The following is a 134,761-nucleotide window of genomic DNA, read 5'->3' as shown; positions in this document are numbered from 1 at the left end:
GAGGCGTTAGTGCTCAACAAAATCTGGACAGAGGCAGAGCTCTGTGTCACTGTGGCCAGGCCCATAATCAAGCTATCAATTAAAGGTCAATTTGTGTATGTCTACAGCATTACAGAGTCATTAATGTGACTGAGGCATAGACATACATTTCATTCACTACAATAATTCAGCTATTAACATCATCTGACTTATTAGCAAGAGCCAGAATGGCTGTTCACATGGTTTACCCGTGTCCAGTTATTCAGGGCTGAGACTGTCATATATGAAATCCTGATCTGAGCATTTGCATACAACTGCCAAATCTCATGTATGTTACAGGAACTGAAGTGGAGAACTGCCAAATTCTCCTGCAATCATGTGGGAGCTCTGATGGTGCATCACACTGTTCCCTGAAAAAAAATTAAATTTCCTCACTTTCCAGAAATCATCAGAAAACATATGCTTCATTTCATCATAAACCTCCAAGGCATTTTCAAGGTCAGTGGAGATGGAGTTCAGGCTCCATTCATGAGTACTGGCCATGTAATTAAAATAGAAAAACATATTTTGGCTTCTCCATGCTACTAAAAGCAATGCTTTCTTAAAGCATGTGAGCTCTTCCAACTGCATGCCAGTCTTCACATCCAAAATCTGAACCATATTCTTCAGCTGGAATAAACCTATGATAATCAGCTTGAATTAAATTTTTAAAAAGCACAAGCACAGAACGGCCAATGGTGATTATTTAAAATCTGTGGAGATATATAATTTTTTTTTCTTTTTGATATCACTTAAATTTGGTTTTCTGAAATCATACAAACCAAAAACACCATTAGTCTGAGACCATTCCTGGACTTCCTGAGAGATGTAAATTTGAAAAGTAGGTCACGTGTTTACACCCAAAACAACCATTTGAGACTGACAAACAGACAGCCCAACTCTCAAGCATTACCTACTCCTCCCTTCCTTCTCTTTAAGCTCTTATCTCCCCTATTGTCCCTAGAAATCCTGGATAAAGCCTGTCGTTCTGTTAACATGCTTTTATCAGTGCATGTGGAAGCAGAAAACTGAACTGTGGAATACATTCCCTCCTCGGTGGTGCTGCTGGGGGTTACTTTACCAGTCACTAGATGCTGGTGGCACTTTCTGCCTTCTATGGCAACAACAGCACAGCATCAAGAACTGCTGCCTGTCCCAAGTGTGATCTTCGATTTTGTGGCATTCATCTGGAATTCTCCACCCTGATGTTCTGAAAGCAAATAGAGAAAACTCTGAACAGATACCCTGTCACAGTAATTGGGAAGGGGTGGAGGGAAGAGGTGAAATGACCAAAACTGCTGCAGGAAATCAGTGTACACTCCACATGCAGCACTGGCTGAGTGGATTGGGCATGTGGGGCCAGTGGAAGCAGCAGGGTTAGAGACAGATGAGCAGAGATGCTCCTCTTTGAGAAAAGAGTGGTAGGAGGCAGCAGAAATGACACATTCTGGCTTCAGTCCTCACCAACTGCCTACAACTATTACCATTACTTAAAACCAAATATTTTTCCTTTTAACTCAAGGACAAATTCTGAGAAGAAAAAAGGGGAGACAGTGAGCTGAGAGTCCTCTGTGCTGTCTCAGAGTAATTTTGTGGGCAAACTCAATTCCTCCACATCGCCTTTTAGTCACTGTGGTTTCAAAAGGTCAGACCCTGATGTTCATTGTCTAGGGGGAAATTTCCTAGAGCAGTCTTCTATGTTTGGTCCCTAATGTCTAAAAAAGCCACACAATTACATCCAACATTCCCACAATCAACATTAAGAATAATTTCTTTTCCTGTTTACTGCAGTTATTTACATATTTATCATTGCCTCTGTTCTGTAATTTTTTCAGATTATTGCAGTTCCTTTTTCCTTCTTCAATTTCTGAGTCATTCTTGTTCTTCATCTCTCTCAAGCTGACCCACAACTATTCTCAAATGCTGCAGGCTGGATATGGTACCCAACTGAGGCTTTACTCATGGTGAGTAGAATAGTAGGATGAGCTCATAGCTTGTAGACTGCACTTTCACTGATCTACTCTAGCATGAGGTTTGCCTTTTTTTTTTTTTTTCTTTTTAAAGTAAGACCTGCATGACACTGCTGGTTCCCACTGAGCCTGCAGTTCTCTCTCCTATACCTTCCCAGCTAACTCCTGCTTGCTCTGTTGGCTCTTTACTCCATTTCTTTGCAATTGATTATTCCTACCAACACACAGACCATAGCAGTTGTCCTTATCAGGTTGCAGTTACCCACTTCTAACACAATCAACACACGCAGCCCCTGCAGAGCTGCAAACAAACACAGTGCTGAGCACAGAGCCTTGGTCAGGTCAGCTCAGCCTTTTTAGGAAGCACTTAATATTCTTATTTTCAGACCCCTTCTCATCTAGAGAGAACAAATGTTGCCATGGCTGCTGGCCAGCCAGGATGACTGAGAAGGTTTCCCTGGGAGCCCCTTACACTGCAATGCTGTGGGGCAAAGTGCCAGCCTTAGCCCAACCCATATCCCATGAGCCAGCCCTCTGCTCCTGAGCTTTGAAACATGACAGGCAGGAGCAAATCTCACATTCCTCCAAAGAGAACATTTATTTTATTTTTGACTCACAGTACCTGAAAATAAAAAACAAACCATAAAAACTATTTACCGTCTGATGAAAGAATAACTGTTTTCCCTTTTTTTCCTGAACCTGTGATGCAACATCTGCTGAAATATATGGGTTACTTCAGGGCATATCTGCTTACTCAAAAGATAGCTTTTTCTTGATGTATAAAAAGCTTTCCACAGATTTGTCCCCCATCTTCCAAAATCTCACACTGTTTTACATGTGATTATCAGATGGTACACATGTGAGTGCTGGCAATACAGAACAAGCCTCGTTGCTCTTCATACCTCTATCTGACAGGGGTGTTTCAAGAGATGTGCTGCTAATCACTTTGACTGCAGGAGTCTGGGTATATAAGTACAAAGAGACTCATTACTTACTGGTGAAGCAGCAGCAATGAAATCCAGTGCCAGTGACGTGGAGGCTAGACCCAAAAAGAGAATAATCCAAACTACTGTGATAGCAGATTGATGTCAAGTAAGTAATTAGAGAAGAAAAAAATGAATGAAAAAGGAAACAGATGTAACCCAGCTTAATAGTTATTTTGTATCTTCCTGCCAAATGTATCTTATTATGGTTCTGTTACTGCTGCTTTTAAATCTCCACTAAACAAAGTGTATCAGATATGGAGAGTTATGACATTTTCCTTCAGGGCTACAACCCTGGTGGTTCTGCCAAGCTCAGCTTATTGCAGGAACCTGCCAGGATAAATAGTTAATGAGGTAACAACAGCTACATTTATAAGAAAGAAAAAAAGGTAGATGGTCAGTTTCTTTTGGTTGAAGTCTTTAGGTTTTAAGAATTAACACCAAGGCACTGATAAAATACATGGCAATTTCCTGAGGAAAGATTAGAGGCTTGTGCTGAAGATAAAACCCACAAAGCATATGTTTCCCTGCCTGAGCTTTTGTGTATTAATCCTATATGCATTGATGGTGTAATTAGAACAATTCTGTGACAGTCACAATTTGATGAGCACCATCCTATAGCTAAGCACACATTCCTTACTCTCGGAAGACACAGGAATCTGAATATCACACTGCTTTCACTTTGTCCAGTATCAAAAAAGAGTTTGGTGCTCATGTTTGTCAGCAGGTAATAAAGCTTTCCACAAATGCCTTAAGAGATGATGCCTCACAACCCTCCAGAGCTGTGACCAGGCTGACAGATCTTTGTGCACTGGTTATCAAGAGATGACTCTTCCTTCCCACAGCTCTCAGCCTGGTTCACATCAGCAAGGCTTTCAGAGACTGCACTGATGACAGAGCTGCATCCTCGTGTGGGCTCTGAAGTGATTTCTGCAGTGAAGGAACTGTCTCAAGGTGGTCCAACACTGGCTCATTGCTCTGTGTTATCTGCTGGTCCAACAATCTCTTTTTAGTCTGACCACGGCCATTCTTGGCTGACAGAACAAGTATTGCAGAGCTGGAAAGCAGAGGAGGAAGGTCTGACAAGTTTAGCAAGATACAGGAAAATTTCCCTTGTAAAATGCAGTGTTCTCCTCTTCCTGCACATTGGTCACTCAGGGAGAACAGAGGAAAAAAACCTTTTGTCTGAGTCATTCACGCTATACTAAGAAAAGCACTTGGAACTGTACTCCAGGGAGTAGCATTACACTAGGATAACAGAGTACTTGGGTGAAGTCAGGTTCTTTCATTTTACAGCAAATATCACAACCTGAATGCTGTTGCTCATTTCCAAGCATTTTGATGATTCAGCCAGGGACGTGTCTGTGTTCACAAATTGCAATAACTGTCTATATTTCAAAAGGGAAACTAATACAATACATTGCTTTAGTTCCACTGAAATGGGATTTTTTTTTTTCCTTACAGAAATTGGATGAATTTTAGCACTGATTAAGTACTTAATCTGGTGCTTAACTTGGAACAGTTCAGTTTCCATTGACATGAAGAAAATTGTCCACATCCAGCTAAGTAACTTTCCTGTTTTTCTGGACCATGTTCTTTTAGAGTTGAACAGTTAGCTTAGTAAATACTAGTCTAAGCATAACTGTAGTCTGATGTAAAAAGAAAGGGTGTTTAAAAGGTAGAACCTTTGGCTTCTGTAATTTTTGGTTTTTTTAAGAGAAAGCTTTCTGCCTCCCACTTTGGGCCAAAATGCAATTTTTTGAGGTATGGAATTGCACTCTCACAGTTCAAATTTCAACAGTGATGGCAATATTTGCAGTTTTGTTTGCAGTAATTTCTAACAGAAGGATTACTTCTCCCTCTTGGATACATTTGTTTCTTGTAACGCTTGATGCAGTGCATCCATTTGGCAATAAACCCCTCATTGGGGAATTACAGTCTGTTGGGTTTTTTTCTGTCTGAAGTTTCTCAAACAGAGTAAGTCCCAAGTTAAATTTATCTGAACCAATATAAGCGTGATTCATGCAGATGTTAAGGCACCAGACTCTCCTTTTCCTCACAGAACCTCCCTGGTGTTCCTCCTACAGAAACCAATCATGAGTCTGGTGAAAGTGGGGTGAAAATGCAGCTTCACATGTCAGCAAAAAGGCTTCTCTGTTAAGAAGGAGCTGAGGTAACCTCCCGCTGAAGCCTCAGTGTACATGATGGATGGTGACCCACTTCTCCAGCTTGGGAGGCTTGGCCAGTCTTCACAGAAATCAGTGAAACCAGGTCAATTAACTGCAGTGAAAGAACTGGCCAAAGGAACAAACAGGATGGAAAGGGGATAAAGTGATAAAGGAGCTAAACACAGCTTGAGCTGAAGTGTTCAGGGACCACAATTCATGTGGCCAGAGGATAAAGGTGAAGTTCAATGACAAGGTTCCCTGGATCTTCTTTTTTCCCCATCTGTGCATTCTTTAGTGTGACCCAGTTTCCCCTTGGCTGTTGGCACTGGGGAGAGTGTGGTCCATTCTGATCAGGATTTTATTTCTAACCCCACTGCACTGAAAGGAGGATCCCGATTTACACTGACAGGGTAACTGGGCCCTTGGGGTTAGATGGGGGCTCAACACCCCCTTCCTCTTTCCGGCAGCAAATAGCTCAGCAGGAAAATGGTAAAACAATTGGCTGGGCTGACAGATGTTCAGTCTGACTTCAGATGATGTAGGAAAGCCTGGATCTGCAGATGTTGATCGTTTTCTGATTGAAAATCCTCCACTGACATACAGATAGATTAAAAAATAATTCTTTAAAAGCACAACAAAACCTTGATTTATGTATGCACCCAGAAGAGTTGTCACCAGCTTTGATATGCATTTCCTTCCCCAGAATTGCACCGACTGTGCAGGGCAGAGATGCAGCCTGTCCTCCACTGTCAGGGAAATGCTGGGATCTCATTAAAGCCTCTCAGGTCGGGGCAGGGGGGCACTGCCTGTCAGTCCCTTCTTCAGCACCCTGACAGGAACTGCACTGCTGAAACCCAAAGATGATTGAAATGTTAATTGCTTCCAGGACAGTGTCAGCAGCCTTGCCTGGCTGAAAGAAAAGCCCCAGGGCATTTACCTGAAGGCAGACGAGGATGCTCCTTATGCCAGGTCAAAGCAGACCAACTCCATTAATTTCAGCCGAGTTTGGGCTTTTTCCCCTGGAAGAGTGAGAGCTCAAAATCTGTTCTCAGTTCATTAGTACAGCTTAACGGGGAGAAACCAACTCTGCAAGATGGGAAGTTAGCCATGAAATACACTGTTAATATAAATAAGGGAGCAATGACAGGCATCAGAATTACTCTGCTATGCTTATGTTCTGGGAGAGGCAGAATCCCAGCAGATCATTAGCAGGGGGCAATGAAGAAGTCCTTGGGCAAAATTTTGCCATTGCTCCAAGTAATTGCCTTTTAAGCAACTGGGAGTTTTTAGGTGAAAGGTCTTGTACAACTAGAATGAGCAGTTAGTGACTGAATTTTTCTGACTGTAAATCAGAACCATGGAGACCCAAATACTCATGGTTTTGCTAATGCTAACAGAGCAACACAGACCTACAGAGACTGCTTACCTTCATTTTGTTTTATGTTGCACAGCCAACAGACAGGTCACACTAGCTTATTCCAAAGATGTATTTTCTTACACACAGATGGTGTTTGAAAACAACTCTGTATATAAATTGTCCAAATACACAATGAATTAGTGATCTGATACACAATAAATTAGTTTTCTGTGCAATCCTCCCAACAGGAAGCGATGCATGTCCAGTGACTAAAACCAATATTATTACTTGCTTAAACGGGGCAATGCATCCTGTTGTTGTGAAGGACAAGCTTTGATTGAAAAGGGCTGTTTTTGCAGCTTCAAATAATTCAAAACACTTTTTTTTTTTTGAAAAAGAAAAAAAAAAGTTAAAAAAAAGTTTTATTCACTTCTGAGCAGCAGCTCTTGGCATATTTCCTCACAGAAGACACTGTTGTGTCCGGCTATTACTCAACCATTAACATTGGAGACATTAAAGTTGCAGGAAACACAGTTCATCTTTTGCGTAGTTAGACAGGAGTTGGCTTCCCAATTACCCTGGAAACTGGACTTGCTGCTGGGCAGAAAACCACAATTCACAGCGGAAAATAATAGTTGATATACGAATATCTACCTAAAGGCTAATCAGCAAAACAAACAACACGAGGAAGATGACCCACATGACGTTTTTGGAGGAAATTAGTCATCAGTATTCTCTAGTTTCCTTTTGTTTTAAAACAATCACTGCTCCTCACCAGTTTAGATAAGAATGGGTTAATACCATCTGTTGAGGATAAGAAATCAAGATGTTTTCAAGGGCCAGGCTGTATTTTACAATTGCCTGCTGTTGACCATGTGCCAGTTGACTTCCAAGGGTCAGTGCTCCAGGCTAGTCTGTAATTCCAGATGTTACTCCACATCATGTGGTGCTAAAGGCCCTAGCAAGCATTGAAAGAAAGACATGAGAAACTGAGGGTAGAGTTGCATCAAGCTGGTGCATGGTCCCAACATATCTTCTGTGGTTTCCTGCTGGATTCAATGAGCACACCTTTAAAAGTTTTCTCCCACTTCACACTATTTAGGGAGGATACCCAGCTAAACAGTGCAGTGAGATAAACCTCTCTGGATCTGAGGTAACTGCAGTGATTCTTTGATTTCCAGCTTAATTACACCAAGAGCAACAGTCCATCTGCAGCAGCTGTGTGACGTAGAGGCAATAACCTTAAAGAGAATGTTTGCCTCCTTCTCCATCAAGAGACCACGCGCACAGCATTCCAGGAACTGTCTACTATAGGACATGCTTACCAAACAAACAAAAAACACCGTGACTCCATGACCCACTGATGTCAATGGAAATTTTTGCTATTCATTTCACCTTGGCCGATGGTTTTCCTGTCCCCAGTTCACAGGCAAGACAGGACAGAGTGAAGTTGGTGCTTGGAGCTTGCTGGATGGTGTGACTTCTCCTTCAAGGTGGTTAACTCCTGTTTATTTTCAAAAACATAAACCTGCTCTGAGGCTGATAGCCCCTTTGCCTCTTACATTTTAATTAGGCTCTAAACTCTATCAAATAAGCTTGAGTGCAGATGTCCATTTAAGATTTAACTAACACATTGTATTTACAGCTTTCTGGCCAAAACAAGATCCAGACTCACCAGTGTTTCATCCTAGGCTTCACCAGGTCAACGCATAAGCTCTGGTGGCTTTAGGCAGCTTTGCCCTACATCCACTATAGTGCATGTGGCTCACACTGAACTGGAAACTGCTGCCAAAACAGTCCATTTTGATGTGTAAACCAGAAGAAAGGTCACTGTGCTGAGGAGCAGACAGGCACCAAGACCAGTGACGTGTGCAGGAGCTGGAAAAAGCATCAACCTCTGCGGGTGAACACGATGACAAGACAGTTTGGAGCTCGGCCGCTTTGGCCAGACTCTCCCTCCACCCTGTACACTGCTTTGGGCTACCTGGTATGGACAATCTGAGCAAAGAGCAACTCTGGCACAAGTTTAGGGGTTGTCAACTGCTGGCTTTTGTTTTCATGCTTTTTAAAATTTAACTGTTTCAGTGAAAGAGAATAACTAAACAAAGAAAGAATCCTTAATCAAAACGCTAAAACTCTGTTTTAAAACTTTGAGAAAAATGCTACTTTCTTTCCACCCCCCACCCCAGGAAATGACTCAGTTCTAGAGAAACATCCAAAAAAAAAAAAATCAGCTTGTCTGTTAATGTAAAAATCAATTAAGAAACCCCAAAACATGATACGAGCAGCTGGCTTGGCTGAATGTGTCTTCTAGCAGTAGTCTTCCCTTGTCTTGCCTGTTTCTCCTTTGGCCTCCTACCCCACAGCTGTATCTGCTCTGCTCCCTCTCCTTCCAAGTGCTACTTCTTCGAACAAATAGGTGCTACTGAGTCATGAAAAGAGCTCCTGCTCTTTCCCCTCATCTCCTGCTGTCAGAAGCTCCTATGGAGCTGCCTCTCCGAGCTCGCCTCCTCCTTCCTCAGCCACAGCCCCCGGCACTGGACCCACAGTCATCTCAGTCCTGCAGGAGTTCAGGACAGAGTCTGGGCTGCTGCCAGCAGACTACTGGGAACAGGATCTTCCCACTTTGTCCTGAGGCCATGATTTGCCTGTCCCAGCAGCAGGCTGTCTTAAGCAACTACTTGCTGGTTGTGTCCCATGGACATATCCTTTAAGCACCATGATTTTCACAGCCTGATAAACAATGCAAATATTTTCTGTGATCACTACCCACCCAACATTTTCAGCCTTGGCCATCCATCAGCCCCACACAAGCCTGAGCAAGATCACACCAGTCCCTATGGATCACCATGCTCCCACACTGTGCTGTGGCTGGCTGTGCAGGGATAGCTGTGTGTAACTCGTGTAGCCACCACACATCCCTTGGGAAGGGGCTGCCCTGGCCCAAAAGAGACCTCTGGGAGCAGGCTGGGTCCATGCCAAGTTTGGCAGCTGCCCCAGCAGCTGTAGCTGCAGACCAGGGCAGCACATCAGGATAATGGTCAGGGGTAATGAGCTCGTAGCAAAGTGTGAGTGTGCATCTGGTGAGGATCACAGGGCTGACTTCATTTCCTTCCTCCAGGCTCCCTTGCCGTGCTCTGCCCAGCCATTTGGCCCAGGCCTGGCTCTTATCCAGCCAGTACCTAGTTTCATCAGGGCAGAGCCACAGATAGCACTGGCTTCCCAAGGTGTGGGACAGCTAGTAATCACTCCAGTGAGCCTTTGTGAGAATATTTTCTTTCTCAGGAGCCACCAGGTCTCCCCAATGGCATCTGGAGAACATCTAGAGCTGGTGGAGCAGTGAACAGTCGCTTCCCTGTTATACCTGCCTGAACTGGAGACCACAACCAGTAAAACAGAGAGGAAGATTTCCAGTCCCTTGGCCCATGAGACTCCCTTAAAAGCTGGAGACAGGAAACATTATCTGTAAAGCACTCATCAGTATTTGTACTGCAGTGGCTCTGGAGGCTCCCACTGACATCCTGCTCCTGTTATTCTGGGCACAGCCACCAGATTGAAAACAGTCCTGACAGCAAAGCCTTTGCAGTTGAACTCACCTATGTGAATAAACCAGACCTGCCCTACCAACAGACCTGCAGCTAAGGGCTTGGCTCTTCCTTTATAGCCAGGACAGCCAGTGATCTGTGGACCCTGCCCAGCATATTCCAAGCCCAATGTACCCATCCCCAACCTGGAGGATGCTACTGAGTACCTGGAAGGACAGCAGCAAAGCTGAAGGAAATGCAGTCACTTTCAGGCCTCCTTTTCCTCCCCAGTAGCTCCTTATTTGATGGATGGTTTTACCCTTAACCCCACCACCTTTAGTAATTCCCACAGGTAACAACCTGAGACAAACACCAGAGCTGGGAGAGAGACAAGGACCTTGACTCAAGGTCACAGTAGGCAGGTCCACAGCACATCCCAGCACTGTACCAGGTCATCTGAAACTCAACCCTGTGCCCAGTCAGCTGAGCAGCACCCCCTTTCATGCTTTTTCTTCTTATGTTTAAATGACAGAAAAATTGCTTCATCAAAGTAATTTCCTGGGGTTTTCAACTTGGAATAAGAAGCTTCCAAACAGTGCAGACCTGCCTATCTGGAACAGAGTGCTTCTTGTTCTTGAATGGTAAAGATGAAGTTAATTGCCAGGAAATGGAAACTGTGCTTTAATATCTTGGCAAAAGCATATATGATGAAGAGCTGTTTGCTCTGCTGGACTTGCAGTGTTAATAACACACATGTGTCTGCTGGACTCTGTGCCATCAGGAGTCAGCAGGAACTGGATGACCTGCGTGGTGTTGGATCAATCATTAATCAAAACCCAGCCGAGCCCAGGACAGTGCAGTGAGGAGCTGGCTGGGACAGGCAGAGGGACGTGCACAGGGATGTGCAGAGGCTCTCCCCAGACCAAACGCTGCCTTCCATCCCTGCAGGCAGCATCAGTGTGAGGCAGATCCTGCACACACACAGACCTGGGACTGCCTGGATCTGGCATCCTTCTCTGGACTGAAGGAGGACACCAGGGCAGAAATACCTGACCTTGGGATCAGTCAAGTACATGCATCTTAATTAGTAAATGTAACAAAGTGCTTATCAGTCCCTCATTAGTAAAGATTATTCTCCAATGTCTGCACCACTTGCAAAACCTGGAACTGGCTGGGTTTGTTCCTCCTTTACTCCTCCCAGGAGGTATACGTGCAGTCAGCACTATTTAACCATTCCCAGGAAGAGATGAGCTTTCCTGAAAGGAAATCAGTGTTTCATCTCCACCCAGAAAAATCAGCAGGACTGGATAAAATCTGCAGTCCTGTAAGTAAGCCCAGGGGCACAGCTAGTGAGCAAGGCTTGTACAAGCACTTTTGGTCCAGATGAAAGATTCATGAAAAAAGCCTTAAGCCTGTGACTTTCTGTACTTCCAGTGTGAAACAGAGGACGCCCAGCCTGGTTCTGCTCCCCCGATCTCTTTCTTTCCCCTTGGCTTCCTGCCATTGTCTTTGGCAGAGCTAGGATGGCTGTGGGAGCCCAGGGAAAGGAGGAGTTTTCTTCTCTTGCCCAGTAGAGCAATTATTTGTAGCCCTTCTAGGTATTTTCCAGCTCAAGTGGAGCTCAAGTGTCCATATACACACAGACAGATGTGTACACATTTATACATGCACACAGACCTACTTTAGATATATATTTCTGCTTGTGCACACATTTTTATGGTGACCTTGGTCCATCAGAAAGTGTGTCAGACTCATTTCTGCCATGCTCATCTAATTCCATCAGCAAGCATTCAACTCCCAACGTTTTTCCTGCAAAATGATGACGTGGAAGGACAGGGTGAACACACCATGGGAATGTAGCCAGCCCAGTGCTGCCTTACACATTGACACCACAACATGAAACTGGGGGGCTACAGATGGCCAGACTGGTTTGATGGTTGTGTAACACAGCTTAGCTCCTAATGTCTGTCCCCATCCAGGAAAGACTGGGAACACTTACATGACTTTTGCAACAGTTGGCCTTTAGGCCAGGCTCTGGGCTCATCAGGGCTTTGCTTAGTGCACCTGAGTGCCCTGAAGTAGCCCTCAGCACCCTCCCTTCCCTTCTGGCAAATCCTGGAAGATGTTCAGCCCCTGGAAGCTATTTTGTTTTGTGGCAGCAGCTCCAGTCCCCTCCACTGCCTGTACACACCATGTTTCATGTCACAAACACATGCCCTTCCTTTTCTATTGCTTGGGACATGCTGGGTGCTGGAGCAGGTCCCTGTAACTGTAGATTTTTATGCTGCTGAGGTTGGTTTTTCCTCCCTTTCTCATTCCTGGGACAGGCCAAGGCACCTGGATTTCATTAATTTTGGTGCTCTGCTCTGGATGTGCAAAAGCAAATTCTAGTTTGAGAAGAACTTTTTGCTTTTCACATCTTGCTTTGAAGAAACTACTGTTTAAAGAAAAATGTTTTCTCATCCAATGTCATCACTGGTAATGCTGAAAGGCTGCTTTCAGCCTGCCGGAAACTGGCCTCAGGGAGACCTCAACACCTGCTAAAATCCTGCCCTGAGCTGAGGCCTCTACAAAACTCCACCACAGTCCTCGTCAGCAGAATTCACAGCCAGTCCATCACCTCAGACAGCTTACAAGGGATCTCTTCCTCCAGCCTCAGCATCAGGGAAGTGGAGGAGCCCCTGTGAGAAACTCAGGTCTGAGGGATTCACCTGCAGGCTCACACAGCTGCCAACAGCTGCCTGCTCAGGACAGGGCTGCTGAAGCATCTCCTGGTGAGCCCGGCGGGATCCCCAGCTCCATGCAGGGCTCCATTCCTGTGCACAGCTCATCCTCAGTCCTGGAGTGTGGGAGAGACCCAGAGCTGCCCACCCAGGGAGCAGAACACCCCTGCTGGTGCACCGAGGCCAGGTAAGAGGTTAATCCACCTCATTGCCATCACTGTCAGCTCCAAATCTCTGTATGTGGGGCAGGTACTATGCTCAACACATCCACAAAGGCATTTTCTCACCCACCGGGTGGGGTCACCCCCTGGAGAGAAATCCAGCCCAGAGAGGGCTGGGGATGGGAAAGGGAAGGGCAAGGAAGAAGGGGGAAATCGTGGAAGCAATGGTCCCAGCAGGAAACCCTGATAAGAAATAAGTCATGAGAACTCCCTACCCATGATTTGCTCTGTGAGAAATATCCGCTCTCAGCATTGCCAACCCGGGCGTTTTCTTTAACATCCAACACTCAAACTTTCTTCCTGCCTGTACCAGGCATTCCTGCTTCATTAGAACACCTGGAATTTCTGAATCATCTGTGATTTCTTTCCCTGTGACAGAGTGCCTTTTGATTTCTATTATCCACTGCCCAACATGATAGCATGAGTGGGGATTGCAGGCTCCAACATGGTCCCCTTGAACAAAGAATAAAATAATTCCTTATCGATGCTCAGAGCCCCATTCTGAGATGAGCTGTGCTGTTTGCAATGCTTGGCTCACTACTTACTGCTGTCATTCGGACTCCAGCCCCAGAAAACCTCTGTGGACCTTGAAGACTGTCAGACAAGTTTGCTGCAGGTGACACAGCAGGTGAATGTTCCTCTTTCCTGTTGTCACCATGCAGTCAGCAGCACAGGAACAGCGTTGGATCTCCAGCCCTGCATGGGTCCATCCCCCTGGGGAACCTGGCTCTGCATGTAACTGCTGGAGAGGAACAGAGAACGTACTACTGACAAACACTGCAGAAACAAGGTGATACATATGTGAAGAGCAAAGCTGAGAGCCAGAGGCTGCTCCTGTGGTGAAAGCATTCCCGTGCTGTAGAGCAGAGTGTGGAGCTGTGGGATCAGGGAAATGCTGTCACTTAGCAACTGCATTAACACAAGAACCAGAACCAAACTGTCTGAAGTGAGAAATGTCACTATTTTTTTGGTGCAGCTGTGCCCACATGCTGGAGCAAAGGGAATGGATTTGAGTCCTGGGATGCTGGTGCCACCTACACAGCCAAGAGAAGGGCTCTTAACAGTGAACAAGGGAGTGAGTACAGCAGTGGTGTTCTTAAGATGTGAGTCCCACTACAAATGAAACATTTTGTCAGAGGAATCAGCTCATTCAGGTTCTGAGGCCCTTCACTTACCCAAACCCACTGCTTTTTATTCTCAGAGTGGTAGTAGATGACAACCCATTCTCTGTTTTTTGTAACAAAACCCAGCAAAAATTCACTGTATTGGATGCTGGTACAACTGCATTTGGGAGGATGGGTCACAATAGTGTTAAATACATCCCTTGTTCTTCTGCACCCTGCAATGCACAGACAGAAAAGAGGCATTTTAATAAAAGAATAAAGATCACTTGTTGGGTGGCTCGCCATGTCCTACACAGGCAAAGTTTTGTCTTGTCATAATACAGGCACAATATGAAAACACAACACTGAGCATTGTGGCTGCTCAGATTCATTAACTGATAGCTTTGATTCTTACAGCAACATATTTTTAAGCAGAGGTGGGTGGTCAGCTGAGGAAATCTCATAAGGTGAAAAAGAGGTGCCTTTCCTACCTGCCATATGAGCACCAACCCATCTGCCCCCAAATCCAGCTCTCAAGTCAGGAACCAGGCTGGAAAGCAGAGTCTGGTAGAGAGGAAGACGCTCACTGTTCCAGTGGGTCATGTCACCCATGGCCCCAGACATCAACATTTTCTGTAATGCTTTTGTTTTCATTTCCTTACTTTTTGTTTGTGAAAATATCATCCTAGAGGAGGGATTTAGGATTTGTGCTTACAAATAAAATAGACTATAACTTGCCTAATGGGAGCAGTTCAGTTTTACATGGTTGTCTCTTGACATGTTTACACAGCTGGCCAGATACCATTAAAACATATTTTCTCAGGAGGCAGTGTGGTCTAGTGGAACGAGCACGGGCCCAGCAGTCAGGAACTCCCACGTTGTAATTTTGGGTCACCAGTGGTTTGGTTTGGTGCACAGAACCATCTAACCCCTGTGCATGTCAGTGTCCCAAAATGACACCTCATTTGGGAGCATGGTGCTGATGGGGATCTTTGGGAGAGGATCAGAGCCCTGATGGGGCACCCAAAGTGAGAAACACATAAATAAAGACTCTGGAGGGATGGGCTGGAGATGCTTTTGCATCTTCACCTTTGGTGGGTTTGGCTTAGGCAGTCCCTGAGTCAGAAATGATGAACCTGACATGGTCCTGTGCAGGCTGTCCTGATCCAAACTGAGATCATCTACGAGCACTCATCCATGAGCACTCTTCCAAGCAATGAGCACAACCTTCTTGGAGAGACCCCCAGAGCTTTGCAGATCCTTAGTGAAGTGAAAAAGTCAACAAGCAGCAGTGTTAACTTTTAGCTCAGGAATATTAATGGCTAAAAACCGTAAATTTCCAAAAAGCTGATGAGCCTATCAAATATTACATCTGAATAGGAGCTTGCACAACAATAGGATTTTAAGTACCATGGAATGACTGGCTCTAGTTCTAGCTCAGGTGGTTAAAAATCAAATAAAACCTAAATTGATGTAATTGACAGTCCAATGATACTGAACTAGGGCCTACACTGTGACACCACTGAACTTACAGCCTTCCTTCTTAGACTCCTTCAATCCAGGACACTTTTGCCACAGCATCAAGGTCACAGGGTAGCCTTCACATCTGTCCTACAAACTGCATGGACACCAATCCATAGTTCTGGGTGATGATAATGGAATTAATTCTATAAGAAAACATTTTGGCTGCTAGCTAAATTGTGATCTTACCCATTAAAGATCCTCCTTGTTTACTTCTCCCACTGGTCATGTCTGGTAACTGCTGTGTTTGTGCTTGACTGCTGTTAAAAAGGGTTTCGTTTGATGGGATATTGGAGATTCTCCAGTAAAACAATCCAAATCAGGCAGGAGCTATTGTGCTACATCAAGATGCTCTCTCCTTCCTCAGTGTCTCAGGGCCTGTAATAAAAAGTTGCTTGCAGAATCCAGGGACTGGCAGTGCTGACAGACTCTCCCTGGGCTTTTGTCAGCAACCTCAGGGGACTTTTGTCAACAGCTTGAGTCATTTTAGAGGTCTGCTCTTTAAAGAAGGATGGGTGTGAGAACAGCTCAGCAGCAGAAGGTCTGACAGGTGATGTGGTACAGAGCACTTTCTCAGGGCTTCTGAATATGGGGAAAGGATGAGTCAGTGGGCAAGGAGGTGGTCACAGCCCAGGGCTTATGGCCATGGATGTTCAGTCCTGGGCCAGCTCTGCCTGGCTGAGGAGGCCACATGGACCTTTTAACTGGCTCAGGGCCAGTGACCACGTCTGGGTCTTCATGCTTTTCTGACACTGTGGCTGTGCTGAGGGCTGGAGCTCACCCCATGAACCCCAGGAGCACTGAAGGTGCAGCACCACATGGACCTTCTGGAAAGCAGGGCTCTCCCCAGCTTGACACCTGGCCAGCCAAGGCTCTGTCCAGCCAAGGATGGAGACAGCAGGACATTTGGCAGCCTTTTCCCACAAACTCTCTGATATAAGATGTCCAACTTGCCCCTCCTGCACACTCATGGCTGTGCCTGCCAAGCCCTGCTGTGACCTGTGTGATTCAGCAATCAGACCTTCTCCTCCTCCACTGCCCAGCTCCGAGTCTGGGAAGGAAACAGAGGAAGATGGAAACCATTTCAGTGGCATTTCTGGGCACAGTTGAGAGAAGTACCATTTTTACCTCAATTTCATAGGTGACAGGGAATCAACAAATCTGACAAGCAGCATTTAGTTTCTCAGAGAAACATTTTCTCTTCTGGATGGCAGACTTAAAACAGCAAAGAAATTTGTGCCTTCAGGGTATCTTTAACCCAATTTTAGAACCTCCTGGAAGTCAGAGCTATTAATGGACTTGTTGCTGGAAGCTCAGCTCCAGTGTGTTAAATGGCTGTGAAACATGCTCCTGATGGGAGAACAAGCACAAAACCAAGAGGAAAACAGGAATCTGTTATCTGATATTCCCACCCCTGCTCTTAAAGTTCTCTTTTTCAATGCTGGAGTCTTGGCTGGAGTTAAAGAGTCTTGTAAAATTGCCTTGACACCTTATCAACATTAGTACAAAAATCCACCCACCCTTCACCGACATGGTGGTACAAGGGACAAAATGGGGATTTTACAAACCTGTCAAAGGAAATCTGCTTTCAGGACTCAACAGTTCTGCAATGAAGTATTCTGCAATGTGTATCTATAGTGATCTATAAATACCAAATGTTACCTTTCACTGAATTAAGATTTTTGCCTTTTAGTAGCCTTATTTATATAATTGACACTTGCTTCAGGGGGTTTGCTCCAGTATTTCATTACCAGCTGATATATCCAGGTCAGCCTTGGCAGGTTAGTGCAGAACCCCACTCCCCCAGCAGGATCTGAAAATTTAGGTCAATTTGCATAACTTTGATGAACCTTTAAAACAAAAATGATTAAAGTGACAACTTCCATTGATTCCCTGCTGAGGTCTCCGACCTTAAATCACAGAGGTCACAAAAAATATGTGAAGAATCTAAATAAACTGCAATTCAGAACTCCATTAGATTAAGCATCTCTGTGCAGGGAGGGGAATCAATATGGCTTAAAGAAAGTGCACAATGCTTTATAGTTTCTCAATAATTAAAACTTCTCATAGGAATTTCACAAATTTCACTGAATACTTTTTTTTTTCTCAACCTCACCAAATGCAGTTTTTAAACAGACAAATGCAAAGATAAGCATTTCGTTACCTAAGCATCAGTTCTGCAAATTTTTCACAGAACTGCAACCATCTCCTTTCAGGATTTCACAGATTAAAATCCAACCATTGCTCAGTCAGGGGGCTTGGTAGTTTTCCGTGCCATATCAGAATGGATGTAAACATTCAGTGCTTGAGCTCTGTGGGTACAATGACAAAGATCCCTTCCTACGTCACCAAATAAATCATCGGGCAGGAACTTTTCCTGACTACACAGGACAACCACAATGACACATGGGCTTGGTATTGAAGAGGCCATGACTCCTTGACACTGCACAAAATCACTGTCCAAACCCAGACTTTCTTTCACTACAGCATCATTTTTTCCTTTTTGGAACAGAAGCTGAGCAGGAGCTCTGGTGGGCTGAGCAGTCACACACTGGAGAGCACTGGGAGGAGGCCCAGGAATGCAATCCCACCTCTGCAAGCTCTGCCAAGGGGACACTGTGGGGAGGAGACAAGCTGGTGTTCCCAGGTACCTCTTATTCAGGTGAGCTCCATGTCACCCCCATTTCCCAGAGCAGAGCATGCTGGAGCAAGCTGACTCCATCTGTCCCTGACATCCAGGGACCAGCCTGAATTACCTCAACCAGCTCTAAATTTTCAGAGTACTCTGTACTCTCTTGGTGGCTAGAGAAGACAGCAGCAGGATGAAGGATGGGAGACATCCATTATCAGTCCCATTTAAAAATGAAATATAATTTAAATCAGCAGCAGCAGCACTGTACAGTGTTGCTTCCTGATGACTATTGCTCTGAATGATGTGAACCAGAAACAACATAACATTTGTTTGAGTTTGATTTGCATGAAGGAAGGAATTCCACAGCATTTACAATACCTCCGTGAGTCAGGCTTTGGTATCCCTGGTCTGTCACATCCAGGAGGTGCTGAGGAGAGAGGAGGGCTGCTTCTGAGACATTTCCACTGGACAAACTCCTTCACTGAGTGGGCAGAATTATTACCCAGCCTTTGCCCCCTGCTACATGCCCTGCAGTGAAGGCAGTGGGTTGTGGGCAGTGTCTTCTCTTATGTGTACATTTCGCAAACTGGAGGCCTCAGACACCAAAGCAAACACCAACTCAGGTCTTCAAAATCCTTGCTCCTCAGTGGCAATGGGTCTGTCAGGCCAGTAATTCCAGTGCTAGATGGAAAATAACTATCCTGTGATTTTGTTTTGTAGACTGGAGCCGCTTCCCATCAGGGCCACACACAGAACTGCCCTGAGCTCCAAGGGAAGGGTCATTAGCCACAGCACAGCCAGGGATGGGCAGAGACTGGGGAGGCTCCGAGAGCCACCCAAAACATGTTTGGGATGACAGAGTGCACCAAAGTAGTTCAACCTTGCACTGCTTCTTGTTTTCAAAAATGTTCCAAGTATTTAAAACTTCACCTTCCTAACTGAAAAGAGGCACTTGTTATTTTTAACAGGCAGCAGGACACCAAAGTGTTGGGGGTGTGTGTACTGGGGAAAGCTCCAAAGCTGCACTGGAGCTGTCCTCTGTCCCCAGGCTCTGTCTGCACAGCTGTCATTGCAGTGGTGTGTACAGCCCTTACACTTTGGTCTGCAAAAGCCATGGCAATGCACTTCTGCACTGTCCAGGGTGAGCCTAGCAGTGACATTTTTTTCAGCTGGGTCCCAAATGGCACATTTTGTGTATCGGTATTTAGTGCCAGTCTATAATTAGAAGATAATTTTTTCCAGCGCTAATGAAAAGATGCCCTAGCTACCCCTGGATATGATCCCAAATCCATTAATACAGCTCAAGTGATTCCATTTCACTTTATGTGGGACAGACCACGAAGTTTGAAGAAAGATGCTGCCAAGTATTTCCAACCAGGAATATGCTGAAACTTGGTAAAAAAGGACGGAAGAATTCATCCTGTATCTGCCCCTGTTATATACAACTTAGAGAAACTGGGAAAATTACATGAGTAATACCTCCTGAACCATGATGGTATTTTGATAGAAATAAGGCTAAGAAATAGCTCCCATGGAAAAATAAAGAAAAATGCATTTCTATCATCATAATGCAGACTTGACCTGTTGTTATGATTCATTAGTGCCAGCTGATAGAGGCAAAGATGGTGAGTGTAGAACACAGTGAGCCTTAGCTGCATTTTATCCCTGCATGCCAGCCTGGATGGATTTCCACCAGAGTCCATCTGAGACCATCAGAGACCATCAGCCACCAAACACGCGGCTCCATTCCACACCCAGCATCTCCCAACTGAGATTCCACACCAAAATCAGTGCCTGCCAGCACTCCCACACCCAGCTGTCACCACAGTGCCCAGAAGTACACTTGATTTAGCACCTGAGAGCACAGCTAATGATGACCCACATGAAAAGTGCTAGGAGGGATCTTAGAACAGCCCAACCACATTGCACCCTGCTTGGCATGGGTGCAACACCCATTCTGTGTGTGCCCTTCTGTTTGGATAATGTTCTTCAAAAGCAAGCCTACAAGCCTATTAAACTGCACTGGAAAAGCAGCAAAGAGCTGCCAGGGTGAAAGTGGCTGCACTTCCAAAAGGGGCTCAAGGTCTGGCACATGCCTGTTCATCAGAGAGTCTCACCAGCACCTGAGCAAATGCCAGGAGAACATCACTGAAAACTTAATTTCCACAGCAAAACAGCAGGAATGGCCCATTATCACTGAGCAACCTGTGTCTCTGGGATGAGCACACAGTGAGCAGAGCAGGGGGGCTGGTGGCTGCATCTGATTAATCCCATCCCAGTGCCCCAGTTCCCTGCCAGGTCCCAGCAGAGCCCTAAAAATGGAGTATGAGCTGTGGAAACACCACCTACCCCATGCCAGGAATGCAGGCCCTGGAGCAGAGTGTCCTCAGCTGCTGCCATGGCACAGTCACCAGCTTTTTAGATTCATGAGCAAGGAAGTCCTGCTCACAAAGCATCAAGCAGACAAAGAAATAACAATACAAATGCAATGAAGACCCACGGTGAAAGGCAAATGTGCCTTACATAGGCAATCTGAAAAGGTCACCAGAATGTTTGTGGCAAGGATACAAGTGTTTTTTAACTTTGAACAATAAGACCAAAAGGTAGACAGGGAAACCACTGTGATACCACCCCAGGGAGTGAATAAATACTGCCCCAGACCATGAATTAGCTCTAAACCAATTGTGCTCTAATGAAATCCTCTACAATACAGCCACCAATTCACACACCTCAGCGTCATCAGCAGAACAGGCTGTTAATTAATGTTTTTCTGGAACACTTTTAAAAGTTGAGCTCTCAAACTATCATTGCTCTCCTGCTCCCTCTGGACAGCCTTTACAAGACAGATAAAAGAGGAACATCCTGTCCCCAAACACACAGCACTGGAGGAGATTTCAAAGACAAAGATCAATGCCTCATCTTCTGATTTTTGGCATGGATCTCATAATTCAGGGTTATTTCTTACTTGACAATTCCCAAAAGCACATTTTACTTATTTACAGAAAGACAGGAATTAACAACAGCTCATGACATTTTTATTTTAATGAAATTTAAAAAGGCAGTTATTAGTTATACATACACACAACTGATTCTGTACTTGTTAGTCATAAATATAGAACATTCAGAAGTACAAAATACACTTTATCCACAGCACAATTTCACATCAATATGAAGAGTTTAAACAGATACGTAACCAAGTGCCTAACAATGACAGAAGCCCATTTTTGGAGTTGTTTCCTTTTTTTTTCCCCTTTCCCTTTCTTTTTTAAAGATCATTAATCTACACAAAGTAATCAGTGCCCACAGTCATCAGTTTCATGAAATGCACTCTGGTTTAGAGTAGAAGTCTTGACCTTTTAAAGACAATTAGATGCCATCACCTTTTCTTTGCTCCATTAACAGCAACAAGCCCAAGCCCACATTCTCTTCTTCTCACAGTTAACAACTGTGAAAAATGGGGCTCTGGCAAAGATTACCTGCAGCCAAATTTGAGCACTGCCAAGAAAAGTGAAAATATCTGAACTAGTAATTAGTCCACTCGATACCTTGCAAACAAAGAGCAACAGCAGTATGACACCAATAAGGCATTAATGACAAAATGGCTGTATTATTCTTGAAAAAAGAGTACACCTATGTATAAAAATATATGTCATAGCAATTGGGTAAATCCAACACTATTTAACACTGTGCCAAAAGTAATTAAGAGTTAAAAAGGCAGTTCTGCAAGAAGTATTTACAGTTTCATACTGTACTTCAAAAGAAAAGAAAAGGCAACAAAGCTACAAATGAACTATCTGGTTAAAGCATCACTGTAGGTACTGCCAGTAGCACTTGTACAAGTAATGTGATGGAGCCTTGGATTCTTTGTCTGAATAAATGAATATAAATATTTTAGTATCTAAAACTGTCTCAGTCTACATGTCTGCTCCTTGAAATAACTCACCCAGACCATCGCTATTTGCAGTTTCCTGCTCCATGAGTTTAAAACCCAAAAGATTCAGTTTCAAGAAACACTGTGTTTGCAACAGTTCGATCAGAAATCACAGCTTTATTTCCAGCTTAGAAAAAAATCCACAAAAGAAATGAGAAATCCACCACTTATGAAATTCTGGAAATTGGAAGCCAAAGTGCCAACAAAGCTACACCAACAGCACGTAATAAAAACATCAGCATTCCCAATGCACCTCATAACTGCAGCTATAGGATAAGCTAAGTAAGGAAACACAAGATACAGCACAGCCACGGCTACACAGCTCTGTCAGCCACAGCACCTGGGGGGGCTGCTGGGGAGGAGCAGGCAGGACACAGCAGGGCCAGGGCAGAGCCCTGCAGCACCAGCAAGGCCTCTCCTGCAGCAGCTGCTGCCTCAGAAGCACCAAGATGCCAAACTCTGAATTGCTCCCTCCTCGCTGGCTGGGAATGGCAGCCCAACACCTCCCACCTGGGCTGGGGGAGATGGGGTGGCCAGGAGTGGCAGAGGAGCAGGGCAAGGGTGGAAATGCCAAGATAAAGCACTGGCTCAGGATGGCACAACAGAAGCAGCTGACAGGGAAAACCCAAAGCTGGCACTGTCCACACTGCCCTGAACAGAGCAGCCATCACCCTCCCCAACCAGGAAGGCAGGAGGGGCCAAAAGGTGAGCAGCAGTCCATGCTCTGACCCCTCAGGTGTACTGACTTCAAAAAAACAACAAGAAAAGGAGAGATGTGCTTAAATTTCTTCTAACAGTGCACTTTGAACTGCACAACCAAAATCTGTACACGGGAAGCCTGCTTCAGTAGTAAAAAACCCACAACACACTGAGGAAGTTATCATTGCTGATGTCAGGAGAAAGAAAATGACTTTAAAAACCTTATTTTTAAATTGAATTCAGGAAGTAAAATAAACTATAAATATACTCAGAGCAGCTTGTTGGGTAAAATAAAACACAGGAACAGCACTTTTTTGCTGAATTCATTATTCACTTTACGGAAAAATTTATAAAAATTTCAAAAGAACTGACATTTTTCAAATCAAGCATCTTCTGTGGAGAGACACAAACTGCTCAACTACTGCTCCCTCCCTCATAGGCAGCCCCTTTCAAAACCCTGCACAGACACTGAGCACATCACTCACTGGTGCAGCATCCAGGCACCTGAGACACCAGAACTTCCTTTGCCTCTCCAATTCCATGAGCAGTCATTCATTTGAGCAGCATGAGGGGAAAGGAGGATGGCTCCAAGAGAATAAACATCCATGAATTTAAAAGCAAAGTGCATAAGCACATGGCCTGCTCACCTAAGATGGTATTTTCCAGATCTCTGGGGGAGAAGAGATAGGAAGATCTTTGTTTGTTCTCTGCGATTTGGTGAGGCAAGTGCAGACCAGGAGATCCCAGACCTCTCCAGTACCTCATCTAGAGATATACAAAACTGTCCTAAAAAAAAAAAAAAGACTCCCTAGCCCCACTTGCACATAGGGTAGGAGATTGGTCCCAGATTTAGTGAGAGAAATAGAAAGGAGGACTCTTCCTGGCTACTGAACACGACATGCTGATCTGGGAGAAGGCTGGGACAGCAGTGTCAGATGGGCACAGCCCCATCAGTGCCAGCCCTGTCCCTGGGCCACGCTCACCTGAACCCTGCCTGGTCAGAGTGGCTGTGGGGCAGGGCCTGCCTGCTCCCCAGGATCTTACCCCAAAATATGGACTGTGGTGATGAGCACCCTGTCCCCAGGCAGAGACACCCCCGAATTCGAGAGGGGCTCTGAGAAGGCAGAGCTTAATCCTGTGAAGTCTAAAAATGGCTACACTGAGATCTTCTGGGTGGGGGCTGTGCCCTGGGGCTGCTCTTCCCAGGTCCATGACAGCCACTGAATGTCCAAAAGCTGAGGGAAGCTGCCTCCTCCTCCTCTGCATCCAACCTCAGAGGTTATGAACAACCTGCATGCAGGAACTTGGGGATTTGTGAGTGATTCTTTCTCCTCCCATCTCAGAAGAAATGATCAGGATAAAATCCTTACAATCCAACCCTCTGTAACTCATCTTGCAGATGAAATACTGAACAAAAAGATTCCTACCACATCTCTCATGAAGACATATGGCAGGTGACTCGCCCAAGAGGAAGGTGATTTACTTACCTCTGTGGAAAAGCATGCAGCATTCAGAGCAGTCAAGAGTCCTCAACAAACCTGGTATGCTAAAAATCCCATTTTTAACAGAAGCATTTGCTTGGGAATCCAAGCAAAAATTCAAGTTATCACTGTGTACGCAGTGGACAACAGTCCAATCAATATCTACTACCAACTCAGTTTAAAAAAATTATACACTACAAAACCATCTCACTGCTTGCAGCAAATGAGCTTGAACAATTTCCTAGTAACAGGCCACCACCTTCCACTGTTAAAATGTGAGGTTTCACAGTATAAAAAGTACTTCACAGAAAGGAAATGCAGCTAATATAGAAAATGTAATCTCAATGCGTTTACAGTCATTATTTAAGAGGCAATATTTTTGGGAAAGCAAGAACAATAATAATTAAAGCAGCCAGTGAGAAATGTACAAGGTTAATAGGCCTCAATTCAGTGCAAAACCAGACTAATAGCTTATGTAAGTAAATGTTTGTTCTGAATAGAGAACCACCTGAATTAAAAGTAAGAACACCTATGTGAAGTGATGGAGACTCCCATGATATTCAAACCCTTCACACACATCATCAACCTTTTCAGTACACTCCAGAATGGACCCTTTGTAAAGGCAAAAGAAACCAGTACAGGAAATCACTTCATACAGCACAAGATATACATAAAGTACCAAAATGTACACACATTCAAGTTTAAGTTAGAAAAGGCAGAGCTGAATCTTCTGGTGAGAGAGGCCTACATTATGTTGCTTAATCTCAACATTTAAAGTGACCTAAAACCTACAAGAATCAAACAAAACAGAATACTGTGTTTGCTTCCAGAAACTTAAGCTTAAAGCAAGGCATCGAAATTGAGCGGTAGGCACTGCAACGAGACATGACCTTACCTTTTCTCTGTTAGTCTTTGTTACTTTGTTATCTATTGAAAAATTACCATTCAAAGGAAATATTATGCATCATTCACATTCAAATGTTTGAGACTCAGAGATTTTTTTTAAAAAACAAGCAAAATTTTTATCTCTGAGGTAGATGACAATAAAATATTAAAAAAAACCCAATGGAGCTGTCAATGAACACTAACAAGTGCTGGAGCTCCTCTGTTGGCACTGATGCACCCCAAGGAGGAGAGAGCAAGCCCTACACCACTATCTGAAACATGAGAAATGCATCTTCTGGTTTAGTAGCTTCTACAGAAATGCAACACAGAAAAAGCAGCGCCAAAATTACACTGGAATGGCCTTGGAGAAGAAGAACTTCCATTTCTGCTTTACAAGCTACTCAGAAAATGGTGGAAACATGCCCAGGTCAGCAAAATCTTCAATGTTGTAATTGCCAGTACCCTGTGTTGGATCCCCAGGCATCGGCAGCATGTCCTGCACAATAAGGAAAAATCAAAGTGAAGTCTCACTTGCCAACACATTATCCAGACACAACTGTTTCCTGTTCATCTTCTTAGTGTAAAAACCAGAAAAGGCCAAGTTTAGATAAATAAGGTGAAAACCAGACCTGTGCAGAGGGCTGGGCTAAGGTTTATGTGCTACTTATGATTTGCTGGAGTGTTTCTGAACAAGAGGTGGAACTTAAGCAGGGCAGAAGTTTTGCTCCTCTGAAATAAAACACATTTGAGCTGCCTCCTACTCCTCTCAGAGTGAAACAGCTCCCCTTGGAATGGGAGCTACATCTGGAGAGAAGCAAACTCTCTGGTTTCACTGCACAGGGAGTGTACAACATCTCACCCACTGGAGCTCCACCTGTGTCAGGATGGGTTTGGGCAAGGCCTCACTTCCTACCAGCACTCTCTCGGTGAACACTGCTCTGTGGAACACTCAAGACTAACATCACCCCAGCTAACAAGGTGCCCAAGCAGCCTTCATGGATGTACAGAGGCAGAGGAAATAGCAGGAACTTCTCAGGAGAAATGAGATTTCGTGGTAATTGCTCTCACATGTCTTGAGCCAAGTGAGATCTCTGCAGGAGGCTTCAAAAAACACTCAACCTTCCCTCTCAGCTGGAGATTGAAGCCACAGGGAGAAGACATCCCTTGCTGGGAAAACCAGAGTTTACGCTCGCTTTTCCTGTCTGTCCTTACAATAATAAACTCTTACCACAAAGCCAAGTCTTGCCAGGGATGGCTCACTATCCTCACAATAAAACAAAACCAAAAAACAACTAAGAAAGATCACAGGATCTGCTCTGTGAAAGAACTGAGAGCTGCTGCGCACTGGCAAGTTCCTCCAAAATAAAGACTGATTAAAATCCATCCAAAATCTTCACAGCATCCTTGCCAATGTGGTGAGAGAGACTGTGAACACAACTGGCAGTGTCTGAGCTCCCAGGGTCAGCCTTCATCTTCTGACCAAAATTTGGACTTATTTGATGTTTTCCCACATTCTCTCCCAGCCAAAGGGAAGCTGCAGCTGCTCCCTCCTGTCTCCATTTCCATCTCTGAAGGCATTTCTGCTGCTGGGGCCTCTGTGGCCAAGTCTCCTCAGGCACAGATCCAGCAAGGTCTCCTCTTGAGTCTGCCTCTCTCCTTAAGCCCAGCTAACCCAGGGCTGGCTTTGGGCACAAGCCAAGCAACTTCTTGGAGGCCTTTAAACTCATCCAAGTTTCTTATCCCATCCAACTATTACCCTAATTCCCTCCAAACAAGCTCACCTCCAAGAGCTCTGCAGATGAGCCCAGCTCTCCTTTTATCCCATGGTCTTCCTTGCTACTAGCTTCATGAGAAGTTTGTTAAGAAACAAGCAAGACACTGCTTGGAGCCCAATGTCTCTGCTGGCCACCAAACCATGCTGCCATCAGCTCCACTGGAATTACCCTGAATATCCTCTTGGAGAGCAATTAACCTTTGCTAACACAAAGAGATGCAACAGACCAATCTTGCCTGGGCCCAGGGCTAAGAGCACACAGACAGGCAGTTATTCCAGATGAAGTGCTGTTGTTTGATCTTGTGTGAAAGCAATGGTTCATCCACACAGGAATATTCCCATGCTCACAGCTCGTCTGCAGTGTTCTGGCACACGAGCCCAGTCTTGCAGGTGCATTTACTTTCCAAAAGACAAGGAGGCACCCCACTTCTAAACCTTGCTTGGGGCTTGAACTGTCTTTCCTGCATTTATCTGCATTGTTTTCTTGTAAACTGTCTTCTTCATCTAATTTAAAAACCAGTTATACAAGGACAGATATGTAATTAGTCAACTTATGAAGTCCTGCTCTATAGTAGGACTTTGTTATCTGTAGTCAAGACTCAGAATTATGGTTAATTAGCTGAAAATGATTGTTTACCTTCTATCTAATATCTGACTGGGTTTAACCTTAAAAAAATATTGTCCATTATCTTCTGTGCATTATCGGACTCCCTTCCTGCTTGAACTGTCAAAGAGAACGACATTGATATCTAATTGAACTTGAGATCTGAGAGGCCAGCACCAGGATAAGAATGACACTCTACTTGGTAATAGTAATACTTCATGGGTTCTCTGCAAAAGATGAAAGCCCAAAATATAAGGTGTAAAGAGAAGGGGAAACAGCATTCTACATCAGCAAAGATGCTGCTGTGTGTCAGAAACACAAACCACCTCAGCAGCCAAGGGCAGCTAGGAGCAGTGCAGGGCTATGGCAGCACGCAGCAGCAGGGAAGGGCTCCAGGCCCTGCTGCACCTGATCCTCAAGGGCCATGGCTCTAACTCAGAACTGAGAGGTGGTCAGGGGGACCCTGGGCTCTCTGGCCACTGCTCACCTGGAACACCTCAGTCTGGTTGGGCTGCTGGTGCGAGTGCTGGTCGCCGCTCTGCTGGTTGTGGTGCTGGCTCTGCCACTGCGACCACACCTCGGACGGTCTGCCCTGGAACTGCCCGCTGCTCTGGCCACCTTCGGCTGCGGGGACAACAAACGGCACAAGTCAGAGAGCAGCTCCTCCAAAACACCTGCCTGCTTTGGGGCAGCATCCCTCCGTGCTGGATTTGCAAAGGAGCCTTGGAGAAAGGCAAGAGGAAGCTGGAGGGAGTTTGAGCCCCAGAGCAAAGCTCAGGGCCATGACTGCACAGCCATGAACTGCCCCGGGCAAAATGCACAGTGACATGGTGAGCCAGGCACTGCAAGACAATTTTAAAGCATCCCCCAGCATTTTTTAATCAATAAGGACTATTTTTCATTTCACTTAAACACCAAACTTCACCATCTGAATGCTATTTCTCTTCAAAACACATGAATTCTTGTGGAGCAGCGAGTGCACAGTTTGGTACTCATCTAAGCAACATGTAAGCAGATCCAGGATTTTTTTAAGCAGATGTAGAAATAGTATGATCAAGAGACAACAGCCTTGCTGATTAAATACAGGCATTGCTGGACTGTCCTGTCCTCCAGTAACACATTTGCAAAGTGATTTATTTAATATGCAGTTCATAACAAATTATTATCCTGTCAATATGGTGATACTTTCCTGAAAGTCCCAGGCCATTTACATTTGACAGAGTAACATGAACAGCAAGGCTTCATTGAAAATACACTTTAAATGACGATTTGAAGGAGATTAATTTCTTCTAAATAGTCCACCAGAAAAAAGTATGTTGCCACACATTAATTAGGTTACCTATTACACATACATTTTTAATGAGTACAGTAACAGATTACACTTAAGCTGAACTCATTTTACCCTGCATTTCTACAGACTGCCACTGAATTATAATATTTTTGGTTCATTTTCCATTCCTTAGTTACAGTATCTCCTTCTAAGAACTTGTATTTTAGAAAGCTTGCCACCAGACTTATGGTTTTCCTCCAAATATTTCTTCCTCTTTTTTCTTGTTAATGTTTTTCCTTGTTTTTCTCTATACATGCTCCAGCTATTTTTGCCTGTTTCCCTCTCATAGCAGAGGATCAAGCTGTGCATGTCTGGTTCTTCCCGATCACCAGCATCCTCTGCCAAGGATGCCAAATTTCCTGTGCCAAACTTCCACACCTGTGCTACGCCAAGTCTCTGATAGCCAGACTCAATCACATCAAATCAGCCACTACTCACAGTCATGACTTCAGAAAATACACACATTTTTAACCCAATCCCTCTGGCCACCAGCTAAGCCATGCAAAACAGATAAAGGGAAGGTTTTACAGGAAAGTAAACAGGCTGCAGTGCTGCATTTCTATCACATCTGAAGAAGATGATTACAGTTCTTCCCTCACTGACATTACCGCAACCAGTAATTCAGCTGACTCAAAAACCCTGCAGACATTTTAAGAGCCAAAATAAAATTCATCTAAGTTAGCCTTTAAAAGCAAGCTGCAAGTTTGTTTTGTTTTATTTCCCCTCAGAACAACACATTGAAATTAAGTGAGTGAAGCAAATGATGCTTCTTTTCAGCAGAGCAGCTCCTGCCAGCCGGCGCTCGAAGCCGCTCGTCTCCGTGAAGGCTGGGTTATTAATAGCACCCAAACTGATGTAGGTCAGGAGATGTTTCTCATTAAGTGAAAGGGTTCTTGCCAAGTAGCTTAAGCCTGAAATACAAGGCTGTCTCATAAACAAATGTACAATGCCTGGTGGAAATGGAAATGGAGGGAAAAATAAGCTGTGTGGGAAGAGCTCCGTCCCAATGCCCTTTTTCTAGGCACAGGTCTGTGCCAGGTCTGTTCCCCAGGGACAGGAGCACACAACACATATCAGCTACCCATGCCTTTTGGGATTGCACATTATTAACACTCTGTGATGTTTTTCATGGAATCCATTATATGTTTTACTTTTGAATATTATTCTTCTGGTGGAGCGCAGAAAACTTACCAAGGGGTTACCTGTTGGGTCAGGGTCTGAAAGCCACCAAATCAGCACATAATGGGAAAAGAAAACCATTTCAAAACATGGCACCTACTCTGATTAGATTGGTAGCACTGGGGGTACAAAAAAAAAATCCCATTTTCAGGCAAACTACAACATGCAATCTCAGTGCAAGAGGACACCACCATGAAGAAAAAATGAAAAAAGAAAGCAAATTGTACCAGTTGACCACAATTTGGGAGGATGGTTACTAGTCATATAAACAAATTTTGAATTTTTCAGGACGCTATTTACTGGGGGTAAAAAAAAAAAGCTCCCTCAAAATGACAATACTCTGAAATGTGTTGGATGTGGAGGAGATGGAGCATGGAGAGAACAGGTCAGTACTGTCCTCTTTACTCAGTAGCAGAAAACCCTTTCACCACCTGGGCTTCCCAACTGACCAACCAAAAGAACAATAAAAAAAAAAATTACTGATTATATATTGGAAGATTTTAAATGAAGTTAATGGTTAATGCTGAAGAGTTTAATTTCTATGTGCATTTTTGTGTTACACCATTTAAAACTCACCAAAGCCTGCACTTCGGTTTGCTAAGCTGGAGTAGGCATTCCCACTTGGAGAAGAGGTGGCTGGGCTGGACAGGGGGCTGTAAGAGGATGGGTCAGCTGGGTAGGTGTGACTTGTTCCAATGCCAAAGGGAGATGACTGAGCCTTGCCAGACTGAGATGGAATTTGCTGAGGAACAAAGCATAAAATAAGGAAAAAGTTTTATTGTTGGGGAACAGCACAGCAGAATCTCTTTTTACAACATAAAGCAAAGACTAAATAAACTCTGTGGATGCCAATAGCTCATAAGTACTCTGTATCAGAGCTATTTGGAAAACCAGGATTTCTTATACCACAACTATGAGGATTCATCTCCAACTCAACAGGTATGAAGAACTCATCTTTATTTTCCAGGTGTATTGATTTTGCAGTGCCACAGTGAAATCAGTTACCTGCATGTCTGGCAGGACACATGCAGGTCTCAGATGACCAGAGTCTCCAGTGCTTGGGACTAAATGGCCAAAGAAGTTGTAAAGTAATGAGCTGCTTTCTCTCCCTGCCCATGAAACACAGGCAGCAGTTACTTTGCCTTGTAAAAGGCTTGGAAAGGTGAATCACCAAGTCCTGGCAAAAGGGAAGAAACAGTCTAACATTGCTTTAATTGGGCAGCTGAGCTAATTCAAAAGTACTAAAATCCAGCTTATTTTCATTTCACCTACATAATAACTGTCACAGGATCTCCCAGAATGTTACACAAGTGGTTAAACACTGCAGAGGCTGCTCTGAGACGTGTACAACTGGTACACTGGGACTAAAGGGAGTGAAGTGTTCCATCCAAAGTCATGTGCTAATGAATGGTGCACAGACAGAATCTGACTACAAACCATTTCCCACATGAGAGTAAGCCCAGCAGTCCCAAGAAAAACTCACTGCCTAACCAAGCCCACAAACAGAAACTGAAGGTGATTACATCTCTGGCTATCTCTAACGATGTGCACTGTTACTGGCAATCAATGCATGCAAAGGAAGCTGCTCTTCCCTGGAAGAGAGGGACAGGGAGCAGAATGAAGCCTGCCAAGAGGAAAAGGTCAGTAACCTGTGACACCACCCAGACACATAGAAGTCCATGGGCTGGGCAGGATCCACACAAGAGCACAGAGGGGGCTGCCAGAAGTGCTCACTGAGCCACTTCCCATCACTTCTCAGCAGGAAAAATTCCTTCACCAACAGGGTTCTCAAGAACAGGAAGAGGCTGCCCAAGGAAGAGACTCCATCCCTGAGTCACCATCCCTGGAGGTGTTTAAAAGATGTGTGGATGTGGGTTAGTGGTGAAATTGGCAGCAGTGGGTTAACGGTTGGACTTGAGGACCATAAAGGTCTTTTCCAAACTTCATGATTCTGTGAATTTTGGACAAACGCAGCGGAGCTGGGGGAGGAAGAAAGATCCCAACAGGCATATAACATGTGGATGATGCTATTAAGTCTTCAGTTCAGTTCCAAGCTAAGAAATTGTACATTTCTGAAGGTTTCCACAATGGCAGGGAGAGCTCAGCATGTCACTTTGCAAGGCTTAGTCCATTTTACTTTATTTAAGATGGAAGAATTAATTCCAATTTCCTTACACTCACATCCAAACTCGGTTGACTTGGACAGAATTTGTGCAGCAAGAGGGATGAGTAATTTGTTTTAGTCATTTTCAGCACCTTCCATATCATTTGAAGAAATGAGTTAATGTTGTGACTGGATTTCATTAACCAGGTGTGACAGAGAACCATGACACTCTGAGGGCTGGGAATAATCAGTGATTAATGTGGAAACAATTCACTTATTGGAAATTCACTTAGTGACCACCCCAACATGCCATTCCAGCCTGCCAAACAATGAGAACTCAAGAGGGATCAGGAGCAGCATTATTAAGATAAAACTTATTTAATATTATTTGTTTTTTAAAAGAGTTTTGAACCATTTTTAAACAGTTACACAGGACAAGAGGTGATTTCTGGGCTAACACTGACAAGCAGAGTGCATCTGATGGAGTTATGTGCTGTTTCCTCCAGCACACACAGCAGTGTGAGCTACACTGGGCAGTGCTGATGGAGGAACACCAGGCTGAGCAGCCTCTGCTCTTAATCCATGCCTGGATTTTCACCTGCCCCTTCTGCCCACCCTGATAACAGTGGGTAACACTGCTGGGTGCAAGGTCCTGGCCCAAGAGAGATTTAATACAGGCTTAATACTAAAGCAGAAGATCTGTCCTTCTTCCTTCCTCCAGTGACACATAAAACAAATGCAGGACAAGAACTTCCAGTGGGGTTTGGGTCAGTGCAGCCACTGCCTCGTCAGTGACTCCCAAACCAAGGGCAGTTACACAGGGGCAGCTGCTCACACTGCCACACCCCCACCCCAACCACAAATTAATGACCCTGAAATCATAAATGGGTTTACCAACACTTCTGCAAAAAGCACAGAGAGTGCAAATCTTTAATGCCCATGAAGAGAAAGGAGTGGAAATCAGTACCTGTCCTGGAAAGGGAGGGCGGTTTCCTGTCCAGGCCACCTGGCCCTGGTTGAGCTGCCGGGATATCTGGGTCAGGTTCTGGCCTGTTGAGGAGGAAGACTGGATGTCGTTGACACCAGGCACATGCACCACAGATGAACTAAGGGTTCAGAACAGACACAGAGCCTCATTTGTAGGGCCTACTCTCAATGCACAGATTGTATCCCAGATAAAGAAATGCTGACAATACATTACAGCTAATTATTCAATCTGTCTTGGTAAGAAAAATGACTGAGAAGCGTCACAAAACTGTGAAACATCCTGGCATTCTAAATGTCAGTCCTAACAGACACAGCAGGCACAATTATTTTGAATTAGACTTCAGTAATCTCTTGCAAAGGGCTTCTAAGAATAAATACAGTCCCACACATGGTGCATACACACTTTGCCCCACACCAGTTTAACATTTAATTTATAGAAAATCCAGCTTGCAGAGAGTACTGCAGGTACTTCATCACAAATTTGTGCTTAAAGTCAACAGTATTTAAGCATTTGCTTAAATGCCATTCTAAATGAAGATGGGCACAAAAGATGATACTTATAAGCACTTCCTCATTTGTTTCCTGTCTGGGAAATAAAGAATTATGTACTACATATTAAAAATAAGGGCTATTAATTCCTTTTTTCATCAACTGATGCTAAAGAAGAACAGGCAGTTATATACCCAGGCAAAAGAAAAGACATGAAGTTAAACTCATGTAGCAACTTTGGAACACTAATAATAATCAAAAATAGTATTTTTAAGGATTTGTTTTATATGTTAGCTGTTTCCTACTTACTGAATTTCACTACAGAGAAATACCCAGAAATTAATTATAAGAAAAATTATATGAAGCAACTGCTCCACTTCAGCATTTTATTCTCATGGAAGTCTTGAGCAATGGAATCTACACAACTACACATTGTGACTGTACTTTTATATATAAAAACATATTTTTTACATGTCATATATAAATGAATAGAAATGAAGACAGCACACAAAACCACTTTTGTGGATCCACTGAAACAGCTTGTTCTTTTCTCCAATCCCATCTCTATTGTTTATTTTCACAATCTTACAGAGACAGAAGAATGCAGATTGGGAAAAGAAGTAAACAAGGCTGAGCAGAGAGAAAAGCAGGAATCTGAATCCTTGGAAAAGGCTGACAGAATCCCTCCCAGAGTGCAAGCAAAACATGGCAGGCATTTGAATATGGGAGTTGTTATTCTGAATTTCTTACTGCCTAAAAGCAAAGTGTATGTTTAGAAATTCTTTGTAGAGTTTTCTAATTTCTAAAAAAAATCTGTTTTATTTTTATTTTGTACTATCACAGAGTCTCCAAAGAGGGAAATGTAGACCAGAAAGTCCATCTAAATCTGGCTGGAGCACACAGCAGCTGCTGGGGAGGGCTGGCCCTACTGCCAACACCTCTCAGCTGGACTGGCAAGTCCCATCCCTAAGGAGCTTGGACTGTATCTGGAACTGTATTTGAAAGCAGATTTCTGCAGAGCAGTGCCTAGAGGCTGCCCAGTCTCAGTGACTGAATGGGCCAGGCTGGAGATTAGACAGAGGACAGTGCACTGAGGGTGGAAGTGCTGGCAGAAATGCAAACCATTACTTGATGTAACAGAATAGCAGTAGGAAAAAAGCTACAGTTAAACATCAGGAATTAGCAAAGGAAATGAAGAGAACACAAGCCAAACCCCCAGATGGCAAGTCAGTCACCCAGTAATACACAATATCCAATTAAAAGACATTTTAATTTACTCTCATATCTCCCCAAGTTATGCTTGATTTTAATTTGACAAAACCCACTCACATGGATCTTATTTCTCTTCACTGAGATTATTAGCAATTATGACTTTAAGAGCACATTGGTTTAAATAAAATCAGTGTTTGCCAATGCTTTCCAGTTTGAGGAACTGGCAGGTTCTGAGTGGCTGCTCCTTCATCTTCACAGCCTTGGCTGGTTTGAACAGGAGAATGGAACTCCAGTAAGACAGTGGTGATATCACAAGGCACTAAGGTAAATATGATTTGTGTTACCACACTCTCCAAAAGCAACTGGAACCTATATTAACAGCTGGTAGGCAATGACACACACTTAGGAGAACTCAAAAATGCCTTGGAACATGTCAGACCACCACCTTACATGTATTTGGAAGCTGCTTAAGAAAAGTGTTGATGCCCCTGTCCCAGTCCTCACCTGGGACTATGGATGCAGCAGCATCCCTCTGTTCCCTTTGATACCCACTGACAGCTGAAGTGCAAAACAAATCTTTGCACCTTCCTAGCTTGGCTGAATGTTCCTCAGATCTCTCACTCTGTCCTGTCACCTCTCAGAGTTACTTCCCTTCAGAATTTGTTGCTGCTCCTTAGCTTTTTTTCAATTACAATATCACAGCAAAAAGTACCTACTTACCAGCCAGTATTTTTAAGAGAGATACCCAAATCATCTCAGCTCGTAAGCCCAGCCTAAGTGCTGAAACATCACCAGCACTGAAGTGTACAAAAAGTAAAATTCATTCATGTAAAGGAAGCTCTTGCACCTTGGGTTGGTTTTGTTTCCACAGTACTGCAGGGGGACAGCTGCCCCTCTCAGACAGAACTGCACCAATTCAGGATCTGCACCAAATACCTGAAAGTCTTTCCCGAGTGTCCTGGCTGAAATGGGCTTCCCTGTGAGTAAAGCTGCTGGTTTCCTGCTGTGGATGCAGAGGCCATCATTTTTTTATCTGCTACAAGAGAAAAACAAATCACAGAAAAAGAATTAATTTAGGGGGTGAGATAATGAAGGAAAAAACATTTAAAGACAATTGCAATGTATGTTTTCTTCCCTTCTTCAAGCTTCATGAAGAAGCCCTGTGGAACACAGTAGCTTCATTGCCTGGTGGCACTGCCTGCTGATGTTGGGGTGACAACCTGCAGCCCCACCTGCATCCCAGGTGGCTGGAGGCACTTGGCTCCTGAGGGGCACAAGACCTGCACACCTGAGCTGTGGCAAGGCAAAACACAGGTCTGTTGAGGAATCTGCTGTCCTCATGTGGCTTGGGGGAGCCATGAAATAGGGTGGAAGTACCCCAGAGGGGTGGAAGACAAATGAGTGTAGTGAATAAATTGCACTAATAGATGCCATTAACTTTTACAGTCTACCCTTAATGTGGCAACTGGAGATCAATCTCTAACTGAACAAAACGAGATTGGGTGAACAGCACATTTGGTCCCTTCATTTAATTTTCTGGTACTGGATTATTCCAAAGCTCAGGGAAATCTCACTACTACTTCTCTTAAAATAATTCACAGGTCTGCTACACCACCCTTTATTCACCTTCTCCATCTCCCCTCCAAGTGCAAAACACCCTGTAACTCACTGATGGTTTTGCACCCATATGCTGCCATGTACTTGACAGGCCTAGAAATCAAGTCTGCCCCCACATTTTCCCCTTTGCTCTTTTCAGATTCCCACTCATTTCACAAGATGCTCTCTCGGACAAAAGACCCCCCAAACTCACAAGTAACAGAAGCATTTTTTAGGTGTTTAATTTTTTTTTAGCTTTCCCTAGCTTTTAGAGACCTCCTGAGTGTGACTCACCAAAGGCCTCCAACACACAGCAGCTCTCCTCTGTTACCTAAGTTGTTCTTACATTATGCTCCTAACAGGAACCTAAGCTTGCCTCTCAAAAGAAAAAAGTCACCTCAAATTCCCTCACAGGAGCCTTGGAGTGTGGATGCCACTGATGCAAGCTAGCATTGCTTGTCTTTGCAATGCAGAAATCTGTAGAAATTTCTCCCTAGCTACCTACTGCCCAGCACAGAAACCAAGGCTGGGCTGCAAAACTGTGCTCTCAAATTTAAAAACAATAACAGGGAGAAATGGGGGCAAGGTGTAGAGAAGGTTGTGCATATAGTAGGAAAAACTGAGAATGGGTTGGCATATCTCTGATAAGGAGGACAGATGAATTTGTCTTTTTCTGCAGTAATGTCATTCTTGCATGAGATGCCCCATTTTCTAAGGCCACCCTTTGCAGGGAAACCAAACTCTCAGGGCTGAAAGAGACTGAGCCAAAAATCCTGCGGGTGCTTTAGATATTTGAGAACAACTCACCAGAAAAACTGAGAGTGCCCCAAATGAACTGGAATGGCTCAAGTGGAGCAGAGTTGCCATGGTAGCTACCAGGGTCTGTGCCACAGGATGAGGCCAAGACAAAGGGAACAGCTAAACTAATAGCAAGCAGCTAGTTCTGCTTCCTGAGTTACCCTGAATGCTCTTTAGCCTCTGAATCTGGCCCACATCTCTCCCAGCTGTATTCCTACCCAAGATTTTTCACACAATTCTGTGCCCTCACCTTTGGTACAGCATTGATTTTTTTGTTGTTATTGTTGTTGTTGTTTTTTTTAAATTTTACCTGTTTCTCTCTAAACTCCACTGGTCACTGATGTCCCCTTCCCCCAGCAGGACCAGTATCTCCAACATTTCTGCCTCTTAACTGAATCCCTCTCTAAGAACTGCATCATCCCATGCTTCAATTCACTTGCATGAATTGTTGAAGCCAGGCCTCCTCTCCCAACTTTTGGGGTTTTAATGAAGTTTTAACATCAGCACTCTCCCTGTGTCAGCCCATGTTCTTACAGAACAAGATCAGGTATCAACATAAGGCAAATGTCTGGCAGGCAGCACGCAGGCTTGTCAATATTGGTTTTGGACAGGGAACCTCATCCCTGACTGGGAACCATCCTTTATCATTCAGAGGAGACCTTGATCACAGCTCCCATGAGAAATTCAGAGAGGGAGAATGTCCCAAAAAAAGCACAGCCTGTAAATTGATAAAAATGAAAGGAGAAATGGCATTTGCAAGAACATAACCAGCCAGCTAGCTCACAGCTTGTGACACCCTTAACCCTAACCCCTCCCCACAAACAGCTGAGAGCTGCCTGAAAAAGAGCTAGAAAGGCAGCCAAAAAAGTAAGATGTTCTTGCTTAGAAAAACATATTCTGGTGTTTAGGGTTGGAGTCTTGCTACCTTCTAATGGACCCCTTTTATGGCCTCAGCTGTTGACTCCACTGTTCAAGCAAACAGAGAAGGATGAACAGGAATAGCAGAGAAGTCCTCGCAACAGGAGGACAGAGTATCAAGTATATATTGCAGTTACAATGTCTTCTCCAACTGAAAAAGCCAATCCAGACATAAGGAACCAACAGCAAGGTCACCTTCCAACACCCCTGCAGTCAAACCCCGTGGGCTGTTTCCTCCCTGCGCTGCATGACACTTGCACACTGATTTATTTAAAACAAATGTCAAAATTCCTCTTTTTCAGCGAGGACAGTTAAGAACAATAAACAATCAATGGGTTCTTCCACAAGCCATGGCATTGGCTGGTTTCCTGCAGATATATTTCAGATGTTGCCTTCAGCTGCCAGTCTTAGTGGTTTCTGTCTGTTAGAGCAACAGGCAGCACAGGCTGGGGCTACTTTGAGACAGCTCCATCTGTCTGACTGACAAGCTGGCTGTTACCTCTTCCAACAGGGCTGGGAAATCCTTTGGTGAGGGCACCAGTAAGGACTCTGTCCTCACAGTAATTTCCAAGGAATATAGAACAACATATTGTTCCTGAGACTCCTATCACTCTTAGAAGAACTTGCTAAACATTTTAAAAGTTGTGGGAAAAAGAGCATGTGCTCCTCACAAAGAAGGCAACATGAGTGGAGATGACCAGAGAACAAATATATTGCTGGCAGCATATGACTCTGAAAACATTGATACAGAAACTGGTGATTTGATAAAAAAACCTGCAGCCTATCTTAAGACTATATGGCAATTTTCTTGTCCCTTTTTAGAGAAATACGTGCCTATTTAGAGAAATGAATTTACCTATGCTGTTTAGGAAAGAAAATATAGACTTAGAAATGGAATGTTCTGCCTGTCAGTATATTTAATATTTAGGAGCACTGCCTAAGGTGTCCCTGTGAAATGAAAAGAGAATCAAAACCAGGCAGCTCTGGTGACACTAAAGCCATCCTTCCCTCTTTGCTTTTTGCCTTTTACTCCATCAACTTTAGGGGAAACACCAGCTAGTGACAAATGCTAGGAAATGTCCCAAAGACTGATGCTGCTTAGAAAATTCTCTGCCACGCAGCAGTTTCTCTTCATTCTCTTGAAGCTGTGCTCTACACCATGTAACCAAGCTTATCACAGTATTATAAATTAAACATCAGGGACATTCACTTACAAGCAGTTATTCCAGCAAACATCTCAGCAAATCTAGGATCTCTCTCTTGGGAGAAGATAGCATCAGGCTTTTCCACAGACTTTCCACCCTCATGAACATTAGCTGGTATACTTGGAACAGGCACCTGTTGAGATACAGAGAGGAAGGTAATTCCCTCTGCTGTATTTGACAAAAAGGAATTCAGGGACAGTCACAATGTACTTTTAGTTTTGCTGAAATGTGCTGTTGTTTTACATCTCAAATGATCAGAGGCACAAACTGAAAAATCTGAGAAATTTCACCTGAGATAAGTCATAGGATGACAGCCCATCTCTTTGATGTACTTCGAGTTCTGCTTGCTGTTGCTGAAGTTGTCTGCAAGGGAGACAAAATGACTTTCTTACAAAAACCAATTAAGATATACAAAAAGGAATAGTCATGGTCTCCTATTTTCCACTCCCAGTGAAAAGTGTCTCAGATGATTTAGTAAATCCTTTCCTGTGAGATCCATCTGTTTTTACAGCTTTCTCATTGAGAAAACCACAGGAATGCAACAGGGCACAGGCAGAGTTTTGCTATGATAGCACTGAAATGTAGGTGGGTAAGTAATGGAGGATGGAACCCAATCTCCTTCTAAAGAATTTAAAAATTCACTGTTCTTAATTCATTGATGAATTAAGATGATGAACACAGGAAGACCCCCTCTCTTTTCCTGCTGAAGGAAGCAATAAGCTTGCTCTCCAGGAAGATGCCTAATGACAGAACACCTCAGCAGCTGGGAAGTTATCCAGATGTTTTACAGCCCTGGATTAACAGTTGCTTTGTGTTGCTTGGTCACAACAAGCAAGAAAACTTCTGGCCTGGAGATGCACAGGTAGAACACTCATCTTTGTGAGGCTCTTGGCTCTGTTAGCCGAGAAGACACGAACCCCCACAATAATGCTAGAGCTCAGAGATGGGGATAGGACTGGACTTAAACTGACAAAATACTTGGATTTGGTATTTGTAAATGATCCTTGACAGTGCTCACAATTTGTGTATGTTTCTGGTTTCTTTCTGAAGGAAAAATCACCCCAAAAATGGGAATTACACACCATGTGTGTCTTTCTCCAGAAAGATGATGTTTGGACAGGCAGGAATAGATAAGATTTGGCAAAACAGGAAGATTGTGGATTTGAAATTCTGGAAAATTACAATGCATTTTTAGCCACAGGTTAAAATTTTAGATTTTCATCCAAATCTTCTTCTAAATTTTGAAATAGCTTCAAATGCCAAGGGACTGAGAGACAAACTTGCAGACAAAGTCAAATGACAAATTAGACACAAACTGGTGGAAAAGTGAGGAATCACTCAAACAAGCTACTGAAGTAAGTTACACATTTTGCTATCCCTTGAAGGTTTTCCAGGAGACACTTTGGTCAGTTTTTATGCTCCATGGCAAAAATCTGTGTCCTGCAACAAACAGCAGGTCAGAATAAGTGGCCAAAAGCCTTCTGCAAGCCTTACAGTGTGAGAACATAATGCAGGGAATGACTTTTGTCCTAGGATTAACATGCAAAAAACCATTAGAGAGCCACGGATTTTCCCTATTATTTTAGCAAACAGAAAATTCCTAAAAATTACCTCTGGAATGCAAAGGCATTCTTTGTTCACAAGCAGAAAATGCAAAGTTTTCCAACAGAACTACGGGAGGCAATTGAATAGTGGGGAATCTATGGGGAAGTTTCTAAAAACCACCCTGTGGACAATAAACACCCATTAAACCCCGTCGTTAACGTGAGAGCTAATTACACTCTTTCATTTGTTTTTATTACCACTGACTTGGTGCATGTGTCAATAAACAGCACATTAGGCTCTCCTCTGTTCCTTATAAAGAATGTTTTCTTGATTCAGCCATATACATACAAATGAGCCAAACCAAACAGCACACTCACTCGTTATTTGTTTTGTAGGCACTTCTCTAACTTAGTGCTCCTGCTCCCCTCTCTATCTTTCATCTCTAATACTCATTAAGCTGCACTACAATATAAACACCACATTGTGCTAACAGCACTGAACTTTGGGAACAACCTCCCAAAATCCATTTCCTATAAAAACCAAATAGTTGGGTGTATCTTTACTGAACCCCGTGCAAGCTATGCTGCACTTAATTAAGATTGAATTGCAAAGCCATGGTAGCATCTTCTGTTGTTGTTGGCTGCTACTGCATAAATAGTTTAAATGGTGCTTGAAACCTGAAAGAAAATGTGTAGCAATTCATGGAGCAGCCGACCAGGGAGAGCTCAGTGCTGCTGCTGTGGCTGCCTCAGACCCTGCCATCCCACCAGCCCCTCTGACAGCCAACACAGGCAGGTCCCTTCAGTCCCTTCGAGTTTGCTGTCCAGCAAAAATGAAATAGAACAAGGGATTATCATCAGTTTGGGCAAAACTCAAAGTTGCCCTCTAACTTTGAACCCAAAAATTGTCCTTGGTTTCACTTTCAGTTTCAGGGGTCCAAGGAGTAAATGAATAATTTCTTGGCTCTACAGTTTACCCAACAAAACAAGTGAGGCATTGACTGGGTCAGCAGTGGATTCTGTCTGTACTGACCCACAGGTTCAGTATGAAATTGGGAAAGCCCTTGGCTTGGACAAGACTGGTTCAGCAAATCTGAAGGCTTTGATAGTTACTTCAAATTTACTTTAGTACATACACATGGAGGAAAAAAGGAAGACAGTGTGGAAGTTCTCTTGACATTCGAGAGGATGTTAAGCTCTCTCTATGAAAACCGAAGTCACTGGTTCCCTTTCCAGGCATCAGAATAAACAAAAAAGATTTTAACTTGAAAATTAACAGGCTCTTTGGTGGGAGAGGAACAACAATCCTGCATCCCTACCAAGCTATTTTTATGTAATACAAGCACACGTGTTTCCTGTGTCTGGTTTGGACAAAAGCAGAGTAGGAAAAGCCTTGGGGCTCTGGTTGTAAAATCCTCTTTCAGAAATTCTCAGTATCTCCCTCTTTCAGCCTAGAGCTTCATCTCAGCCCTGGGAAAGGGTCTGTCTAACAGCAGTGTCAGACAGACCACAGATGACACAAGAGCACGAGAAAGTCATTACCACCACTACCACCAAGTGCAATTTTATCAGCATAGCTGATCTCTTTAGTGTTTTGGCCCAGGAGAAGCCAGAGCAGAAAGCATCTCTCCCACAGGCTGATTCATCCAGCAGGCTGCTTCCAGCAGCAACCTGGGCCAGCTCACTCCAACACAACAAATCTCAAGACTCAGGGCAACCACAGGACTCATAAATTCACACAGTGCAGCACAGGACTTGTGGCTTCCAAAAATGAAACATCAGATATTCCACACAGGCCACAAAAATACATCTCCTTTTTATTTTGATGTATATACATATCAATATATATATACACATATAAGACCTTTATATAACCTGCCACCACAACATTATTTGATTCAAACACTGCTCTGTCTGTATAATAAATAAATACTGATAACAATTATTTTTTCTTTTTGGAAATCAAACAGTCCCAACTACACAGGAAGATGTGGTCAAACAGGGGACTCTTCTTCACAGCCCTACACAGCACAAATGTGAAATGTTAAATGCTTCATTTCTCCAGGAAGTTTCTCTTGGATGACTACACCCAAGTGAAACTGAGAGAAGTTTTCTTTTCTTTTTTTTTTTTTTGCAAAGAACTAAGTGAACATTTGAACCTAATTATTTCCTTATCCTTCTGTACCAAAAGCAAGTTTGGACATTTCACTGTGTGAAGCTACAAAGGAGTATCTTTATTTAGAAAAAAGGAAAAAAAAAGAAACAAAAAAAACCAGAACAACCAAACCAACAAATAACAGTAAAAATCAATGAATCCCTGCACAACTGGAATCATCACTGCCCTCTAGAGTCTTTTGGGAAAATGCTGTTCACTGACCAGCTTGAGCTATTCCATTAACAGGCACACACAGATGTATGTACTGTGGCTTTAAACTGTCCTCAGTTAAAAACTGATATAAATCCACTCTTTTTGGCTACATTGTCTTTATGATTTCATGCTGAATTTTTTACTACTTCAAGCCTGTTTTTTATGGGGCTGCCTAAGTTACCACAGTGATAGGCATATCAAATCTGCCTGTGTGCCTTCAGCTGGGCAGAGCAAGGCATCCCTGCCTGGTCTCCATGGGAAGCACCTTGCTGGACCCAGAGCACCTTCCAGGAACACCTAAGGATGGCCACACACAGCAGGGCTGGTGCCAAACCACCAGTCCCAGCAGCAGCTTAATGAGCAGCTGGAAATCACCAGCTTCACCATGACGTACAGCTCTTCAGGGCAGCTAGGAAATCAGAAGTCAAAACATGACCCCAAATGTGGGGGGGGAAGCCAGAAACAGGCAGGAACTGCAGTACTTTACAGTAAGTCCTCTTTGGAAATCTGAGAACTGGGAGAGAATAAGGGGGAAACCAAAACCAGTCTGAATAATGCATTCTTTCTACTATTCAAAAGCAGGAGTATAATGGGCTGTATCTTGCCCATTTCAGAACATTTTCAACATGACAGGAAAGAGGGAACATCCCCTGTCAAAGTAGCAGCAGGCAACTTCCATATTAGGTCAGCATTTCTGGGTTGTTATTCAAACCTAGCAAGAGAGATGGAAGCAGAGCCAGGAGCTGGCACAGTCCTTTTCATCACAGGGAGTGCTGTGGTGCCAAGCTGAACTGTACAGTGCAGGCTCAGAAAAAAGCATTCCCAGAGGCAACACAACATAAGCCTCCAGCCCCACTTTTTCATCCGTGGCCTCTTGGGAACAAAGCACAATTAAGCCAGCCTGGGACAAACCTCAGAAGACTTTTTTTACTTTGCAGGCCTGTTTTTGCATATACAAATTATTTGAAAAATATTATGGGACAGCAGAAATGTGGAAATAGCTATTTTGATGCACAGTGCAGACAAGCTGTCTGATTTCAAGACACATTTGCCTGTTTTCAATGAGCTTAACTATTCAATTTAAGCCCAACCCTTTGGCTATGCGGAAAAGCAAGAAGAAGAAAACAATTGTGATGCTGGGTTTCATGTAAGTGAATGCACAGCCCTTCCAGTCCAGGTATGTGCCAAGGCCAAAGAAGCAAGACAAGGAATGCCCAGAGACACTTACAAACTCCACTGCCAAAGCCCCAGGGGTTTGGTTTTGCAGTGGAGCTCTCAGCAGGCACCTCCAGCACAGACTGCTCGTTCAGCATTTCCGATAGATGGTCTAAAGCTGACATCTCAAACCCAGTAATTTCCTCCCAGCTAAAGACTTGGCAAAAAAATACCTGGTCAGACCAGAAGCAGATTTAGTTTTAAGAATAGATTAAGTTTATATTGGAAAGAAGAAACATTTATTTAAAAAATGTCACAATATAAAGCAATCAAGGCCAGATTAGGTTCTGCAGTTACTGTCTGAAAACTCAGCAGGCTCCAAAAACATCTCTGATCAGTCCACAGAGATCAAACTCCACCATACTCTGAGTGTGACCTCCTCCTAAGAGGCCAAATGAAAGACTTTTGAAAATATTAATTCCAAGACGGGATGATTTCATTTTCCTCTTAAGATAAGGAGTTGGATCACCCCCATACTTGGGGATATTCTATCAAATCGAAACTATCAGGAACCCTTCCCAACCAAACCTACTAGGAAATAATTCTGCCAGCTTCATTAGGTTGTAAAATAGACACAGCTGAAGCAGAAGAGCCCAGAACTACAGAATGGTATGAACATGGACATGGAATTTTCTCTTGGCTCAGGAGTCAGGCTAACCTTCCTCCAGTATCAAGCAGCTGCTGTGCTGCTGGAAGCTCTGCATTTGTTCAAGGCAGCCTGGACTGAGATCAATGGCCTTGTCTAATGACATAACAGATAAGTGACGTTTCCCCCCAGTGCAGCCAGGCCCTGGAAGCATCACAGGATAATGACACAGAGAAACAGCTACACTGGGAGATCTCCTGATGCAGCAAAACCCTGTTACAGCCTGCACTGTCAGAGAGAAACAAAAAGTATCTGCTTAAAAAATTGGGATGTGCTTTACAGCAAAAAAGAATGGCTACAATTCCCTCAAAACTACAGAGGGGAGCACAGAAAGGCACATACTTGACATTAGTGTTGGTGCAGATGATGTATTCAATCTCATCAGAATAAGGGTTCTGAAACGTGAAGCTGCTGGTTCTGATCAGCATCCACTCCCGGTTCTTGGTGCGGAACCGATACATCACAGACAGGACTTGACCTTTCAGCTTCACCACCTGCAAAGCCATTTGGAAAGGTTAATAACAGGAGATTGCTATCTGCTGTGCAAATGAACAGTCAACAGCAGCAACTGGTGCATTTTGAACTGGAATTCCAGAAAGCTATGGGGACAGCAGAGGAATTTTTAATTTGGAGAGAATACACAAAATCCTATTCCTGTTTACAGCTATCTACTTCAGGATGAAATCCTCATGCTCTGCCACATAAAATGCCAATTTCCAGCCTGCTTATAAAAAGAATACAGACTCAGGACAATCATCAGGTTGTGCTGTTATCCCAGCACAGAAACTTTAAGAATGTTTTAATGTGAAACACTTATGGAGAGATTGACAGAAACCAAAATGAGGATCTTTTAAATGTTTATCTGTAAACCATAAACCAATCACTGCAGCTAAACAAAAGCCTGCAAGAAAAGCCATTTTGAGGTTGACTGCTTTGCTGCCTGGATACCCAGCTATACAATATATGTGATATATCAGCTGCAAAATTTAGGACATTGCTTAAACACAGTGGTGTTCACTTTTCGTTTTTCTAGAAACCACCAGGTGTTAGTTCCCCCCCACCCCAAACATTAAAAGACTCTCTAGGATAGCAAACTGTCAACAAGAATCATTTGCTGCTGGCTTAAAAGAGTGAGCCAGTGCTTGAATGGAGAGAACATTGATAAGCCACTGTCCACTTTAACAGTATAAATTCATTGCTTGCACAGGCTATGTGTTTGTAACCAAGAATTCAGATGTCTGGGTTGGGTAACTGAAGTGTTCAAGTTAACAGTAGGGCACCAAGTGAGGATTAAAAAAAGCAGCCAACTAAAGTACATTCAAAGCAATCTTCCACATTGGCCCTGCAACTGCTTTTCACAAGTCAGCCAACAATCTGGGGATAAGCCAGAAGAAAACTTTCATGGTTTTAAGCCATTCAGCTGGCACTAACCTGGCCTATCTCTGTTTATATTTTACAGCTTTTCCACCAGGCTATCTCAGGGTTGCCTCAAGGAAGGAAAGGGAAGGTCTACTGCAAATAAATGCCACATCTTGTGGATTCTTAATCATCAACATCTGGAATTTACTTTTTATTAGCTATCTGCAGCCTGTATTCTCTAAAAGTAGAAGTCCCACTATTTACCCTCTGTCTTCATTGACAAGCAATTAGATTAAGAAAAATGTTCCAATCCTGCTTTTTTCAGAGGTTTGCACTGCAAATTAATCAACTGGATATGGGACTACATGGAAAGAATGCGAATAAAGGACAATGCAAATAGAAGATACTACAAGCTTCAGCAAAGCCCAGGAAAGTTCAAAATCATATTGAAGTAAATGACTTTTGGTTGGTTTCGTTGGGGGTTTTTTAATGCTTTTACAGGGTTTTTCTGAGCTCACTGAGCAACATTCTTTTATCAGCAATTTTCTACTACCACACCCAGGGCAGAAACCACAGAGCTGGTGTAGAGTGTGCAATCTGAACAGTATTCTACTGGGTATCCAACTGGTATACTGGACCCTTTGATATTAACCTGTATTTGTTTGTCTTAGCCTTGAGACTATCTTACTCTGGTCTGATTTTTCCCACCCTGATGAATGAATTTATCTTCCCAAGGAAATAAAGCTCTGAGATAGATTACTGGCAATTGACCAAAAATTGCAAAACCCACCCTGCCTCCCTCCTCTGTTACGCACCAGCCTGGTTCTGATACTGTCAGCAAATAAGAAGTGTCAAGTTTTCAGGTTTTAGGAAGAAAAGAAAGAAGAGTTTATTTGAAATCACAGTTACCTTTTTAATTAAGAGATTTCTAAGTCCAAACTAACAATAATAAACTGCAATGATCTATTACCCTGAAACCCTGATTAAGCAAGCAGTAATTCTGTAATAATATATAAAGCAGAGAGATTGCTGGTGGGAAAATCCTGAACTGTCTTAAGACAGAGCACACAAACAAACCAGCACAAAAATTTTCAAAGCTAATGATTAAACTTTACTTTCTTATATTCTTTGGAAATAAAAACCACCTGCTAGAAAGCTTAACTGTTTACTTCAGTCTTTTACTGCATGATGGGAATAACAGCCCAAATCACACTGCTACTGTACTGAACAAAAATACACCCAAGAAGGCATTGCCTGCTAAGGAAACAACATTATTTTCATAGATTTGACTTAGATTGAGTGAGCAGGAACTTTCACTTCTAATTGCATTTTTTCCTGCTGTCTTTCTGTATGACCTTAAGCAAACCATGCAGGTCCCTGATGCAGCAAATCCCTTCTGCACATGCCTAGCAGTGAGTGGTGACAGTGGAGTGCCCAGCAGCCGAGTTCAGGACACACTGGCAGCCTGCCCCCAGCCTGATCTCCCTTGCAGTGAACACGGGGAGGACCAGGTCATTAACTGCAATGTTCACTAGCCAGCCCTGCTGAGACCCAGGCAGTCACTGCATGGATTCCCTGCAGAACATGTTTGACAGGCCATTATCCAGCAGCTCTCTGTCACTGTCCCTTGGACAGATCAGTGGAATCAATCATTTGGGCACCACTGAAAAACAGCATATGTGCTCTCACCGCTCCTGCGCTGCTGATGCCATCAGGGAGCTGAACCAGCCCAAAGCTGGAAGTTCCATGCAAAAGGAATTAGGGCCTCAGCCCTCCCAGCAATGCCAGCATCAAGGCAGCAGGAAGGTGGGGAGGAGGGCAGGCAGGAGAGAAGAGCTGACTCCTGGTCAGACCCCTATCAGGGGATTCAGCTGCATCACATCCCCAGCCAAGCTGGGGCAGAGGAGATGCTCTGGGCATGGTGACTTGTCTAAAGCACTGAACTCTCACAGCCTGTGAATCAACACCTTGGATTTAAAAAGGCGCTGTTTGCACTCAGTCTGTGCAAGGGAACTGGAGACACACTTGGCCATGGGGCTGATAAGACCCTGCTGAAGGGGGGATGGTGAGAAACAGCTCAGGAGGACGAATATCTTACACCATCTCCAATGCTTCTGCAGAGACCATAACCTCAGTTTCACAATCTGTTCTAGGGACACAGCACTTAGTTGTTTTTCCCCCAGAGGCTCTGTCTGTGCATGCCATGCCTGAACAAACAGTTGGCTATACAAATTACTTAGAAGTCACTTCATATCCACATTTCCCAGCTGAAAATACATCTCAGCATCCAACGCAAGACGGATCAACACAACTTCGTTTAGCTATTGGCTGTTGTTAGAAAATCTGGAACCACTTAGATCAACTGAGCCTCAGCAATAGGTTAAACATCCTGTGCTGGGTGTTCTGTGCAGCAGGAAAGGCACTGAAAAGCCCAGCAATAAGGAGACATCTTGGGGAAAGCCCTGCTAATGAATGTCCCAGACCAAGCTGAAACAGCAAGCTCTGCAATGGAATAAATGTCACTGATTCAGCTGATGCAAATGTGGCCCATGGTAAAAATGAATCCAAACCAGTAACTCCTCCTGGATGTTCTATTTCTTTTGTTACTTCCCTGTACATTTCAATTTCTAACAGAGAAAAAGGGCCACTTTACACCACTTTACATCACTTAACATGTTGATGTAAAGTGGTGTAACTCCATTAAGGTACATGAAAAAGCAGATCATCTATGCTAGCAGAGAACTCAGTTACAAACAATCCAGCATCACAGAGGGATGTAACTACTTCCAAATCAACAGCCCATCTTGGAAGGTAAATTATTTTGGTTACCACTTAACATAGTGGGATCAACACAGGCATCTCCAAAAGTTTGCTCTGTGCAGCAAAAAACCAAATATATAAGATTTATTTCTGAAAATACTGTCAACCCATCCTATCATTAATTATGCAGCTTAACCAATTGATAACTGACCAACAAATTGTTTTGTATCTTACCACTTCTTCTCTTGCATAAAAAGAAATAAAAACTATTCTGTTGAGAAAATAAGAATAAAATAATAAAGTGCGGAACAAAAGGAGGACACAGCACCTGCTGGAAACTCTCTCGCAAATGGCTTTGGTCTTCAGGATGGCAGAATTCTAAAATATCTTTCCCCAGAAGATCCTAGAATAAAACAAAGCTATGTAAATAACCCAAACTACAACACAAATCCATGTGTAGACGTACAAGTAATTTTTACAAACACAAGATCTATCACATTTAACGAGACTACTCAGTTAACCAGGGATGAATCACACAAACAAGGTTTATAGGCATCATGCCCCATGTTTTTACACAAAAGTTCAAGTTATTCTCTGATACCTTTGAAATGATGTCTGGAGAAGACTGACATCTGCTACTACAGCTCATTGTATGGCACTAATTTTTGTAAAAACACTTATTATAAAGCAATTAAAAAAATATGCAAATGAACAAGAAACTACTTTTGCCTCTAAATTGCAACTGCTGGGAGTTATCTGAGGGAGAGCTGTGGTTCATTTACTATTCTACTCAGTTCTGTACTAGCCTCCTGTTCAGAGGAGCAGATGTAGCCTAAAGGAAAATAGATGCTGTAAATTATGTTTGCTTACTGTTCAAGAGATTGGCAGAATCAAAGGTCTACAGGACTAAAACTCTCTCCAAGCACTATTAACTTCCTATCACAGAAATGTCTTCATTGGAAAGCTGTGCAAGGTTCAGAGCACCCTGCTGTTAGAATTTTAATCAGATCTAAAGGTATGAACAGATACCCCACACAGAGGTGTGGAAAGCAAAGAAAAACAAACAGCATTCAGTGCCCGATGTATGAATTATCAGCTACAAACACTTCATGTTTGCAAATGGCATTTTCTGCATTAGCTCCACCCATTCTCCACAGACCTGGGGCTGGTAGCCAATGACACTGATGCACCTTGGGTCCACAAAGGTGATGACTCCATCGGAGTTGTGCCGGGACAGGAACTCCGTGGGGACCGACATGCCGTTCATGTCCATGCACACAGGAGAGCTGGTCACCTAGGGGGGCCAAGAGAGGCACAGCAGTCACCTAGAGCCACGTCTGTCCCACAGCTAAAGGACACAGTCTGCTGGCAGACTGCTAGCAGCTGAAGGAAGTAAAATAAACCAGCACCACAGATAAATCAGAGAACAGCTTTAGTCCAGTTTGCAGGGCAAATATCTCACTCATGGCTTAACAGCACAGCAGAGAAACAAACACACCAGAGGTTCCCAGGAAGGGGGATGCACTGAGGATGAAAGTCCAGCTAGATTCATCTCCCTTTGCAGCACACCAGGCATCATGGTTCCTATCTCTGTCAACCAAGAATGAATGACTTGCAGAGGACAATGCAGTCCACTCATCTTAGGACAGGAAACCAACCCTTTATCTAACCAACAGAACTGCTCAGACTAAACCCTCCTGTTCAGGTGAACCTCACCTGAAACACCTACAGAAACTGAACCAAGTCCTCCAGAGGCTGAGGTAGGGGATATCAGACCAGCAAGTGGCTGCTCATAATAAAAAACACAGCTCTCTAAATACTTCTCAAATCTCACCAGAGAGAGGTGTGTGTCTTTTCAGCTCTCTGCCTGAAATCTGTGCTATCAGGCCACTTCATATCCATTCTTTCTCACTGGAGTTGTAAAGGAGACCACTGATTATTTTTACAACTTCCAGAGCTATCTCTGCTAACAATGCAAAATGAGCAAAATCTCATTTTTTGGCTAACTCTGATTGAGCTGATTAGTTAGTTAACTGTATGCAAGATTTCAGCTTGCTGTTAGAGAACGAGAGTTTTTAATTTGTGCACCCTGACTCCTTTCTGATTTAACCCACCACAGAGCTTCCTCCTGCCCGCCCTCACATACCACAATGGCTCCTCTAACGTAACAGATGTTTTGACATTACTTGGAAATAATTTTTCTTTGGAAGTTGTAACACATGAACCCCCATAACTTCCTTCTTTCCATTAGTGGAATATCTTACTCTTGATTACGAAAGCATGATTAACCTGAAACCCATCCTGCAGTCCTTGTGTAGCTCTGCCACGGCCAGGGAGAGCCACTCTGCAGATGTGCTAACATCTGCAGGCTGTGCACCTCAGGTAAGATGGCTCTGGCCCCTGTTCAAGGGTCATTCCACCTGGTCAGGAGGAGTGATCCCCCCCAGCAGATAGCAGAGAGTGCAGGGGATCCTGCAAGAGGCTCAAACATGATCACCCATGGCAGAATTCCCAGACCAGGAAGATAAAAACTGTCCTCCCTGCTGTGGGGAAGGAGATTCACCATGGCTGCTTTAGCTCAGAACTCTGCTCCGCAATGCACTACAACAACTGCAACCCTCTGCACAAAATAGAAGGAAAATTTTATTTTCCCAGTTCCTTCAGCTCACATCTCATCTGAATGCATAACAAAATACACGCTGAGAATAAAGCTATGATTTCTGGAGTGCCTCTTGGCTGCTTCATCTTTACCATTTTCAGAATAACTCCTGCAATCATAGTTTTTCAAGTAGTTGATTAGTCAGAGAGTGAATGACTGGAAAAATGGCAGGGAGCATATCCCTGGCCCTGGGAGTCACTTTAACCCATCATCTGCACCACCTGCACTGCCACATTTCCCACTACCCCCAACACCCAGCCCTACACACCCTGAGGAATGGCAGGTCTGTGCACACTCATCTTCAGGAGCATCTCTGCTGCTGTTACTGGATTAAGTACACATATCCAGCACCAAAATCACAGTCTCATTTTGCTCTGCTGGCAAGTTCTAGACAAGTCACTGACTGCACAGACATCAAGGCACTTTATAAACTGGAGGCATGTTAAAAGTTACAGTCTAGTAGGAAAACTGTGTGCAAATCTTTTATAACCACAGCAGAATAATGATCATGCTTTCAGAAATAGTTTGTATATGGAAAGACTGGCATTACCTGAAGCCTTCCTATTGCCACGAGGCAGTATTTACTACCTTGTCCCACATCAGCATCTTCTTCTGGTATAGTCATTCCTGGAGTAAAGAATAACAAATACTGTTATAATTAGGAAATTGGGATAAACAGAGATGCTGCTGTCCTGGCTCTGTACTTTCCTAGATGCTCTAAATTTTACAAAATAACCTCATTTCCTTCTCTATGATTCAGTCATTATTTCTGGGCTCAGATCAGATGATGCTTCTTAGTTGTGCTCAATGCTACATACCTCACATGCATACACAGTACCCACAGCAGCAATTTTGGCTTCTGAGGACAAAGCAGACACTAGAATTCCATTATACACTGAGATGGACAGAAACATTTCCAAGAGTGTTGCTCCACCAGCACGTTCTGGAACCATGGGGTCACTTAACATGGTCAGTGAAGGCACACTATGTCCAGTTTTCTTTGTGAATAATATTTTATAATGAGCCTTGAAAACAAGGCACAGCCTAAATTAATCACTAATTCTGTGCTCATATTGAACAGCTGGTTTTACTTTTGTCTATAATGGACTAAACCTGCGTCGTTACGTTGAAAGACTGAAAAAAATGCGGATGCTTTGCTAACACTGCTCCTTCCAGCTGTGTAACAGGAGTAACTACTATAAACACAGGAACAGCTTCAAAACATACATGTGTACTATTTTCCATCTCAGTGTTTCACAAATAGGAACATTCAGATTAGCACTGTTTATTGCTTGTTGGCTAGGCCTTGAGCTAAGGCTATTTCCCAACTCCAGCACTGAGATAACAAGTCCATATAAAACACTTAAGAAATGTCCTCCAGGAGTGACACCACTGACCTATTTTAAGTGATCTGTAAACTCTTTCACAAGGCTTTTCAAGGAATTCAGTCATAACAGGCAGTGAATCATTTAAGAGGCACTTCAAAGCATTAAGGAACTTAATTGCAAAGCAGCTACCATTTCTGAAACAATTTTAGTTTTAAAATTTATAATCCCCAGTGTAAGCCAATCTTTGGACAGTCCAGAGGATGACAGCACACCACTTTCGTAAATGACACCTCTGAAAAATGACTAAAAATGCTGCTGAACGAACTGGAGTGATCTCTGAGGATGTTATTTTGTATCCAAACACTTGAATCTTATCTGACAATCAGCTTCCAAACAGCATTTTCCAGGTATTTTTTTGTCTTCAATGAACTATACAATAGAATAAAATACACCAAGCATGAAGGAAAACACCCCCATGTTTTTGTATAATATACTGAAACTTGTTCTGCAATAATTTCACAATCTGGGGTGCACAACATTATTTTCAGCCCCCTACTGATAACTAGAATTTTATCAGGGGGAACTATACAAAGGAGGAGCATTATTATCTCATCTTACAACTGCTGTTTTAAAGACATAACTCTAAGCATTCCAGTTGGATAACCTTAACCAAAAGATCCCTTTCAAATGGTGTTTTTCATTTAAGAAGGACACATTATATTCCCTTGACCTCAAAAGCTTTTTCCAATCATTTCCTCAGTGGCAGAGAGTATTGCAAAGGACAGCAAAGATACAGCTGGACAGCTTCCACTTTGCATAATCTTTTTTTTCTCTGTAGCTTTCAACAGTGATTTCCTTTTTAGGAACTTGGTCCATGCTTGCTACTGCTCAAATAAAATCAAAGTAACATAAACAACCTCCAAAATTAAACCTAGCTAAGAAACATTATTACTGACATCACTCTGTTGACAAAGGGAGGCTGTTGCTCTAATTTTCATCTTTTTTTTTCCCCTTTTGCCCAAGATGGATTACATTTGGTCTGTATAGCAAAATAGAAAATGTCTTAGTTGGGTTATGCCACAAGGCACTCTATGGATAAAAATCAATCTGCCTGGAATTAATCAATACATGACCCAGTGGATTGTCAACCCTTTCCCAAAGACCTAGAGAAAAAATATGACAAAAAGATTTTCTGCTTCTCTGCAATGTAGGTGCTATTACTGGCAGCATTCCACAGAGATAAATTCTTTTTTTTATTCTTCAGCTGATATTTTCAAAGATTCAACTCTGGGTGTCTTTATTTGTAGATGAGATTTACTTTTGCTTTAGCACATTTCCTATTGAACACACTCCAGTATGGACAGGTAAATAAAGATGTGCACTGCACTTTCTACCATTGTACAGCTCTTAACACAATGCAATATTGCTCCTTAGCACCACCAAGGACCATCATTATCTCTAAAAAATGTTGTAAGAGCTGGGAGGAAAGCAGCCACGAAACTGACCTTTAGGGGGCATCAACAAAATAAACATCCTTCAGTTATTCACATTCTTTATGTGCAACCCTGGGAGAGGGTTTATTTCCCAACACCAAATATACACCCCTCTCAAATAATAAATACAGTGCTGTGCTTGCCTGAGTTCACATCAACAACTGGCACAGCTAAGCTCCAAGTGAGCATCACAAACAGAATGCTGTGCCATCAGAGGTTATATTAAATTTCCAAGTGTCCTCTATACCAGCAAACAGTTTCCCACAGGGCAACAGCATGTGTTGGTGTAGACATAAGGAACTTTTTAGTTTTCCCAATGAGCTTCCAGTTGGCTCTAACAACAGAAAAGCATTTTCTGCTTTCTTCTGTATATTAATTTTCTGCTTGATTTCTCTACCATTCTACCCCACATCTTCAGCAGGACACAGAACAGCATTGGTGGATTTATGGTTTTATTTCACTACACTAAGAAATTATAAATAAATTCTTTAAAAAGATGGAATTTAAGTGTCCAGTGGTCACTAGCAATCCCCTGATAATGACTGTCTTCATTAGATGCAGTTCTGATAGTTACTTGCCAGGGAAGGAACTACACTCTGTGACTTTCTCTCTCATAGAAAACAATGGAAAAAGGCTTTCACAAAAAAGGCTGTGGATAGCATACTAAGGATAAAAATCTTGTGAAAAATCCCAATAAAAACTAAATTAACTACTCTTTAAAAAATAAATAAAGCCTTAAAAATGACAGCACTGCAAGGAATATTCAACCAACTATTTTGTTTTGTATTGGAAGAGGGAGTACTTTGCACAAACGTCCAGATTCTGGCCAAAACTTTAAAATAACCTAACAGCTTTGGCATGCTGTGGTTAAGATGTTACCGTAAGTCTGACTTGGAAGACTAAAATGTTTCTTTTTTAACTAAAGAGGAAAAAAATATTTCAACATTATCTGAATTTAACATTATTCTGTGACTTTATCTTCCCTCTCTACCAAATCTTATGCCATGAAAAGAAAGCAAATCAAACCTATTAGGAAAATATCATATGGACCACAGAAGACTCATTTCCTTCCAGGAATGAGGTATACAGAGGGGAAAAAAAAAGAAGAAAATCAAATCTTGCTTAAGTTGAAAACAGGAAAAAAAAACAGGAGAAGGTCAGCACTTCTCATTTTTATGACTGGCTATGAACTTGAAGCACTGTCTAGGCTGAGGATCACAAGTTCCATCTGAGCTGCTTCTCTGGGAACAGAGGGACAAAGGCTGGGATTGCTGCTCAGCCAGCCTCAAACATGGGGTCCTTTTACCTCATTCAAAACAACCCAACCCCACACTCTCACTATTTAACCAAACATACACCATGACTGGCTGGAACATCCATCTGAGACATCTGACTCCTTTCTCCTTTGACTTCCACACCAAGTTTACATCTCATTTCTTGAGGCCAGCATATAACCCATGGGGATACAAGTGTGTAGGTATCACACGCCTCGTTTTCCACTTGATCTTATTTTTACCTGTCTTTTAGGTGCAATGGAGAAAAATGAACAGACCATTAACACACAGCTCGAATGGAAGCTGAGGCAGGATGCTGCCTCTGCTTCCTCTCCCCTTTCTCAGTGAAGAAGGGACCGAAGACAGTCTGCCAGTACGTGAGCCTTGCTGCTCCACACAAGTGAGAAAAACCACAAAGGCAGGCTGGATGTGCCAGTGTTTTCATGTTGAACACAGACCTGAGAAACAGCACAACAAACCCAGCCCTTAAATTACACCACCAGCTGTCTGTAGCTTATTCATCTTCACCTGTTTGAAGTACTCAGATTACTCCAGATTTGCACAGACTCCTCCCTGCAGAAGCACTGTCAAATAGTCTATCCCACTAATAATGATCACAAAGCAGTTCTTCTCTTGATGCTTCTGTATCAACACTGATTTATTCAGTGTGGGACTAAAAAAAACTGAACACTACCCAGAGACAATGCAATTCAACCCAAAAAGAGAAAATACCAAGTGCTAAACAAATAAGACTAAGTACAGATTAAAGGCATTTGATAATAGTGCTTCTTTAGCTTGTGAAACTACACTCCATATTGTATATCAGCTACATAATGCACATGCCACACTGCATGCTTTGAAATAAAAGCATCTGGAGTTTATACCAGTGTCCACTGGGCAACTGAAAAATAAGTGAAAATTATCTTTTTGACCACTAAATTTTTAAACAGCTGTGATTTAGCACAAGCCCATTTATTCCCAAGAATCCAGAGACCATGCAGGGCTTGCTGATTTCAACAAAGTAATTTTATTACAGGGTAGAGAAGCCTTAGCAAATTCCATTGCTGCTGTAGTTATCTCATTTGCTTTGCAGATTATAGTTGGATTACCACTGGAAATGGGAACAAATGCAGTGATGTTGTCACTTATTTACTCAAACATACAGGGGAACAATTCAGCCCATGGATATTCCCATCAACTTTGAAAGTCAGTGGCTATATGACAATCACCAACACAAAGTGGGGAAGACTGGGAAGGCAAATAAACATTCATGAAAAAGGCCCTGATTCAATTCTGTGTGCCCTGGAAAAGGCACCCAGACATGACTAATAGAAGTAACAATTTGGATGGTAACATAAAAGACCAATGAAATTCCACATAAGGCTGTCAAAATCAAAAACATCCCTTAGGATTAGTTTGGAGGCATTAAGATTATGGAGGAGCACTGGGATATCATAAGGAGCACCATGTGATTTTGAGGAGTGGAGTAATAGAAATGGGATGAAATCCAACATTACTAAATGCATAAGCATGCACTTGGGGAACAGTAACAGTCATAAATTAAACCAACAGAAATAGGATGGAACTTGATATTACTAATTGAAAGATCACACAATTCCAAGCAAGATTTGCAGCTGACAAGTGAGAAAAAGGCAACCTGGAAGATATATAAATTTATATCAGATGTCTTAGGATGCCTGCAGGATGCACCACAGAAAAGAGAAGGATGCTGTATCCTACAGTACCAGGCAAGACAGGAAATATTGTTTGTGCTACCCATCACTACAACCTCATCTGAAATAAGAATGTGTAGTGCCAGTGACCTACATTTTGAGAAGTCAAGTGAAAACATGAACAATTGCAGAGAAAAACCACAAGGATTAAGAGAATGCACTCTGAGAATGGAAAGTAGAGGTGGCCTGGATTGCCTTTGCAAAGTCCAGGCTGACAGGACACAATCTCCTTCTGGAAACACACCACAACACTGGAAAGACACAGAGGCACTGGGCATGAAAACTCCCATCTGACCTTCAGTGAAATAAAAACTTCTCATGAAGTAATAAGCAGCAAGGTTTTGGAAGAGTTGAGCTGGAGGAAAGACCTCACTAATGCCAACTGGGATTTGCAATGTGATTGATTCCTGGCCACTGGGCACTCAAGACCCAGAAGATCCTTTTACTCCCAAGCTGCTGTCCTGCAGAACTGGTGGCTGAAGGGCACACACTGCCAACATCAGGACCTAGTGCTGACATGAGTTCATGCATCTGTAGCTCTGTATCAGCAACATACACTCCTGAAGAGTCAGATCTCTTTAAACATTCCATAACACGAGGCAAGATTCCTATTCAGGCTAAACAAAATCTTATTTGACCTACACCTTCTTGAGGAGACACCCTGTCCATCAAGGTCGAATTCAATTGCATTTGGAATCACCAAGAGAAAAGTAAATCTTTTTGTAGAAGAAAACAAAACAGAAAAAAACATCAATTTTCAGAGCATTCTACAGACACTGTGCTCTCATACTTTTGAGAGAGAAGAAAAATTGGAGCATTTTGACTCCTATTAAATCCTATTAGCAACAAGAGGGGCAGTTTTTCTCTGTTTCCAAAACCGCATTTCAGCAAAAAACCAACAAGAAGTTCACATCTGCACGCTGCTGTCTGCACACCACTGCACACATTTGGTACAAACCACCTCTTAGGACTCATAATCCCTGGATCAATGTGATTTATGGCCGTGGTGTACAACCACAAAAGGGCAGGACAGCTCCTGGTTTGATCCTTTGATTCATGGCAGCAGGCGCCGTCACATCGCAAACAAACTCTTCAACTCCTGCAAACGCCAAGGTCAGGTAACCCCACTCATCATGAGGTCTGGCTGAGCTCCACTGTCTCCTCTTGGCATTTTTCAAAGGTAAATATTCCCATAGGTAATACTGAGTTCCAGCAGGTAAATGTTTTTCTCCGTAGATCAAAGTGGTATGCCAAGCCTTGATTCCCAGAAAAACAGCCTCAAACCAGAATTTATCACAAATACTGAACATTCTCAAGTAACACCATTGCTGAGGACTTCCATGTGTCTAAGTGAAATTACACATTTTCATACATAGGTGCTTGCAATTCAGTACTTAAGTATAAAAGCATTAACTGCTGTTTTCTAAAGGTACACAATCCTTTGTGTCCACCTTCTCAAAATAAGACCATTTTTATATTGGTTTATCAACATAAGTTGAAAACTTTGAGCCCCAGTTTGTGGAATCCTGAATTACTGGCAATTTCTACAGGTCCTCTGGGGCAATGAAATTGAGAAGGGCGTCACATGGAAAATGGGGATGCCCTGAGTGAGTACAACAGCTGATTTCTTCTTATCAAAATCTTCTCAAGGTTAGCTTTAATCAGCTACCCCACTAAAACTCTCCCTGTTTTTCTAGCAGCAAGGAAACCAGGTTTTCAGGCTAACCTGGCCTAACTGTCCTTTTCCTAAGGAGAGTTTGGTGCACACAGTCTTCCACAAGAGATACCAACCTGCTGGTGGCCAAGCCTTGATATAGCCAGTGCAATGGACAACAGCATACTGTGCTTCACCTTCTTTCACTGGGCCCAGGCCATTCCTGATTGAACAAGAAACACAAAAACATCACATTGACATGCAGAACAGCTTTAGGCTTTCAAACTATAGCTACTAATCATTTCCCAGTATTTGTAAGTTATGCTGGAAACACCCAAGAATCAGCCTAGGGTTCTGTACTGCCAGCTCTGTTATGCTGCTTTTCAAGCTGTACCTGGTTTCTGTGATATTTCTCTGAGAAAGATATTGAGGATTGATTCAGAGCTGGAGCTGGTGTAAGACAGAGAATCTGAGTGACACATGCAAGAGATTTTGTTTGCAAAAGGACCAGTGTGTGCAGGTAACACTCCTGGAGTGGGCATTAACCCAGTGCAAATTAAGAGGGCTTAGGGCACCAACAGCAGCTTTGTGGTGAATGAAGTAATAGTACCTGTATCTTTTCCTCATGGTGGTTATTCTGTTCAGAGGTAAATGATCCAGAGGAGCATTTCCACACCTAAAAGTAAATTATATTTTAAAGGGCTCAAAAATGAATATAAATACACATGATAAAAAGGCATTTTGAGATCCTTACTACATATATAAGAAGACAATAATAGATACTTGTTCCTGGCAAAAAGTTGCATATTCATGTTTATGTAGGACATGCTGCTTCCACAGGCTGAGCTTTTTAGATGGCCTATAAAAATCTTCTTTATTTTAGAAAAATGAAAGAGACTAGAAAAAGATTCCCTTTCACACTCCCCCAGTATAAAGACTGTTTGAAATTGATATCCCAAGGGTGGCTAAAGAATAGACACACTTCAAAAAGCCATAAAACAGGGGTGAAAACCAGAGAAAAATATGTCAGACCCCCAAATATCCACACAAACCAAACTCAGTGCTCCTGTAGCTTCCCTGGACAGAAAAATTCCACTGCCATACACCAGCTACAATGTCTGCAGACATTAAGATAATGTTTGCAAGACCAAACTACTTACACTGTCAAGTAACTTTGCTTAACACTTGTTCATGTGTATTTTGTGATATTTATAAGTATGCCTAACTGTAAAATTTCAACAATCCATCTGAAGTTGAGTAAATAGTTTGAAGGGTAAAAGCAGCTCATTTTTAATGGAAAAATAATAACAACAATGAAAGAAGAAACCACAAGGAAGGTTCACATTATCTGAGGCCCATTCTTCCCAGAAGGTTTTCTTTTTATTCCTTTTTTTTTTTTTTTTTCTTATCAGTCACTGCCAAGAAGAAGAAGTGAACAACTAAAATAAGATTTAGAAATACAAAAACAGTGGGGTTAGGGGCATGAGTAAAATCACTCTCATGCACTGGAGTTCACAGAATCAGGGTGCTAGGAAATGACTGCAATCTGAACTGTTTTGAAAACTGAGGAACAACTGCAAACAGGACACTAGGCTGGTTTTCTTTGCACAAACAAGTCCTCCTAACATCATGTGCATCTTGGGAGGAAGAAAAAGCAGTGCTCTCAGTGCTGGGCTGTATTTCTCCCCTCCCAGTTAAGAGGGAAAAAGGTTCTGTAGCTCTGAAGCCTGATCTTGCAGGTGTAAAGTCTATAAACACTTTACAAAGGCACCCAAGAGCCATACATTCAGCACCCTCACAGGACTGGAAAAAATCCACCACATGACCAAAGTACAGGTATCTGTAGTTTAACGTGTCAAATACTGTGCTTTGTGTGTTTTCATTCTGAAATGAATTTTGCAATGCTGTTATCACCATTTATACTGCACATAGCCTGCAGATACAATTATGTACTTTCCCCTCCTAACCACAGACAAAAATTTATTGCAATAGCAACAGGCATTTTAGCCTGTTAGCACTAAAACAAGAGAAGTGCTCACAAGCCCCCCCCCAAAAGCACTGGGGAGACAAATCTCTTTAAAGAAGCCCAAACAATGCAGAAGTTGGAAAATTGCAAATCAAAACCCCTCTAACAATTACTCATTTATTTAGCATCAGCCAGCTGACATCTGGTTAATTCATACCAGGCTTAGGCTAATTCCTACATAGCTGGCAGGTTTGCAACTGAATTCTTGTTTATCTTTAAGATTCTTTTAATATTCTTGGTTTGCTGAAAAAATACACAGAGCTGGGTGCTCATAACACTTGCGAAAGCTTTGTTCCCAGGGTATTGATTTGAGTAACTTTATTAGAAAAGAACAGCTGAAATTCCAGGGGTGAAGCTGTTCTCTGGAAAAAGGAAGTTACACTCCACACTCATGAGAGAACAGAAATGAGGTGCTGTTTTGCTCTTTTGTCCTTGAGGAAGACTAGTTTCAGTTTCACTCCAGTTCTTAAAGCAATTATTCTAGAAATACTTCATGGCAGTGTGTCATTACAGCTTCAGTTTGTAATCAAGGCCAAATTAGTGCAATAAAATGTCTGAAGTCTAAGGTGAGACAGGACTGGAACCCTGCTGGAACACAGGGTAGATCCATACCTCATCCTGCAAATGAAGGAACGCCTGGATCCCATGCACATTCTCATGGAGGACTGCTGGCCTTCTTTCTTTACTGTCCCTGTCTTCAAGTCCAGGATTCGTCCTAGAAATGCCAGGGAGAGCAACTGGTGTTCAGTACAGAAATTTAATTCCATTTACTAGAAACTAAGATAACAAGAAATTCATGAGCTGAATGCCATTAGCCCAGTTAGGGGAAAAAAATACCAACAAAAAAAATCTTGGTCCTGGTCTCACAGGGGAGGATCAGTTATGTGCTGGTTTAACTAAAGATTTCAGCAAAGCTGACTCTGAGCCACAGGAGTGATGGCTCTTTTCTCAGCTGGCCCAAGACCAACTTCCAGGGAAGAGTCAAATGTCTGGAGGCAAACAAGGCAATGACAGCAGGCAAAGCTTTTGACTTGATCTGCTCGCTCCACTCTTTACCAAACTGTGGACAAAGCAACATTTATCAGTCCCCTGGCAGCTGCTCCTCTTTCCCTGTGATTGTGCCTGTCCAGAACACTCCCACCACAGCCCCACCTCAGTCACAGCTGTCAGGATGGTGAGATGCACAAAAGACCAAACTTTTCTCCTTGATGATGAGATACAGGATTTGTCACAACAGTCCTCATGCTGGAGCCCTTTTAAAGTTGTTAAAAACTGACATGCCAAGAGCATTTCTAAAGTTTATTTTAATTAGATCAGTGAGATGATCTAATTCACTACACAGCAACACAAGCCTGTGCAAGGTCCAGGGCCAGACCCTGCTCCCTACAACCCTCAGAATCACACACCACAGGCACAGCTTGGCACAGGGATGACAGCCACCAAGTCAACTCAAGAGAGGGCAGGAGGGAGGGAATGCATGCAAAGGTATGAAGGGGTTAACTGAATAATTTTTTTCATTTAAAACAGAAGATTGATTAAAACAGAGAGGTTCAGATCAGGGATTTGAGTATCATGGAGAATCCCTCTGTTTATCACCAAAGAACTAACAGAATGGATTTTCACATCTACAGCTCGAGTGCTAAGAGATGACTACAAAACCTAGCAGAGACTAGAAATGAATCACTGGACCAGTCCACAAGGCTCAAGGGCTGGCCCAGTGTCACAGAAGTGACACTGGGCCAGAGAAATGCAGTGGGACAGCTGCCAGGCATTAGATGACAGCCACCAGTGCTGACAACACATGGCCCCAAACAAACCCACGTGTTTAAGGTGGGTATCTTTCAGTAACTGAAACTATATGACCCTAAGTCTTCACTGTGGTGTAAGTAGCCAGGTTTACACAATGTAAGGCACCTACTCTGTACTGAATTGAAGAAAACATGAGAATACAAAGTCTCCCTCACCAGACTGACCGAAAAGTCTCTGTCCAAAAATGAAGTTCTGAAGTAAATTTACTGTCAAACACTAAGTTCAGAATTACTCTACCTCTAAATATTTACTTCCATCCATGAACAGGAATGGCATCATTACATGATAGTTTTAAGATAAGGAACTAGGCAGCAGTATTTCAGTATTAAGGCATTCTCCAGGTAACTCCTTCTGGAGGAAAGCCATCCCTGCCAACAGAAGGTCAGACCTTACTTGGGGTTACCTCAAGGTATTATCTCAGATGGTTAACAAGTCAGCAAGCCTGGGGAACAACTCCTAAATGTGCTTCAATTCAAAGCACTGGGCTACATATTAATCCTGGTCTGTGATTCAGGTGTGAGCTGGGAAGAAATCACACCAATTTCCCAGCTCAGCTGTGCTGACCCCATGATGCAGGATGCTGAAATTCTAACACACTTCCCTCCCCTGCACTGGACAGTCTGTCACATTTTCTACAGCCACAGTCATAGTCTGTTTCCCTATCCCACCAACTAATCAGACAATTTAGAGAAATAAAATACCATCAGGCAGGAGGCAAACTCATTCACAAATGAAGGCATTATACAATAAAGCACATAAAGACAGAATATAAGTGCAGGATCCAATGGCTGTCCATGTCAACAAGCCAGTCAAATCAAACCACTAAAAGTAACATTCCCTTAGGGCAAAATAAATTTGCCATACATGCAAAGAAAAGAAAAGTCATCTTCTGTGCACTTTCTTTTTTCATTCCAATACAAATTCTTGAAGAGACACCAATATTAATCAAAAAGCACTGACAGTGAATATAACTCAAACAGCTAATAGAAATTTCTCTGGTTTCGTCATACAAGAGCATCTATAGCAAAAAAAAAAAAAAAAAAAAAAAAAAAAAGGGATATTTCACAATTACGTGGCCACTAAGCCTAAAATTGCTGACACATGTTCCTTTGGCATGTCTGGAACCCCCAACAACAAAAGCCAGAGTTTTAAATTTAGCTTTTTATTGGCAATGTCTTTGAAATATGTACCAGATAACAAATAGAGTTCTAAATTTTGCCCTGACTTACAAAATCACTGCAGGGGGTATGTGAGTCAGAGAAATGTTTGCTGTACTGATACTATGACAAAGCTCTCTGCAGCTTGTTTCAACAGTCCAGCATGCATATGTCAACCTTGTAGAGCTCTAACAATACACTAGAGATTCTGAAATAGAACAAGCAGTTTGTGTCTCATCTGTCATGAGAATCTTATGAACAAATTATATTAAAAAGAGGAAGAATTATAGATTAATCATAGCTAACTATCAATATATAGAAATATAATTAATTGCAGATTAATAGACTAAATCAAGAAAACTGACATAAATTGCACCTTAGTCACACTGGCAGCTCAGCTGGCATGTCCTGATGATAGCTCTGTCACAGAATCATAAAGTATTCCTATCTCTGTTCCAACATCCTTTGTGGCAAATGCTCATTTAGGTTTCTCCATGGGACAAACACAAAGCATATGTGAAGCTGAACTTGGAAATTATATTCTTATTAGTAAGAAACATTCCAGGATGGTCTGACAACTTCTGCTAACTGAACAGTGCATGTGTGTATTTTTTTAATTTCTCATTCTAGTTTCTTCAGAAAAGCCATTTAACAGCCCAGTGCCACCACCAGCTGGATCCTTTACGAGCTTCCCCATAAACTGTTAATTGCATGTAGCTCATTTTCATGTTAAACTTTTCCCCTCTCCAGCTCCAGACACAACCCTGGGATGCAGCAAGTGCAGGAGCACTGCTGTGACTGACACTGCTGTCTTATTGCCCTTTACAGCAGCTGCACAACTCAGAGGAAACCAGGGTTTGCTCTGCTGAGAAGGAGAAAGCAAACAAATGAGCACAATGCTGATTAAAATGGGCACATAAATCTCTTTGGCTGGTCTGGGTATAATTGGTAATTTGTTGAAATCTCCCCACTACAATCCCCATCCAGAAGGCAGTATTGCCATTCTGGATGAGACTGTAATAAACCAGTTGTTCTCCAAGCAGGATTGTGATCCAGGAACCTGATGTCAGCTGCTGTGACAGGAAAGGGCTGGCACACAGGCACACGGAGCTGAGGACAATGGGCAAGTTCATTATTTGGGTAGAATTAGAGAAACCACATAAAGCTCTTACCAGGAAAGAGATAACAGATTCAAGTACTGAGGACACATGCCAGAAACATTTCCTGCAGGGTGTTTTTCACAGACATTCTAAAAACATTCTCATGATGATCAAGGGGCACATGCTCACATTGGCACTGATGGGTCCCCTGCCTGTGCAAACAGTGACTGGATTATGCACAAACCTTCCCCTTTTGGGTCTCCAAGTCCTACTGAGAATGCTCAAACTTGTGTTCTGTGCTTGCAAGTTTTGAGATGAACCTAAGCCAAGGATTGGCCTGGGCCTACTGAAGTTCATGGGGTTTCAAATCTGGGAATTTGGCTCAAATCCACTTTCACGCAATAGCACCAGCCTGTTAGAAAATTTTCCTCCATGTTTATTCTTTTTACATTTTTCAGGTTTGGTTGGTGGTTTGTTTTTTTTTTTTTTTTTTTTTCAATTCAAAACTCCATGAACTTCAGGACCTAATTCTACCACAGATGATTTTTTCTCTGCTGGATTCCCAGTTCCTAAGAATGCTGCAGTCTGTAACTAGAAAGAAGGGTTGTTACATAAGCACATTCTTCTGCAAAGATTTCAGTGCAAGTTGAAATGGTTTGGTCTAAAACAACCCTACAGTGCCCACATCCAGTCTGCAGCACAGAAAAACCCAGCTCACAGATCTCAGAAGAAATTTGCACAGAAATACTGCTGGCAAAGCAGTATTTTCCATTTCCCTCTAACGCATCAGTAGATGGACTCCTGTCTTGCACAGAATCATGGATCTGACAGGGAAACAGTCTGAATTAATATATGGACTCTCACCTTGACCTCAATACCTTCAGCAAGCCAGCAAGTTTCACCTTTTAGATGATAATGTCTTGTCTTACAAAGAAGAAGTTAGATATTTCATAATTATTCTCAGCCACCGACTGTCCACATATTTCTTTCCAGGAAAAATAAAATAAAGGATAAACCAAGTTTGGGTTGGACAAGATGACAAAAGATGACTTTGTGTTCATCAAAAATACTCCACAGGCTGCCCAAGGAAGACAAACAGAACACAGGAATACTGCACCCAAAAATCCTTATAAAAACTAAAACATCTTTATCTTACTATAAAACCAGAAAAAGCAAGACCAGGATGGAGGAAAACAAGAGGAAATAATTAAAAATAAAAACAAAGTGATGGTCAAGGTACTGTTGCTGGTGAACACAGCTCCAAATGTAAGCTCACCCTCAAACTGTAGGGTCAGAGAACAAAGGATTTCCGTGGTGATGTTCTGTATTTGTACATTAAGTCCTTAGAAATTAGCAGGAAAGATCAGCTTAAAAATCTTTGACTGATCTACAGTTTGTAGAGAATCAAGATCCAGGTCACTGTTTGAGATAAACAGTCAAGTTAAGGAAGAAAAGGTGAAACTCTGCTGGAACCTGCCATTTATGAGTTTACACAAATGCACTGACTACAGCTGAGCATTCAGCTTTACACCAACTGAGGTGCTCTTCTTCTTCAAAACAACTGATGCATTACAAATGCATAAACAAAACATCTCCAATAAGACTAAATAGTCTAAATTTTATCAATTTATGTTAAATTACTCTTGATAAGATTATGCCAGAGCAATTCTTCTGCATTAATTCAACAATTAAAAAAAATTTACAATGTAAGCCTCACAACTGTAAGGGATACAATTTCATCTTGTGTTTAGCTCAGCAAGTGCTTTAAGCTCTATTAAGTAATAAATATACATCCACCCTGTGGATTTCAATATTAAAAAAATTACAGAACACATTAAGAATCACAACTGCCTTGCAAACACAACATTTGAAGACTCTCCTTCCAGGAACTCACATTTACATAACCCAGAAGAAGTTTGCAATATACGAATAGAACAATATACAAATTATAAAAAACCGAAAACATGAACAGCCTTTTTTTTTTTTGCATTCTGGGTTGTATTATTTACATAAAGGCAAGGCTCATAAAAGCAAAGACTCACCTACCACACACACACCCATATCAGAGTACACACCAAACAATGCAGTCCTAATAACACTGTACTGACAAAAAGTGCATCCCTCTGCCCCCTCATCGAGAGGAAAGCAAACCCATGAGCAACAGGAACAGCATCAATACTCAAAACACAGGTGAACTTAACAACACCCTGACTTAAAATTACAAACTAAGGGCAGGGCAGAAGCACCAGACTGGCATCAGTTACCCAGTGCACCCAGAACCTGTGCTGATTTTTAGAGCCTGCCTCTCTTGCTCACATCAAGGTCACAGTGCAGCTCCCCAGGCAATACTCACTAAGCTGCTGTTGACTGTACATTCCTGCTTCACATCTGTCAGAGAGTGAATGGTCTGTTCTCAGACTGTCTCCCCTGCGCTGCAGGAGCCCCTGGTTCTGCCTGGAAGGTGTCTGGTAGCACAGGTCATCCCCTACTGGAACCACAGCCTTCATGGACCAGAGTCATCCCTCCATCCCTGGCTCACAGGAAACTGAGGACATGGCAGGTGATCTGGGGGGACAATGACAAAAATGGACACGTTCCTATCATGTGGAGATGGCTGATGCAATCTAACTCTTCCATGATATTAAATTTATGATCCTTTCAGAAGCTTCAAGGACCAAGAAGCACTGCAGGTGGAAATAAGTTCTCTCCACCTATACTTCCCACTCTTGCTTCCCAGCTGGCCTGACCCTGAAGAGGATGGGACCTGCCCACATGGGATTGCACCCTACCAGCCTGCTGTACAGCAGCACAACACTTACACCTCTCCTCTGCCACACAGGATTTTGTGCTTGGCAAAGTCTCCACAAGAAAGAAGCCAAGGGGACGTTGCTGTACAAATATCCCTGGAGAATACAGTAGAACTGTAAAATCAGTCAGCTCACACAGCCTGCAACTACATCAGGGACCACACAGGACTTCCCAGCTGTGATCACACTGCACACACACCAACCAAGAAACTTGAGGGATGGCAGGGATAAAATGCAGTTGCTCTTGCTCTTTGGCTCTTGCTCCAAAGCTGGCACTGCCTGCCACCCAAATGTTATGGGACTGATTTAGATCCCCCAGGCTGGGGCATGCCTGGCCTGATGTGCTTGTTTTATCCTGCAGCAGGAAGCAGCCCCATAACCCTACCCCACTGCACACACCACTACAGGGCAATACACTGATAAATAAATGTACTGACATACAAAATAAGTAACTGGCTTGGAACACAGATTTGCTGTTAGCAGACACCACAGCAACTTCCAGGGCACTTTGACACCTTTACTGTTATTTTAAAGGTGAGGACAGTGAACCCAAAGGAATGATTTCTCCTGCCTGCAGTCAGTCAGCAGCAGAGGAACAGGGTTCAAGCACACATGACTGACAAAAGTTCTCAAAATGCTGTGGCTGTAGATAAAAATCCTCAACAATATAATGCACAGTGATTCTCAGTAAGTCCATATAAATATCACGACACCTATATGCTTAACAGGGCACAATCAGCTTAAATTTATGCTTCCAAGAGAAGACTACAGACTGAATGTCCTATTTACATGCAGTAGTAGCCTCTGGATATAACAGTATAAAACCTGAAACAATTGGCCCAAAGGCCACAAATATGCTCAGAGGGCAGGAGCACCTTTGCTATAGAGAGGCTGGGAGAGCTGGATTGTCCAGCCTGCAGAAGAGAAGGCTCTGGGGTGACCTTAGACCCCTGCCAGTACCTAAAGGGAGCCTCTAAGACAGATGGAGAAAGATTTTCTCCAAGGGCATGGAGTAAAAGGACAATGACAAATGGCCTTAAGCTGAAAAAGGGCAGGTTTAGATTACACATGAGGAAGAAATTCACTCTGAGTGTGGCAAGGCCGTGGCACAGGTGCCCAGAGAAGCTGTGGATGCCCCTTCCCTGGAAGTGTTGCATGGAGCTCTGAGAAACTTGGTCTAGTGGAAGGTGTCCCTGCCCACGGCAGGGGGGAGCATGGAATGAGACTTCAAGGTCCTTTCCAAGCAAAACTATTCCATGGTTATAAACATAAACCATCAAAGCTCACTCTCCTCACTAGCCTAGCTTCTCAGGGGGATTACTTGAACCTCTCTAAATATGTTAAGGTTTACATCATCTAATTGCAAAAGGCGTTGTATAAGCATTAGAGTCAAGTTATGACATTCCTACAATAGAATGAAGAGTTGAACCAATCAACAGCAAAGTTTAAAAAAAAAATAAGTAATGCAACTGAAATGCACCTATTTTTAAATATCTGTCTGGTCCCTACTTACCAACTGGAGACAGTGACCCACAAGGGGGAAATTGAAAAGCTTTCTCACCCCCTCTTGTTTTTCAATAAGAAACCCCTCATGTTACACAGTTGTTTGCTTAATACAACTTGTTATTACAAAAGCTCACGAGGCTGAAAGGTCCCTGCTGTGCCTGCCTTCATGTTTGACTAGCCAGTCTGCATCATGTCATTCTCCACAGTGTTGGGCAAATATGCATCATTTTAATTAAATTAAAAAGGAAACTATGTGGGCTTTTGAGCCTTGCTATTCAGTTAATTTTCAGGGACTATCTGAAGGGATAGTGTTACAGATCACATGCAAGTCCCTTTGCTGATGGACCTGGAAAAACTGGACTTGAAACTGGAGCAAATAATTCAAAGCATATGGTGAAAGTTAAGTCATAACAAAAAAAAAAAAAACCTCAAAAAACCAACCCATAAAACACTTTAACCAAATGTATTTTGAACTCTCAAGAATTGTTACTGAAAGTACAGGGCACATTCACAATATTAAGTAAAATAGCTTACTGAAGCCCATACAGATCTGTAGAAATAAATACACAGCCTCACTCTGTGATCTCTGCAGGTGTTTTCATCCCCAAAACAAGTACCTGTGACAATGTTCATGGCTCCATGATTTGGGCAGTCGGGGTAGCCCTTCTGTGACAAATACCAGATGTACCTGAAGGACAGACTGAGCTGGAGGAACTATCACAGGAACACCTGTACAAACAGCTCCTCAAACGACAGCTGGACTTTCTAGAAAAAGGGTTGGAAACCCCAGAAACTCCAAAGCACCATCAGCAGATACTCCCAGGACAGAACAGCTATCCAGAACAACACTGAAATACGTAATTTATTCTTTTACCATTCACAGCTGCATAATAAATCAATACACAAACATTGTAAGTAGCTTCTAAACGAACCTATTTGCTTCACTTGGATGCTCAACAAGAAGCTTTACTGAAAAGCCCTTTTGCCAAAAAAGCTTCAGCTCCTGGCATTCTATATCAGTTGTACTTCAGTATCAAACTCAAGGAACTGGGATTTCTGCTTTGTTAGTAAATACTAGTATTGTCTGAAATCTGGCTCTGGTGACACACCATGGAACTGTTCATTAGAGGAAATAATGACCACAAGATGACCTTGTAAGATACATTGCTGTGGACAGAATTAAATTTAAACACATGAGAAGGGAAAGAGAGGGAGGAGAAAAAGGCTCAAGGATGCTGTCTGATTGTTTTTACAGGCTACTTCTTTAGTCCAATTAAAGTAACCTGTGTGGGGCAAAACACCCATTATAGGTTTTAATTCTCTTTCTGAAGACTCCAGACTCCAGACTTAAAAATCACATGCAGAAGTCTCCACACTACGAAAACAGAAAGAAGAATGTTTGAAGACATAAGTTCACATCCCAGGGACTGCAATAAAACAGATCCAACTAAAGAACTCTGCCCATGGACCATGCTGCCACTCTGGTTGTGAGCTGCCACACAGGAAGCTTTTCCCTCCACACAGCTCCAAGCAGTGCACCAGAGAGGAGCCAGTGGGAGCTGTGGTCTCAGCAAGCTGGTGGGAGGCCAGGGCAGGACCAAAGACCAAGAAGTGCTGTCTTTGCTGCCACAGAGCTGAGCCTCAGCTATGGATGGAGAGATGACAGCAGCACAGGATAAACGAATTTTATGGGTGCAATATTCTCACACACAGGGCACTCTCCTCCCCACGCCTCCCTAGGCTGCTACTACAGCTCAACACCAATAATAAAATATTTCAGTGCCTCGTATTGACTTCATTGAGACAACATAACAGTCAAAGCTCCTGTTCCACAAGGCAGATGTTAAAGCTGCATTCTCCCAGCATCTGCTGCCATCAAAGCACTGAGGAATCTGAGAGGGTTGCAAGTTTGCCAGTGCCAAAACCCTCCAGGCACACTTGGACTGCTTTATTGCAAATGTGTTAACCAAGGAAGTTTCCAGCTATTTGTAAAACTCCAGTATTTTTGAAAGGGAGGAAAACCCTACTAACTCCATATATCTTATTGTGTTTAACAAAACAGAGGAGGCTGAACAAATATTGAACATGAAAGAAGTACCCACCACCCTTGAAACCCAGCAAGGGAAAGTGATCCAGTCCAACATCTGTGATAACAGACCCAAGAACGCAGCAGTTTCCAAGTAGGAAATTCAAGGTGAAGACTGAATAGAAACAGCAACCACAAAACCCTCTTGCATGTGCATGTCCAAACACCTGAAAATTCACCCTAAAAGCATTCCCTAATGCTAATCAGGTGTAGTAAGTTTGTCTCAGGAGTACTAGGCTAAAGTTGTTTCCTTGTTCTGGTAAAAGCATGTACTGACCTCTTCAAAACACCATTATAATTACCAAAGTAATTTTTAAAAAATGCAATTTATTATCACTGGTTTTTCTTCCAGTACTATCCACCCAAATGGGATGTGTCAGCAGCAGGGAGACCACTGGGTCACTGTGTTTGTGTAAGAGTTCCTTTTGAATTGCTTTATACATAGTTGGCTTCTCCTAACATTTGGGATTTCCCCCCCCCCCCCGAAACAGTCCTAAAGACCAAAGGAAAACAAAATTATCTTGGAATGTTTGAGAGATTAAATGTACCATACATTTAAAATTTGATCATTTGAAAGTACCAATTTTTTGAGAGCAGACTGTTTCCTCTTATTTCTGTGGTACTCTCTAGTGTGCCAAAGGGCAGGAATGGCACTCCAACTCCAGGATGCCCTACAGTCACAGGTTCCTTGTTTCCTGCCTTAATTCATTTACTTGCAAACAGAATGGGGATGGAAGAAGCAGGACATTCATTTCCTCCATCCTGCATGTAAAAATCCTGCAGGCTAAACAGACTGAAGCTGAAAATCCACAAATTCCTATGCTTGGCACTGCCCAAGTTCTAAGGCCATCTCTGGCTGGCACGGTGACCTCCCAGCTATAAGAACAAGCAGTCCACAAAAATATGGGCAGGTCTTTTTCTCTGGAACAGCAGCACAGCAACGGGCTGGTGTGGATGGAAAGTCTCACATCTGAAACATCCTCTTCACTCTCAGCAATGCCAGTGGGACCACATAACTCTACTGAAAAACAGGTATCACATGATGATTTGGTAGTTGTCAACAACAAGGCAAATCTCTTTCCAGATTTCACACTTAAAAGACAAAAAGATGCCTTGCCAAAATGGGCTTTTTCTACAGTAAAAACAGACTGGAACCCAAAATATGCTGTTCACATCAAACACTCATATACATTCTATACATGGCAGTATGTTTCAAGAATTGTTCCTTTTCAGGGCAACCACAGTGTCGAAGCATCTATTTTCAGAAATCTCTGTTACCTTCCATTGCAGGTACAATAATCCTGACACAGCTGTCTCCAGCCTCCAACCCTCCAAGGAATAAAGTGGGGGCTGTGTGGGTTTGTGTGGGTGGGTGGAAAATCCCATAAAAAACTGAGTCAAGTCTTGGACAGTTCTGCAGAGACATAAAAGAATTCAGGACATATAATGTCTATGGAAACTTTCTCTCCTCCCCATCCCACCAGCTTTGCTGTGTGTTGTTTACTGGGTGCCTGCTTGTCTTCACTCTACAGGTTGTGATGCTTCTTGCACGCTCAGTGAAAACCTCAGTTGTATCCTGAGATAAAAAGCACAAGTAGCTATTAGCTCTCTATAAACAAAATATTATACAACTCGTTTCCTACCTGCCCAGAGGCAACAGTCTTCCTAGGTCAGTCACCCTGTACTAAGATGTTAAAATCAAAAATGCTGGGATCTGGTTTTAATTCTCTGTTCTCTGACTTTCTAATCTGCTGGGCTGGGCACGTTTCACAGACAGATGGTTCTTTAGGGTTCATGTACTTTAAAGAGCTCACAGACAGAAGAAAAAAAAAATAAAGAAATCAAGTGCTGTCAGTTGAAACAGCCCTACACATGCAGAGTACCTTTCTGATGCATAAACCTCTGACAAATGTGCTCTTCAGAAGCAAAGGCTACAGAACAAAGTCCCAGAGGAGCTCTACAACAGCTTCTTGTTTAGTCAACTGTCTCAGCAAAAATACACTTCCCTGAAAAAAGAGATTTTTTATTTCTTTTCATTGTTTTGCCCGGGGAGCGTTAAGAGCTTTGAGTAGAAAAGTATCAATCTTTGACAAGTATTTTAATGTCTACAAAAGACAGACCCTTCTGACAATATATTTTTGGTCTAGAACTTTTGGCACAAATACCTGCAATAGACACTTTTACCCTTTTTTTTTTTTTTTTTTAATAAATAGGCTGATCTAATTTTAAAGTGGATATGGAGAAACTAACACAGTCATTTGCCAATGAGTGCAGAACTCAACCCATACATTGTTTTGATAATATACCACTTTTCCATTAAACATGAGTTTTACTATTACTGATGATGACATTTAAGGCAGAACAGGATTGTATTTGCCAGGACTGTGTTTCTTGTCATGGCTCAACTCAGTCTTGGAATTTTTTTGGAGAATTTTATATGTAAAGCCAAATAGGAGTCTCATCCAGCTCTTCTCTGTATCAGCTGGAGTTCTAAATAACTCATGGAAAGTCAGAGTTCAAAACACATTTGCATTCACTTGGCTGGCTGTCAATATGAGAACCATCCTCTTCCTTCTAAGAAAGATCATGCAGAAATCAGAGCTGGAAAACAGACATGGCAGGATAAGGCAGCTCACAGCACAAAAAATCCTGCGCTGATTTTCAGGAAGATTATGTGCTGAGGAGAAAAGTTATCCCAAATTTTCTCTTTCACATGGTTATTTATCATCTGTTCATTGCTGTGGAATGCCTTGCTCTGCCTCTCCACTGGCGAGCCCCTGGTCTCTGGCCCTTCCCTCTTTCGAGCTGAACAGTTTTCTCATTTTTACAATTTGACTCTATCTGCAACATCTGGATTTTGTGGCTGTGTCTACAAACTGCTTGGTAACGAGGGTTTGCAGCTGGACAGAAAACTGCCTAAGCTGAAATCATCACAGTAAGACAACGTGCTATCAGAGGGTTCTGTGAGACAGGTTCCCCAGTCGAAATCTATGCTTGCATAGCATGGAGTAATGCCTCCATAATACACACAAACCACAGAAAATTGTCACACAACGTTTTCTTCTTCTCAAGGGATGCCCATCAGCTCAACTTTTGCTGTGGTCAATCACCATTTCCATCATAAAGTTCTACTTTGTCGCACTTAAAAAATATGGCAATAAAAGATCTTGCCAAGACTGAACTTGGCATACAAGTTCAGTCCAGAAGTAACCTCAAGCAATCTTTGTCAGCTAGCAAGTGAAGTGACTTAGTCATTTTTAAATCACTTGAAAATGAAAGCTGTAGAGGTTCTGGTTCTCATAATTTTCACTGCTCTGCATTTTCAGCACCCCTTAACTGTTCAGCTGGAACAGTGTGCAAGGACTCCTGGGGAACCCAACAGTCCTGAGGAGCCTTTGTGTCACGGGTGGGATGGCACATGCTGCTCCCTGCCTCACCTAGGCACAGAGGGTGGGGCTGAAGGGAGATGTTATAGCTGGTTTCTATGTGCTGTGCTGCCTGCAGCCCAGGATTGAAGGTAACAAACCTGGGTGTTTCTCATTTGCACCACTGGAAATGCTGGGTGCAGGAACAGGGATCTTACAGCCCTGACAAGCACATCTCAGACACATCATGGAATCACTGGGAATATTTCCAAGCGACCATACAGAGGTGTGTGTGTTCATCACTATTCTTTCAGGAACTACTTATAGAGAATTAGATTTGTAGAAATCAGTCTGGCAAAGTGCTCTGGAGCACTGTATTTTAACAGAAGGACAGTCTACTACAATACTTGCTCAGTCATTTTTTTGAAAGCTAATGTAGCAGAAGAATTCCTCAACAGTGGCTTTGCTCTACACTTAAATCTAAGTTCTGTCTGCTCCCTGTACAATTAGAGATTTGCTGTCTGCAGCTGAGAGGCTCTCACTTGCATTGGGACTGAGCCTGCACCTGAACCCAACATGCCCCAAGTTCCACCAGTGCACCCTGAGCACAAAGAGGTCTTTGCTAGTGGATCCTCCTGTGGGATCTGATCTTCATCCATATTTGAAGTGATTTATTTTGACATCTGCATATTTTCAAGAACAAAGAGGGAAAATGAATTATCACTCTGAATATCTGCCCCATTCTGATTAATCATGCACATGATGCACATAAAAACTTCTTGGGAGCTCAATTTTTTGCCATCATCACGGCTCAGCTGCTCTTTTCTAGATCATTTCTAACTGTTCATACAATTCACAGTTCAGCTTTCCTGTTGCTACAATGTGTTAGCAATTAATGCACAATAAACAAGCAGACAATTGTTCCATTTCCAGGGAATAAAGTCTCCAAGGACACAAAATTAAATATAAACTATCCATTCTTCCCCATATCCTAAGATTTCAAGAAAGAGCAAGCAATTAACTCCCCAAACACACCACGTGGTTGAGGCCATGGTTAACAGACACTTCAATCTGACACATATTTTACAGCTCCTGAAGTCCTGTCCCCTCCTAACTATTCACTTCCTGCTTCTCCTTGGTGTTATCACTCAGAAGAGTTTGAGAAACCCCATGATCAGGTGGGCCAAAGAGTTGTCTCTACCAAAACCAAGGGGTTTTAGCTTAGTTTAGCTTTCAGCAGGTCAACCACCTTGATGTGACTCATATGTAAGTACCACAGAAATGCCAAAGGAGGAGAGGGTGAAATGAGGTGAGGATTGCATAAGCTGTGTGACTGCCAAAGAAATGGTCATGTGAGCACAGCTCCAGTCCCAGCCTTATTCCTGGGGGCAGAAATGTGAGCGGGAGCCTGCTTCCTCCACTGGCTTGTTCTCTGTCCCTCCCCATTGGCAGTGGCAGCCTCCCAAGTTCTCAGGGTTGGAACAGCATCTCTGGGTAGCAGGACTGCTAAGAGGTGCTGGGAAAATCCCAGCAATACCACACTAATGATCAGCACTTGTAACAAGACAATTACAACCAAGGGACACTGCTCGGATCTGCTGCCGGGCAAGTGAAGTTTCTCCTGAGTCAAAAATGCTGTCACTGCTTTCCCAGCTCAAGGGCTGAAGGGGAGGTTATAGCACTGAGAAAATGAGGAAGATAGCAAAATTAAAAATCATAACATACTGTTACACTTCCTCTTGAAAATCTTTTCCCTAAGCAGATCCTGTGCTCAACAGCCAGACGTCCCTACAAGATGAGGATGTTCCTACTGCCTGAAGTGAACTTCACTCTAGATGCAGCTGACTGCCTTGTGGTTTCCATCACTTTCAAGCTCTACATTGCACTTTGTTCTGCATGAAACATGCCTTTGGAAAGCCAAGGAAAACTTGGTTTAATGAACATCAAATTAGAGGAAATGCATTTGCCTCCCTGACATCTTTGAAAAGTCACTAAGACACACATTGTTTCACATCACTGCAAGAGTTCATTCAGTACTTGTTAAAAGCTGCTGCTCTCAATATGGCCTGTGCTGCAGCAAGGGAAGTGTAACTGGCTGAATGGACTCTAGAATCACCCTTCTCCTCGAGAGGTATCTCAAAGGAGCAAGAGTGATGGTGCTGAAGTCCTGCTGCCTGCTGCTTATAAGCAAATTGAGGCTGGACTGACAGACCTTATAGAAGACTGCTTCTCTGTGGAGTGGAGGAAATACAAGTTTAAAATAATAAATCCAGAACTTTCTGGCAGTCTGTATGCTCCACAAACTGACAGAACTACTTGTAAACAAAATTACTGTACTTCACCAGCCACACCTTTAAAACAAAAGTACTCAAAAAAAGCTGAGCAGGCAACCCTGCTTTCCTCATGCTGGGCAAATGTTCAGCTGTCCATGTACACCAGATTTACAGGCCTTCTGTGTCAATCTGACAACTCCAAAAGACTCAGGAAGGGAAAAGATTTAGCTCTATAAATACTATTGAACTTCTCTTTCCACTGGCTGCAGATCAATCCAGTGCAGAAGAAAAGCCCATAGCTAAGGCTGGAAAAAATACAGAGTCGGTTTTCAGAAGTGCTCTGCATTTGTCTGGTCCAGCTCTAGTTTGAGCAGGTTAAGTCCCATAACTGAGCACTTTTGGAAGTCAAAACATGACTGTTCACTGAGGCTCTGGAGTAATTACTTCTTGGACAAGATGGTATGTATGCTAAAATGTATTACAGGCTACATAATAAAAACAGAGGTTGTGCTGTTTTGCAAGTCTCGTGGTATGAAACTCAGCTGTTTTGCCCTGCACAGGTTCCCCTAACTGTTCACTTGGTTTCTATCCATCTGGAGTTTCACCACAAACTTTGCTTTGAGCTTCCCATTTGAATACACGAAAGCTCTGCCAAAACCACATCACATTCAAACCACAGGAAATCATGAATTTGGCACTGCTTTGACATGGAAGCTGTAAACAGTGTGCAGGTTCACTCAAAACTGGATCGCTGTCCTCTGAGTTATGAAACACAACAAAACTTCCAGCAAACCAGGTCAGAAATCTTAACTACTAAAGCAAAGAGAAATTATGTGACTTCTGCAAGGATCAGGATTTTTTTTACTATTATCCCCTACAATTCTTCCTTCAGCTATAAGCATGATACGTGAAGAATAAAAAGAGAAGTTAAGTTTCCTCCTTTCCAAGTTTGAGTTACAACAGGATTTAGCTAATTCTCACAGCTCTACCATACACACATCCTATTAAAGACAAAGTAGTTTCCTATTGGCAGCTTTGAGCATGAATAACTGTAAAAGTCAGAGTTGTAGATATGAATATGGTTTAGTTTTACGTGCAACATGATAGGCAATCAACTTTCAGGTAACTTACACTACTGCACAGGAGCCTCATGATTAAAATCCAGTATATTTTCAGTTGCCAAACACTAGATTTTTTCCCTTCAAGATTCCAGTTAGCAAACCACAAGGAACTTGTATGAAAACAGAAAAGTCTGAAGTATGATTTTTTACTTCATATTAAATACTGCCCTAAAGAAACACATACTTGTAAAGAAGTCACAAGTTCATTGAGGATGAAATGAAAACAATCTAGATTTCCAGACCAAGCCTGAGAATAATCCAGATTCCAAACCAGAGTTTGAATGCAGAGCTACAGGAAGGTGGTTTGACTGAAGTCAATGAATAGGAAGCAAAATGCAGTCACTCAAAAGAAGATTTACATTACTGTACCGCCTGCAAGAAAACACAATTTAATCTAGCCGAGTTTCACTTTAACCAGATTTTTACACCTGGCACAGTGAATGTCAGAAAAAGCTCTCCAGGGATCCAGAACACCCAGAAGCACACATCAGCCATTCCTGACCTGTCATGGAGTTCTCAGATGTACACAGTTGCTCTCGCAGCTTTTCCACATCATCTGGATGAACCTGCTCGTACAAAGTGCTGCCAAACCACTCTGACTGCGGCTGGTTCAGCACAGGAGTCACCGAGTCTGACACGTAGATCACTCTCCCCGTCTCAGCTGCAACTACAAACAGGAACCCGTCTGCAGCCTCCAGGATAAGGTGTTTCAGTTCCTTCCAAAGAAAGGATTTGATTAGAATGCCAGCAAGGAAAGGGAATTAAATATAATGTCTGCTACTATCAGAGATTATTGTTTTCTTGTGATCTTAGCAGCTGATCAAAACTGAGACAGAAATTTTCACAATACAACCAAACTTGCAGCAAGGCATAAATTGCCCATCTCAATAACAAACAACGTTTTATTTTCTGTTATTGCCTTTCATCTGGTGATCTCCATGCACTTAAGGAAAATAAACAACCAATACTCACTGTAAAATCTGCGACAGGCATCTAACATTAAAAAATAAAAAGATATTTCAGAGTACAAACAGAGGAAATGAACAGCTCTAACTCAAGGCAAACTCATCTTAATTAAAAGTTCTGAATAATTTAGTTGGAAAGAAAGCAATAAGACTTTCTAGTTTGGTTCTCCCTGGCCCTGCTCAGGATGAGCTCTGTTTGTAAATTAAACAGTCACCAGATAAAAGGCAGAAAGTGTAATGGGAATGAGGAAAGAATCCCCAGCCTCTTCCTCCATTAAAGGCCCTGAGCCACCACACAAGAAGGTTCTGGAGGTTTTCCAGCCTTTGAGTATGAAGCCTCAGCATCACCCAGAAATACTCCCTTTATTTAACAGAGCCTGAAAACCTCTCATGGCAAAGGACGACAACCACCACTCCAATTCCTGCAAAAGAAGCTGGAACAGCCTTTGGTGGCTCCAGTGACCACCAGAGCTTGTTAAGATCCGGCCCCTGGAACTCAAACACGGGGTCCCATTCCAGGTGGGACAGCTCAGCAGGGTTAGTCTGCCAGTGGTAGGTATTAGCTGGTAAGGTGAGGATAAAAATCTGGCTAACTACTAAGAAATGGATAACTCATCTCAAAAAACACTCAACAGATTGTCAGCTTCTGCTGCTTTGTTATTGATCCTGAACTACTGACTAAACAAAAAACCTCATAGCACAGCTGGCCACACTATACTGAGGATAGTATAATCAGTTTTGCACATTATTAAAAAAGATGAAAGCAAACTCTGTAATTCTGCATGATTTAGAAGAAGAAAAAATTGCAATGAGAAGTGACTAGGGTGTGCCACCAGCAGAATGGCACAGTCCCTCTAGAAACACACTCCAGGAGAGCTGGAATAAGCAGTCGTGAGCACTGAGGGGTCAGCAGCAGCTGCTGTTTATCTAAGAGGAAGAAGTATTGCCTCCAGCCTCCATAACGTCCATGTGTAAGTGCTTAAATCACTTCAGACCACAAAAATGAACATTACACCCACAGGACTTTGAAAACAATGGAGGTGGTAGGAATTCTCAATGTGCTCAGTAAACAGAGCTTTCCTTCAAGCACAGGGTGCATATTCATTCTTCCATCAAAAATGTTACCAAGAAGTACCTCAGCCAATAGAGATGAGATTCATCTCTGCCCAGTTCAGCTGCTGAGAACTCCAGCATTAAGACTAAATGATGTTTTCAACCTTCCTCTAATCCCCAGAGAGAGAGGCAGGTCTTTCCAGACTCATTTTTACTTATTTTAGAGAATCTCTGTTAGGATGGGAAGAACCCAGATCTGGAGGTGAAAATTCCTTTCTGTGAGGCAATGAGTGACTTGTTTTTCAGATGGACAGATCTCAATGGTAAGAATGCCAATTTGCTTCTCCAGAAAGAAAGATCTGTCATAGTGTTAAGATCAAGCCCAAACAGTCACAAAAACCTCTCTGTATTCACACCTTGGATACGTAACTGGTACCAGCTGCTACACTACAGCAAAGGATCAAGCTAAGGCTCTACTCCTCTCAGCATTTCCTCACACCTTTTAACACAAAAAAAAAACCAGGGAAAACCAACATTTTTGTAATTTCTACCTGTTCTGTAAGAAAGGAAGGCTTGTAAGCTCCATCAGTAGATTTGTTTCCAGTGCCCCTCATGGATTTCATGTGGGAAACAGCCATGCGAAGAATGGTCAGCTTGTCGGGCTTGCGAGCCAGGGCGCTGCACGTGGGCACCATGTCCGACAGCTCGGTGATGTACTGGGTCATCTTATTCCTCCTGCGCCTCTCAATCTCACTGTGATTCTCCCTGAGCATTTAAAGAAACACCAAAGCAACAGGAAAGAGATGTGAGCAGTGTAAGAATCTCAACTGGAGGTAATGAATCATAATGCTTCGCACTCGTTTTGCTGTTTGCACTCCAGGAGAGCAAAGTGCTTCACAAAGCCAACCACTGTTATCCCTACATTTACAGAGAGTAAATCCAGGCCACAGACAGATAAATATGATTTGCCCATAGCTGTGAAAAGAACCTGTATTTCTATTTATTGGCTTGTGGCCTTAATCTCTTAACCAGTTTAATCTCCTTTGGTTTAAGGACAAAAATGAAGCAGAAATATGTGAGGAGCTAACATCTGCCAACTCCAGTCAAACTCCCAGATTTGCTGTGATGCATCTCTCAGCCTCTCATAAAAGGTATCCTTTAGAGGAAACCTCTCACTAACAACTGGATCAGGTCAGCAGCAAATGTCAGCACTGACTTATGAAAAAAGCCCACTCAGTGACAATACACATCCCAAACAATGCTGTTTGGAACACCCCACATCCCTGCAGGGAGTCACTACACGCCTTCAGGATCACACTGCAGCACTGGGACCACATATGGGATAATAGTACATAAAAAAAAAAAAAAAAAAAAAAAAGAAATCCCAATAAATAAATAAATAAAATTAGTATGAAAGACAGCAAGTAAACATCTGGCTTGTCAGACATAGACCGGAATTTATGTTCAGGGACAATTTAGCACAGCAGGGAAGCAACAATGACAGTACTTGATGCTGCCCCAAGTTGGGCTAGGCTGCAATGTTCTCATCCTTTAGAGTAATCATATGGCTGAGGTGGTGAGTCAAATTTGAGAAATCCCAAAATGGACACCCACCAGAATCTTTCAGAAATAAACATCTCAGTTTTCCCATTCTGGAAATCACCATTGCTTGATCAGCATTAAGGAATCACACCAATATATACATCTGAAATGGTCCAAGTGGACCTAGAATGCTTCAGTGCCCAGCACTTTTTCTTCTCATACTGTACCTGTCAGGTGGCAGCTAAATACAAGTACACGACAGGTAGATGATGCTTCAGTTGTCAAAGCAGCATCTTCCACTGATTTCAATGAGCTGTGCATGGCATTGTCTTGTGGGATCGCTGGCTGATCCAACAAGATGTGAGAGGTGATCACTTGGAGAGTCCACCAGCATTGACTGATGTGATAACACAACATTAAAAGAAACTGCAACATTCTTTGGAACTGGCTGCTATGAAGACTCACCACGAAGGCAGAAGCTAGGCTTGGCACACTTTTGGGATACTTTACAAATTAAGCCTTTTCTTAAAATGCAGGAAAGAACTGTATACTGCTTCCTGAAATGAAGGAATGCAAGGGCTTGCCCTGCTTTGGCTATCCTGCCCCTGCACATACAGGTGTTACATGCATGAGGCACAGTCTGCAGAAACATCACTTGTTAGGGCTACATGCAGAATTATTACTCCTATGCTTACTGTGTGATATGCAGAAAATCCAGCTATGACAGCCCATGGCTGCTCAGTAAATTACAACCAAGCCTTGCCTGAGGTCACTGTCCAGGACACAGTAATAGTGAACCTTTTATTTCAGCTGGCTGAGGAACAGCCCTTGTGTGGGTCTGCACAGATGAAGGAGGGAACAGGGGGAGCTGGGTCATACACAGCTGGTGTGACAGTGCACATGTACACAGAGCACACATGTGTACATGCCAGCTGGCACATGCAGATAAATATGGACACAGGGAAGATAAAAGCATTTTTACATGATGAAAGCTTGCTCTAAGTTCAGCATTTTCACAGAAGCGGTGGTTAAGAAAGAGAGAGAGACAAAGAATAGACAGATTCAACATACATTTCACACTTATAAATACATAATGCATTGTCTACCACTCAAGTATTTTAGTACTTCTGGACAACAACTACTATACAGACTAAACAAAGAGACTGTAAAACTTCCTGAGAGAAAAGGAGTATCCCAACAGTTCATTTCATTTATGATTTTAAAAGTTAGAAGTTAATCTATTGGCTGTGGAAATGTTCAAGCAGACAATACCCCAAAAGTTTCCTGAAATTAATTCAAATTTAAAGCCTTAAAAGAAAAAGAGGGGCTGTGCTGCTCTTCCAAAGTGTGTGTCCTAGGAACCCTGGCATTCACAAACTTGTAAAGAATGATGTCCTAATTCTGTCATTTCTAACTTTGTTTTTATGCAGAAATTCCGAAGGGACATTAAATTTCGGGATACAGGGGAGCCAATCCAAAACCACTATGGGTTTGTAGTTCTGACTTCAAGCAGTTTTGGAACAGCCAAAAGATCAGTATGAACAGCATCATATAAAACAAAAATGGGGGGAAACCATATTTCACTTCTCTTTTTCCCACCTTTCCCTTCTGTGTCAGCACTACTTTGATCACCATCCCACCTACAAGAGAATAACCATCCCTCTAAGCTAAGGCACACGTACTGAGATTTTTTGGACACGAACATCCCCCTCTTTTCTCTCAGCAGAAGAGCTCTACAGGACACGCCTACCTTGCAAACTTTTCCTTATCACCAGTGATTTGATCACCATCATACCTAGAAACAAAAGATAGTACATCAATCAACAGGTGTTATGCATTGCATGATAGCCAACACACAGCAGAAAGCAAAAAAATTCACAACTGCAAACCATTACAAATAACAGCAAGAAAAACAAGGGAATGAGAATGATAGATACAGCAAAGAAAACACAGAGCCTGATCCAAGCCATGCCAATACAGAAACTTCATTTGTATATTTAAAAAAGCAGAAGACACATTTCAGTGGATTTAGGCAAACACTTTGACATACACTGATTTCTTGGGAAACTTAACAAGCAGCACCAGTACAGAAAACACCAGTGAGCTTTTATCCACAGCAGGCCATGAAATATTCATTGCTGTGCTGGAAGTGAACAGGCTGTATCTGTTCCGGCTTGCAACCACAGCTCCCTCCATTCAGCAGAGGGCACTGATGGTCTACAGATAACACAGGAGGGCAGAGACACGGCTGAAGGGCAATGCCTTTTGTAAGGGAGCCTTCAGGAAAAAGTTCTGTAGGCACAGACACTGCACTGACTGTCGTGGAGGCTGGCAAAAGGCAGGCAGGCAGGCGAAACTGCTGGGTAAACAGAAGTGAAATTTTAACTGGCTTAATTCCCTAGAAGTAAACAGGTACCTCATTCCTGCTCAAATCAACAGAAGTTGGATGCCCAGGCAGGAATGCGTGGTGTTTGAGCAGCACCTTTATGGAGGAAATCCAGACCAATGGGACTTTTGTCCTGTGGGACTAAACCTTCACTGTTTCTGAAGCATTGTCCCAAAGACAGGCAGCAATGTGACATTTCAGTAAAAAATGACATGCTGCTCCTCTTTCTCTTTCCTAAAAAATGCACCCATCATTTGAAATTGGATTTTGCTAGCGTAGTTATGGAAAGACTCATTTGTTTGAAATGAAACTGCTCGTTCCAAACCATAAAATGTATGCTTTGGAAAACACAAAAATAAAGTCATGGCTTTTCTAGAAGTGAAGATTACAACTGCTTAAAACAGTTAAATGAGATTTTGTATTAGGATTACACCCTTCCAAAAGGATATAATTTGTTACAACAGACAGCCTATGAAGGTCCCATATATCAGCTAAAAAAGTAATACAGCCTAAACAAGCATGCTTTCCTCTTCTAACAAATCAATAATGAAATTTAACTGTATTTCTGTCTGAAATGAATTAAAACTAATTTTAGGAATCCACCTATGCCAGTTCCTCATTCAAACAGCGAAGACAAAGCTGAAGCAAATCTTGAGCTGTATTTCTTTATGCTGTGTTCAGCACCCTCAGAACATTCAAGTGACAACACCACTTTATTCCCCTTGACCCTGCCCAGAGAACACACTGAGACTGAGTAATTTTCAGCAAAAAGACCAACTGAATGAGGAATGGGCACATTACAGGGGAAGCACATGCACAGGCTCTGTGTGAGATGAGGTGTCATGCAGGGATACCTGAGCTGAGCTGGAAGCCCTGAGAAGCAGAGTGTCACCTGCCAGGGAGCACTGTGCTAACACCACTACTCCTGTGCTCCCACCAGCCTGGCCCTTGGCTACTCATCCTTCTCTGCAATAACTGAAGATGTTATTGCCTCCAACTACTGATTTTCCCCTTCCAGTCTCCCAGCTGACCTCTGCACACATGCTCCTTCAGGCACTTCAGCCAAAGCCAGCTGGGTTAGCTTCAACATTAAACAGCAGCTCTTTGATAACTAAATAATTTTGACTGAAACAAGCTAGGAGTAAGTCATGTGAGCAATCTGGAGAAGGGAACAACTAGAAGAGGATGTCTGAACGTAGCCCTGGGTGTCTCTGCATGATTTTTCTGTGCTCTCTAAAAACAGAACAATCTGCGGTCTATACAGCATTTAAGACTTAAATATCAGATTTTGATCTGACACCTAAAATCAACTGAGTCTAAGCAGAGCACAGCATACATCTCCATTAAAAGCAATGGAATTATTGGCTCAACCCACCACCAAATTTTGAAAGGCCAAAACCAGAACAGGGAAGGACCAACACATGTTATCAGTGTGCCGAGAAACCCTGATGCTTGTGCAAGATCAGGTCCCATTCCTCATAAATCTTGTTCCCTTAACATGTGTCTTCTAGCAAATATTAGTACCAAGCCCTCAAATCACCAGTTTTAACACCAGGGACTGGTTCTGTAAATGACATCAACCAAACAAGAGCTGGTCTTGTCCAGTAAATGATGATATGGTGTCACAATGGATCTTCAGCACACTTCTCTTTCAGACTGGAATGACCCTGTTAAACCCTGCAGTGACAGCTGTGCTTCAACATAGCTGCTGCTACAGAGCTGCAATTACAATCTGGATAATCAGCAGCTACCCACAGGCCTCAAAGTACCTACACCCCTCACTGCAGCTGCTTGGTTTCTAATGAGAAAATGCAAACAGTGTGACCAGGAAAAAAAAGGAAAGTGAAAAAAATGGCAATGAGGCTTTACTGTTTATTTCTAGCTTTGAATATTCCATGTTAATTAACATTTTTGGTCAATTTTTACTATTCAGTTACACCTAATGGTACATAATGTAAAGCTCACTCAGTTTAAAAAAAAAAAATCCACCTCTATGATCTGTCAAATTGTCTTAACAAGCAATTAACATCTGAAATAAATTAGAAATGCAATTTCATTTTCAGTGGCCAAAAGACAACTTCAGCAATGGCAAATAACTGAAGTCCATCTAAAGCAGTTGAAATAATAAGCTAAAAATCACAAGTTTTCTCATTTGATATAGCTGCAGAGTGAAATTGTGACACACAGGCTGTCAGCTTTATAAGCCAATAACTACATTAGGCAGGTTTCTGCCAGAATGCCTAATTTGCAGAGGGAGCTGATAAAAAGAGTAACTAATATTTGGGTTGAGTTGTTGGCAACTTCTTCACCTGTATTTATCCTGATTTTCAAACATCAGTAATGAGACAGCTGTCTTTCCCCACTGAAAGAAATCAGTGATTTGGTCAACTCTTTTGTAAATGCTCACCTTGAAAATTTGCTGGGCCCTTCCCCATCTTCATCATCAAAGTCCATTCTGTAAAAGCAAGATTTCCAAATCAGCAATCAAGGTGTTGGCAATGGTGGCATGAACATTCAAGCCAGCTGTTCTCAGTGCTGTTAGATTTGTGTTAAGGACTGAGGATTCCAGTCTTGCTCATCCCCTCCAGACCTAGGAGCAGCTCATCAGCTGATTTATGTCCCAGACCTTCTCAAGGCTCTGGAAGAGCTGAGCTCTTCCTTGGGTCAAATCCCAACCTGCCAGTTTGGCTCCTCCAGGGAACCACAAAAAGCAGAAACCTCTTTCTTCACTTCTTACACAGACAGACTAGGAAAATTATCTTCCTAATTTAGACATCTAAATTAGATCCCTGTATTAGGCAGTGTGAGTGTATCATAGATATTATCACTACAGTTATACAATAATATAATTTACAAAGCATTTTAGACATTTTTATACCTCTAAAAAGAGGTGGATAAATATTTATATCCCCAAATATAAGGATGTAACTCTGCCATTATAGTAGACAGTCAAGCTGATATAAAACTATCATAAACAATGATATTAGTTTATTTATTTTAATAAAAAATACATTAGCATAGTGTACAGACCTTCATCAATCACTCTTAATTTGTGTAGATAGGAAATTATAGTTTTGCTGTGCAAACATTTTCTCAGATTTCTTTAGCACTCTAAGCTTTCCAGAGTGTCAGTGTAGTAAAACTTCACAGAACTACAGATTCCATACCTCTAGTACTGTTCATATTAACAGGTATAGCTCCTATTAAGGGCAAAACCCCTTCAAAGTGACAATGATATTTATCTCAGTATTAAAGTGACTCCTACCAAGGACAAATTGAGATTTGTATGCCCAGAGTGTGGGAACAAAGATGCAAAAACAGTCTCTAAAACTACATCAGCATAGAGAAGTGCCTATGCTATTTAGAAGAATTTAGTAGAGCAGTGCCTGGGTCAAATCCCAACCTGCCAGTTTGGCTCCTCCAGGGAACCACAAAAAGCAGAAACCTCTTTCTTCACTTCTTACACAGACAGACTAGGAAAATTATCTTCCTAATTTAGACATCTAAATTAGATCCCTGTATTAGGCAGTGTGAGTGTATCATAGATATTATCACTACAGTTATACAATAATATAATTTACAAAGCATTTTAGACATTTTTATACCTCTAAAAAGAGGTGGATAAATATTTATATCCCCAAATATAAGGATGTAACTCTGCCATTATAGTAGACAGTCAAGCTGATATAAAACTATCATAAACAATGATATTAGTTTATTTATTTTAATAAAAAATACATTAGCATAGTGTACAGACCTTCATCAATCACTCTTAATTTGTGTAGATAGGAAATTATAGTTTTGCTGTGCAAACATTTTCTCAGATTTCTTTAGCACTCTAAGCTTTCCAGAGTGTCAGTGTAGTAAAACTTCACAGAACTACAGATTCCATACCTCTAGTACTGTTCATATTAACAGGTATAGCTCCTATTAAGGGCAAAACCCCTTCAAAGTGACAATGATATTTATCTCAGTATTAAAGTGACTCCTACCAAGGACAAATTGAGATTTGTATGCCCAGAGTGTGGGAACAAAGACGCAAAAACAGTCTCTAAAACTACATCAGCATAGAGAAGTGCCAGTCAGGCACTGCTCTACTAAATTCTTCCTTCTTAAATTCTGACAACCAAGACAGACTGGCCCATAAAAGACTTGTCTAAGTCACAGCAACCTCTGTACTATTGGAATGAGGGCAGCAAGTCAGCACAGGAATTGCACATGGCACTAGAAAAGTTACAATAATATTTTCCAGATGGTAACAGTGATTATTCATTTCTGGAGGAAACAAAGAGAAAACCATTTTCCCCAAAGAGCTTTAAGAAAAGCTGTGTATTTAACTTGCTTAGCTTTGATGCAATCATCGTTTTCACTATAAATGACATCTTTGCTCACCTAATTAGCACCAAATCCGGTTCCAAGGTCTGTGATCCCTCAGCTGCCTCATGCAGAACAGCACCGACCCCCAGTGGCCACTGGCCTCAGCTCTGCCACAGGGCTGCAGCCAAGCCAGGACCCAGCTGCTGCTGGCACCCCAAACGTGGCATCCCTTCAGGGCTGGCACCGCAGCCTGAACCTCCCCTTGATTCACCTGCAGCACTCCCAGAAATTTACCATTTACAGATGTTGTACAGCCTAGGAACTCCTCTCACCTACCTGCTTTCTCTCCGTATCCAATAATGAGACATTCCAGAAAAACCTTCCCATTGATAGGAATTGGAATGTTTCTACCTGCACTGAAGACGCACAAGTCAATGTTAAGGAGAGCTGCTTGTTTCAAAGTGGAGGGCAGCACTGGCATGGCTCCACCTGAAGCCACTTACAAAAGCATCACACCCTTACCTGGGTTTCCCTGGCAGCTGAAACACAGCTGAGAGAAACACCCAGATTCAAACTAGGGGAAAAGGGCTGCAGAAAAAATTATACACCTGTGGGGGAAAGCCTTTTCTTCAAGGATGTTATGAGACACTGCTTCGATCTGGGACAGATTACTTTTGCTACTCTTTTCCTTCCTCTCCAGTACATTGAGATCACATGCCTTGGTGGATATGATTCTATGATTTCTTTAGCTTCTAGACAAATACTCCAGCTGAGTGCTAAGGGATGGGTTTTCCCCAAAAATCAAATATTAGCTGTACTGCATTTAATCTAGTTTATTATTACTGGAATACAATGCAGGGAATTAGAGATGATGATAACAGTTTAAGGCTTGATCCTGCTGCCTGCACTGTATCACCACCTCTGAGGGAGTGAGGGCAACTAACACACCTATTTATTTAGATGGTTGGATATCAGCTCCTTCCTTTAGGAGATTCTTGATGAGTTAATATCCTCAGGTAACACCTCCCACATTTACAGTGGGCTCACCACAGCAGAATCTGAACACATAGGGTATAACATCAGTCTGCACCAAAGTCTTTAAATAATGCCTTTGCTTTGTTAAACTACCAAAACCCTTTCTTTCATCTAGAAATTGAACATAAATTTCATTTAAAATATCCATACTTTAAAAAAAATGCAACAGCAATTGTATCTCTGTTCCATCTTTGTTATTAACACATTTCCTAATTTCACTGTGCAAAAAACTCTTTGAAACATTAAAAAAACCCCCTCAGATATAAAGTCATTGATTCCAGTGTCCTGCCTGATCCACTGTGCTTTACAGCAAGGCAGAAGGAAAGGCAGTGAATCAGCTGTAACCTTTAGTAGAACACAGCAGAACACGTAAAAATAATATTCCATCAACCTCCTCATACCCTGACAGATAAGATCTTCTGTTTAGATAGAATATACTGCACATTAGCAAAACAGTAGAAGCAGCCTCCCAGAAGACAAATGACATCATTTCAGAAGATTCAGAAAGACTATCTTTTATCTTCATTTAAAATTCCCATTAAAAAGAGGCTTTAAAAAAGAGCTGCACTATGCTCTTTTGTTTTGAAGAGACAGCGTAAATCTTGTTTTCCTCTTTCATACCGTTCACATCAATCGTGAAAAGGCCTGGTGCATGAGGTACTTATTAAAATGTATTTTCCTCAGAAGATGTGTGGCTACCATAAATACAGTAATAAAAATACTTTTAAAAATTAATTACTCTCAATTAGAATAATTTAAAAAAAAAACAAAAACAAACCTACAAACCAAAATACCTCCAACAAGATGGACTCACACAGGTTAAAAAAATTGACATGCAAGAGGATTTCAACTCTGCAACAAAATTACTATGTAAAATTCCCAAGAAATGTCAAAAGATGCTTGCCATGATTACACAGCGTAGGAAGAGGGCAGACAGGAATGGTGAGGAGCAAATGCAGATGAGAAGCAAATGGGGATCGGTATTACAGCCTTTTATTGAGCAGAATATTGAGGGGTAGAATGGTGGAGTGAGGTCTCTTTTCCCCAATATTTGATAGTTCTGGTTCAGAGAAAAGGCAAGAGTACACCATGAATCAAAACGAAACCAATGCAACTGAAACCAGCTCATCCAAAAAACCCCAACCCTCCCTGCCCAAGTACACAAAGCCCAGGAAGGTGAAAGAGCCCCTTCCCCTCTAATACAGCAAAGCCTGAATTAAAACCACATTAAATAAAGAACTGAGGAGGCATTAATCTAAGATACTCATTGACCACTGCAGTGCATTATCTTATGCTGTCACTTTTTCTATGAAATAGTTGGTATAATTTATAAAAAGAAACAATATTTTTCCAAGCTGTCAATGAAGCCAAATGCCGACATGGCAGAAACACTTTCTGGACAGCCAATGAGTTTAAACTGATCTACATTCAAGTCCACACAGCAATTATTCTGCCAGCTTGCCTCAGCAATTATGATAAAAGAAACAATTTTCAGAGATAACCAAAACTGGGAAAGCTGGCTGTGTATGCTAGCTCCACTCCTTTCTGTTTGACACAGAACACTCCTAAAATGCCCAAGGACTGAGGTGTACAAAGATGTGTTACCAGAACAGCAGTGAAAGGACCAAGTGTTTAGTTGCAACTTTGTTCAAAGGGAAGCTCAGAGGAATTAGACACAGCAGGCATTCTTTCCCTCAAGGTCTGAATATACACAGAGCAAACATTAAAAAAAAATTATAAAAATAATTAAAAAGAAAGCACTCTCAGCTCAGGCTTGGAGTACGGCAATTAGTTCAGAGCTATGGTGCACAGATGAAATAACACGATCCAGGTATAAAAATGAATCTATAGTAGTTTACTCACTGAATTAATATGTTAAAAACATTTAAAATAATTTGATTTTATGTTCCTCCCACCCTCTCCTCACCTTCTCACAAATAGATGACAATACTCAAAATGCAACAGTTAAAAGAATTTCGATTCATATCAAATCAGTATTTAATATCAGAATATTTCACAGTCAGCAGCATCAAACCTTGGCAACAGTAAATTGCAAACTGATATACAGAGCTGACATGGTTTATGATCAAAAAAGAGATCAAATATCCTGCAACTCAAGTACAAAACCTTATCTATGTTAGGTAGCAATGAAAAGATGTTAATGCTTTGTATTTTCTTTTGAGTGCAAGTTTTAAAAGGTTTTCTCATTGAGCAGCTTGAAAATAAAAATGTGATGCCTGTCAAAGAGATTTTAGGAGTTTCTCAAACCAATTTCATACAGTTAGCTCAGCATAAGAAGGGCACTCAGTGGGAGGAGATATTCAAACTGTTCTGTCCCTCAGAACAACCATCCAGAGTGTTCACATCACACCAACCCTGCTCTGCATTTGAGGAAAGGTCAACCCTCCCCTTTGCTAATTCACTCCAAGATTGAGACTCCAGCACTGGTACTGGAGCAGACACACAGAACTGGCAACATACCTTGGTGAACAATCCCTAGAGCAGCTCTTGCAAGGAATAATGTCCTCCTTAGGAGTTTGCCAGTGAAGATTTCACTCACACTGTTGATCCTGTTAAGCCCCACCACTGCCTGATTTAGGACTAAACATAAGACTAATCAATCTCTTTTGAAGAGACCCTCAGATCAGTTTTCTCTGAGAAAGCATCATGCAAAGACCATTACTATTTGTGACCAATCTTGGATAAAAACAGGAGGGAGTAGTTAACACTAGAGAGTACTTCTCTGTTTTTAAGCTCTTCCTACACTTTTCTTCTAACACAGAGAGCTACCATGAGTTGCCCCATAACAATCTGATGTGAACAACTACCCTGGCACCACATCAGCTGTGATGCTAGATAAAACAAATCTTCTTTAGAAGAGCCCTCAAGCTTGTGTAAGGGCTGAATTTGATTCAAGCCCTCGTCCCAGAAGAAGACTGTGCTGCTTCCAGTGACACCTAGAATATCGCTGTCCACAATCTCTGAAGAGTGACCTCTTCATGCTATTTCTGTACCTGGAACTATAAAGAAAACATCTTTAACAGGCCTCTCTTTAAGAGTTCCAAGTGTAACCTTCAGATGAAGTTGAGTAAGTCTTCATGTGCAATCTTGCTACCTTTTTTCACTTGATAAATCACTGTGAGATTAAACAGATATAGGCAATACACATTCATTATATCTGCAACAGCCACAGGATCCAAACTCCTTTCTGGATGCTTTGCCAAACCTGAAAATCTTTTGAAGCAAACCAAACAACAAGCCATATGCTTATCAGCAAGTTTGATCTTGCAGGAAGAACAGATGCATTGAAGAGAAAAACAAAATATCACTGACTAATGTCATAATGCAGCTTACATAAATATAACATTACATAATAAACACACACATGTATTCAGGTGCATTTTGAGTTTTCTAATCCAAGTAATTTCCAGTTTCAGACCTGAAAAAAAGGAGATGGCTTACCCAGAGCGACGCTTTCCTCCTCTGGAAGGCATGGATCCTGCCATCCTCACTTGTCCACTCGCCATGGGAGCCACCGGCAGGGCCACCGAGCCGGGAATATCTGATGCCATTTCTGTAAGGCACAGGTAGGGGAAGAGGGGGGGAAATCCCTTAATCCATTACCTTCAACAAGAAACCTCTGCTGATAACATTAGAGACAGGCCCTTCCCAAAATAAACCGAGAAAGCTTTCCTTTTTATTTCTAAGGAAAAGTAAAGCTCTCCTACTAAAACCCAGCAGATTCACAGATCCTTTACAAAAAGCCCAGCTAGGTCAACTGACATTATGGTGCCTGGGAGACAGAGAGAACTTCAGGTAGGTATCTCTAATTCCACTGACCTAATGGTTCTCATTTTAAGTCTCAAAGAGGCTGTCAGAGGAAGGCCAACAATCTTCTACAACAGTTAAAGTGCCTTGTACAGAAATGCAGAGCTGAATCCCCAATGCAAATGAAGCTGTGGATCATGGTACCAGGGTACCAAGAAAAATAAAAGTTCAAACACTCAGTTTGCCAGAGAGGCCCAGAGTTGAGAGCAGAGATGAATTATCAGGTGGATCCTGGTTTTTATTATTTATATTCTGGAGGCATTCAGAGGGCCAGACTGAAGTTGGAAGAGTTCAAAGACTTCCTGCATTTCTGTGTGGTGTCTTGCAGAGCAGAACTGAGCCCAAAATCCAGGCTGATATTTATTCCTCTGCCAGGGCTCGAGGTATAGCCACAGGTTTAATCAAACCTCAAAACTCTGATGTGAGAAACTGCAAAAGCTCACCTTATGCAATGTTTTTCAGACTGCTAATGGCAAGTACTTCTAAAGTCTATTAATAACACTTCATTACACCTCAAAAAAGAAAAGTGGAATATAACATATTTATACCCTTTCCTTCCATTCCATTATTAAGCATGGGATTAAGAATGTTTTTCCTCTGTATAACTCTTATAAACTATATGAGCAATTAAAACTTTTTTTTCTAATGCGCATATACTTTGTTCACTCTGGAGGAAAAATCTACAGTCAAAACATTTAATTATCTTGAAAGAAAATGCATCTTCCTTCCAACTTAAAAAAAAAAAAAATTGGCAAGGTATCTGGAACTACAGCTAAATATAATTACTAATGGAAAGCAAATCTGTTTAAAAAATCCTGCTATTTTTTCCCCAACAGATAAGTATGAAATAACTTCAATTATGGAAACAGGAATCCATGTTCTTTCATTATGTCAGGAGAGCACTTCCATCTCTGCCACACTTTATACACATCCATTATACAACATTATGCATTTCAAATAATAACATTTTATCTGTTCACTGATTTCATGGATTTCTTCTAGTACATTTAGTTTTATTAACTCCTTTTCAACTAAAAAGCAACAGAGCAATCCAATATTTTTTAACAAAGTCTGCAAGGCCAAACAACGAGACTGCTGCCTATGCCCCGACACCATAGAAAGTTCCACAGTGGCTAAAGCTGCAGCTATGTGGAAACACAACATTTATGCACATTAGCATATTTCCAGACAAATAAAAGCATCAGCATGCAAACAACTGGTAAATCACTATTTCCAGAGTAAGTACCCTTAGCTGTCAAATGCCCATAATTCACTCAGAACATTCAAACTCATCTCTTGCAGGTAGAACCGAAGGGCATTCTGAAATGCTCTGCTCGCTCATTTATTAAAGCAGATGGTAAAAACCATAATAAATCTACCTGCAAAGTGTCCCTGTCACTCAGAAACACATTTCAGTATAGACCATCAAGGAGCTCAGATTTTTTTAAAGTAGTAAGACAATTTCAGATGATCTCTGAGCAATATTTTAAGAGTAAGAACAATACTATACTGTGATGAGAAATTCTTGTGACCTCATTTTCCCCAATCTAAACCCAAGATGATGAAAAAACACGCCAAGGTTGCATCCAAAAGACAAAACTAATTGTTTAAGGTAACTTTATAGCACACCAGGAAAAGGAAACAAAGCCCCCCTGCTCTCCTTTATGCATTCCATGCTTAGAGGTGCATCCAAAACAGGTTGAGCAAACCTCTTTCTGTAGAGCCCTTGCTCTCACCCTTGACGAGTCAGGGAGACCTAGACAGATAGTTTTGATCATTGTCCAATTCAGGTGGTTGTGAATAGGCAGATGTTTTTCTGTACTTATTTTTAGCCTTACATGTATGAAAATATAAGAGGCAAGGGCAGCTATCAAGATTCAAGTAGGAAGGAGAAAGAGAACTGTGTACTTTTTATAAAGAGGGAAAAAAAGGTAAAAGGAATGGCCAAACCAGAGGTTCACTTATGTCAGTGTCCAAAAACACATGAAAGAAAACATTTTACAACAAACAGATCATGTGTCTATCATGGTATAAGCTAAAGAATTACTGTGTAGATATCTTCATTCTACAGAATTGCACATCAAAGACAGTGCAATACAGAAAGTCACTTCTTAGACAAATCAGCCTTCCTTCAGATACGTCTTCACAGTCTGGGAGAATGAAACCAAGCTCATCGTACTCTAGAAGGAGGTCTTAAAAAATTTCCATTTCCAAGACATGAGCACAAGAAGAAAAAAAAATAAATTCATCAGGGGACACATTGACATTCAGACACATGAAAGCTCAGCTAAAGGGAGGAAAGGCTCAGGCCCTCTCAGGCCCTTCAAATCACAAGATTTTCCATTCTGCAGGAGTGTGGTGAAGATCTGCACATGTATCAGTGTGTAGGACACCCAATTTACCCTTCCTTTTCTAAGCTTCCCATGTCAGACACATCACCCACGGTGGGAGCTGTTGCAGCTCTCATGAGGTGCTTGAGGTGCACATACACTGCTGAGAAAAGCAGTCAGCTTTCCAGGCTCTCTCTCCTGAAACAACAGAACTTAGAGCTCTGCTGATGGAGAAACCAAGAGGCTTTGGTCTCTTTCAAGCCACACAGCAAAGAAAGCAACTCCAAGGGAACAGCAGCATGGAGCACGGAACACCCTGAACCCGACCCAGGCAGGGCAGCAGTGGAGCTCCTCACACACTGCCTTGGTGCACCAACAGCGACACCAGAGCACTACAGGAGGACTCCAGGGACACAGATGACAAAGTGATCTCGGTGCTCATTTGCAGCCAGCTCTAAGTTTGATGGCTGTGCAGAAATGTAAACAATAGATCGTGGCTGTAAGAACTTAACTCGCAAGAGCTGAAGGCTGCAAGAACATATGGATAGAAGAAGAAATGGATCTGAAGTGCTTCTCAAATTACTTTCAGCTCTACTCATACATGAGAATATTAAAAAGAAGCAGATCTTGATGATATTTTTACATTTATAAAATATGCCTGATGAGAAAAGTAAAAACGTTGACATGTTATCTCGAAAACAAGGGCCAACCTGGGAACGCAGAGACAAAAGCAAAATATGATGGAACAATCAGCTGCTTCTCTGACTAAACATCTGTGAAGTTACCTGTCTATGTTTGCTCTGGAAAGAAAACAAAAGAGAGAAGAAAAAATGGCACTCATAAACTGGAGTCTCAGATAGAAATACTGTGGTAGAGAAGCATTCCAAGGAGCCTATTAGCATAAACAAAACAAAAAAAAGGGAGCATGTATCAGACACAGACCAAAAGAAAAAAATAATGTAAGAAAGTCTTACAAGTAGCTCACAATTTTTTAGAGTCACAAAAATTTAGGGCAGTCCCAGTCACTCTGTTGGAGCATAAATTAGTATGGAAGCCCAGACCTGCAGCATCAAGTTGGTTACAGATATCTATAAAAACCAACCAAACAAAAACAACAAAAAAGACATGCTGAGTCAACAATCATAAAGATCATGTTTTCAGGCTTATCTAAACCCATGTCCAGATACACATTAACACTGCTGCTCACAGAAGTGTTTCAGCAGCAACAAGTTGGGAAACAAGGCGTTCTCTTTCTGAGATTGAATTTTCAGAGTGGACTTCCCTTCTGCCAATGGAAATAAAACAAGTGTTGCTTACTCTACCCAAAATTAAAGCACAAACATAATTCTCAGGAAGTGAAACAAGGTCAAGCTGAACATTCATGAAAATCATCTGTAACCATCAAGGCAGAGTTCTGAACAAATTGCTTCATAATCTTTAAAAGGTGTTTCTTAGTGTCTAATAGAATTTTTTTTTCTGGAAAAATGCATGCAGTATTTCATTTGGAGGTTACAGAGTTCCTAGAGATCTGCCAAAGAACACAGAAATGTTATTAAAACAAAACCCAGCACAACACTGGCAATCTTTAGTGAACATTCCTCCAACTGGACAACACTTACCAGCTCTTGTGTTATCACTGTCATGTCTGGGAGCAGGCCAGATCCTGCCACTAATATTTCTGTTCATCTTGGGGATCCCTGAGGAGCCACATTAATCCAGGAACAATGTAAAAGCAGAATTAGTCCCTCCATTTCTGTCCAGACTTAATTTCACTGCTGAACATTCAAAGTCTGGACATTACACTTTACTTCAGTGCTGCATTTAGGTTGACCCAAAATATTCACAGATGTTTCTAAAATAAAAGATAACCTGCAATGCACATTAAAATACTGGGATAAAATACAGGGATTTATTCCCCCAACAATCCACATTTGTCTCAAGCTCTTAGATAGATCTGCAAAAGAAACAGCTGTTGTGCACTTCACAAAGCAAAGCACAATGAGCAAGCTAAATGTTGCACAAGGATACCATGAAAGTGCATGAGAATCATGCTCTTACTCCCAATCAGAGCAAGAATTACTGAAAAGTGCAGCATGCCAGGATGAACCTGGACTTCTCTTTTTTGCTAGGGAATTATTAAACCACAGCTCTCAAGCCCAAACTTTAAATCTTGAGCCCCACCCCAGATCCACTGCGTGAGATGCAGTTCTGTCTTGTCTCTGACACAGATTTGTGACTTGCTGAGGTATCCCCCAGAGCAGGGCAGCTCTTGGCCAGGTGTCCTCACCGGGAGCATCACTCAGCTCTGGAGATGGTGGCCCCTGCTCTGCTCCTCTCCACGAACCACAGCCATGCATCCTGCTGGGGAGCTTTGAAATGCTGTGCATGACAAGACTTCCCAAGTCTATCTTACAAAAGGTCCTGGTAATGACACTATTTTCAGCTATGCTCCCCTTGCCTAAATACAGCATAGACAGGGCCAGGTTTAAACCCTAATTCTACTGGAGAAATGGTTCTGCTGACTCCCAGAGACTTTGAATCCCCGACATTAGCTGTGAGGACCAGCTCCAGGTTTGCTATTCTGTGCCAGGTACCACTGAGCATGCTCTCCACAGGGCTCCTTTATCCTTCAACATCTACTGTAAAAAACACGACTAAAGTCAGACACCAACATCTGACTAAACAAGAGGAAATTCTACTTTTATCAATACAAATGTGACAGATTTCCAGCCACTAATCCACAGAATGGCTGAGATGTCAATCACTCCAAGTAAACGTGGATCTAAGGCTAAACACAGAATTATGAATGCTCCCAATCCCATCAACAGCATCGTATGCAGTGATTTCAAAATGTTCTTTTAAATATTCTCGGAAAGCAGATTTCAAAAACTTTTTTAGAAACTGTATTTTTCATCACCCTGAAGTCATACGGGAGTTAGATGCATCTCAGCTAAATGGTTTTGATTGCAGTCAATTGCAAGGGGAATTTTCTGCCTAGCACAGAGACATTTAAGAATAAACTATATCAGAGCTCTTACTTTAGAATATGCCAACAAAAATACAAAGCCATCATGTAGTCAAAAATATTTCACAGAAACACTAATGCTAAAAATCTAGCTGTATATTTAGTCATTGCTTTTATGTATTAACTACAGAGATTATAAAACAGAGCTCACTCTCAAAAAAATATTTAAAAAATCCCCTTTTCATTGTTCCTGATAACTCTGTTAATACTGTTTTACTTGCATTTCATTGCCAGACACTTTAAATAGACTCCACATCAAAAACATCTACAGTACAGAGAGGATATGCAGAAAAGCAAAAACATTCCTTGCCATGCTCTCGACAGAATTACGATTACAAATAAATCACAAAATACAAGAAATCCCACCTTTCAGGAAGACTCTTACAATGATGCTATTTCTTTCCTGTGAACAAAACCTTCTTGGAGAGAAATTTTATCCGCATATAAGAAGAGTCAGAAACCTCTGGGAAGAAATGTAGCAGCATTGGTATTCTGCTCAGAAAATGTCATCACAGATCTGTTTACCTTAACTGTGGACCATGATTCAGCCGGTGACAACCGTCTTGCATACTGATCAATTTATTTGCAGCAAAATTACTAACATTTTCTACTTTAACCATTTAGGTTCTGGAAAGAGCTACCGAGACAGGAATAATATAAAAATCCTAATTAACTAAAAACTTTCCCCTCTACCACAATGCCCTGTGCTTTAGGGTGTGAGGGGGGACCACCCCTAATCTTGAAGATAAATTCGGGCATATGGTGAGCAGTTGCTAGAGAAACGTTCTCTTTTTCAAAATGAAGATCAGAGCTTTATCCTCTGCCTGAATCACAGGTGAATGTTAAGCATACTCGAAGGGGGGGGCAGGGGGAAGATGATGAGATTGAGCTGCTCAGTTGAAGGGGCACTGTCTGTTCAGCAGAGACTGGGACCAAGCATTTAAGAGAGTGGCCTAACTGGTGTTCCAGAGGCTAAATCCAGTTACCTCACTCCCTGCCCTCTCTGCTGACCCTGCAGGAGATGCAGAGTCAGTGACACACCTAAGTAGACTGAAAGAGCAAGTTTTGAAGTCAAAGATTGACTGGAACCATATGCCCCACCAGTAGACTGGAAGAGCAAGTTTTGAAGTCAAAGAGGTGAAACCCTCTATGGTACCTCCACACTTGACTGTTGTGTTCACACAAGCCATCCATGTGGGATGTCCTGGGATCTCACTGCAATCCACACCCTTTTGTGTGCCCCACAGCTCAACAACACCACCTGGATGTGCAAAAGAAGGTGGGATGCACACAAAGAATTGGAAGTAAACTGTGACAAAAGAGACTTTTGGTCTATTGAGGGACCATGTGAGACCAATTACTGCAGGATGAGCAACCAACACTCAAAATTAGGATCCTCCGAAACATCCAAAATTAGATATGCCATGCACAAACCACAGTACATAAAAATCCCACCGTGGAAACATCAATCTTAGGATCTGTAAAACCAAAAAATCATTTTTTATATTACTAGCTGATTTTTAATGTTATTTTGACAGCACCTCTTATTTTAATTTCCAATTTTCATGTTAATCACCTTATTCATTCCAGTCATGTTGGTAATTCCATTCATCCATTTCTACCCTGTGGTCAAGGCACAAAAATTTACAGAGACATTGTGGAGTAAGTAAAGGATGTGGACCACATTCATATTCACTGCCTAAATGACCAACACAACCCACATAATTGAATAAACTCAGAATCAATTAGCACAATCCAGAAGAAGACAGGAGTCACACCTCTGCACCCACTGCAGAGGATGTTATAGACTAAAAATTGAACTTGAAGCAACTGACAGAAGATGCACTTGCCTACTTAAAGTTAGGCTGGGAAGAAGGGAAAAGGTAGCTGCTTCTTCATTTCTCCTATCTTCCTGACAAATGACATTGCACCTAATGCCCCTGCATTTTCCCCTGACTATTTTTCCACTTCTTATTCGTAATTCCATGTTATCTCTTCTTGACCTATTCAGCCTCTGACTAAGGTGAACTATTCCTTGTACTCTCTTTAATAAGCCAATGCATCCAACTGCTGACAAGTCCTGCCAAACTATGACCATTTACCTCAAAAGAGGTTGCTGAAATTCAGAACTGGGAGCAAAGGTTAAAAAAGAAGCCTTAATGGCTCCTGTTCTGAAAGCATGTCTCTAGTCTTGGAAAAACAATAAACCCTCTCAGAATTAAAACAAGGCCTCTGTCTGCCCTGCAGAATGAAGGTGAAAACTGGCCTGCCTCTAAAATGTGATAATCCTTCCCCTTGCAGAAGTGGGGCTCTAACTCAAGCAGAAGAGCACCCAGGTCTCCACCATGATGATGATGGACTGACACATTGGAAGAAAAGTACTTCTTACATCCAGAGTCTGGAAGTGCAGGAAGGAGTGAGCCAGAAGCAAACCCAAGGACCTGAGGTAGACTCAAACTGATAACACAACCTGAGCCTCCAACACTTGGCAAATGTCTCAGACATAAATAGTTACAAGTGGGAAAGTGCACATGCAAATCGGGCAGGGAAGTAGGGCAGCTACTGTAAAAGACCAGTTTACAGAGAGGATGAAAATGTGACTTGGAAAGCTGCTTCAAGATTGATGTAAACATCACTAAAAGATGAGAGGCAGGTGCTTAGCTTACATGAGGGGTCACAGTAAAACAGCAGACAACAGCAGCAGGACTATTTAAGTTGCCTGAATGTGACCCTACCTGGTCTTCAGCAACTACAGACATGATAATGCAATCATACAACATAATTCCACACTTAATTGTCTCTGCATTCATGTGCCCTGGTTTTATTGACATTATTTTGGCTGATCTTACTGACATGTGGCAAAAGTGCCAAAAAAACAAGGCTCCCCAAACTATGCATCATTTCCATTTGAAATGAATGGTGATGCTCCCTCCTTCTCTGACATTTTGTATTTGCCAAAAGTAACTGCATAATTATAAGTTATGTGCAAGAAACAGAAGGTAACATTCAGTGTTATTTTCCATACTTTTTACTGAGCATCAAACTTAGCAAATAGCATATATGGCTGTTCTGTTATGTACAACTGCCCACAGCTGACCCATTAATGAACTCAGACTGTGCAAGCACATACCCAGCCTGGGCAAACAAACACAAGGAAAAATAATAAACTCTAAGGACTTTCTTTCAAGTTTCTCAGACACAGATCATGCTCAGTCCATTAATTCTTCATTTAACAAGTCTGTTTCATTTATCTTGTTTTGGTTGGCACTCAATTAGAAATTCATGTACAGGACAATTTTTTCCCTTTTTAAAATAGAACACTTGCTGTATTTCATCCAGTAAAACATCAGGAGGTAAAGTGGAAGCTGCAAGACCAGCTAAAGCTACACTAAAGCCAGGCACAATGATCCTGAATTAGGTAAAACACCTGCATACAGCCCAGTCCACATGATTATCACTAATTGCTAAAAGGGCCTGGTAAAATTTGTTGCTTAGTAAATAAGCAAAGAGAACAATTTGAGAGTTACCCACTTGGCAAGTGCAAGTTAAAAAAAAAAAATAACCCACATGGCCACACTATCAGCTTTACTGTGATTTCAGTTATGGATGTGTTTTGTCATATCTGCCTCTACATCCTTAAGATTTATTGAGAATGGACTTTTGTCTACACAGAAAGAAAAGCCCTCTCATCCAACCACTCCTCATCTCCTGCCTTGCACAGCAGCCCATTTTTGCTGGCCTCTCTGATGACCACATATATATACTTACATACATATATACACACAGAGATACAGATATAGATGTATGCACACCCGTATATACATATATGTGTATACACACATATAAAAATATATAAAATTAAATATAAATATATAAAATTATATATATATAAATACACACACACATATACATACAAACATGAGAAGAGTCAAGCCTGGTTTCCTTCTGCCACTGCATTGCTTGCCCCCTCTTGGGTATCACCCCAAGCCAGGGCACTCCTCAAAGGCAATGTCAAGGCATTTCAGCCACTGTCACACTATCTACAACTTCCCCCTTCTCATCTTTCTTACCTTCCCACACCCTTACTGGTTTTGCCAAGCTTTCCTGACCAATCACAACTATCTCAGGATGCCCCAAACTCCCTACAATGGGCATCTGTGGATGCCAAAAAAATTATACAGGTTTTATGTAGAGCCTGTCTAAAACTGTGGAAAAGAAATTGACTGAGCTCTACGAAGCAAACATCTCTGGCTGGCTGGAGGGTGGGATGGTAGCCAGGGAAGCACCACACATGCTTAACTCTGATTTTATACTTCAAGCACCTGCTTTTGGTCAGTGCTAGAAAAGATATGCTGGGCTTGAAAAATTTTACTTTCAGGACAGGACAGCATGTTTTCCAATCAGGAGCAGCAGAAGTAGCATTTTTTAAGTGTGTTTCTTCTACAAAGGTACAAAAGATAGGAAATGAGCCAATTACTGCTATTACTTTATTTCACTAACAATAAAACCAAGCATTTTCCATTGTATGCCCTTGCTCTGGATCACTGATTATTAGTTTTATACCATTGCTGCTATTTGTTCTTTCCTAAACACATCATCTCCTTTTCCCTCTTCTACAATCGTCAAAAAATACTTGCAAGCAAATTTCCTTTTATAAATTCCTATGTAACTGTTTTATGAAAAAGAAATAATAACAGCAGAAACTTATCTGCACTATATCATCATTTGAGGCTTCGTTTTTGTTCATTTATCTTTAAACTATTTATTTTAAAATAATATTTCCACAATCTTCTATCAAGTAGTCTTCCTTCTTACTATCTATCTAGCAATTACTTTCCAGCAATAGAAGCTGGTTTAGATTTCAAGCATTTTCAGTGCCTGATCACAAATCTATTTTGTTCATGTACAAGTTCAACTGCCAATTTGTGGAAATTATTTTGAAGCTTCTATTAAAATACTTGCAATGGTATGCATAAGCAAAAACAGATCAATACCGTGCCTCTCCAGAGTTTACATCATAACAAGATGACAGTGCTCTAAACTCCTATCAACTACATAAAACATAGTCAATAGCTGTATAAATGCAAAGAAATAAAGCTAATTGGTAATAAATCTGCCCAGAACATTCACCAAAATGGATTTTAACTAAATGCAGATCAGGGGCAGCCTAGCTTTCCCAGAAATCCAATGTCTTCTCAACAATTTCATTTTTTCCTCTAACCAGAAATGCACAGAATTCACATGAAACTCTTTGCCAACACCACTTGTCCGTATTTTCTGTTAATTACAGAAGAAATCAGCTATCAGGTCTGCATGAGAGGCAGTATTTATGACTATAACTTTTGGTTCACATTCAAAAAAATTCGACAACATATTTCTTAAATAACGAGCAGAAACGTTCAAGTGAATTAATAAATTCTTGCTCTCCTCTTATAATTGTTTCATAAAAATATTCTTTTAACTCATTTTCACTGAGCACTGTTCTAAGTTCACAGGTGCAAGTAGTTATATAATTTATCCTAAATGTAGAAATTTGCAAATGCATGGAGCCAGGCCAAACCAGAAGGGTTATCCTGTCCCTGCCCTGCCTACAAGAGAGCACGGGGCAATCACCAGCAGGAATCTCTGCAGTCACCCAGGGCTGGTGAGGAAGACCACGAAGGCTTTGTGCATCCTCCTTCTGAGGAAGTGGTGACTGTCAAACTCCATCCCAGCAAACCCAGCACCACTGCTCTGGGGGTGGCCCAGGAGCTGCCCTGCAAGCCCCACTGCAATCACAGACTGAGGTCTCTGTGGTGCACCCACCACACCACACTGAGACATGCACTCCCCATCAGCTGCAGAAAGCTTGGGAGCAGCACAGCCCAGCAACAAAGGTGTAAAATGTGGACCACTCTGATTTGAATTATCCATTGAAAATTACTGACTCGTGTCCTTCAAATGCTTTTATTATTTATTATTAAGATTTTTAAGTGTGCCTCAGAAGAGTCTGTTAATTTTAAATTTCATTCAGAACAGCAACTTGGGTTACCAAATACTTAATTATCAGTAAATTTACAGTGTCCTTGGGCACTGTTGGGTAATCAGAATGCTATTGTTTTCATTAAACAGCATTCTATTGATAGCACTAATGACTTCAGTTCTGCCTGATCAACAAGCAAATGATGCTTATTTGATGTTGTGATAATTAATTGGCCTTTCAGGTGTTTTCACACCCCAATTCATTACTAAGAATAAGAATTTTTATGTAAAACACCTTAAAAAGAATATCTGTATATCAAAAACACATTCTAAAATTAGGGTGTCGTTTAGTACTTCTTTTTTCTCCTCGCGATTTCTAATACAACATTCTCTGCCTAAAAACTGCAGGGGAAAAACCTCACATTTAACTCCTTTCAGAAACTCAGCCTGAGCCTGAGCACTGTAAATACTCAGTTCATTTTATGCCTGTCTGAAATTCCTCTAAGTCAAAGGAGATTTTTCTGATTAAAATTTCTTTTTTTTTTCTCTCTAAAGACTGAAGAAAACAGCAAACCTCACTTTCCCATTGCAGCAAGAACGCTCAAAAACATGACTCAAACAGGGTGTAAAGGTGAACACCATTATTTCTCATTATATCTCCTTGCTCAGTTTACAAAATACTGCAGTCCTGCCTTCAAGACCATGGAAGAAGGCTATGGCTAAGAATTTCTTATGAATTTTGGAACTTTTTTCTTGCTTAACTTCTTCCCAGAGCTATTTCCTGAACATATTTTATAAACCTGAATCTCATGCTTTTTTAATTAAATTACCAGTTTTAACATAAGAGAAATGCTGTTTCCAGGTAGGCTGTGCTAGACCTTCTGAAGTGATCAGCAGTAACAGCCATGCTCTTACTTGCCTTTTCAGAATTACAGAATACAAGATTTGCTGGATATTCTACCAGCAAACCACTAAACAATAAAAAAAGCATATAACAACAAAGCACTATTTTTCTATGTCCCCATATTCACATTAAACATGATCTGACATCCATTACAAGCCACTTGTCCCCAAAAGCATACAGACAGTTCTGTGCATACATCAAATGCAGAAGTGAAGAATGATACTGAAAAAACCCTCACTGTAAACAAACTGGATGTTTGTCAAAAAACAAGCTGATTGTTTGTCTGTAAATATTGACCAAAGTAAGGTTTTAGCTTTGCTATTTGCTGACTGAAGAGCAGCACAGGCAAGTACACAGGACACACAAGATTATTCTGAATTCCAAACCTGGCAATCAGGTTCCATCTACTACAGGGACTCTACACAACAAAGCAAACAACCAGTGGCAGCCACATGCATTTACCAAGAAATCACTACAAACACTTTATCCTCACATTTCAACATTAGAAAGAATCATGATTTCGTTTTTGAAAATGTATTTACTTCCAGGGACAGCTCACTGACTTGATTTAAAGAGCTGTTTGAATTAACCCACTAACAAAATACCCCCATATAATACATTTTCCTACTTTTAAATTTAACTTGCAAATGCACAATGAACACTTGAAAACTATCTCATAATTTTCACTCAGTGCAAGTGTGTTTTTCATACAGTTTGATCATCTCTTTGGTGTATGAAGCAACGTATATTTTGTTTTCAATCTTAATACAAACTGTAACTGGATAAGAATAAACAAATGCATTTTCAAAGGCAAATTTAAGTGTCAAAGGCAGCCATAAGACAACATGATGCAAGTTGTAAAACCTATATTGATACTTTAAAGCCAGTGGATTGTTACTAGTTCAGCACTGAAATAACTATCTATCATGTGTATATTCTGCCAAGACATTTAAAAAGCACATTAGCCAAATATTCTACCTACTCTGTAAAGAAAATACAAATTAATGGCTATTCATGTGCCTGGAATAAGTAACTGCTGTTTCCAGAGAGAAAGAAGCTATAAATTTTCCTTTTTCTCTCTCTGTTTCTTCCCAAAGAGAGGAGAATTTTTCGCTAATCTAACATAAATGTGGTTGAAATAAAAGTCTATTAATAAAACATTATCAATTAGTACATCACAATGAAACACATTCTCTGCTTGTCCCAGCATAGGCATCTTACAAATATGGCATTTTTACAACTGATACATATGAAAAAAGCATCTCAAATTACCCAGTCTTACAAACAGGACTTGCAAACCGGTGGTAAGATAAATGAAAACAAAAGTCAGATGACTTAATTGTGGCATGTGAATGTAATTTGTCAGTGATTCAGTAGAAAGCCTGTAGTGAATCTGAACCCTGTCCAGGGCTGTACCATGAGCCTGCCTTCTTGCCCTGGTCGATTCCCAGATATGAGGCAGCCAGTGGTACATGAGAAATGTGCAGCCAGGGTGCAGCAGCCAGGAATCTTCCTGCACAGTGACAATTCACTGGTCTCTGAAATTCTTGTTCCTAATTACCACATTCATTTTAAATTTAGCAATGACGAAAGAGTAAATTGTCCTTAGGACCATCCTGAAAACCCAGAGAGGGGTGTGGGTGGAGACATGATGAACTCAGAGCAGAGCTTGGATCCACCATCATTAACCTCCACATGTAAAACTCAAGAGATGGAGCCAAGGCTCCTCCAACCCTGAACCATCCACCACATGCGTGCCCTCCCTAGAGCAAAGTGAGGACTGGCATGCTGCCCATGTCTCACTCAGCTCTGCCAAGGGCAGAAAGGCTTTTGCACATCAGTAGATGAGGCAGAACCAATTCCTTAATGTCATATCAACCTTTTCATCAAAGTCGTCAGATTCCACTTTAGAAAAGGAATAAAGAGGCATGTGCCAGCTATGAGACTAATGAATGCCTTTCCTCCAGCAAAACATAATTCAGCATGAACTCCACGTTACTGTTCTTTCCACCCACTCACACATCTCCAGCTGATAGTACTCAACCAAAATGCCAACAAGTAAAACCACACACCTTTTAATTCAGCTACTGTACAACAGCACTAAGATTTCATTCCATCCTACAGCTGCCTAACCTCAAACATTATTTACATATTTATGTGCCTCCTTTTTTAAAATATGCATGGAACCTGGAGGGAGAAACACAGGTGACAAAAGGGAACACTTAGGAGGGCAAAGATACTGAGGCTAGCAGCTTCCCCTAAAACATTAAAGACCATTATAATCCTCAGTCCCTTTTACAGTCGAGAACCAAAGAGTTCTGAAGCAGGAGAAGAACACCACTAAAACAAAATATGATTAAGTCTTGAGTCAGGAAACACTTAGGAAATGTATAATGTTAGCTTGTCTGAAAAGTGAAAGAGTACCAAGATTTATTTAAGCAAAAGACTAATACATCTCAGAAAGGAACATGTTCATTGAGTGTATCAGAAACAGCTCAGAGAGCACAGAAAGTCCCGGAATACTCAGGTTTTTCTTAGAAGAAAAACAACCCAACATCTGTGATCATTCAAGAACCAAGTCTCAAGTATGAATAAACTACAAGGAGCCTGAAGACTCATACACCCAAGTACTTCACAGTGATCATCAACAACAAAGAAGGAAAAAAGTTCCCTATTGCTGTCTTATTCTGTAAGTATCCATAATGGAAATTTTATACTTAATTTTAAAGTGTCTCTAATGGGCTATTTTTGGTAGAGTTTCCATGCAGTCTGATCTAGAACATTTTGTTGTTAGTGAGAATCCAGTTCCAGAGAAATAGTTTCACCTGGACCAACCCTAACTCACAGATGGCAGAGAATCCACAGAGACATTACATATTTTTAAAAACTTGTTTTGGAAAACTAGGAAATTTGGATCCTGTAGGCCTCAACACTTGGCATTTGGGGAAGATTGTTATGTTCACTTAAGACTTTTTTAATTCCAGCAGTCCACTGTCCCCTTTGGTGGACATGCAGCTAGAAAATGAGGACAATTTTCCAGTACTCATAAGAGGGCTTGAAAAGGCAACTATGCTTTTCATAGTGATCATTCTTTTACTTCAATTTCAACAATGAAAATGCCTATTTCAAACCTTCACTAGAGTAAGCAAAAATACACTCAACTGCTGTTCCCACAAACCTTATTGCACACCATAAAATTTACTTTTTCTTTTCTTCCCTTAAACCAGAAATATTTTAGATGAAAACATAAAAAACTTAGCAGAGGAACTCTTATCTCTGAAACACTGAAATCCTGACATAGCTCCAATAATTTGCCATTATATTCCTACACTGAAAATCTCATTACAATAAAAGGAAGTTTTAATTATACAGCCTTTTTTTTCTATTGGTCAAACCACTACTTATTACAGAAAGTGCAAAACATTTTCAGGGTGAGACAGCCAGATGCAGGGGGCCGGGGTATCTCTTAAAGATGCTTAAAAAGAAATAAATTAAATCCAAGGAAAACACTGGTGTCCCATATACTGTGACATAAATATGACTCTCAAGCAGAGAGCAACCTCCATGGACTGATGCTAAATGAACCACCTCTCAGTGACCAGGAACACAAGAATTTATCATTGCAAACTAAGCTTTTCTAGGTCTCACTACTTTAAGTGTTTAAAGCTGGGCTCAAAACTGAGCTAGGAACATTGCTTGTGACTTCACTGGACACACCACAGTGGAAATCCAGCTCAGCCATGGCCTGGCAGTACTGACAGCAATACAATTCTTTGTCCATGAAGGGATGGAACACGGTGCAGAGGGCAGTGACACACAGTAGCTAGTACCTTTTAATAGCTAATTTTATGGCTATAATCCACTTCCCACAGCTACTGTTACAATCAGCACCTGGTTTCAGAGGCTGACTTCTGCCATGTGTGAGGGTCACTGTGTGCTGGGCTGATTAACCATTTTCCATGTGGCAGAAGCTCAGCAAATTAAAATACCAGCCTCATACTCATTGGCTGGTCACAGCAAACCTGCCATGTAACTTTAGCAGCCTGGCCCTCTTCAGGACTCCACTGCATGCCTTGCAGACATACCAGACACAGCCTGCTTTTATTGCAATAGGATGTGGATGTTGGGGATGCACTCTGCAAAGCACAGTCCAGAAAGCAGGAGGCAATCTCTGTTCTCAAAAGAATTTAACAGAAAACTGAATAAAATCTGAGACTAGTGCACAAGTTATTTTAACTCTTCTTGCATTCAAAATAATTAGTTCTATCCCAAGTTCTAAAAGCACTGCCAGTTCGGTTCAAATCTTCCATCCAGATATTACAAGCAATACAGTTTTAAAATATAAGCATTTCAAGGGCATTTAACAGCACCCAGATGCCCACCTAGCTTCACTAATAGAAACAGCCAGCAGTAACAAATTCCTAAAACTACCTACCTGCATGGAATTGTGCTCTGGGTTAGTACTGGGTAAGTATTAGAGATAATTTTTCAAAATCAGGCCTGCAGGTTCCTCAGACACACAGGTTCCTTTGCTTTTACCTCTGAGGAATACAAATATGCAGTGTTTTTGTTCTTTGCAGCTCAGTGATTTACTGGCATGCCTCTTCCCATAAAATATTTGCATATATCTGAGAGTCAAACTGTTCTGATACATTCTGTGTTTGCCAGGAAGTGAACGCTTCACTTCAGTGTAACTGAACATTTAAAGAACGACAGGCACCAGGACAAATGGCAGCATAATTAACATACCAATGAAGAGCCAGTTGTTAATTACTATGCATTTTAGGCATTTTGTATGAGCAACTTACCTGAAAAGCCTTTCCATCTGCATGCTGGCAAAGCCAGTAATTAAACAATTCAACACCCCTTTTGCTTGATTAGAGAAAAAATTACAATTATTTTATATTATTCTACTTGTCACATGCAGTTGACATTTAGATGAGGAAAACCTGCAGCAGCCTAGATCTAAGCATTTGAAATTAATACTATGAGCTGTCCTTGAACAAAACAACAACACCCATCCAGGGCAGATGCAAGCTAATAGAGGCTCCTAATTTGACACAGCTGATTACACCTCCCAGTACCTGCTGGGCTGCAGGGAGGCAGCACAGAAAAAGTACCACTTTTCTCTAAGGGGGACTTCAGATGCTCCCCACAGAACAAATCTGAATTCATAAGCTGTTGAAAGACTTGGGAGTAGCAGCAGCAGAATGCCAGGATTCATTTACATTTCAACAACACTGAGAAGCCAATACAAAGCTGAGCACAGAGAAAATACAGTAGTTACAGGAGTTGTGAGAAAGGTAGAGACACCTAAGTGTGAAAAGCAGGATGGAAACCACAGGACACAAACACCAAAGATAAGCAAAATGGGAACAAACGCTCACAAAAAAGAAAAAGGAAGCAGAGAATTTAGAAACATTCATCAATATGTTGAGTATCCAAAAAGAAAGGATTTCTCTTTCTCCCTGTGCAGATGGCTCTGCTCAAGGAAGACCAGCGTGCTCTGGGTACAAAAAGAAGGAAATTACATCTATCTTGAAAACAGCTTCTAATTCATCACACATCGCATGACTACGGCCACTAATCCATGCCAACAATAAAACTGAGATCCATTTGAAATTTTGACTATCCAAAATAAACTCTGAATCAGCTCCTGCTACAAAATTGTCTTTCTCTGTTTCATCCTGCATTTTCAAACCACGTAATTTCTGCACATTAGAGGGCAGATCTTGCCAAAATCCTGTAACATTTTGTGACAAAGTAGTTCTTCCCAGAACAGACAGAAAGTGCACGGTCCATGGGGGTTTATTCCATCTATTAATTTTCATGTCGATTTTTATTTGAAACAATGGAAGATGATGAAGGATTATTTTTCTTAAGCTCGTTCTTTGCATCTATCTTACTTGAGTTATAATCAGAAGGCAAATAAAACGTTCAAGTGCAGCCTCATAAAATTTTTCTTTTCCTCCTTGACAGAATGATTGATACAGATGGGGTGACAGGAAATGCTTTAGAGCTGAACAAAGAAAACACTGTTAGCAAGAAGTAAACTGTACCAGTGGTTTCTAGAGCAAGCACCCACCCACGATCTCTGGAATGTCACATTTTTGCCTGTGTCCTCCAGCAAATGCAATGTTTTGCATGAAGCAGGTCACAGAATGGTGAAGGACCTGTGACTTTGCTGATTTCTTTCCCACATAACCTTTATTGAGCACAGCCCTCCAGCCAGAGGCAGCTGGGGTTGATATCTGCACACATCTCTGCTCTGCCCAGAGCTGGCCAGACAGAACAGCTCATCCTGAGCTGATTCATCCACCTCTAAACACTGCTGGCCAGCCAAAGACACTTTCCTAGACTGGAAAATCTGCCAGAGATCTACACCAAGAGCAGCGATCTAAATTCCCATCTCTTAAACTCAAGACCCCTCTTTCCCTTTCCTGCTGTAAATTTTAATAACATTGTAATTTCTGCAGGTAGCACTGAATTAACACATTTTCCATTCCTGCTTGTCAGTTCTGAAGCAGTAAGCCCCCCAAAATTACTCTGAGTGACACACATATCTGATCTTCACAACCATTTAAGCATAATCTCTGAATACATCTTCATAATGACAGCCCAATTTCTGTCCTCTTAATAACAATAATCACTACATCAACAGGGTTATTTTGCCTTGACTATTTTGAAAAGGCTATTTTTTTTTCTTTTCTACCTAATCTCTACTGCAATTTTCCTTACTGCTAAGAAATACCAGCAACACCATATGGTATTACAGAAATCAGCAATATCTCTTTTGTTTTGCATTTTTATTAGAGGGATGGGAAAACATTATTCTATTTAAAAAAAATATTTGGAACTAACCACAAGCTACATATGCAAATTTTAAATAACTATTTTGTGATAGAAGAGATGAAATCTTTTTTATGCCCTACACCTATGTATTAGAAATATAAAAATAATGGCATTTCTTCAATGCCAGTTACTGTTCAGTACCCAGTCCTGAAGGACAAAACATTATCACAGAACAATTCAAGAGGCATTGGCATCTCATAGCACAGTTTGACTGAATTAAGGACCAATTCTGCAGTACCAGAGCTATGAAAACACAAGAAGAAAAGGATCTGCAATGTAAACCTCCCATTAGCTAACGAGTATTGTAATTCTGAAACACTTTTTTTAAACTTTATCCTAGAATGATGACTACTTTTTTGCATACCAGAAACATCAGACCTCATTATAACCTCCATCACTACAACACTCCATTTACTCCCCAGGATGCTGTTAAATTGATTTTTTAGTTTGCTGGATAGTCTCTGTTGTAATGAAGGGCAGAGCAGCAACAATAAAACACAATTTCTGGGCTTTGAGTTGAATGATTTTGAAATCTAAAACACTGAAGTAGATTATTTTTTTTTTCATCATCAATTTCAATGCTGTTTGAAATCTAAAGAAAAGAACAGCCAGACTGTCAGAAAGCCAGTTCCTTTTGGGAATATGAACTGGGCAGCAACAAAAAAATTCTTCCACGGCACTTAGTATCTTAGTAACTTCAGCCCAAATGTAGGACTGGTAACAAATTATTTGGTTCTCAGAATAACCAGTTCAAATAGAAGAATGATTTCTGTCCACTTAACTCCCAAGTCAAACAAACACATAAACCCCAAAACCACCTCCCAGAACCCAATGCACTTACCTAAACCAAAAGCCTAAATGCAGGGCTTACAAGTTTTCATGAATATGCCATAAAATTTGCTGTTAACTCATTACAAACTGAAAGTAAAGAGAGCTTATTTAACAACATTTCTTTAAGTTAAAATGCCAATTTTTGATATTTTGGATTAGCCATGGGCTGAAAGTACCCCTCATGAGCTGCTGTGTTTGCAGCAATGTCCTAAGCCCCAGCAATTCCTTTCTCTCATATCACAACATCTCTCTCTACACATTTCTTGTAGATGCCCTTTGGAGGACATGTTCTCCATACCTTTATATTTGGGGCTCTCTGCTTAAAAAGAAATCACTAAAAGGAGCTTTAGGGATTACATTAACAACTCAGTTATTTTTTTTTCCAATTAAATATAAAAATACAACCCTAAGGATTTATAAAATTGTAAAACATCACCAAAAATGCATCCTGTGGGATCTTCCCTCTAAAATAACTCTAGATCAACTGCAAAATCTCATGATTTTTCTTGACTTGACTTTTGAATTCATGGCATTTTGGCAATACATCTGTGTGTACTACCTTCCATTCAGGGGTACCTCAGTGGGAAGAACTGAAAGGATGCCTTTCAGTTTACTTCTCATCACCTGACCCCAGCAAAAAGTTGCTGCTCACCCATCAGACTGAGGCAGACTGGAACTCATCACCCCAAAACCAGCTGATGTCTCAGGAAAAAAAAAGCCTAAACTCATGAAGAGTTTTATGTTTTCATGCCACCCCTGGCTAATACAAGAATCACCACTTCATGCCTTGCACTCAAGTAAAATCTGAACCCAAAGCAGCAACAGTTACGGACAAAGTTTGCATTCCAAAAATAACACCTATAAAACAGACCTGGCACTAAGTTACTTTGCTGCAAGCAGTAATATACAAAATGCTTGTAACACCTCCACAGTTTTTTTGTTCTTAAACCCCATTTAATATGCCAATCTTATTTCAGGAGGAAATAAATTAACTGTGATGCTTTGTGCCAATGCAGATGAGCTTCCCACACACCTGTATTGTTTCACACTTCAGTTTGTCACCCAGAGTACGAGAAACCAACCCAGCACTCCCAGCCAGACCCGTTCCAAAGGAAGCAGCTTCTCCCACACAGCCCCTCAGCTGTGTCAGGGTGATGCCCAGCTGCAGCTGTGCACCTTCACCAAAAAGAACCATCAGTGTACATCTAACACAGCCCAGGAAGCCACAGGTAGCCTTATTGCCACCACAAATTTGGTCCTTGACACTGCAGTTCCTGCGAGCCTCAGGTGGGAAAGGATGCAAACTGCTCCCACTTCTAGGAACTTCCTGAACTGAAACTCTCCATTAAAAAAAGATCAGCGGGAAAAAGAACAAATCTGCATTTAACACAAGAGAGAAGATGCTGCCACAGAGCACTGTATGGGTCTGCAGCAGGAGATCCCAAACTGAAAAACATTTACATGGTTAGAGAACACACAGCTTTTCTCTCTCTGCTAATCCCCATTCTACTATCTAGAATATGACTAAAACCACATGTATTTGTATTGTGGTAGCTGCAAGTTAATGTCCTGCCTAAATTACCAACTGTTATTAGAACCCCAGACAATTGCTTAATAAAAATTTAATCATATTGTAATTTCTAATCATCATTAAAGATGCTTAACAAGTTAATCCTCTATTGTGCTCCCCTAACATTGCAGATTAGAAAGTTAACTGGCACAAGGTGGCACAGCTTCACCAATACTAATAGGGCTACTTCCACCTTACTCCAGCTGAGGATCTGTCCCCAGGAGAAAACAACAGGATTAAAATAATTTCACTAAAGATTTTGACTGATTCTCTGCATTGCTTTGCAGTCACTTATTAAAAAAAAAATTAAAAAAAAAAAGAACAGAGACAAATTATGATTTTAAAAAGCCACAGTACAAGTGCAGGTATTTCACACAGCTCTATCCTCTGCTGTCCGTGGTAGAGCAAAGGCAGCACTATGTACAGATTAAGGGTCTCCTTTCCTCCCAGCTCCCTACTTTGACTTTGCCCCAGTGTCTGAGAACACCACCTCTCACGCTCAGAAAACGTGGCAGGATCACTAACAGGCAGCGAGTTTGTCTTTCAGCTCAGACCCGCTCCAGCTGCCCAGACAGGAGCAGAGTGATGCTCTGTAACCTCAGCCTTGCAGAAGGTGATCTTGGTTCCCTTCAGCAAACACCTTTCCTCACCCTTCCCAGGGACCAGCAATCTGTGCTTCAGAGAGCTTGAGGACCACACTGCAGGTCAACTTTCACCGTGCCACATGCACAGAGATGCACTCAGGGAACACACTTGGCCCTTCTTTCCTCTTTTCTTTATGTTTCCTCAATAATCCCACTACAATCCCCCAATTCACCAGGTGGTCACAGGAGAACAATGGTGAAGCCCTGCTCAGTTAGGAGCAGTCCATGCATGCTGCACCTCCTGCAACCCCATCTTTTTGTGGGTTCAGCCTCAGGCAGGTGGGTACAGAAAGTGGCAAGGGCTGGTGCCAAAGGGGCACCGGGCTCTGCTGTAACTCAGCAGTTTCAGCACTGGCCTCTAAGCGGACAGGGCTGTTCCTTCAGTGTGCAGCTTGGAAAGCAGACAGGAGAATGGCAAACCAGACCCAAGTCAAAAAATGCTGTTTGTATCCCCCTCTGTCTGCAAAATTGACTTCACTGAGTGCACTCAGTGAAACTCTCTGTTATGATGCACAACATAGTACCCTGAAAGCTAAACGGTATTAATTTCACAACCTTCCCTTAAATACTAATTTTCATCTAATATGTAGAATTCTGATATTAAAACCTACACTGACTGACAAATATCAGTTTCTGCTTACTGTATTGGAACTTACTGAACCAAATTCATTGTTTATATCATAATATTTACTTTCAGCATGACAACTACACTACCAACTACAGCAGGATTTAATCTAATGAACAAGCTTCAAGTATTAGTTGGCATTTACTCAAGCAAGCCTTTAATTGTCAGAACTCAACCCGACTCTACAAAAAATGACAATATGCAAGCACATATTAAAACAAGTAAATCTGAAATTAACCTTTAACAGCAATATTCTCCCTTAGTACTGAGCCCAGGGCAAGATCTATCATCCCAATTATTTGTAGTGTCAGATACTTGTTGATCCACATCAAGCTGACCCAAGTCCATCTCCAAAATACTACTCTGGCCTTTCATCCTTTATTCCATCGGGCACTGAACAAAATATATGTTACATCTCACAGACACACAACAAAACGTCGGGCAATTCCCTCACGAAAAAACTGAATGGGAAAATGTTTGTAAGTTTCTTTTGTCAATAACTCTAGTACTAACAGCAAATATTTACTGCACCCTTCGGAAAGAAAACAAACACAGGGCACATGCCGAGTTGCCCTCGGTCAGTTTCAGCACCGTTTCGGCTTCACGAGCCGACAATAAAGCTGACGAACGAGAGGCAGGGAAAGCCAATGCTCCTTCTCGTGCCCAGGGCAGGCACGGCTCCGCACGGCGCGACACTGCCCGTCCCCGCCGCTCTGCTGCCCGCCAATGCTTATGCACCACTGTTCATGTCTGCAGGGCTGCACCGAGCGCCGGCAGCCGGGGCCACAGGGGCTGCGTGTTCCGAGGAACCCGCACGGGCTCCCGGCTTCGCTGGCCCGGCTCCGCCCGGCCCGGAGCCCGCGGGGGCGGCGGGAGGAGCGGCGGGACCGCCCCGGGGCTGCGGGGACCGCGCCGGGCCGGGCGGGGGGAGCCGGCGGCGGGGGCGTGTTGTGCGGCGGGGCCACTTGGGGCGAGACGGCAGCTACTCACCGGGAGGGTTTACCGCCGCCGGCGTTGCCATCTTGTCTCTGAGAAGAATTAAGACAAATGCAAGAGGGGCGGAGGGATGCTCAGAGCAGCCCGGGGGAAGCGCGGGAGGGGCAGGCAGCCGGCGCCAGGGCGGGCGGGCCGGGCGGCGCGGGGGCGGCGGCTGCTCCCGCCCCGGGACCGGCGGCGCTGCCCGCTCCGTACGGGGCTGGCCCAAGATGTCCGATGGCCCCGCGCCGCCTCTGCTCATGCGCCGCGCTCAGTGAGCATGTGCCGGGCGGCCGCACATGTGCGCTGGGCCCGCGGTCGCCGCTGCCCGGCCGGGACCCCCCGCAAGAACCGGCGAGAGCCGCCCCCGACACGGCCCCGGACCGGCCGCCCCCCTGGGGGATCGAACCCAGGGCCCCGGGGTGCGGACTTCCCTGGGCCTGGGGCAGCCAGCGCAGCCCGCGGGCGGAGGAGGCGAGGGGCCGGGTGTGGGTGCGGCCCGACGGCCCCAAAACCAGCGGGGAATGGGCACTGACCTCCAGCGCTGGGGCGGAAGGCTGGGGTGCTCTGGGTCACCCTTAAATTAAGGAGGCGTTTGGGGTGCTGTTCATGACCTCCAGCACTGAGCAAGAGGGCTGGGGTGCTCTGGGTCACCCTTAAATTGAGGGAGGAGGTTGGGGTGCTGTCCATGACCTCTGGCATTCCTGGAAGGCTGGGGTGCTCTGTGTCACCCTTCAACTGAAGGAATTTGGTGTTCCGTCCATGACCTCCAGCACTAAGCGGGCAGGCTGGGGTGTTCTGTCGCCCTTGAATTGAGGGAGGAAGTTGGGGTGCTGTCCATGCCCTCCTAAACTTAAGGGGAAGATTGAGGTGCAAGTCACCACCACCAATGAGTAGAATGATGTTCCCACCATCCGTGTTGTCCCCAGGTAATGACATCCCCTTTCCCCTGAGGTGACAAGGTCCTCTGGAAGGTGGGAGGGTGACAGAGCCCCATGAGTTCACACTCATCAAGTGTACAGAAGTATCCAGGAATTCAGACATTCTGTGCCCCTCCAGGTGGAGTGTATGAATGGTACCATATTCCTCTAAACACATTGCTTTGGCTCACACTGCGATTGCTTTCATGCTAAGTAGTGATAACTGAACAAACTGATCCTTTGTAACTCAGCTCACATTTCAAGGCTTTGCATTACAAACACAAGGACAAAAAATACACTTTCAATGAAATTGGAGATTCTTCTCATAATCTCATAACTTGGGTCTTCAAGGGGAAAAACCCCCACTATCCCAGAATTAAACTGCAAGATTTCTGAAAAGCCACTGCAGCAGTCACGTGTAATGTGTGTGAAATACTGGGGGGAAAAATAATGAATTTTGATGGCTTTGTCATCCCCCTGGAATGCTGCAAAAGCCTGTTAATCTTTAAATGCCTGCCCATGGCTGTGCTCAGCTGCCCTGAACAGTCCTGCAGAAGTTGATGGGAGCAGTCAAGATGAAAAGTTGCAAATCAATCCCTTGCTTTGCCAAATGAGTAACCTGAACCAGTTTATCCATTAAGATGTAAATTGGCAGAAAGGCAGGGAAAGCATGGAGGCTGTGTTGACTCATTTCCTGTAGAGGAGTTTAATCAGAATGGCACTAAATGCTCCTGGTTATCTAGAAAGTTTGCTTTATCTTTGATTTATTATGCTTTTCCCTATCAGATATGGAGCCGTTTTTCCAAGCATCCTGCTACTTTAGTGCCTGCTGATGCTGTAGAGTTTTGGATGCTCAGCAGGCAATCTTAATTCTTATCTCAAGGCATTTACCCTGCTAATACTAGAGTCTTAATATCACCAATTTTGTAAATGCAACTTATTTCTGTTCAGATAAAACATTGTGATTTGAGGAAGTCTTGGTCACAGTTTTTCTAGACCCTTACCTTTTATGAGGAAGGCAAAATTTGGAGTGACTTACCCTGCTGCAGAGTCATAGCTCAATTCCTTCAGGTTTCTGCAAAGTCTGGTCTTCAGACTGCACAGGTAATGCTGGTCATGAAAGCTTTTCCATGAGCCTCCATTATGTCAGGTTTCATATGTGCACATAAAGGTTAAAAGGTCAAGTTCCTAATACTCTAATGATAGTAAAAAACCTTATAAAGCCAGAATTTATAGCATTAGGCACTTCTGAAGTGTCCTCTGAAGACCTTTACAAGCGTTCAGAGGTTAAACCTTATCTCTCACCAGAAACTCACTAATATTTCTTATTTCATTCCTATTTTAGAGATAAGGAAGCCACCCTAAAAACTGGAGAGATCTGACAGAGCACTGTCGTAGCTTTCAACAGACAGATGGAATAAGTCCTACAAAGACTGAATATAAACCAAGGAAACCACTCAACTGCCTGTGCTGTCCCCTTGCCTGATATCCTGTGAGATGTTAGATTAGCCCAGAAAAAACACATTACAGGGTGTTTAATATTGTGCTCTGCCTAAATAAGACCTTGGGGCTTAGAATGGAACAGATTCTGTCAAATCTTCAGTGATTCAGACACAATTATGCAAAATAAAGCTGCTTTTCTTTTTTTGTTTAGTGTGAGCTTTGTTGACACTCTCTGTTCAGTTTCACACGCAATTCTTTGTTCACTTAAACAGATTGAGAAATGAATTGATTTTCTCTCCTCCCCATCTTCTCTATCTTAATAGCCAGTATTAGCAGAGTCTTTCAGAATCCCTGAAACAATCCATAAATGAATGGAATTATTCTCTGTTTATCTGTAATGCACTACTTCCTTGCTATCTCATCCTGAGCCTCTCCAGATCTGTGGGGAGATCCATAACACTGCAACTGCTGCTCATACAGTTGTGTTCTACTTGTGCTGGAAGTGCACGCTCTGTGTTTTACTTGCACTGTAATTTAAGGAACATGTACACAGCAAAGCAAGAAATCAATTTAGTTACAGGATGAATTCATGTTTTGTGAAGTCCATGCTGAGCTATGTACCTTGAAAGGCTATCTCCCATGGAATGGGGCTCCTCACAACAAATGCAGGGACAGGGCTGGACTCTACCCTGGCACTTGCAGAGAGATTAAGCAGGGCTGTATCAATATCAGGCACAAAATATGATGGATATGCAAGATAGCAATATGCAAACTTTTCACTGTTACTGCATCACAACAGGGGTGCATCACCATTTTAATAAAATTACAAACAAGTGTTGACATCATGTGTAGCAACAGGAAAAGAAAAGAATTAAGAAAAGTGTTTTTTGTCTCAATCTTGTTATTACATACCAGAGAATGTCGGTTAGGTGTCTTTACAATGATTGTTTCCCATTTAAAGGGCTATTACCTCTGATAGCAGTGCTCAGCATTCATGTGTATTCTGTTTCTTGGCTGGAGAGGCAGAAATAGATCAGCTGAGCACTGCAGCACACAGAAACTGCTCCCCATTAACTCCTTTCCTTGGAAGGCTCAGCACTGCTCTGCCAGTTGAGAAAAACTGGGCTTTGTATCTTTCTATGTGGTCATCCTATGATATAAACTAGTAATTTCTACATGGTTTTATTTCTCTTAAATATAGGAAAAGTAGAGGGTTTTATTATTATTTCCTTTGAAAAACTGAAGTCTTTCCAAGATGGATGTGAATGAGTAAAAGTCAGAAACAAAAATCACAAATGAAAAAGGAAATAAATTGAAGCAAATGAGATTTTATATTCAGTGTCAGAAATGAATAAAAAAGATCTTTGGTGTTTTTACCAATTTATGGTGAGTCCACTTTAATATCAACATATCCAAACAGGTTCTGTAGCTGTGAACTCATGGTTACCCAGCAGAATTTTCTTTTCTGGGGACATGAAGAAGTTAAGTGAAATTTCAGACACTTTAATCCAGTATAATCAAACCCAGTGACATTTTAATGAAGTCTCATACTTTAATAAGACCTCCCAGCTACATTCTTTGATCTGTGTTTCCATTGTAATTGAGTTAATATATTGCACCCAATTCATCCAAAGGTCTTTGATAGCTGGGAAGAGTATGATATATGTATATTAAAGCAACCCCATCCACCCAAGTACTTGAAACTGGAACATTATGTGCCCTTTTTAATTTGTTTCGTCATGTATGGGTGGCCACACTTGCCTAAATAAGCTATAGAGACAATGATGAAATTTAAAACATGAACTATCATAGGAAGGTCTTAAAAGCATTTGTTAAGGAAATTACAACCTTGTTCTTTAAACTATCCCATATAATTTAAGAGAAAATTGTATTCTTCCTATAAAATGCAATAAAATACCTCAATAGGAATGTGTAAGTGATATTAATCTCTATTCAGTCCTGCAGGTATAGAAATGTAATTTCTATGATGTTCTCTACAGCTATTGCTGTTAAGTTCTGCAGTGGTTTTCCTTTAGGGAAAATGACATTGAGTATTAGAGAAACCCTTCTAAAAGTGAAATGTGTGTGGCAGATGTCTCTTACCTAAGAAATTCAACTGTGATCAGACAAGGGTTCCTATGCTAGTGGAAGTATGGACTAGGAGCCAAACACCTGACAGACATCTTTTATCTCTGAATTTCATCTCTATCATTTTGAGCTTCTTCAAATTTGTAGAAATTTAACCATGTATGAACAGCCAAAATTTAAACAACAAAACTTGAAAGTAAAGCCTCAGAGAGGAATAGCTGGTGCAAGCACATTAACACATAACCTGTTTTCTTTGCAGTGTTTACTAAGCAGGTTTTATTTTATTTCCTGACATTAACCTCACTCTCTGGCAGAAGCAGTGCCAACAGTAGGCATCATTAAGCTGAGAGAGGCTGTTGGTGGTTACCTCAGGCAGAACTGACCAAAAGGCATCTGGGAATACACTTTTCACACTGCTTACCCAATTATATCCCTGAAACCATTCTGTAAAGCAAATGAGTAAGAAACCAAAATAGCATAGAGGATACTGGTCTACTTACCTAGCCCAAGACACGAGCAAAGACAGATCCCAGAAACAGCACTGAATCAGCAACTGAGTTCAGAACTGTGCAAGTCAAGCCTTTTTTCCCCCAAATGCCATTTATCTCATGTTGAACTAAAATCTTTTTCTTCTGAAGGGATGTGTGGCTGGTATGCTTTAATCAGGATATAATGATTTAAAGCATGGAGACCTGTTGGATTGGAGACACAGAAATGGAGTTCCACATCAGTAGAGAGTCTTGAACATCTTTGTCTCTTCTGACCTTCAGAAATAAGAAACTAAATTCTGCAGAAACAGAACCATGCACATCACTAGTAGCTCCAATGAGGTGAAGGCTTTTTCTTCAACAATTTTGTGTGACTCACCTTACTCACTGGTGCTATAATCCCAGCTGGAGTAAAAGATCAGTCAATTTAGTAAAAATGAGAGATAGAACCTGAGCTGTGCTTTTGCAGGGAAAAGGGCCCTTTTCTCTCAGTGCTCAATGTGGGACCAAACTGCCATTTTCCCAGATTCCTGCTGCCTCATCTGCTCTATTGCAAAATCTACAAATGCAGTAAAGTCCAAAGGTTCAAGTAATGCAACATCCACACTACATGTCTTGAAAAAAGTTTTTGCATTTTTTCATTTCTTGGTTTGTGATTTCTAGTTTTTTAATAATTCTATACCTATTTGTAGCCAACAAAAGATTGATATGCTCTGACATACAATAAAACCACTGGTAGGACAACAGGACACCTTTACATTTGAAAAACATGCTTTAAGAACATGGTACACTAGAAAAAGACTGCTGCTAACTTATGGGACACCTTTGCCTTGTTTGAAATGAGAATTTATGAAGAGTGCTTCAGTAAGTTTTATCAACAACATTCTATCATCTTTACAGGGTTTTCTTTATGTCATCAGAGAGATTTAATGAGTATCATAAGCTGCAAAGAGACTACAATGGCAGAAAATCTCTCACAGTTAATTGCAGCAAAACCATCTGAGTCCCATGAGACACAGAAAGCAACCTCTGTCCTAAGGAAAATAAGAATTCAGAGGAATGTGGAACATGCTGTGCTATTTCAGTTGAGCTCAGAACAACTAGAAAAAACAAATATATGAAGGAAGTGACTGTCTGATATTTCCCCTCTGTCCTAATGCTAATTCTATTCTAATTCTTCTGTTTTCTTTAGCCCCTTTTTCTCCAGCTACACAAGATAATGATTTCCAAGAACCATAAAAAAGAACAGAAACACATGCATTTAATTGTCTTGTAAATTGAATTATGATTTATGACAGTTTTTACATTTCACAAGTAAGATATTATGCAAATTTTCAGTAGACCCTTTTATTTAAAGAGCTTGCACAAAATATTTTTGGTAGCTTGCCACTTAATTTTTTTTCTGAAATAGACAAAAGGAACACGTGTACCTGTGTCTCAAAGACCAGGGAGTACACGCTTAATTATGTTCAAAAATCTAATCCCTGAATTATGGAATGCAGCATAATTAATTTCTGCATTAGCTGAAGTGTTCTTTAAAAGTGATGGAGCATCCCTCACCATATGCTTTATAGTTCTTGCAGTTGCATTAACAAGAAGGAACAACTCTCTTGAATAGCTGGATAAATAGCCATGGATAATTTTTCTTTCCTATCTATTCCTCCAGATCACCATGAATATAATAAAAGTCTTCTACCATATCTGCTAATATATAGAAATAAGATTTTGTCAATATATACTTAAATTAAAAACAGTTGCCAACATATAAAACTAATCAGACCAAAGATGCAGCATTTTGTTTCTGACAATGTCTACTAACTCTGCAAAAATTGAGGAGAGAAGGCAGAGACAAAGCAAATACTGAGCTATACTTCCCTCTGCTGTACTCTTGCAGCTTCCAGCAAACTGCAGCTACAAGAATTCATGCAGCAGGGGGTTTCATTTGCAAAATAAATGCACTCTGAGCATTAGCCCAGTGCTCTGAATTTATTGTGAAATGTCACATCGATTAATTTCTATCCATCCAGGCCAGATCATGTATTGATTCCCCTCAAACTGGAGGCTGAGTGTCAGGATTTTAAACAGTGGAGTGATAGGTTTGGCACACAGATTCCTGTTTGGTAGCTGCCTCTTTTGAGGTAGGAAGTAATAGTACAGAGCAAATAGCAGTGCAAGACAACTGAGATGAATGCTTATAAAGAAAAGACTGTGGAATAGCAATGCCTGGGGTGTGTGCTTTGAACTGGACAAAATAGTGAAAAAACTTGTCACTAAATACCCTGGGTTTCCAAAGGTTGAAATACATTTTTACTGTGTTCATCTCATCTGAACTCACAATGTCGGTGTTCACAGCCACAATATCATAAGCCTTATTTTGAGGATAAGGCTCTCAGACAATATTAGGCAAATGAATTTTGGGTGTTTGGAAGCTGGAAAAATCACCATCTTCTTTTCCTGCTCATCCTAGTCTAACAAAACAAGAATAAAAAATAGAAAACAAGAATAAAGAGTAGTAAGCTGTTTCTCAATTGTCTCCATATTTCAAATGGAATGTGATGAGGGTATTTTGGGCTTCTCCTGTTTGTCTAGTGTGACAATTCACACTTCTGGAAGAGCCACTTACTGTCACTCCAGAGCAACATTTTTCCCTGAGTGCACATGGATTTCACTGCAGGGCTGCATGCTCACAGCTAAGCTGGAGAGGACATAGCTTTAAAGCTTTGTTGGTAAGGGGTAAGCAGGACACAGTTTTTCATACTGCCTCTTTCATGGTGTGTTTTATTCTGCCCATTGGTGTGAGGCAGAAGGACAAAGCCAAAAAGATCAGAAGAATGGTGGGCTGGGGCCTGATTCCTCAGAGCCTGAGCTACCCTTTTGTAATGTGAGGTTTACAGGTTTTGTCAGGGATTTCCCATTCTAAGCACGTTGTGCTTCACCTCAAAGTTCCCATCTATCAATTAGAGTATTGAACGGTGGTGAGAGGCAAAATCAGAGAACAGGATTTCCCAGAAATGCCCTTGGTGCATTGGAGCTACAGAGGAGCACAGAGATTATGCTAATTCCCAAGCCCCAGGAGGGAGGATGTTGAGGCTCTGCAGCTCTGTCTGTCTGGGCAGGACCACAGGTTTCCCTCCTTGTTCCACTTCCATGGGCAGAGTCCATGGCAGTGACTGTGCACGATGGAGGCAGAGCAGAGCACTGAGCAGGTGCAGGGGGAGCTGTGAAATGTGGTTAGTCAGGGCATAAGCAATAATATGGGATCACAGGAACATAATTCCCCAGTGCTTCCAGCTGGAATGGTGCTGGTCCTGGTCTAAATTCACCTTTAATCATGCTCAGCATCAGTCTAATGTTTCCTTCTGTCTCTCCTGTTGCCTGAAGCAGAATATTTCCACAGAGAACAGTGAGACTTTCCAGTCATTACCTGACTGCCTGAAAGCTGCTGAATGTACAGAGGCACGTGGCTGGAGTCACCTCTGGAATGATCAAGGTCTGGGAATGAGAAAGTTGGTTGAGACATTTTCCAAGGCCAGCATGTGCACTGGTTAAGTTCTGCCCCCCCATTGATCCTCAGACACCTTGCTGAATTGATGATCTTCAAAAGGCCTGAGCAAATCAGGTCTTTGAGAATCTCCTCCTGAGATGAAAGACAGCCATTAAAAATAGCACTGAATACTCTGTCTCATTCCCAATGAACACATTCTTCAGTATGTGTTTGAGGTATTTGTTGTACCTCTCACTGCCTTACCCCTGAGCACAGGTGAGTGAATAGCAGGAATCTGCAAAATGCATCTTTTCTTGCAGAATTTCCCATGGAAAAAATATTGTCAAATGTTTTCATACGACCATGACTAATATCAAGTGCTGTTCTCAGACATTTTTCAAATATTTTTAAAAAAAGAAATGAACTTCTATTACTACCATATGGAATCAGATTAGCCCTGCTGTTAAGGTATTCACAAAGAAGGCAAATCCTTCTATTTTCTCCTGCCCAAAGCAATAGCAAAATAGAAATAAGCTGTATGATTACCAGTCTGTGGGTGATGGAATTCAAGGTCAAGTTGTGTTACTAATCATCTAAGCATCACTTGTTGCACATGCAAAGCCAATTCTGCTGAGTTCTGCTACAACACCACAGAGGTCACACAGAAGAAAAAGGATTTCTTTAAATACCAATGATTATTCTGGCACTCACACTGTATGTACCCCACATTTTTACCTATAGACTAACTTTAAATTTTCTGGTTTTTTGTATTGTATCTTCAGAAACAAAACTCTGTCAAATGAAATTTTGAAGTATCCACAATTCAAAGGCATGATTCAGTGTTTTTAAATTCTTAAGTGTGATGCTGTGGGTCATGTCACAGGATTTAAATAGAGGAGAGCTCATTAGTAACTGCTCATTTATTCCTGCCTTCACTGCCAGGCAGCAGCAATAATACTCAGAAAATTCCTGTCTTTCCCTCACCACGGGATCACATGGGCTTGGAGCTTTGCTCCCAAATCACCTGACATCCATTGCCAAGCTCATCAGCATCATCATTTTCATCCCAAGGAGCACAGGAACATGTTCCCTACCCACCTGGGCTTTCTGCTAATGCCTGGGGCTGGTGCAGTCTAAGATTAATGAACTCTGAGCTTCTGTTCTACCAGGATTTGGATGTTAGACATGTGCCTCTTGCTAGCCAGGTGTGACCATTTGTAGGAATGCTTTTAAGAGACTCCTTTAGCATCCAGTGCTGCACAGAGCTGCTCTGGGTTCATCACTTTTTAGGCTTGCATGCCCACATAAAGAATGAGAATTTGAGTGCCAATTAACAGCTAATATCAAGTACTTGGCGTGATGCCACAGACATCCTGCAGTGTTAGAGTTCTAGCGTTTTCCAAAAGTAATTTCCCTTTAAAAATGTATCACTAGTCCTTCTTGATTACAAGTGTTAGCTTTTGTATCCATTAAATTACCTGAATGAGCCCCAAGATAGAGGTTGATGACATTTCTTCAATGCAGCAGCTTTTCCCAGAATCTGCAGTTTCATCAAAGTATTCCTTTGGAACACTCTGCCTTTTTTTTTTTTTTTCTTTTTTTCCTCCCAAAAAAATAGCTTTTTGCAAAAAGGTGGAAGCATTTTTGACTCACAAATTTTGCTTCACAAATTTTACTTCAGTCCTATCAAAATCATTAATTTCAAAAGACAGCATCAAATACTTCTGTCCTGTTAAATGAAGCAAGTCATGACAGCTTTCTGGACTGGAATGCATTGTTACCACACTAGCCCCTCATCTAAAAGTTAGGGGTTTTAAACTGATACCAAGGAAAGTTCTGGAGATGCTACAATGCCCTAAGGAACTGCAATTTTATTTTATGATCAGCTTTTTGAAAATAATACTTTCCAAATGCCTGTATTTGGAATTGATAGTGTTATTGAATTGTTGACAGTATTGACATTTTTAATTAGTGCCATTAGGTTTCAGAGTAAACAATTAAATTGCTGTTATTTTTGACAGGTTTACCTGGCTGCTCTCTAATATATAGAATATATAGTTGCTTGTCCCAAGTGCCTCCAGAAACAGAAGACGTTCCTGAGACAGCAGACAAAGGGCCTACAGAAATTAACAATATGAAGACCTGAACAACAATGAGATTCTGAGATTGTGGCAATGGCAGTAAAAGATTAAAAAAAGTAAAATTAAATTAAATACAAGTGCAGTATATGTATTGCATCATTCATCTGCATTCAGTGAGATTCTCAGTTTTAAATATATATTAAGCTACTGCACAATTTCTTTTTTACCAGAGCAGATTGTGAAAGAACATCTAAATTCTTCCACAAAATTTATGTTTCATTCTGCTGCAGAGCACAAAGTGCTGTAATGCACAGCACACAAATTGTCATGTTCTTGTCTGGGGAACAGCCTTGAACTCATTAGTCAGTTTGCCAGCATAAGGAACATAACACAGAGCCTGTGAGATGCATATGGTAACAACTTAGAGTCTTATGACCAATCTGGTTTTTGTAACAGTTTCTAAATACCTCTAAAGTAAATTAGATCTATTTATCTATCTGATTTTGGATTTTTTTTTAATCTCCTGTCAAATGTTTTTGGTTTTTTTTTCAGATTTGGATGTTTTCCATTTTAAATGTATGTGCTGTAATTAGAATACCAGAGTGATAGGGACCATTAAAACACCATTTATCATCTTAAACTGTTATTGTTGGGTTTGGTGCATATCTAGCCATTTAATGTGTTCTCCTTAAAGGGAAATAAATTCATTTTCCTGGCACAGACCAATCTGGTTTTGAGAAACCCTTGCTTCAAGGTTGCCTGTACTGTCTGCTTGTCTCTCATAGTGCTGGTGTGGCAGTGTCCATCTCCAGGAGCAAGGTTTGCCTCTGGAAGAAGTCTGACACGTGGCACACTGCAGGGAAATATGCACCTTGCCAGAAAGGCCAAGTCCCACAAGAAAAATTGTTTATGTAAAATTGTGCAGCACAGCTTTCCTTTGCTCTAATTAAAGCATAAATGTCATTGTTCTCAGGTTCTTTAAATTAGGTTTATTAAGGTTTATGCCACATTTTGGAATGCAATTAATGTGTGCCTAAGCTTTCCATTTCCTTTAATGTCACAGGGGATGTATTTGATATAATAACGTTATTTAATATTTTAACAGAAGCTAAGGAAACTGAGATTAGGCTAGTTTGTTATAAATTAAAAGCTAAATAGAACTCAGTGAATCAATCTTTTTTCTGGCAAGAGTAATTTCTTCTGCATGTTATATTCCTTCTATATATAACTTACATTTCAGAATCCTATCCCTGACATCAAGGATTTATAGACAGTCCACTCGTTTTATGGGCAGGATAATTTTTGTTGGTAATTACATAAACTCTAGCATTCACACAAGGGTCATGGGAGGTTATTTACATTATACAAGTGCCATACAGATGTAAATAAATGCCCAGATACTGCTTTCATTGTGCAGGCTACACTGTTAGTCCATGAGCACTGGAATGGGGGTTGCTCTGAACACAAGGTGTAAATGCTTAAGTAAAGAATCAGGTCCCAGAAAATTGCATAGATTTGTCATTTTAAAGGCAGAATTTGAAGCACCCATAAAAATACAAATTTTATTCCAATATTCATCAAATATTCAATAGAAAATGCTGATCATTTGACACAGTTTAGCAACATAACATGGAAGTCATTTTCTGGTAGTCCCTGTGCTGCTGTGGGCTATGGCTGTTTACTTCAGAGGAATTTTCTCTCAGAAAATTCCTGAAGATCTGAACAAGAAATTCCAAATTCAAAAGCAATAACCCAATACTTAAGTGAATACCACTTGGATGAGCTGTTATTATTGTTTTATAGCAAATATTTTTGTAGCATGTGGTGGGCAGCTCATTGAAACACGAAGATAATGACAATCCATGGAGCCTGAAGCTTGGCTGACTTGCCACAGCAGACAGACAACACAAATCTGTGGGATGGGGTGGGAGGCAGGCACGATGGGATTTCAAAAAAAATCCCAAACAAACCCCAGTCAGGGAAACAGCTTCCAAAATATTTATTAAGGTTTTCAAGGCTTCAAAGATAAAAGAGTCATTCCAAACATAAACTCTCATCCCACACAGACAGTGCTTGGACTTACATGCTGTTGTCTCAACAAGCTTTTGTTTTCAGTAGAAAACCTGATTGTTTCTGCATATAATTGCCAGGAGATGAATTTGGAGATGTGACACTGACTTCAGGGAAGTGCTGTGTGTGGATGATCACAATTTACCAAAGGGCTGAGTGTGCCCTGTGTTGGCCTGTGTGGCACAGGAGCAGTGCTAGAGGAAGGAAAGAAAGAAAAAGAAGAAAAGAGAGGAGACAACAAAGTGTGTCACAATCATGTTCAAAAAAAATGTGTTATCCAGAGAAGTTCAGCTTTAAGACACTCACTTCCTAGACAGTTTCAATGAAATATATTATTTACTTACTTAATTTAAGTGTATCTTGAAGACTTTTGTATTTCCAATGATGCATAGAAACACCAGTTATTACTGCACCTCAGCCAACACGTGGTGGTTGATGAACATTCCTTGATGAACAAAGATATTAGCACTCTACAGATCCTTTTCAGCAGACAAGGAATTTCCCCACCATGTGGAAAGAACAGTCTTGCTTGCTCAGTGAAGTATTAGCACAAAAATGTGAATTCCAAACTACAAGTGAATTTCAGCTGCAAAGTGCAGTTCTAGTTTGGACTAAACTTCCACTGCAAACCAAACTCCATCAAACCCCAGGCTATCAGGGCAAATCCCTGTGGTAATCAGGTGTTTCTGGTTATTTTGTGACCAGGTATGCTAGGACTCACTCCCATCTGCTGCTGAGATAAATTCTCTGCAGGAGGGAGGTTTCAGCACACATTTTCCCTGTCTGTTCAGTTACCTGCAGCTTTGGGTTCAGCTGCCTTCCCTTCCTTTTTCAGACTCTTCCTCTCATCCCCAGGCAGCTGCTCACTCCTCCCCTTCTTGTTCCAGCACAATCCTTTTAAGATTCATATCCTTTTTGATCTCCAGGCTCTCAGACTTGGCAAGCCAGCTGTGTAACTGCCTGGGGCCTGGAAAACAGCATTTTCCCAGCTGATTGTTGAATTATTGTTATTTTAACTCCCTTGAAGTTGTTTACCCCAGGTATCATGTCTCGATCGCTGTTTTGTTGCCCATTGGTTTCCATCTTCTCCCAGACTAAACAGCTTCCTTGGACTTCCCTCTGTAAATAATCTTCACATGCACAGGCTGAAGCACATAAACTCTTCATGAAAGCAGCACACTTAATTCCCCTGGTTCTCCAAACCACAGGAGTTGGGATTAGCTATCTAGAACGTTATACTAACAATTCTAGCAAGATTTATAGGTTAGGTCAGCAGTGCAAAAGGTTTCTGTGCTGCAGTCTCTGACTGCTGAATTTGCTCTCCTTTGTAAGTTTTCTCAGCTATTCCCATGAATAGGGAGGTGAGGGAGCAGGTAAGTTGCCACCTGAGGTATTGTATGAACAAGTATCTTCCTTCCAAAAATTCCTAGCAACCACATCTTTCATGCTTTGTACATTCACTTGCTAAAATTGTCCCTTTGTTTAATATTTTCTAGTTTTCCAACACATCTGTTTCCTTATCTTTCTTTTCTCCTCCCCTCTAACTCATATTTTCATAACACTTCTTTTTATAAACCATTTTGTGCAAAGAATGTTTTTTGCAATATAGCCTGAGGTTTCTTAATTTGTTTGTATTCCTTTTAAAAAGCGGTGTGAACTCCTGAGAGAAAATGGAAAATATTTTTCAAGACTTCCTAAAATAACTGTTTGTTGGTAGAGCAATGCACTGAAAACAGAAAACACTGCCTCTTATTTGTTTGCCTTATTCCCCATTTCTGCTAGTTACAATTAAGACCTAAGGAAATGAGCATAAATTCCTGGAAGGAATAAAATAACTTACAAATCTATTTCCATTTTCTGGAAAAAGTTTAACTTCAATCAGTGTTCATGTCATATTTACCAGCTGTCATTTATCAGCCAGCCTGTGTGGTGAACACCTCTGATATGATGCTACAGAAAGCTGCAGTGTGAATGAAAGAGGAGAAAAGGCTGCACCAGCTGTCTTTGATTCCACCTGTCCAGGTCCACACAACACTGAATTAAAATCTTTTGTGTCTTTGGAAACCCTGACTCTGCCTGTGTCCCCAGCCACTGCTAACAGGGTGACACTGGGAGAAAGCCTTCCTTAAGCAGCCTGGATCCATCTGGAGTCACCTTCCACTAATGCCTGGGGCTCTCTTCATTTTTGGTGCAAGGGTGACATTTTTCTCCAAATTTAGCACTGAAATGGAATTGCAACAGCAGGAGTTTTTGGCACTTGGTAAGAAACTTTTGGAGCCAAATCCACCCAGACAAAGCATCCAACAGCTAGACAAAATGCAGTGTCCCATTGCAGGGCTAGGAAATGTTCCTTTCAATGCAGGAAAAGCATTCAGCATGCTGGTATTTGTAACCAGCCACACATCCCAGTCATGAACTTGTGGAGAACACGTTGTTTCCAAGAGGAATGTCACTGTTAATCCACTGGGAGAGAGTGGGTGAGTGGGAGACACGGCGGGGATGAGTGAGCACAGCGGCCTTTGGAGGGATGCAGCCTGACTCTCCTGCTGCAGAAGGGATGAGGTTTGGCTCCCACCCAGCCAGCTGCCAGGGCTTGCTCATCCTCTGATCCCCAGGAGGTCCAGCAGTGACCCTGGCTCTGGTACAGCTGGAAGCCTCAGGTGTTTGATGAGCTGGGCTGTCTTGGTACAAAAGAGATGGATGAGAACTGCAGCACTTATGGAGCTTCAGGGCCATTTCTGTGCACTGATGCTATGGCAGGGGAAAGTCCTCTTCCAGCCTTTGAAGGCTTTTTCTTGGAAAAACATTTGGGATAGGATGTGGAAACGCCTTTAAATCAGTCCTATGTCTTCAGATTATCCTAGACAATGGACTCATTGAGAGAAATTAATTCTCTTTTCCCTGGCAGATGATGAAAAAAATCCATCAGTGTGGATGCTACTCATTGTAGCAGAAAGAAAAGTTGTTATTATCAACGGGAATGGCTACTCCAGAAAGGTCAGAACAAGCTCTGATTCCCTTTTTAGCTGAATAGTGAATGGGAAAGTCCACAAAGGGATTCCCATGAAGATTTCCATCAGTGACATGGAATGGCCACTGTGGTGCAGACAGGCTCACACTGAGATAAGACTCAGATTTTCTGGACTCTGTCTTTTCATTATACTAAAATATTCAGCAGCACTAAATAGGTAACAAACATTGCTTACATTTTCAAATGTGGAAAAAAGTTGCCAGTCACTGAAAAACTAAAAGTTCAAAAGCCTAAAAACAATTGTGTTACAATAACAAGGCTGAGACCTGGGTTTGTTTTCTGGTCTTTCAACTTGTGGCAGAGATCTAAAAGCTATTTTAGTAAAGGACAGATAATTCCAATAGAAGCAAAAATTAGAAGAAATTTGTTCAGTACTGAGCCATTCACAGACACTTGGTCATAAAACAGCAAACAACTCGTCATTCTTAATGTTATTTTTCTCTGGGGAACTGAGTTTTTTGTTTGCTGTAATGAACTGTTATAACTGAGCTCAGTTTTACTGGAGTAGAGCTTTTTGCTAAAGCAAAAAAGAGAGATGGAGATTTATTTTGATTTAAAAAGATGGTTGCAACAGAATAAATACCCAGGCAATATAACCAGGACTTTCTAAGTATATAAAAAGACCTACATTCAGTAATTTTATTTTCTGTTTCATTTTTCAAGGGAAGGCATTTAATTTTCATTGCTGATATATGCTGGCATAGAAGATCAGTTGGCAGATATTATAATGAAGTATTCTTTGTTTACAGAAAAAAATTGTGTTCATGATTTTTTAATAATGTTTGACAGTCTTGTCAGAAAGAAATGGAGGTCTCAACTGGAATTGTTGTTTGTCATATGCCTGAGGCCTGAGGTTGATTTATTTTGTTCCCAAGCTGAGCTGATTTTATTTGAACTAATAACTGAAACTTTTCTTGCACCTTTTGCTATGACAGTGCAATGAATGAAGTCCTAATGAATGAGCTGCATTCCTCAGAAAACTCCTCATTGCCTTCATGCAGCTTTCCCCTGCACTGCTTGGTAATTTTTAAGGCTGTGATGTTTTATAAGGAGATACAGGTAGTAGCTAAATCAAGATACAGAGGTAACTTTGCTCTTCCTCTGCAGCTCTAATCAGAGCTGATCATTTGTGCCAAATCAAGCACTGACTTTCAGAACAGACTAACACTTAATGGCTACAAGAGTGAAATATAAATCCTATTCATGCAGCTTCATCTCAGGGGTTTGTGGTGTGGCTGGATAATAAGCCCACAGGTGCAATTTAGGTATCTTACCAAGCACATCAGCTAGAAAACCTCAGAGATAATAGTTCTTATCTAAATTGGGCTTGGCATTCTGTTTTACTGCACCCCTTGGAAATCACAGAGGATGAGCCTGGAAGATTATTTTGTCTAATGAAAAAAAGCTGGGAGCATGAAGTGCTGCCTTTTGGAGGACAAAAAAATGCTCTGCAGAAGAAACAGGAAAGCAGAGCCATGTCCCACCCAAAGCCCATCACCTCTCAGCTCACTAACTCAAGGCCAGTTCCTGGCTTCATTCCACTTCCAGAGGAGCATCCCATCCACTGAAGGGCATTCCAGAACAGTCAGTCATTTTGGGGTTCATGGTTTCTCCATTT

General features: G+C 41.8%; 1 protein-coding gene across 2 annotated transcripts; it reads right to left on the bottom strand.

Annotated features, from left to right (window-relative positions):
• Positions 1 to 21,243: 21,243 nt before the first annotated feature.
• ARNT2 (aryl hydrocarbon receptor nuclear translocator 2) lies at positions 21,244 to 117,655 on the bottom strand. Of its 2 annotated transcripts, XM_030228442.2 has the most exons (20): positions 117,554 to 117,655; positions 93,456 to 93,567; positions 87,049 to 87,096; positions 84,006 to 84,050; positions 81,265 to 81,478; positions 79,198 to 79,411; positions 62,084 to 62,186; positions 60,056 to 60,121; positions 59,583 to 59,668; positions 52,514 to 52,590; positions 50,464 to 50,598; positions 49,633 to 49,707; positions 45,528 to 45,679; positions 39,703 to 39,775; positions 39,422 to 39,545; positions 35,832 to 35,931; positions 33,175 to 33,313; positions 30,680 to 30,845; positions 28,082 to 28,218; positions 21,244 to 25,712 (listed from the first exon to the last, which is right to left on the bottom strand). In XM_030228442.2, the coding sequence occupies exons 1-20, from the start codon at positions 117,582 to 117,584 to the stop codon at positions 25,614 to 25,616; spliced, it is 2,196 nt and encodes a 731-aa protein (XP_030084302.1). In that variant the 5' UTR covers positions 117,585 to 117,655; the 3' UTR covers positions 21,244 to 25,613. The 2 variants fall into 2 exon arrangements, with proteins under 2 accessions (XP_030084302.1, XP_030084307.1); XM_030228447.2 differs by lacking the exon at positions 84,006 to 84,050.
• Between the last annotated feature and the right edge of the window lie 17,106 nt (positions 117,656 to 134,761).

The sequence above is a fragment of the Serinus canaria genome, chromosome 10 (genome assembly GCF_022539315.1).
Source record: "Serinus canaria isolate serCan28SL12 chromosome 10, serCan2020, whole genome shotgun sequence".
Lineage (NCBI taxonomy): Eukaryota > Metazoa > Chordata > Aves > Passeriformes > Fringillidae > Serinus > Serinus canaria.
This window is presented reverse-complemented; position numbering and strand designations above follow the sequence as displayed.

Coding starts and splice junctions, on each gene's coding strand:
- ARNT2 (XM_030228442.2), bottom strand. CDS start 117,584: ATGGCAACGCCGGCGGCGGTAAACCCTCCCG. Junction 93,568..117,553: donor GGCGGCGGTAAACCCTCCCG/GTGAGTAGCTGC, acceptor TGTGCCTTACAG/AAATGGCATCAGATATTCCC. Junction 87,097..93,455: donor GGAGGAAAGCGTCGCTCTGG/GTAAGCCATCTC, acceptor TTGCTTTTACAG/AATGGACTTTGATGATGAAG.